The sequence below is a fragment of the Rousettus aegyptiacus genome, unplaced genomic scaffold (genome assembly GCF_014176215.1).
Source record: "Rousettus aegyptiacus isolate mRouAeg1 unplaced genomic scaffold, mRouAeg1.p scaffold_m13_p_11, whole genome shotgun sequence".
Lineage (NCBI taxonomy): Eukaryota > Metazoa > Chordata > Mammalia > Chiroptera > Pteropodidae > Rousettus > Rousettus aegyptiacus.
The window spans coordinates 43,469,498-43,613,676 of NW_023416286.1; the positions used below are offsets into that span (position 1 = coordinate 43,469,498).

Genomic DNA, 144,179 nt, shown 5'->3' on the forward strand with positions numbered 1-144,179 from the left:
TTCTGCTAACACTGGTATATCTGGATTGTCATTTTTCACTTGATAAATTATGTGCTCGAATCTTACTGAAGATTCCAATGGTTCAATTCCATAGCTGACATTTTCAAACTGAAGAAATCCCCTGAATATTTAGAAAACAATGATATCACAATTGTGCAAATGATCTCATCAAAACTATAACCTAAAATGCTGTGAGAAATAATGAATCATAGTAAGAAATATGTTTTAAATCCACTTCTTTTTACTGTTTTTTTTCAGTCTACCATTAGTAACTGAGTTATCACATCTGCCTTAGTTTTTCTCACATATTAAAGAACTAAATGTGGTGAAAAGTATTTTGTATTTTCAGTATAGTAGTCACATTCATTCAAAATATATTAATAAGGCCAAGTATTAGTCAGGAAATGTCAGCACTGAGCTGATTGAGAAGGGAAGGTCAGGTTAGATGGTGAGATGCCCAGTTTGAAGAATGCACAAAAGGCTAACATGAGAATGAAATAGCAGGCACCAACTTTGTGTGGAGCACAGTTCTATTGGGGGAAGTGCAGTTCTGTTGGGGGGTGGGGAGTGTGGTATTGTGTGCACTTCTCCTGCTCCCCTTCTTGTGCTCCCTTTCTGCTCTCCAGGGGACCGCATGGCTCCACACATAGCAGAGTATAATAGTGGCATTCAGCCACACATGCATGATACAGTAAGCCGAAGTATGTTTACATATTTAGGGTGCAGGTGTCCTACTACACTAATGTAACATTCTAAATCCAGGGTCCTATTCCTAGCTGTGAGCCTGGATCACAGCCAGACTTTGGACCAGCCAGACCTTGGACCAGCTGGGCCTGGTGCCCACAGAAAACAAGATATTTGTTGAGAATTCTAAGAATAACTTCCTGTTCTTACAGAGTTTAAAATAAGGGAAGGCAGGAATATAAAGTGGATATCTAAAGAGGTTGATTTCTGTGAAAACCACATTCAGAGAAAGACAGTTTCTTGAGTCAACATGATTAAATTTTGGAAATCAGGCAGCTAATACCAAAAGGAAGATAGAGAGTGTCTTATCTGGTCTGGACTTGTCTTCCTCTGATAAGCTTGCCACCTTCTTCTTGCCATGTTAATCATGAAAATCACTGATCTCTGCCCTTTACTTCTAAGGGAACTTTTTTTTCACCCATCCCCCCACATCCCTCTCCTTTCATAACCATCAGCTTGTTTTCTATATTTATGGATCTGTTTTTTTTTTTTTTTTAGATTCTAAGTATAAATGAAATCATATGCCATTTGTCTTTCTCTGACTTATTTTACTTAGCATAATATCCTCTAGGTCCATCCATGTTGTCACAGATAGCAAGATTTTATTTTTTTTTATTGCTTAGCAATATTCCATTGTATATATACCACATCTTTATCTCTATGAAATAAACATAGGGATACATGTATCTTTTCAAATTAGTGTTTTTGTTTTCTTTGGATAAATACCCAAAAGTGGAATTGCTGGCTTATATGGTGGCTCTATATTTAATTTTTTGAGGCATCTCCATACTGTTTTCCAGACGATACACCAGTTTACAATTCCATCAACAGTGTACGAGAATTCCCTTTTTTCTACATCTTCATTAGCAATATTTGTTAATTTTTGATGATAGCTATTCTGACAGTTGTGAAGTGATACCTTTTTAAAATCAAGTTTACATTTCTTTTTTCTATAGTTTTAAACAATTTTCTTCTCATATTTTGTTGTAATGTGCAAATGCATTTGTAGCACCTTTCACAATCATGAAACTAAACATAAGGAAGTATATTGTTAATAATGGCCCTTAGAGGAAACTGATTTACTTTCTATTAAAAACTCTATGCTATATAAGCATTACATAGTAATGCTACTTTAACCACCTTTTGTCTAAAATGATATCTTATTGTGGTTTTGATTTGCATTTCCCTAATGATTAGTGCTGTTGAGCATTTTTTCATATGCCTGTTGACCATCTATACGTTCCCTTTGGAAAAATGGCTATTCAGGTCCTCTGAGGAACTTTCTTAATTGGTTGTTCTATGTTTGATATTGAGTGAACCTTAACTGTAAATATACAATATGTGCCTATGTAATAACTAATTAAAGTAATTTTCCATAACTATTTGAGATAACTGATAGGTAATGTGAACATAATATTAGAGAAATGCTCTAAAGTTTCCTTTACTGAAACTATCCTCTTTTGCAAACTATCTTGAAAGTACCTTCAGACAGTATTCCTTGGAGTGATTTCATTTGAATAGGCACTAAGATCCAGCTACTAGTGTTAATGTAAAAAGAATAAGGCCATCAGAAAAGAAAATTTTAGATTTGGCTTCTGCATAAACCCTCCCAAATTTGTGTCTGCTAGCCATTAATTTTTAATTGTAAAGTGTGTTCTAAGTTTTCCATATATAAATATCCTTTAAATTGCTATTACCTGAGCCCAGAACATATACTGAGTGTTGCAACTGAATTTGGGAAATCTGCAACATATCCTTGGTAATGGCAATGCATCTGAAAAACAGTATAGAAAGGCAAATAAATTCTTTTTAAATGAAATATGTATTGTCAAAAATTATAGATAACTGAAGATGTTAAAAGAGTTTAAAATAGGATTATGTATCAATATTTTCAGGGCAAAAAGGGTTTTGGCAACCCTCCCTACTTCGTACCATCTAGGTGCCCATGAATACTATCTTGGCCTGGGTTTCATCTTATTTCTATATACATCAACCAACCATATAATATATCATGAATAAAATATTTATATTAAACTGTAATCATGGAATAAATATATCTCAATGGTAATGATATGCCCACTTCAATAAAGAAACATGACAATAAATGTCTAAGACATCTGAGTCTTACCTTAAAATATGAAGAATCAGACTGCAAATAACCGGATTCATTAAATGTATAAACCAAAAAATTTGGGGATAAGAATGAGCTAAGAAATAACAAAAATAAGAAAATGGTTGAATTATGAATTTAATATAAATATAAACATTAAAATAATAAAAATAAATGTGAAATCTATAAGAATCATATTATAATATGCTTTAATCAGGGTAATGTTAGCGTAGCATAACAGTTTTAGTCTATAGACCTGGTATATCAAAGAGTTCCGGCTTTCTTAACACCAAAGTAGACTCTGGGAATCCTCTGTATCAGATATCTGAGTGTGTACCTGCATATATCTTCAATCAACAAATATTTACTGAGTGCCTGGTCTTCATGATAGTCTCACAGGTATTATGATACATTGCATAATTAAAAAAATTGAAAACAAGCCCTTAGATTTGCACAGAAATGTCATTCCAGACTAAGTTATAAGAAAATGCAAAGACCCTGAGGCAGAAATATGTTTTGTGTATACAAAGAATAGCTAGGAGGAATATGCCAGGAGTGGAACGTGGATTGAAGGCAAGAAATAGTAGTAAGAGATGATGTCACAGAGATGAGAAGCCATTGGAAGATTCTGAGCAGTAAATGAAGGAATCAAGCCAATATTTCAATAGAACAGACTGAATGCTGTATTGAGAATCACCTCTAGAAACAGACACCAGTTAGGCTATTACAGTCATCCAGGCAATTTATGATGAGAGCTTGAACCAGGATAGTAGCAGTATGTGAAGGTCCCATTCAGGATATACTTCGAAGGTAGAAGACACGGGATTTAATAATTCATTAAATATGGAGGAAAACAAAAGAAAGATGTCAAGGATGACTCCAAGGTTTTCATTCGGAGGAACTGGAAGAATAGGGTTGCCATTTACTGAGATAATGTGAAAAGGATAAATTTGAGGAGTATCAGAAGCACATTTTCAATATGTTAAGTATGAGAATTCTAGTAAACTTGGATATCAAATAAGTAGTCAGATAAATGAATATGGAGTCCACTGAAGAGGAAAAAGTAGAGATGTACGTTTTGGAGTAATCAATACATAAATTGTATTTAAAGCTACAGGACTGGATGAGACAACCAGATGACTGAATATAGCTTAAAAAAATTCAAGAATAGCATCATGTAGTTCTCTGATATTGGAGAGATGTAGAAGAATCTGAAAACAAATAAAACAAAATAAACAAACAAACAAAAAACTGAGAAAGAGTAAGCACAATGGAAAGAGTTAAACAAGAAGTCTGGTATTCCGGAAGCAAAATGAAGAAATTATTTATGGAGGAGACACTGATGAACTCTACAAAATGCTGGCAACTGGTCAAGAAAATGAAGGCTCAAAAATAACTGGTAGTCAGAAACATGAAGATTGTTGATGGTCTAATCGACATGAGTTTAACGGTCATGCATTAGGTGAGAACAGTGAAAAATTAAATGAGGATTATTTTCTACGGGCTTTTTCAACTACAAAGATGCAGGTGAACAAATGCAGAATGGCAGCCCTATTCTTGCAGTTTCTCAAAACAAAATTTATTGTTATTTGACAATAAATAAATAAATATTGTGAAAGAGGCAGGCATAAAAAAAGCTGATTCCATTTACATGAAATGTTGATAAAATATGAATTATAAGACAAAAAGTAGACTGATTGTTGCCTGGAGCGGTAGTAAGGAACAAGAATTAAATATGAAATGGTATGAGGAATCTTATGTGGAGAATAAAATGTTCTAAAACTGATGATGGTTGATGGTTGCAATATTGCATAAAGTTATTAAAATTATTTAATTATATGCTTAACTGAGTTTTATGATATAGAAAATCATAAATATAAAGTTAAAAATAATATATATATAATTAATATATTCATTAGGTGTATGCCACTAGTTGAATTTTCCACCAATAACCACTTAATATATAACTATATTTGAGTTCCCATCAGACATACTTAACACATATTACAGTTCTAGGGTTCAATGGCTTTATACTCAATTAAAGATTTACAAATATGTAGCTTATTTCTTAATATGAAAATAAAAAGCTGGATAATTAAAATTCAATATTCTCATAGGTCTAACATTAAGACCTAACAAATCCTACACTAAAAATTGATTTATTAAAGTCTATGTTCAACTTTATTCTTACATTTAAATAGTAACAAAAACATTTTAAAATCTAAACTTTAAGGGAAAATTGTATCTTACCGTTTTGTGAGATGTAGAGTGTATGGTTTTTCATCAATTGTAATGATATAAATCACCTAAAACAAAACAAATAAAGATAATTAAGTAAATCATAAATATATAAAAATAGTATTTTTATTCATGTCTAAGAAGACTCAATCCATTTAAAAAATTAACTTGTTCTTCAGAATATATTATTCTTAATAAAATTAATTTATTATTATAATGAATTCAAGGTTAGAGTGATGAATTTAATGTATAGGGATGTCTTTTTGAAAATGAAGGCTACATTTTGAAAAATGTAATTTTAGAATTATTAATACTATAGAATAATCATTTCTATTTGCAAAAACATACATTTTCTAGTCAAGATGAATGAGACACAGTTGTAGGCTAAGATCCTACACCAAATATATTTAATGTAAGAAAGAAACGAGAGAATTAAATGTTAATCAAGTCACATTTCCAGACTGCAATGTGCTGATCAGCCCTGCAGCCATGCCAGGAGGACACCTGCAGAACAAAGGAAGATTTCTGCTGAATTACTAACAACTCATCCTCCACACTTGTGAAGGGGAAACAGGAAACAAGAGTCATTCCCTATGGCTAAACCATGGGGAACCTATGGATTAAAGACTATGAACTGTCAGCAGGCCTTTCATTCTACATATTCTTACCTTTTCAGCTACTTACCGTTCCCCTTCCTCACTGTATGCCCAAAAGAAATAGGTTAACAAAGTCTTTTGAACAATAACTCAGAGAGACTAAAGAATGATATATAAACTGAATTCCCTGAACACTCGGCCCTCCCTACTCCCTGTCTTTCCAAATATCTCTTGGTCCCTCTCAGTCTCTGTCTCTGTGAGGAGACCACACTCTGTGGAGTGTTACCCTTTTCTAATAATCTTTCTGTCCAAGTCAAGCTCTTTTTTGGACTTATGCACAGGTGGCTTCACTTGTTCCTTAATGCCCTTGAGCCAGTTTGAACCCGCAACAGCACTTTGCTTAATATATTAAATATGAAGAGCCCAGCGAGACAACAACTAAGTAAGGATGCAGACACACAAACGAATAAGATTGCAAGCCTGCTAGGGTTTATTCAAACCAGATCCTGATGGCTTTCAGTCCTAGCAGACCACCCGGCGATGCTGGCTGAGACAGACACACGATGAGCAAGAACGGTGCCATAACAATGCTGGGTCAGTTGCCGGTCGATCAACCATCAATCGGCGAAGAGGCCTCTTGCTTGGATGGGCAGAGTCTTAGGCCAAGAAGTAAATCAAGGGACAGAGAAACACACTCTTGTGAGACAGAGACAGTGCTCTGATTCAGGCAGAGAGTCCTGGAGATTTTATGTGTAGCGGTGACGTCTTCAGTGTCTTATCAGCCAGGTGCACGGGTGTCTGGTTATCACTCTTGGTCAAAACAATTTCACTCTTGGGTTAAACAACTTCAGTTCAGCAAAACAAGTTGGTTACATTTCTAAGGTTTAACATTAGTGGAGCCATTTCACACACATGTAATATAATTCAAATCTAGTTCACACAAGGGCAAATAAACTCACAATTCACATGTAACAAACCACTGCAACACTTTCCCTTTGACTCTAACTTTGGCGTGTGTGTTAAATTAATCCTTCATTCTCTGCCAAAAAAACCCTCTTCTTCTCTCGGTACAGGGCTTGGTCTCCCCAACTCGGGAAATTTGCCCTGTCCTGCATCACAATGAAGCAAAAACAAATTTATTAATACATATATACATACTACCAAACACACTTAGAGGCACTTCATAATCCTTACTGTAGTAAACCATAGAACAAAAAGACCTGAGAGACTGAAGCTAGTGAGGAATGCTTTATCTCCAGGAATAAGAGACCTTATACAACATAGACTGAGTTCTAACAATACGCATCATCTTAATGTGGTGGCATACAAAAACAAGACATGACTCGGGATGTTTACAGTAAATCAGTGACTCTCTCCACAAAAGGAGACAGACATCTATGCTAGCAAATCCAAATTTCTTTTCAATAGGCAGCAATTTCAAGATCTCTGATTTTAAGGGAAGAAGGTCTGTAAACTTGGGAGATGATAGATAGTGCTGTTTGTGCCTAGAAACATCCAGAAAGTACAAGAAGCCCACAGGATAAGACTGGATGCCTAATAATCCAGAACTGAAAATGTGATGCTGGGCCTAGCAAGTATTACTAATTCTCCTCAGAATTAGACCTTTTCCTTTCTTTCTTCTCTCAGATGTAGTGGGTTTATAACCACACACAAACTTACATTTCATTTCTGTAATAGAGTTTTTTTCTGATTCAAGCCTATTTTGCCCAGATAATGATATTGTGACTTGCTTGCTTTTTCCACCCTCTCTCCTCGTATGCCTGTTCCTTTAATCGGTAAGCTTTAAAACACTAGATTGATCAAGACTCAGTCATGAGAACAATAAATTTGGTTATTCTAAAAATAACAGCTTTAGAAGTGTTTCAGCCCCAAGCCTATTGGGCAGGACACCAGCTCCTTTGGCCACAGGACCAGCTCGCGCTATAGGACCAGACGGGAAGGCGCCTGGCTGATTCCAGAACTGAACACAATGATCAATTACCCAACTTCCTTAATATCCACGAAGACCAATTTTTCCTTATAGAATCTGTACTCCTGAGACACCAAGAGGCAAGGTTTTTGAGAGCATTAGATTGCCTGATTCTCAGGGACTCGCAACTCCTTGAAATAAATCCTTACTTTCTTTGCTGCAAACCCGCCTGTATTTCTTCTTTGACTCCAGCACAGGCAAACAGACTCTTTTGTTCTGGTAAAGGTTTCACCAGTGCCCTTAGCCCCCAAAGCTCTTCACCCTTTCCCTAAGAGATTAAGAATTTTATATCATAAAGAAGTGTAACCACGTTGTAACCTCACACAATCTGGGTTTCATTTCTTTAATATAATTTTTTCTTTTATCTGATTCAAATCTGGTATTGCCCAGATAATGGCATTGTGACTCACTTGCTTTCTCCACCCTTATTCTCCCACCTTTGTATGCTTGATCCTTTAATAATTAAGCCTTAAGGACATAAGTTTTACTGAGCTTCAGCTCTATAATCGTGAAGGCAATAAGTTTCAGTTACACTAAGGATTACATCTTTGCCTTAGAAGTGTTTCAACTGCAGGCCCATCAAGGTAGAACAACCATCCCACTGGCCATGGGACCAGGCCACAGGACCAGATGAGATAGTACCATGGCTGATTCCAGAACCAAACACAATGATCCATTACCCGAGCCCTGTCCAATAGTCAATCGATAGCACCCGTGTCCCCCAACTCCTTTGGATTTCATGACTGCTGATTTCCCCCTATATAATTTGTACTCCTGAGATCACTGGGAAGCCAGGTTGTTGAAAGCAATAGCTAGCCTGTGTCTCCAGGACTTGCAACTCTCTAAATCTTACTTTTTTTTTTTTTGCTGCAAAACCTGTATGTATCTTTTCTTTTACTCAGAGATGCACAGGCAGATGGACCCCTTTTGCTCTGGTAACAGAAGGTAGAACAGATAAGTTTGGGTAGAGTTTCTGAAATGGCTGATTGTTTCTCCAAATCCTCAGAGAGAAATCTATTATGATTTTCTCACAAACTTCTAGACAAAACCAATGAGTATCTGAAAGTAAATAGCAAAAGTTTGCTAAACTTATCCTGTATTACTTTAATGTAAAAATTAATAATGACATTTTACTTAGAAATGAAAAATGCAGGACGAATTTCAAATATTGTCCCACAGGACGATGTTATAAAAACAGACACAAACTACAAATTTCTTACAAGAAAAAAAGATGTGGGAAACAAATTATGCTAATAAATATCTATAGAACACTATACAAAACAACTGCATACTATATACACTGACACTCACTGGAATCAAATGTATTTTGTAAAAATGATGAAATTCAATTAAAAATCAGTAACAAAAAGACATTTAGGAAAAACCTAAATATACACACTTCTAAATTTTCCATGGGTCAAGGGAGAATAAAAAAAACATGTTATGTTAAAATATTATAAATACATATTATATAAAATTCATATAATGAAGTGACATTGTGAAAATCAGAATGAGAACCATCAAAATTCTCTCCTACATAAAAACAACAAGAGAACTGGAAAAATTGTTAGAATCAAACTCTTCAGATCTCTAGAAATTAACCAAAAACTTTCAGTATTCCAGGGAGTGTTTATTCAAGAGAAATAACTGATCCTGGTAAAAATATCAATGTTTGTGGGATTTGAATTTACCCTAGGTTCTCCTTTTGTTAGTTGAAAAGTAATAAACAGCATTTGTGGTAATTACCAGCAGATTGAAAATCTCAATAAAGCAGAATGTGCCTAGGACATTTTTAAAATCTTATCTCCAGAAAAATGTCATTATTTGACCTATTTTGTGGTTCCTAGAAGATTAATTTCAAGTTTGTCCATATTTGACCTAAACCAGATCTCACCCAGGGCCAAAAACCTTCTCTCAAAGGCATTTGTTAAAAACAATTATAAACTTTTTTTTTTTAATTTCATGGTTGTCTGAGGACATGAATAACAGTAGGGCAAACAATAGACCAACCAAAAAACTTAAAAGGAAAAGCTGTAGAACTGGATATCTACTTGGAGCTCAGGAAAACAATGACAAATTTATGGATATCTAGAAGGACACACACATGGATAGGGCTTTGTATGCTCAAGGTCATGTGCATGCTTAGAAAAGACTTGAAAAGACCCTACACTCTCAACTTTGGCTGATCTTAAAGCTCTGTGAAAGCAGGAGGTGAAATGATAAACATAGTTGTTAACTGCCTAAGTGACAAATATATGCTCCAAAATGCAAACAGAGACCCTCAGCAAAGAGCAAGAGACTTATTGGCCAAGCATTTAAAGAACTATCTGAGCTTTAACCTCCCAATAAGCTAACAAAATAGAGACATTTGTGGCTACACACAACACAGAAAATAGATTTTTAAAAAAACAGTCATAAAATTTACAAAACAATTAAAATGAACAGCAATGGTATTTAGAGGGGAGGAAGAATCTGATTTCCAAAGTTTTCACAATATATTATTTGGAATGATCAGCTTCAGTTGTCAAAAAAATTATGAGACATGAAAATGACCAAGAGAATATGGCCCATATACAGTAAAAAGGCTATCAGTAGAAACTTTTAGGGGAAGACTAGATATTGAATTTACTAAAAAAAAAAAAAAGTATTTCACATAATTTCAAAGAGCTAAATAAATAGTACTAAAAGAAAGTATTATAATGATGTCTCACTAAATGGAGAATATCAATAAAGGCATAGAGTTATAAAAAAGAAATAAATAGAAATTCTAGTGTTGAAATAATACCAAAACAACAAGTCAAAACAATCATGAGCTATCGTCTTACACCTACATTAAAAAGACAAGAAGTAACAAATACTGGCAAGAATATAGAGAAAAAGGAATGCTTGTGTACCATTTCTGGGAATGAAATTGGTATAACTATTATAGTTGTTTCTCAAAAATTATGAAAAGAATTATTATATCCTCTGGTAATTCTACTTCTTGGTATGTATCGAAAAGAAACGAAATTACCTCAAGTGATATCTGTACTTCTGTGTTCACTGCAGCATTATTCACAATAGCCAAGATATGGAAACAAACTAAGTGTCTGTCAACAGAGGACAGATAAAGAAAATATGGCATATACATACAATTGAGTATTATTCAGACTTAAAAAAGAAAGAAATGCTGCCATCTGCAGCAACACGGATGAACCTTAAAGACATTATGCTAAGTGAGAATGGACAAATACTGCTTATATGTTATACTATACATCAAATTGCTGTGTAGGATATACATTCACAGGCTACCCATACACTCTCAAAAATTAAGACGCAGAATCAAATTGAAAAAAAAAAAGTGCTAAAAAAATTATTAAAGCAGCTAGAAAAAAATATATAAGTATATTCAGAGTAATAATAAGAAGGATGTCCTGAGACTTCTCACTAGAAACTATGAAGGAATATGATAAAACATTTCCATCTCTAAAGTGAGGAATGAAAAATATCAGAAAAACAAATACTGAGAGGTTTCATCAACCACAAATTTTAAAGGTTGTTCTTCAGGAAAAAGAAATACAATATCATACAAAGTATGATCATACAAAGTACTGAAAAGCACTAGGCATATTAAATATGTGGATAATTCATAATTTTATTTATTTTAAATCTATGAATAATTTACATTTTAAAAGAAATATATTAACAATGTGTTCTTGAGTTTATAACATAGGAGGAATGCATTTATAACCATAGCACAAAAAATAGGAAAATTCAAAAATTATATTATTTTAAAATTCTACATAGGTGACATTGTATTATATTATTCAAAAGTAATCTTTGATAAGTAGCCTCCCCGGTGTTGCTGATCAGGCTTTATGGTTGTGAGTAGATGGGAGATATGTTTACCAGTGGACTGGGACACCAAAAACTGTTAGAGTAAATCAATGATTTGAGTAGTTATGTTTCTGTATACTAACAAGAAATTATATGAAAAATAAATAAAGAAAATGATCCCATTTACAAAAGGATCAAAAAATAAAAAAAAAGAAAAATATTTAGGAATAAATTTAACCAAAGAGGTGAAAGATCTGTACACTAAAAACTACAAGACATTGATAAAAGAAATCAAAGACACAAATAATGGAAAGGTATCATGTGTTCATGAATTGGAAAAATATTGTTAAAATGTCCATAATAGCCAAAGCCATCTGTAGATGCACTGCAATCCCTATCAAGATTCCGATAACACTTTTACAGAAGTAGAAAAATAAATTCTGTAATTTATAATGAACAACAAAAGACTAGATAGCCAAGCAACACTAAGAGAGAAGAACAAAGTGGGAGGCATTACACTTTATAATTTTGATTATATTATAAAGCTGTAGTAATCAAAACAGTATAGTACTGGCATAAACACATACAGAAAGGCAAATGAACATAACAGAGAGCCCAGAAATAAACCTATGTATGTATAGTCAAGTAATATTTGATAAGACAGCCAAGAATACTCAACGGAAAAAAGACAGTCTTTTCAATAAATGGTGCTGGGAAAATTGAGTCCTCACATGTAAAAGAATGAAACTAGACTCTTACATTACACATAAAAATTAACTCAAAATGTATTAAAGACTTAAATGCAAGACCAGAAACCATAAAACTCCTAGAAGAAAACATAGAATAAAAGCTTTTTGACATGGGTCTTGGCAATGATTTCTTGGATATGACACTTCAATCACACACAACAAAATATAAAATAAACAAGTGGGACTACATGAAACTAACAAGATTCTGCATCAAAAAAAAATCCACCAAATAAAAGATAGCCTATAAAGTGGGAAAAAAATATTTGCAAACCATATACCTGATAAGGGCATAATATCCAAAATATATAGAGAACCCATACAGCTCAATAGCAAAAAAAAACAAAAACAAAAAACAAATAATCCAATCAAAAAAGTGGGCAAAGTACCTAAACACACATTTTTCAATAGAAGATATATGAATGGTCAACATGTACATGAAAAGATGCTCGACATCATAATGATTAGGGAATTGAAAATCAAAACCATGAAATATCATCTCACACACCTCAAAATGTCTATCATCAAAAAGATCATGAAATAATTAATACTCATGAGGATGTGGAGAAAAAGGAAACCTTGTGCCCTGTTGGAGAGATTGTTAATTAGTATAGACACTATGTAAAACAGTATGGAAGGTGTTCAAAAAATTAAAAATAGAACTATCATACGATTAAGCAATTTCATTTCTGTGAATATGTCTGAAGGAAAAGAAAACACAATATCAAGAGATATATGAACACCTGTGTTTATAGCAACATTATGTATAATAACCAAAACATGGAAACAAATTAAGTACCCACCAATGAATAAATGTATAAAGAAGTTGTGATAAACATATACACACATATATGTGTATGTACACAGATATACATATATGTGTGTGTGTATATACATATTAAAGACTTAAATGTAAGACCGGAAACCATATACATATATCTATATATATGTGTATATATGTGTGTATGTATATATATATTTACATATATCTATTTATATATGTGTGTGTGTGTGTGTATGTGTATGTGTGTGTGTGTGTGTGTGTATAAAAGTAGAAAACCTTAACCCTTCGTGACAACATGGATGGACCTTATGCTAAATAAAATATGAGCAGAGCCAGAGGACTGGTGAGAACACCTAGAAGCTGCATAACTCTGCAATTCTTGAGCTGAGAGTTATGCAGAGCCAATAGTCTGCAGAGCAAAGCCAGTGGTCCTGTTCAGCCAGATAACTTGTAGCATTGGTTGGCTTGAGTTTAAAGAACAAAGAGATCTATTGGCTTTAGAGTTTCTTTTCCAGATATGCCTGAATAAAAAAACTAGTTGGTAGCCCTGCTCATTGTTAAATATCGACTACTGACCTTGAAACCTAACAAGAACATACAAGAAGCTACATAGCCTAACAACCCTGCTTGCAGTAGAACTAGAACATAGAGCACAATCCATCAGTTCCCCCATCTGCAGAACAAAACCAGTGGGCTCAACTGACCAAGGAATTCAGTGCACATTCTCACCTGATTATGTTCCTAAACAAATGGCTGTAAGGTCCTAGGTCCTGTCCTGCTGTTCAAAGATAAATCATTGCCCCATCTACTATTGAATTTGTACCCACTCCCAAATGTCTGGTAAGCCTGACCAGAGAATCCAGGTAAATGTGGAGTCTCTCCTATGACCTCACTTGTGTAGGAAACCAAGTCAACAACTTTATCCATTTCTTCTAAGCGAGTGAAACATCATTTCCATCCCTGACCTCAGAGCTCAAACATTAGCATCATCCCAAAATTGACTATAATAAGAGGCTCCACCTGCCTAAGGACATTACCAACAGACAAAACTATAAACCCAAACTGAACTAACTGGTGAAGGTCCATCTCTGCCAAAGCAAATCTGTAAAATCTGGAAGATGAGCCCAATTACTTGAATGCACAGATATCAATGTAAAGAATCTAGAATAACAAAAAATCAGATAAATATGACACCACCAAAGGTAACTAACAGAGCTCTAATAACTGACCCTAAAGAAATAGATATACATGCACTGTAAGACAAAGAATTCAGAATAATCCTCTTAAGGAAGTTTAGCAAACCACAAAAACACACAGACAAACAACTAAACAAAATTAGGAAAACAATGCGTAAACAAAAAATTTAACAAAGAAATAGCAACCATCACACACACACACACACACACACACACACAAACCAGAAATCCTAAAGCTAAAAAAATACAATACTAAACTAAAGAATTTAATAGAGAATTTCAAAATAGAACACCATGCAGAAGAAAGATCAGTGACAGGAAGGATAGGACATTGGAAATTATCCAGAGGATCAAAAAGAAAAAGAAATAAAAAAGAGTTGAAGAAAGCCTACAGGATTTATGAGACATAATGAAAAGAAACAATATCCACATTATGAGAATTCCAAAACAAGAAGAGAAAGAAAAAGGGACAGAAAGTATATTTAAAGCAATAATGCCTGAAAACTTTCCAAACTTAGAAAGAGAAATGTATACCCAAATCCATGAGGTCCAAAAGACCCCAAATAAGGGCACATCAGACACATTATAATTAAAATGTCAAAAATCAAAGACAAAACATTTGAAAAGCAGCAAGAGAAGAGGGAAGTTACATATAAGGAAATCCTATAAGGCTATCAGCAGATTTCTCAACAGGAAATTTTCAGGCCAGAACAGAATGGGATGAAATATTCATAATATTGAAAAAATCAAAACTGTCAACCCTACATTCTATTTCTCATATGCACCAAAAAAAAAAAAAAAAAAAAAAAAAAAAAGGTGGGGCAGTGGGGAGGCACTGTAATAAATCTAACTGAAAGTAACCTCACAGGTTGACCTGATCAAAATTCCTGATTGGGCAAGTCATGGTGGGTAGTCATGCCCCAGCTTGTTTTTAAGTAAACTCTGTCCATTGTTCTCCTGCATCTATATTAACCTACCTTTTGAAATGCCAGAGTAATTCTCTTTCCCAGACCCTTTAAAGACATAACCACCCTCAAGGAAGTACATAATCTTGTTAATTATGTAGTACCTTGCTTTTTCCCACCTTCATGGAATCCTTCTTACCTTCCATCCTTAATTCCAAACATATAAAAGAAACCGCAAAATTGTCAGTTTGGTTCAAATATTTTTCTATAAAAATTCTCTACAGGTTTGGACATTTCTTCTGTTGACCCTGGCAAAATTATCCTTCAGAAATAAAGGAGGAATAAAGACTTTCCTGAACAAACAAAAGCTGAGAGAATTCATTACCACTAGACCTGCCTTACAAGAAATGCTAAAGGAAGTTATTCAAGTGAAAGTAAAAAAAAAAAAGGTAATTAATGCCAGAAAAAAAAAAAAAAAAACAACATAGCATAAAAGTCACAAGTTACAGTAAGAAAAACAAAACAATTATTTAATTGGCTATAGCTTGAGGAGTTGCCTTAACTGGAAAAGTCTAGTTATTTGTTTATAAGTAACTTTTTATAGATGGATGTATATTAAATTATGGGCTATACATAGGTATCCCTTTTCTAGGGCCTGCCTCATTTGTTCATAGTGTAGGTAGACATTCCAGGGCCTGGTATTCTTGATGAAGGACTTCTAGGCTTTGGTTAAAAATAAGTAAATGGAAATTTTTTGGCCTTTCGAGATGTTGTGATTGCAGGGTCAACAGTTTGTGGGCCTTTAGAATTTCATTTGTTCTACGGTGTTTTCAAAATGTTCAGCTAAGGCTTCCTAACCCAGCCTGTGACTCTACTAGGCTGCTTAGTTTGGGATGCAGCTCGTCAATAAGTAAGATCGGGACTTTTTTTGTGCCTATATTTAATAAAACAAGGCCAGAAAACTTCACAAAGAGAGTTTTCAACCTTGTCTTATACTCTGAGACTATTTCATCCTTTTTTGTTTGCATGATTGAATGATAGACCAGTCAGACTTTTCAGAAAATACCTTACCAATATTTTCAGTATGTTTTGGCCCATCTTTGGAAGAACTATTAGTATGCAAGTCTTTCATATTGCTCATGAGATATTCCCATTTGACTTCAATTATCCATTTTTTGGCTATCTGCAGGACCTAACATCACATGAGTAAGTTGGTAGAGATCCAGAAGCCGTGGATTGTAAGCTCCAATTGGAGTTTAGACTTTCTAATAAATTTTTTGATAATTCTTTCTAGAGTTTGAAAAGCCTTTGACCATGGAAAACAAACAAACAAACAAACAAACAAACAAAAAAACAAAACCCAGTTACATCTGATATTCCAGGTTCACTTTAAAAAGCGTTTGTTTAACTCCCAGCTCATTTTTATAGTGGAAAGCCAACTGAACAAAGGAATTAGTAGGTTCAGAAGATTTAGAGAAGAGTAAAAGGGTGGAAAGGTCTGAGTCAGTCAATGTGCAATTATTTTTAGTCTCATCATCAACTTGTTGCTTAAGCTTTTCATTATTATTATTATTTTTTTTGGTGAGAAATCTTTTAAAGATGCAATATTTTATTCATTTTGTCTAGTACAAGGTTCTGCATGCAAATCAAAAAATATATTACATTGCTTTGAGGAAGTTCAGGACCCTTTTTATCTAGGGTACCTCATAAATGGGTGAACTTATCTAGATTAAGTTTTCTACTGGAGCCACTGTAATTCAATATTATTTTTGGTAATCCACTTATCAGAAAAGCACAAGTTCTGGGCATGTAATTTTTAGACAAACAGTGAGCCAGAGGCCCAGATGCAGGTGTCGCCAACTCTTTAGACTTGGAGGAACCCATTTCCTTTCTGTTCTCTTAAGAAATCTTAGCTGTCTGCGGCTTTACATTGGTCCCTGTCCAGTGTCAGTCAGATCCAGTCCAATTCTAAATACAGTCCAGAGAAAGTAATGCCCAAAGAAACTCAGAAAACTGGTACTACTAATGTGCACAGGCTGGATCCAAGAGGAAAACTTAAGCTTGACCTTCCAGTGCAGTGAGAAAACAGTGAGCACAATGGTGTCAGCCCGTTCCTTCACCTGAGTCCTTGTTGCTCGCACAGGCCATGGGTGTGTGTGTATAGAGTCACCTTTATATCTTATTTCTGGTACCAGAACTGTAAGAAGATAAACTGAAGCACATTAAATTTTAAAGAGTTTATTTGAGCAAATAACGATTTGAATTGGTAACATCAAAAACAGATTGGTTAGGGGCACTCTGTGGTGGGGCCTAGGGCAGAAGTTTGAATATGGAAGACATGGAAGCACAGCAATTTTTTAAATTGCCTATAGCTTAAACAATTGCTTTACTTGGGGGAATACTAGTTTTTTGGCTATTTATGATTAGTTGTTCTTGAGTTTCATTTTCTGAGATTTTAGAAAATCTAGTTGGTTGTTTATGAATTGTTCTTGAGTTTCATTTACTCAGACTCTAGAGCATTGTTTGTGGTTAGGTTCTGTTTTTTTTTTTTTTTTTTTTTTTTTATGTAGGCAACTAAACTAAAGGCACTAGAGCCAACCCAATCTAATGGCAGCATCGAAAACTATTTATTTAACTGCTTAACAGTATACAGATACAAAATGTATAACATATAGTCACCAATCAGCTGAAATCTATATTTTGTTTAGTTGGTTCTTCACAAACTCTTCCATGACAACTTAACCTTAATGTATGTATCTCACTTGTATTCTGCTGTCATCTATGATTTTAATACTTGTTTCAGTATTAATTAATTAATACTAATTAATGCCTAATATGGTCTAACAAATTAATTTATATAAAAATTGAGAAATATACATATTTAATATATCATTATTATTGTATATTAAATATTATTATATATTATATATGCATATAGAATAGATAAAGAGTGAGAAATAGAAAAGTAGTCTCTAATACTGAAGAGCTGGCTTGATAATACCAACTGGCCTTGGGGTTCTGCTGTTAAATATAAACATTTTCACAGAATATCAATATCACACACAGTCGCTGTGAGACAATTATGGATCAAGACCAAAACAAGACCACTTCATAATCATGTCTGATTACAAATAAGATATAAACATTTTCTAAGTGAAAAAAAAAAAAGAACAAATATGTCCTTTTGGACTAACATGAATGGCTATTTCTTTTTAACCAATTATAGCTGCAGGATTTTTCTAGTCTTCCCCTTTCCTAAATAAGATTTATTAAGATACACAATCATGGAATTAGCTCTCTTTTCTGACTTCATCCAAACCAGAGCAAAGGCCTACTTCTTAAAACCTCTCCAAAATCCTCTAACAGAAGCTAAAATCTGTTAAAGTCTTTCTAGCACACCTTTCTTGAGATGCCCCATGTTTCCCCATGGTTTATGTTCTCTCTCACTGTAATAAATAATAAACAGAACTTGTTTAACTACAGGTATATTCACAATGGTCTTGGGCAAGAAAATGTTAAAAGGAGGTCAGCTCTTCTCAACGGAGGAGTTTCTTCCCAGTGTTATAGCAATAACATCACCTATAGCTTCCACAAATATATTTAGATAAACCTTAGAGGGTTGAACACCTGCATAAGTCCTGTAATTGCTTTAGTGGAATATATGGTTGTCATGATAAACTGGAAGTCCATGAAGAAAGAATCCTTTGTATTGTTTAATAATAGAAAAAGACATGGCGTAATAAGTAATTAAAGGAAGAAAACAAGACAGATAAAGGGAGGTCTATCGTAAAAAATAAAAGGAGAACATTAATCATACTCTATCACAGGAAAAAATGACTTTCAGAATTTCATAAAGACAATACCAAAAATGTAAACTGGTATTAAATACATCTTGTACTTAATAGTAAAACCATTTCATATAGATGCTTGCTATATGCTTTGTGACAAGCAATTCGAAATAAATGATTTGAAGTTTAAAATGATCATGCAATGATAATGTACCAATAGAAGTAAACCAGGAAAAAAAAACTTTTTTGTAAACAATATTTCAAAACTATGCCAAATTGAAGTATTTTAATCAGGAAAATGCTCAAGATTAAATGCCTTCAATTTAATTCCTTTTTTATATGGCAGGTAAGAATTTTTTTCAACTTCTTTTTCCAGTTAGTATTTATTTATTATAATCCTTTCCGTCATATAGGGAAAATGTGACATTTTTATTTTTCCTTTTTTCTTTCTTTCTTTGGCCATACTTCTACTAAGTCTGATGCTTCTGGATCAAAATTTTTAGGTATAAATCTTGCTCAAGACCAATTTCTCTTGTCACTGGACCATTGTTATGCTTACTTCATATTTATTTTCTGTATACCACTATTTTTCTTGAAAAGTGTTAAGTATTTTTGAAAATTGTGAACAAGTGTGTCAGAAGAAATGGAGAGGTGAAGGAAGGGACACAGGTGTTAACAGAAGAGGTGTAATAAAGGGAAGGTCAAAGTACACTAAGTGACAAAATAGAAGAATAAAAACATTTTGCTTTGTAGATAAATACAAAGCAGTATGATCTGACTTAACACAAAGGTAAATTATAAGTCTTAAAATTTAAATTATAAAACAAATATTCTTAATCACTTACCTGCTTCTTCGTATCTTCACTCTCATTTGATCTTATCTTCCATGGAATTGTGACATGCAGGAATATTTCTTTGGAATCTGCAGTGAGGAAAAAAAAATTTTTTTTTTTTTACAACTATAATCATCTCAGTCAAGCATGGTTCTTAATTGAGTCCATGGAGGGGTCTAAAATTGTCGATAAACTTATTCTCTTCTTGTCCACCTTTTTGGTCCAAAGCTTTCACATTTTCAATGACACACTGAAAATGTCTAAGATACAAACAAATAAAAATTAGACACTGCAGTTTTACCTTATTCCTTTAGACTTACTTCGGGACCGTTTCCCTCGGAACTCCGAGGAATAAATTGAGGGCAGTACATACACTAGTAAATTCATGGCCACAGAGTGGGTGAGCCAGGAAGACCAGCTGTCTCAGACCCTGGACCCTTGATGCAGAGTGGACTCCTTGGCTACCAGTATCAGTCACCCATCCTGGTCTTGGGGGTGGGGAGACACGGAGGAAGGCACCGGCAGGAGATCCAGAAAAGGGGCCATAGAGGTCCCAGAGCTACAGGATATTGTTATCCAGGAAGAGCCCAGCCCTGCTCAGAGGCAAAAAGAGAAGGAAGTCCAGGTATGGTCTTACCCATGCGGGCGTGCAGCATTGCAAGCTCAGCGAGCAGTGCAAGGAGAAGGAACATAGCTAGGCCAGAGCGCAGGGAGCACGGCCAACGCTGAAAGCCGTTGGGCGGCTCTGAGGCTCGCGGGCAGGAGTACTCAGATGCACAGCGCACTGCGCCAGGGACCCCGGGTAGGAACTACAGTTGTTTTCTGTTCTAGCTAGTTCACCCTTCGGGATCCTGTTTGGCTGGGCAGCAGCCACAGGGCAGGGCAAAGGAAACACCACCAGACAGGAGCACATGCGTTTCCGCACAGCTCGTTGGTTGTGGGTAAATTTATATTGTTTAATGAGCTCTTCAGTACTTATGTAAGGGCAAATAAGCATGATTTGCTTTTCTGACGGAGTTCTTGGTAATTCATTTGTCCGTGTCAGTTTTCTGGCATGTTTATTTACTATGGTGGAGGAGAAAGAGGAAAATAGAAATGTTAACTATTTTTAAGAGACATTTTCTGCTTAAATCGTGCTATTGCTGACTTATCTCTGCAAACAAGAAAAAATCAAAATTATTGAATTCGATCCTGGATGAGGCAATCAAAAACCACTTTTCTTCAACTGTGTGCCTATTCTTACAGGATAATCAATTGAGGAAAGAAAAGGAAACTTTAAAATACAACCTAAATTTGTTTTGTTAACAGGTGCTGGAAGCACTAGCAAGGAAGCTATCGAGATGGGAAAGGTAACAAAGCAGAGAGAGGAGAAGGGACACCACTGTAGGAGAAAGACTATGCAACTGTCTTCGAATTTTCTGATGAACATCTTAAACAGCTCATAGCCAAAATCTAACTCAACTTCTGTCCCATCTCTCATCTAAAGCATTTTTTTTTTTAATCCCAGTACACCCTATTATAAGAATGAATTGTGTTAACAGCGGCAAAAATAAACCCTTGGTGAGGCCTAAAATTTGGAACTGGCAGGTGGTAGTACACCTGGAAAACTGATCTTCAGAAGTTATTATTAAAATAAGACAGGTCAGTGATCATAATGGCACAAAATATGAGGGAAAGTTAATGCAGAATCATCCCAATGTGTATTTTTTTTTTTTACCACACTAGTCACCCAATTAAAGTGTTACAGTTGAAAAAATTGTAGAATTTTTAGTATATTCACAGATATGTGCAACAATTACCACAGACACTTTGGATTTTGTCATCTCAAAAAGAACCTCTGTGACCTTTAGCTATAATCATGGCCGGCTCCAGCTAGTCACCTCTCAGCCACCATTACAGCCCTAAAGAACTACTAATCTTTTTCTCTATAAATGTCCCTGTTCTAGATACTTGATACAAACAAATATATTTTTTTGTGTGTGTGACTGTCTTTATTCGTTTAGCATAATGGTTTCAAGTTTCATTCATTTCTAGCAGTGTCAGTGCTTCATTCCATTTATGGCTGAAAAATATTCCATTGTATGGCTAGACCACATGAAGTATTCCCATTCCTGACCCAGGAGCATCTATGTTTATCGATGAGGATTAGTAGGTCCTAATTAGACTCCAGGTAGGCTGATGGTTCTGTAATCCATGTATAATGCTTTGAGGCATATAGAAGTGTACCTATTGCAGTGAGTGGGAGACAGAGAGTTGGGACACTTACCTAGGAAAGCTCAGCTTCAGGTAAAGAAAGAGCTGCAAGTCTGGGTTCCCCCAAAGGACAAAGATGTAGTCTAGATCTCAATTCACATAAGGCCAGGGAAGTATCGCTAGAGCCAGAACTTGTTATCTATGACCAGAAACTCAGTTTGAGCAATTCCGTGAATATGGATTGGATGTTATAGCGACTACCTGGGGGCTTGGGGCTGGCCTTATCTAGCAACTCTTCTTCTTAATATCCAAACCTGGAATGGATATGGAGGTCATGAGCTATTGGAGAGGTACGAACTGTCGGTGTCCTCTCCTGAGATTGGAGCTATGGGCATCTGAGTGTGAACAGCAGCAGCAGGTAATTGAATGTTTTCACCTCGGGATTTAACAGCTTCCCAGGTTCAAAAAAGGCAAAGCTGCTTATTTTGTACTAAAAGATCACAGCAGATAGTAGAATCAGTAGACACAAACCTACATACTTTCACTCACAGGATTTATTTTGGTTTGTGAAATTGAAAGATTTAAGTCATAACAAAAGGAGAGAAAAGCAGATATTTTTTTTCCATTCTTGGATCAGGCCAGTTAATAGTGAGTTTCTTAGCTTTTTGACATTATTATTTAGTTGATGTCGTAAAAGAAATATGAAAAAATAGAAATGTAAATTTTAACTTAATAAAAGCTGTCTAATTACGCTATGTACCTACAGGTATAGTAGCTAATTAGTATGATAAGACATTGGTTATACTGTCATAGTCTATGCTTGTGCTCCATGAAATCTGTAAATTCGTTTCTTTTTCCAGAATCCTTTGTGATAACCAAATTAAAAGGCAATATTATAAATTGGTATTTATATGTATTTTATTTATACAGTCTCTATACTTTATATGGGTAAAAAAATCAACAAGGAAACTAAGGAACACAACAATAAAAAATAAGTGAAGAAATGAATAATAATAATTATTAATTAGTCTATTTTTATTTACAGAGGAAGGCTAATTCCAGACGTTCTTGGTGCATACCCAACAGGTGTCCCACATATACTCATGTTCAAAACCAAAGTCATCCTTTGCTTCCCTCTACATCATTCCAATTGGTTCTTACCCTTCTATACAATGTCATAAGTAAAAGGTGTCATTATCCATTATGTCAGAAATGTTTAATTCTCCGTAGATCGTTTTTAGTCCAATCCAAATAGATCCATCAATCATTATTTAATTAGTCTACCTGTTATATCTTTTTGATCTTTTCTTCTTATCCATTTCTGCCCTCATCACACCGTTCCTGTGAATACCATAATCTCATAGCTGTTTTACTCCTCTCTAGTCCTGACTGAATTTGACTGAATTTTCCACTACTTCATCCCAGTGTTTAAAAAGCAAACCATTGCATGCTAAATCCCTCCCTTACTACTTAAAAAAATACTAGCTATGTTCCTATTCATATAAGAGAAAATTTAAACACCATGTCATGACACTCTAAACACTTCTCTTGGCTCGGATTACCTATGTAAAGGTTATCTCTCAATGTTCATAAATTTTAAAATAAATTTTAAAATGTATTAAGAGCACAAATTTTGAAACCAGTCTGATTTTACATTTTAGCCTTGCTATCTTCCTGCTTTGTGTCAATTTTAAATTATATGTCTAAAACCATCTTTACTATCACTGGTCAGAGGTACTATCTCTTCTCTCCTGGATTGTTTCAGTAGCACTGCACTAACTGGCTTCTACACTTCTACTCCTGCCATTGTTACAGACTACTTTCAACAAAACAGCCTTTAAAAGTTAAGTCACATGACCTCCTGCTAACAGTGTTCCAGATGAACAGGCATCATTGTTATTCATCAAATGTTCCTAATTTTTCTTCATTGTCTCTTTCCTGTTATTGGAAAACTCCTACCCAGATATATGCATGTCTGTGTTAAGACAACATTGATTTGCAGCTGAAATAGAAAAGTTCTATCTTTAATTCTGTGAAAGTCTGGACCTTTTGTTTCACTTTTCACCAAGATAAGGGCAGTGGGATATTTGATGAGCTGTTTAAAATTTTAAATGAGGAGTTTCTCTGCTCAACATTGCTTTCCTGCACTTTCTTTTGCTGTGTTGTGTGCTCTGTGCATTTAAATAAATGGCTTATGTGAACTGATCTTGTGCGGGTTACATTTTTTGGATATTTAAACTGAGTGAATATTTGCACCTCCTCCAATTCTTTTCTTACATATCACTTACTCAGTAGCGCCTACCGAGTCAACCATATTTCAAATTCTATCAAATTTCTCCTTCAAGATCAACTCTCCTACTGTGCTAATAATCTTTTCCATATGATCAATCACTTCCAATACACTATATAATCAACCTATAAAATGTTTATTGTTATGGACTAACTTCCTAACCCACTATTTCAAATTCTGGAGGGAAGATCTTGTTGTAACCATAAAGTACTGGTGGCAAGAGAAGGCTGTGAAAAGAGGAATGAAAATGTAAAGGAAAACAACGTATTTAATTTATGATTTGAGAATTGGAAATTTCCCTAATAGCAATGCCAGTATATTGTTTTAGAAGGAAGTGACTAAAGTTGGGTATAAAAGTTCAGATAAAGACACCCAGCATGATGATAAGCTTATGACTGTAGAACATTAGAGGAAGACAGTGAACCAAGTATAACGATCTTCACCTAAGATGTGGGTTTTAATGGAGTAATCAGAGAAGAAGTAGAGAATGGTCTAGGCAGAAAAAAGACTAATTTACATTGAAGGTAGGAGTTATGTTTCCTCTGGTGGCAGTTAAGAAAACAGTCTATTAACTCTCAATCAAAGTTAAATAAGGAGGAATGTCAGATAAGTAATTTGATGAACTCTGATCTCACTCTGGTTGAATCTTTGAATTTTTTCATTTACTTCAAGTGTTAGGTCTAATATGTCAAACATCAAATTTTTTTACACGTTTGAGTCAGAAGTTTGAACAATGTATACATATGCCTTTTTTTTTATTCCATCTTAGAGTAAATAATCGTCTTTCTGCCTTGGAAAGAAAGTGCACTTAGCATTTTCCTTGGCTTCTAATATGTCTTCAATAAATATAAATTCCATTTCACATCTCTAGTCATATATCAGGCTATATGTGTCAAAATTGTGAAATTATTAAGAGTTTAAGCCCTGGAAAATGATTGTCTTAAACTCCAACTTTAAAACTTACTAAAATTCTATACGCATGCAGAATTGTTTAAATATTTATGTTTGTTTCCTCATTTATAAAATGAGGATAACATTAACTATGGCATCTTAGTGAGAAAGAAACATAATGCCAAAAAACAATCCATCTAAATCTACCAATTAAAACTTTAAATGTGGTAGCAGGAAGCATGATAGTGCATAGTTATTTAATAACATATTTAAATCTCTTCAAGTCATTTCTTTAAAATGTCGGTAAATAAATCCTTGACTAATATCGGCTGACATTAAATATTTCTGAAGTGTATAAAACAAATTTGAATTAGACTTTATTATATGATATTGACCAATTGGAGTGATTATAACAAAACATGGAAATAATAGATCTCATACTGAGGTGCTGTTAAAATAAAAAATATATATTTTATGAATTATATTGTTTTGTCAATAGTTTGAATCCATTTCACCTTGTTGTTACTAATGCTGTCCTCTGATATAGATCTGTATAACAGAAATAGCATTAGTCTTAAGGTTAGGAAACATTGCAATTTTAAGCAAAATTAAGAAAAGTAAAAGAGCTAGATTTTTACTAATTACTCAGTATCCCACTCGATGATTATATATTTAAATATTTGGTCTTTTCTTTTTTATTAAATTTATTGGGGTCATTGGTTAAAAAAATGTTTTTAGGTTTCAGGTGTCCAATTCAATAATGCATCATTTGTATATTGCATTGTGTGTTCACCACCCAAAGTCAAATCACCTCCTGTCACCATGTATTTGACCCTCTTTACCCTTATCTACCTCTCCCCGACCCTTTTTTTTGGTAACTAGTAAACTGTTGTCTGTGTCTATGAGTTTTTGTTTGTCTTGTTCATTTTTTGCTTTCAGTTTTATATCCCACATATGAGTGAAATCATATGGTTCTTTTTCTGTCTGACATATTTGCTTGCATGATAATCTCAAGATCCATCTGTGTTGTCTAAATAGTAGTATTTTCTCTTTTCTTATGGCTGAGTAATATTCCATTGGATATGTGTACCAATCTTCTTTATTTAATCATCTATCAAAGGACACCAGTTGTTTCCACGTCTTGGCCACTGTGAATAATGCTGCAATGAACATTGGAATGCATATATCTTCATGGATGAATGTTTTCAAATTTTTGGTTAGATAACCGGAAGAGGGGCTGCTGGGTCATATAGTTATACTATTCTTAATTTTTTGAGGAATTTTTATACTGTTTTCCATAGTGACTGTATCAACTTATATTCCCACCAGCAGTGTAGGAGCATTCCCCTATTCCACAACCTCTCCAACACTTGTTATATAATGATAGTCATTCTAATAGGTGTGAAGCGGTATCTCATTGTGGTTTTGGTTTGCATTTCCCTAATAGCTAGTGAATTTTAACATCTTTCCATATGTTTGTTGGACATTTGTATGTCTTCTTGGAAAAAATGTCTGTTCAGGCCCTCTGCACATTTTTTAATTGGATTGCTTTTTTGTTGTCGTTGAGTTGTATGAGTTCTTTGTATATTTAGGCTATTAGCTCCTTCTTGGTGGCTTTGTTTTAAAATATTTTCTCCCATTTCAGTTGGTTGCCTCTTTGTCTTATTGATGGTTTCTTTTGCAGTGCTAAGCTTTTTAGTTTGATATAGTCCCATTCATTTATTTTTGCTTTTACTTCCCTTGCTTTTGAGGTCAAAGTCATAAAATCCTCTCTAAATCCAAGGTCCATGAGTTTAGTACCTATGTTTTCTTAGATGGAATTTATTGTTTTGTTTCTCATTTAGGTCTCTGATTAATTTTGAGTTAATTTTGGTGTATGGTGACAGCAATCTACTTTTATTCTCTTGCATATGACTCTTCAATTTTTCCAGGACCATTTATATTATTTATTTATTTGTTTGTTTGTTTGTTTGTTTTTGTTTTTATTTATTAGCACCTACAGCACCTGGTATTCCTAGGCATTCTCCCATCCAAGTACTAACTAGATCTGACCCTGCTCAGCTTCCAAGATCAGATGAGATCGGAGTGTTCAGGGTGGCTTGGCTGTGGATTCCAGGACCATTCTTTTCTCCACTGTATGTTTTTGGCTCATTTTTTGAAAATTATTTGCCTGTATACATAAAAGCATTTATTTTAGGGCTCACAATTCTGTTCCATTGGTCTGTCTGTTTCTCTGCTAATACCATGCTGTTTTGATTATTGTAGCTTTGTGGTATAATTTGAAGTCTGGAAGAGTGATATCTTTGGTCTTGTTCTTTTATCTCAGAATTGCTTTGGTGATTTGGAGTCTTTTGTGATTGCATACATATCTGATGATTTTTTTGTTCTATTACTTTAAAAAATGACATTGAGATTTTTATGGCAATCGCATTCAATTCATATATTGCTCTGCATAATAAAGCCATTTTAACTATGTTGATTTTTCCATCCAGGCACAAGAAATATCTTTCCATTTCTTTGTGTATTCTTCAATTTCTTTTAATAATGCCTTGTAGTTTTTAGTATATATGTCCTTTACATGCTTTTTAAAGTTTATTCCCAGGTATTTTATTCTTTTTGTTGCAATTGCAAAAGGAATTTCTTAAATTTCTTTTTCTGAAATTTCACCATTAGTGTATAGGAATGCAATAGATTTTTGTACATTGACTTTGTATCCTGCAACATAACTGTATTTGTTTATTGTTTCTTATAGTTTTTGTCTTTAGGGTTTTCTATATAGAGTATCATGTTATCTATAAAAAGTGACAATTTGACTTCCCCTTTTTCAATTAGGATGCCTTTAATTCCTTTCTCATGCTCTAGCTAGTACTATATTGAATGAATTGGTGAGAGCAGGCATCCTTGCCTTGTTTACGATCTTGAAAAAAAAGCTTACAGTTTTTCACCATTAAGTATATTAGCTGAGGGTTTGTTGTATATGGCCTTTATTATGATGAAGTACTTCCTTTCTATACCCATTTTGTCAAGTGTTTTAATCATAAATAGATGCTGTATCTTGTCAAATGCTTTTTTCTGCATCTATTAATAAGATCATATAATTTTTATTCTTTGTTTTGTTTATGTGCTATATCATATTGATCAATTTGTATATGTTGAACCGTGCTTGAGCCCCTGGGATAAAGCTCACTTGATCATGATGTATTTTGTTTAGGATATTTACAGCTGTATAATTAGAGATATTGCTCTATAGTTTGTGTGTGTGTGTGTGTGTGTGTGTGTGTGTGTGTGTGTGTGTGTGTGTGTTTGGTATCAGGGTAATTTTGGCCTCACAAAATGTGTTAGAAAGTATTATCTCTTCTTCAGTTTTTTGGAAGAGTTTAAAAACAAGTATTAAATCATTTTTGGATGTTTGGTAGCTTTTTCTTAGATCTATGCTTTGTTTTATGATATATTATTTTTTATCTCTACTAATATTTTTAATGTTAAAGTCTATCTAGTTTTCTTTTGCTTGGTTATGCACCATCAGACTATAACATAATTACATACCATTTAAATTTAAAATATAACAATGGCCTATTTTAATCATGGCATTGCATTTATTATATTATAACCTTCCTTATATCATGCTTGCTGATTTACAGTTTGTTCCTACTGACTAATAGAATTAGTATGAAATAACTTTAAAATATGTAATATAAAAACTCATATACAAGCATTTTTGCAAATAAGTTATGCATGGAAAATATAGTATAAATGTTATATAACATACAAATAATATAACATAAATTATATATGAAAACTTCTTTTTCTTGTCGGATAAAAACCAAAATATGCAGATATTGAATCCCAGGCAATCGGGCAATACATGTACTTTTTCTTTTTCTTTTCCATTTTTCCTGTCCATCGACGTTAATTGCTCTGAAAAAATAAATAAAGGGAGAAAAGTCACCTGTATGCCCAATTAAGCTGAAAATGATGATTAATTCAAAAAAATATCATGAGGGTAACTTATTATAAAGTGGAGTTCCATAATGTAATTTATTTAACCAACATTTTGAATACACAGATGCTAAAGAATTAAACATGATTAGAAGAATGTAAAAGGTAACACTAAAAGAATTATTAAGTGACAAAATAAATGTCACTTCTATTTGCTATGTCTAAGACATAATTTACAGTATTGAAAAATATTCTTCAATTTAATATCATGTGCATCTATATGACTACTACCATTTAATATATATATTATTCGTATTTATCTAATATATGAGATTGTCTCTGTCTCTCCCTCTCATCCTTATAATATTTGATACTCACTGTGATATTATGGATTCTCTGTTTTCCAGGCTACTCTTTGGTTTCACTCTCACTTTCAAGTTGCCTATATATTTAAAAATACATACAGTCCCTTAAAATTATGTTTTCTTCAAATATTGTTCTACAAAACTCTGTACCATCTGTCAGTATTTAAACAGTTTTGAATCCCTAGCTGAGATCTGGGAGCAGCCACTATTTGAGAATATCTTACCACTGAGAACATCTCTCAGCTGGTAATCTGAGTAACATGAGAAAAATACATAGTAATGTAAGTTTACCTGAAAATAAACTCAGATAATATTCATATTCATAACATTATTAGCTAAATAATTATAAACTTTACCATTTATCTTTTGCTCTATTTATTTCTGCTAATTTTACCAGCTACTTTCCCCGCTAAAAATATTTGATGTTAGTTTTTCCACAATGAAGTCAGCCAATATAAGAAAATTTTTTTAATATATTTAAGTATTAACTGAATGTTAACTATTATACATGCTGCATATTATTTCAGCAAATTTACATACACAGAATTTCAAAATATTCTATGAAATATTTTCCCTTTTAATCTATTTATCTCATCATCTTTAAATATTATAACAAAATTTAATTCACTTTAGGAAAAATAAGGACCCAGATATAAAACTAGAAGACAGAAATTATTTTATATCAATTTCCCTGAAGAAAAGAAAATCAATTTTAACATTTATTTTTATTCTTGAAACATATTTTCAGATATTTCTTCTAAGGTTTTTAATTAAAAAAGTTTTATTTTTTTAATGTAGATTAGCCATGGCTATAATCTAGATTTTTCAGTCTTAATATTATATATTAATTTTTAATTTTTTCCACCTATAGCTGCTTGTCTCTCGATCTATTAACCACATAAAAGGCTAACTACTCTCCTGGATTTTCGTGCTTCCTTTTAATAAAATAGTTTATGAAAAAATTATTTTATTTTATAAATATTAAAAATAAAGTACATATTTAATAATTAAGATGAAATAATAAAAGGAGATAGATAAACATTATCTAGAAATCATTCCCACTTAATTTTACCCCTAATAAGGTTAAAATTGCTGACCTTTTAAAAAATTCTGTTCTTTATTATATTAATCATTGATAGATTAAGTATTAAATTTCCATATAAAGATAAAATTAAATATGATTTATTATTAGTTACATCATAGTATTATTTATTAACACGTTACTATAAATGCCAACAAATTATAAAAGCAATGAATCTTAAATATGAAATCAATATACTCATCACTCGTATACTCCTCAGTTTTCCATTTTTTTCTTCGGAAATAAACTTTTACCAGGGTTGCAATCATTACACAGAGAACAAGGAAAAATGGAATAAGTAGAAAAAATGGCCATCTCGTTGGTTTGGAATGGTAAACATTCCCAATATAGAGCTTTTCTAGGAAAGAAAACACAAGTGATTTGAAAGCAATTACCAGAAATACAGACATTTCTGTATTTTAATGTAACTATTAAAATATTTAAATTATTTAATAATTTACATTTAACACTCTTTAAAGAAGTAAATAAGTTGACAATGTAAGTGCCCAAAGAGATTCTTCTAACTTTTATAATAATGGTCCCATCCCTTGCTTTTTATTGCAAACTTTATATTCCATGTAGTCTCTTCTCAGAACTGTTCGATAATATAGATGAAAGAATTAAGGTGTAATCCCTGGAAGAGTTGAGTTTTTCTCAAACTTAATTTTTAGTAAGAAATACTGTCCACATAATAAAATTTTAATAAAGTCCAAATTACCTTTTCTTTTATTGCATTGATATATATTTTCATGATTTACCTAAGAAATAATTATCCCAAGGTCATGTAAAATTTTCCCATGTTTCTTTCAATGAGATTTATAATTCTAGCTTCTACTTTTAGATTTATGATCTATCCCATATGAATTGTTGAGTAAATTGAATTTTTTTTTTTAGATATAAATCTTTTCTGGCAATATTTCTTTCTACTTTATTTTTTTTTTAATTAAGTTTATTGGGGTAACATTGGTTAATACAATTATATAATTTTCAAGTGTACATTATCATTTGACATCTGTATAATCTATTGTGTTTACCACCCAAAGTCCAGTTTCCTTTAGCTACCATAAATTTGATCCCCTTTACCCATTTCACCCTTCCTCTAAACCCTATATTTGACCTCCTTTACCCCGTCTACCTCCTCCCTCCTCTTTCACCCCACTAATAACCACTAGTATATAGTCTTCTGGTAATCATTAGTCTATAGTCCATGTCAATGAGTCTCTGTTTGTCCTCCTCATTTGTTGCTTTCAGGTTTATATCCCACATGTAAGTGATATCATGTGATTTTCAACTTTTTCTGTCTGGCTTATTTCACTTAGCATGATTATCTCGAGGTCCATTCATGTTCTCACAAATGAGAATATTTCAACTCTTCTTATGGCTGAGTAATATTCTATTGTATATATGTACCACAGTTTCTTAGGCTAATCATCTATCATAGAACACTTTGGTTGCTTCGATGTCCTGGCTACTGTGAATAATGCTACTATGAACATAAATGTGCAAATATCTTTTTAGATATGAGTTTTCAAGTCTTTGGGGTAAAGTAAGTTGAAATTTTTGAGGTTCTTCAGGGTTGTGTGGATATCCAGTTGTTACAATATAATGTTTTGAACTGACTTTCCCCACTGAACTATCTTTGTACTTTTCTTGAAAAATCGATTAATCTTATATTAATGGGTAAATTTCTAGACTTTCTATTTCATTCCATTGATCTATATGTTTATCTATAAGAATGCCATACTGTCTTGATTAATTTAACTGTATACTAAATCTGTACTATAGGAAATTCAGTATAAGGCAAACAGACTAACTTGTTCTTCTTTGTCATTCTTTTTCAGCGTTATTTGGCTATTCTAATAACTTTTTTGTATATTTTAAAATCAAATTGTTAATATCTAAAAGTTGCATGTTTTTACAATTGGGTCTTTTAATCTATAGAATTAATTTGGAAAGAAGGTTTATTATTTTAGTGAATTAATTGCTAAAATAAACATGGCATATTTCTCCATTTATTTGTATGTTTAACTTCTACCTCTTTTTTTTTAGTTTCAGTGTAAAGGTCTTGCACATATTTTGTTAAATTTATTCCTAATATTTTATATTGTGATGGTATTATAAATGGTACTGATTTTAAGTTCATTTTTATTTACTGCTGCTATTATATAATAATACTATTGACTTTTGAATATTTTCCTTTGAAATTTAAAAAAATATTACTTCCAAAGTGTTTTTGTAGATTCTTTAGGACTTTTTATGTAATTAACCATATTGTTGTTTTCTCATTTCATCCTTTTCAGTCTTTATGCTCCTGATTTCTCATTCTTTTGTTATTCCGCTGCTTAGGATCTATGGTAAAAATGTTGAATAGAAGAGACTTTATTTGCTTGCTCTCAATATTTTGAGAAAAAATATTTCATCACAAAAAGACATTAACTGTATTTTGTTAATGTTTTTTTTTTATCAGATTGATGAAGTTAATAGTTGGTTTCTTTTTTAAAAATTCATGAAAAATGGTGAATTTTGTCAATAATTTTCTGCATCATATTAAATATTATATACCTTAAAAATTTTGTTGATTTGGTTAATTGCACTGATCAGCATTCAAATGATAAAATAATCTTGCATTTCCAAGATAAATCCCATATAGTCTGGATTATTATCTTTTTAATATAGATAGCTATATAACATGAGCTAATATTTTGTTGAAAACGTTTACATATACATTCATAAAAACAATTATTCTGAAATTTTTTTCTTTGTTAATTTCTGTATCTGGATAAGGCATCAGTGTTATGTTTTCCTCATACAATGGTCTGGTAGAAGTTCCTCTCACCACTGTTTTTTGAAATGGCATTTCTTCCTTGAAAAAAATTGGTGGAATTAACCCGTATTTTTACCATTTAGATCTGTATTTATTTTTGTTTTTTGGTTATTTGTAAAAGAACATAAACCCACAGATCAAAGAAGCTTTGACTCCTGGTTTCTTTAATTTATAATGCATTTTCCATTGGGAATAGCCCTTTTTATATCTGAGTAGCTTTTTTTTCATAATAGATTGAGATTCAAAGGGCATATATATTACTGAGATTACTTTCAGTGTGAGCTCATATAATTTCTTTAAAAATGTGTAAATTTCTTGTGTATTAGATTAAAACACACCCCAGGGAGCATTTGAGATATTGCCCTCCAGCATTTGTCATCTATTTGATCCAAATAAACTCTGATTAAAAATAACTTCTATAAAAATTCAAAACAATAATTTAATAATAAATATGTATCACATTAAGTAAAAGCCGCACCCACAAGACTCTTTGAGATAAGCCTTTTTCTATATTGGGCTCTGGGGCTGCCATGGAATAACCTACTTAAGATTCCTAGTAGGCTTATTTGGGAGTTTTTATGAGGCATTCCAATATTTAGGAGGGCTTTCATTTAGATGAAGATACCTACAGGGCATCACTTCATGTTTTCTGAGGTTTTTATAGAGATCATATGTTTGACTTAATTTTATCTGAGATCAAATTTATTGCTTTATGTCTCAAATTTGGCTGTCTGACATTTTTTAATTTAAGAATATTTTTCTGGAACAGACCAGGAATGAGAATTAGTTTCTTTTCAAATAAACAAACAGACAAACAACCAAATATCCTAGCTCTTTTACATTTTACTTGAAAATTGAACTATTTATTTATTAATTATTACCGTCTTATATTTTATCATAGGTAACTTAAGTAACCTACCTGGAAATCTTTACAATCTACCTGAAAAATCTTGCCAAACAGAACCATGAATTCTACCTTCCATATCGCCACAGGCAGCAATTATGCCAAAAATTCACCACTTCATAAGTCTCGTTTTTCCAACCTCTAGTAACGTGCTTTCAGATTGCTCACCAACAGTCTTCTAAGACAATTTTATTATATATTAATAGTTTTCAACTGTTTCCTAGAAGTCTTCCTACCTTCCATGCACCATCCAATTCCAAAGGTAATGCCACATGTTTTTGATTCATATTATATAAATACACCTTCTGGTATCAAATTATATATAAGAGAAAGAGAGAGCTGTGCAAGAAACTGCCCCCAAATTTAGTAACTTAAAACAATCATATTTAGCTTTGTTCATTTTGTGGGTTGTGAATTTGGGGATGTTGTGGTTGTGTTTTTATGTCTCAGTGTAGTCAAATTTCATACAGAAAGGATAATTTTGAACAGAATAAGTGTTCCAACAGTGAGAATTCAAAGAATTAATATTCTAAAAGACCTAGTTCAGAACCTGCAGGAAAACCATGGAAGTTTCAGAATACTACTTCTGTACATTTTTCTGACTTATCATATCACTAAGGTCAATCTGGATTCCAGGAAAGGAGTAGTCTCCTCTGCTCTTTGGGGAAATGGCATGTGTGTGCATTAACAGAGGCAATTAATTGCAGTCAATTTGAACATAAGCTACTGAAAGGTAATTGTTACTACTAAAATGGAAATAGCTTTATAATGTCTTAAATATTTTATAATGTTACAACTTATTAATCTATTACCATATAACCTTAAATATAATATTTTAAACAATAAAATGAATGTGGAAATATTAAGAACTATCTCTGGCTCAAAATCTAATAAAAATTTGCTTTAATTATATATAAATTTAATTTTTTATATAAAGGAAGCCTGGCCCTAAGCATCATTTGATATGCTGGCTTGCTCTAAAGTCCATCCCTGCTTTGAACTAAAAAATTTGGGGGCACTTCATTCCCCAAGCTCCTTGATCTTCTGTCTTCTAGTTAGATTTGGCCAATGGGAGTCAATGGGTAAAATCTGAGGGTCAGAAGAGTAAAATAATCATGGTATTTATTCCTCTTTTTATCCTGCCTTCCAGTAGTGGTTGTGAATGCTCTATGCCTCTACGCCGTGCTTGACAGTGCCTCTCCTTGTGGTCTAGATCCTAATATAAAGCCTTGACTATAGTTATATGTCATGTTAGGGGAATCAGGTCTGGTTTTAGAGATACCACTTCCTTTTATTGTCCCTCCAACCATAAGAAATGACAGTGGATTCCTGCTGTTGCTAATTTCTAGTTTGCCTCGTCATTCTCTGACTAGTTTTCATCTCTGCCATTACATTTTACCTAATTCCTTATGTTATATTCCTTTTGTATGAAGGACTAAAGTGATTTCTGTTTTCCGGCCTGGGCCTTTACTGACATATCTCACCTATAATATATATTACATTACTTTCTGTAAGTAAAACATAAATTTAAATGGCCTATATAATTTATTATTTAATGTTTGAACATTAAATAATAAATTAAAATGTTATTCTAATTATGTTTTCAATTTGTTATTAATACCTACCAGGATTTCGTGCTCGTGCAGTTGGAAAATTCCCACTGTCAATGCTCCCACCAGGAAAAGAAGCATCTTCAGTATTGCAGTTTGGAGGTAAATATTTGGGATTACAGTGACAGTTATCTTTATTATTACATACCTGAAAAAGAGAGAAATATAAGTAGCTCAAATTCTTTGTGTTCAATAAATTTTAAAATAATACTTAAGTCAGATAAGGTTGATTTTCTTATGAGGTTTATAAATGTGTGTGTGTGTGTGTGTGTGTGTGTGTGTGAGCGCGCGCGTGCACATAGCTGTGTTTTCTTTCCTAGAATTACTTTTAATGATTTGCATTCTTGCTTCATAGTACTGGTACCTACCCCGTGATTGTTGCATTTTGATGAAGGACAGTCATAAATGAGCTCAGTATTATCTATGCATTCCTGATTCTTGCACACCTAAAAAAAGAAATAAGCCAAACTAAGTTAACTGAAATCATTTGTATTTGGTATCTAATTAAAAGTTATTCATTTAATAATAAATATTATGCTATTATATTTTCAGCACTAGATGAGACTCTGATTATCTACCTGAAAGTAAAAAAACAATAAAAATTTCTTTTATGCTTATTCTGGGATAGAAGATACAACCATGAAATAGACAAAAAAAAGGCAAAGATAAATATGTATTAATTAGTATAATGAAAAAAGTTTTATGAAAAAGTAAAATACAAGGAATTTATCTAACATGTGAGAACAGTGAAACCTTCTTATTGAGACCTAATGTTGAACATAACTTAAACACAGGAATTAAATACAAGATACTTATAAGAAAAGAAATATTTAAAGAGACCTTGCATAGACTATTCCGAGTGTTGGTCAAGATGGTGGAGGAGGTAAATACTGTGGTTGCTTCCTCCCATGACCACACTAAAATTACAACTAAAATATAGTTCAATCACCCTGGAGAACCATCCAAAGATTAGATGAACAGAGGTCCTATAACTAAAGATATAAAGAATAAGCCATCTTGACACTGAGAGTAGAGGCAGAGATGCAAAACAGGTTGGGTTCACATCTTCTTATGATAGTCAAGAATCAGGAGGAATGTCTCAACTGAGAGGTCCTTGCCCTACACAAGGCTCCCCAACATGGAACACCAGTGCCAGGAAGAGCAGCTTCCAAAACATTTGGCTATGAAAATCAGCCATATTCCATCCATCTGGGTGAGATAGAAGGATGCTGGAAACCCAGACATCCTTTTAAAGGGCCCACACACAGACTCTCTCACTTCCAGGCACTCACCCTGGGCTCCAGTGGAGGGACTGTGATTGGGGGATGCCAGAGACATACAGGGAGAGACTGAATAGTGTGGCTAAAGGGTGAGGGCTGGACTGAGAGCCTCCAGTTTCCCTGTGTTGAGCCCTACTCGATGGCACGATGCCATCTTTCCTGTCCCTGTCTTGAGTCCTCCCCTAAATGGCCAAATCTGACCTTGCATTGGTCTGGTGAGCCGCACACACTACACCTTGGTGACTCCCTGCGTATCTGCCCAATCCAACTTACACACCTCCAGAGGTTTTATCATGGCTGGCAGGTAGCTGTTGTTGCCCTGAACTTTACTTTTTCTTGGACAACTCTTGGAAATTTTTGATCCTTATAGACAGTTGACAGGCATTGGCAGACCTAAGGTTCCCTAGGCTTTTTACTGAACTGCTCCAAGTCCAGTACTGATGACAGCCAACTTCGATTTGCAGTGTGTCCTCTCCCAAGTACCTCCAAGTCCAGCACAGGCACTGACCAACCATGGGTCTCTTTGTAGCTCCTATCAGATAGCCCCAGGCCAGTTACAGACAGCATTGAACTTAGCCTGCATAAGAAGCCTTTCCAAGAGGCCCCAGAGGCCCCAGAACTAGCACACCTAGTGGCCAGCTTTAAACCATAATAGAAAACCACCAGATTAGCCCCACAAGCAGTACTTCCAAAGGATGGTCTCAGAAAACACTTAAACATGCAAAAGTGAATCCTACATCACAGGGTTAATCCTTGCATAGCAGCTCATATGCTATGGTTGTGAGCGGTCCTCAGAGCTGATGTGCCTACAGAAATCAAAGCTCAAATACAACAGGAGGTCACACACAACCCACACAAAAGACACTCCTGAGGAATCCAGCTCAGGTGACCATGGTGACTATACCACTGTGCCCCAAAGGACACCCTTTATATAAAGCCACCTGGCCAGGACTAGGAGATAGAGCAGATATACTTAATACATAGAAACAAACACTGAGAGGCAACCAAAATGAGGAAACAAACAAACAAAAAAATGTCCCATATAAAAGAATAGGAGAAAACTCCAGGAAAACAAAACCAAACAAAATCGAGGCAAGCAATGCATTAGATACAGAGTTCAAAACAATGGTTATAAAGATGTTTAAGGAATTTAGTGAGAATTTCAACAGATAGCAAGCATGAAAAAGGACTAAAACCAATTTTTAAAAGTCAGAAATGAAGAATATACTAGAAGGAATTCAGAGCAGATTAGATGAAGCAGAGGATCAAATCAGTGATTTAGGTAATGAGATAGCAGAAAACAACCAACTGAAACAGCATATTAAAAAGTTTATACGATATGACCGGTGGAAATTTATTCCCAGAATATAAAGATAGTTTAAAATACAAAAAAAAAAAATCGATCAGTGAAATACACTACATTAAAGTAATGAAGGCAAAAAAAACCCACACAATCATCTCAATTGATGCAGAAAAGTCATTTGATAAAATTTAACACCCTTTAATGATAAGAACATGTAACAAATTAGGAATAGAAGAAAACTACCTCAATATACTCAAGGACATCTATAAAAAACACATAGCTAACATAGTATGTGATAATTTTAAAAAAGTTTTTCCTCTAACATCAAAAATAATACAAAGATAATTACTTTCATGACTTCTAGTCATCAAAGTATTGAAAATTCTATCCATAGTAATAAAAAGAAATAAATGGCATTCGAATCATAAAGGAAGAAATAAAATTATCTCTGTTCACAGATGACATAATTTTATATGTAGAAAACCATAAATATTACACACACACACACACACACACACACACACAATTTTAGAACTAGTAAACAAATTCAGTAGAGTTGTAGAACACAAAATCAACACATAATAATCAGTTGTATTACTATACGTTAATGGTGCATATTTGGAAAAGGGAATTAAGTAAGCAGCTTCATTTACAATAGCATCAAAAATAATAAAATATTTAGGAATAAATTTAATCAAGGAAATGAAAGACTTGTACACCGAAAACTATAAAACATTGCTGAAAAATATTAAAGAAGACACATGTGGAAATATATCCCATGTTTATGCATTGAAGACTTAAGATTGTTAAGCTGTCACTATTACCTAAGGCAACTTGCAGATTCAACACAATTCTTAGAAAACCCCAACGTTTTTTGCAGAAATAGAAAAACACATCCTACAACTCATTATAGACTCTTTAGAGACTGCAAATAGGTAAAACAATCTTGAAAGAAAAGAAAAATCTAAACACCAACTTATTGATTTCAAATTTGGTAAAAAAAACTATGGCAATCAAAACAGTGTGACGCTAACATAAACAGAGACATATAGACCAGTGGAAAAGAATAAAGGGCCCAGAAATAGTCTTTCAGACATGACCAAATGATTTTCAACAAAATTGCCATAGAAAGTCACACTAAATAGCCACATGCAAAAGAATGAACTTGGACCTTTCACTTACGCCATATACAAAAAACCCCTCAAAATGGATCCTAAACCCAAATGTAAGATATAAAACTACTAAGCTTCTAGAATAAAATGTAGGAGGAAAATTTTATGATATTGGATTTGGGAATGATTTATTGAATAAAATACAAAAAAGTATAGCCAAAATAAATAAATAAATGAATTGGACTTTATCTAATTAAAAACTTATGTGCATCAAAGCAATTAAGAAAGTTAAATGTATCCCATGGAATGAGAGAAAATATTTGTGAATCTTATATCTAATTATGGATTAATAATTAGGAAATATAAAGAACTCCTAAAACTTAACAACAGAAAGCAACCCTATTAAATTTTTAAAAATGAACAAAGGATATGAATAGACATTTCTTTAAAAAAGATATGCAAATGTCCAATAAGGATGGAGATAAGCTCAACATTACTAATCATTAGAAAAATAAAAGATGATAATGAGGTGCCACTTCAGCCCATTAGAATAGCTATTAGAAAGAGTACAAAAGAACAAGTGTTGGTAAGGATGTGGAGAAATTGCAACCCTTGTGCATTGATGGTGGGAATGTAAAGTAGTAGAAAACAGTATAGGAATTCCTTAAGAATCAAATGAAATTACCATATAATACATCAATTTCACATTTAGGTACATAATCCAAACACTTGGAAACAAGGACTTGAGCAGAAATTTGTACATTAATGAAGATAGCAGCATTCTTTATAACAGCCCAAAGACTGAAATAAACCAAATTTCTATTGATGGATGCATCAATAAACAACATATGCTATAAACTTCTAATGGAACATTATTGAGTCTTTTAAAGGAATGAAATTTTGATACACACAACAACATGGATTAAATTGAAAACATTATGCCAGGTGAAATAAGCCAAACTCAAAAGGACAAATATTAAATAATTCCATAACGTATGAGATAACCAGAATATTCAAATTTATGGAGATAAAAAGTGGAATAGTAATTACCAGGGGTTATGGGTAGGAGTTACTGGAGAATTATAGTTTGATGGGTACTGAGATGAAGAAAAATTTCTGAAGATGAACAGTAATGATATTTGCACTACAATGTAAATATACTTGTGTCACTGAACTATACACTTAAAAATGGTTAAAGTAGTAAATTTTACATTATGCATATTTTACCACAAAATATTTTTTATATCCAGCACTTTATAACTAGGATAAGAGGTAAAATCACTAAAGCCATGTTGAAAACAATACAGTTGATGTTTGAAGAACTCAAAGGTTAGGGACAATGACCACTATATCATCAAAAATTAGTGTATAACTTTTGCCTCCCCCAAAACTTAACTACAGTCAACTCTGGGTATTCTCAGAGCACTAGTTCCAGGACCACTGTAGATAACAAAATTTATGGAGGCTCAAATCTCTTATATAAAATGGCAAAAAACAATGCATACTGTCAGCCCTCCACATCTTCAGTTCCCCAACCGTGAACTGAAAATACTGTTTTCACTCCACCATTGGTTGAATCCATGGATACGAAACCTGTGTATTTATTGAAAATAACCTGCATTTAAGTGTAAGTTCAAATCTGTGTTGTTTGAAGGTCAAATGTATATATCGTTATCCCATCAGTCAAGGGCATCCTAAAAAATCATGTATTGAATTCTGGTGTATATGAGGAATATACACTTTGAACAAATATAATTGATTGCTATGGTTGACATTATTGGGGGGAAGCAGAATATATATTTAATACTATAAAAGAATTAAATACGAATAAAATACAAGATGTCAAATTAGTTCATACAGAAATGTTTTGAAACATTTTAAAATGCATTCATCATTGTAAAAACAATTAAAAAGAAATAAAGGGGAGTCCTTAAGGAACACAAGTATTAATGCTGTACCCTTTTGACCATTAAAATTTATTATGATTGGTTTCTGTTTATCAAAGTTAGCACGGTGTTTCAGACCCAGCTAGATCACTTGTAACAATCTGCTTTATTTTCATTATTAGTGTGACTTAACGATTTGTGTATATCTTTAGGGTTTTGTTCTTTTTATGAGCACACAAATGGTTTATGTTTCAGCAACTTGAAACCAGTTTCTTTTTTCCATTTTAGAAGAAGAGGCAAATAAATATTACCTTTTCCACATTTTAGAATTCTTTTCATACTCTAATCTTTTATATTTTTTACTCAAGAAAAAAATATAACACCAAAGTGTTAGAGTGTTCATAATTATCATGTCTGTTTTCAGTGGTGATGTCGTGTTCCTCATGCACCTTCTAGTGTCCAACCATAGTGTGGATGCTAGATAATGAGAATGATGGCAATTATTTGTGATTTCTTGTTTCCATCAAATCACTCTATGACTCTTTCAGCTGTTCCCTCAGAATTACACTAAAATATTTTTATGAGTGTTTGTCATTTATTTATTTGACGAAACATTTTTAAATCAGGTTTCATGCTTATAATTTCTACTTGACCTTCAAGATTAAGACTTTATTTTAATTTTTAACATTTTTTTTTATTATGGTGACATTGGTTAACAAAATCCAGTAAGTTTTCAGCATATAATTCAACAGTAAGGTATTCGTGTATGTATACACACACACACACACACACACACACACACACACACATTCACACATTGTATGTTTACCACCCATAGTTAGATTTCTTTCTGTCATCACATACTTGACCCCTTTTATCCCATCTATCTCCCCCTTACCCCCTACCCACCCCCCTATCTTCTGGTAACCACTAGTCTATATTGTCCATGTCCTTGTGCTTGTTTGTTCTGTTCATTTGTTGCTTTTAGGTTTGTATCCCACATATAAGTGATAATGGCTAAGACTTTAAATAGCAGATTTTGGCAAATCCTTGTAAGTTAATCCTTCCAGGATTAACTGTGTGCAAGTAAGTGGTAATATTTACAACAATTTTTAATACTTAGTCATTAACGTCTGAGAATTGAAACAATATGTATAGGATTCAATACCTCATCTTATTTCTTTGTTGATAAAAGAAATTTTGAAATTTCTTCGGATGGTGTGTTCATTCTAATCCAAATAAACATTTACATGAGTATTTAAAAAATAATGACACTAATTTGCAGAATACAAAAAATTTTTTAGAACACTAACATGGTCATCTTTTAGAGCACTAACATGATCAGCACTAGCTTGATCACCTTTTGCTAATAGAAATATATGATATATATGAAGCCAAAGTTTCGTGCCCATCACTTGGATAACACCTTCCGAGATCTCTACCCAGCCTCATTATCCCTTTACCTTGAAACAAAAACTTCTCAAACATCATTGTGTATTGTTTTTTAATGATGAAGAGTAGCATTTTTCAAACTGCTGAAGTAGACGTCTATTTGGTAAAGCATCACCCTGGTCATAACTACTGTAGTAGAGTGGTGACTGCCAGATATTCTTTATCTTGTTCACTAACTGTAGTAAATAAAGATGGCATGTATCTTTTTCTCCCTTTGGTTCTTGGCAATAATCCTTCATGAAATGTGGAGACTCATAATAAGAGTTCCATTAACCATCTTGAAAGCAAAAGAAAGAATTACTTTCAGCTTACACCTGAAAACTAGATTGAGTCTGGATCTTTGATGACTTGATGGAACTTCATAACTTCTATGGATGAACAATCTTTACTATTTTTTTACATGGTGAAGATAAATCATACACTGTTTAAGGCATACTTGGTAAGTCTTGTTTCTTGTGCAATTTCTCACTCCTACAGCCTATGGTAGGCTGTTTACAAATAACGGAGAGTTAAAAATTAAAGAGAGTTTAAGCAATCAATTGGGAAATATTTCCCAAAATGAAATTCATAAGAAGAAAAAATACAAAGTTTTTTTTGATAATTATTTGATTTAATAAAAGTTAACTTGATTCACAGCAGATTTGATTCCTTCCCAATCTTCCTTCCTTCCTTTCTTCTTTCTTTCCTTCCTTCCTTTCTTCCTCCCTCTTTTCCTTTTTTTTTCTTTTATCTCTTTGGACTTTAATTTAGAATTCACTTTATGCATATTCTATATAATTTTGAATTTATTAGTCACGATGCATACTGTTGAGGCGTTTCTTCATCCTCAAAGTCAGTTACTGTAGCCACGAATTTGCAAAGTAGAATTAAGTGATATTTATAAAATTTTCTAAGTTAAGGTACAATTGTTGGTTGATAGCCTACATGATGGTTTTTCGAGAGGATCATGTTCAATTTTAAAGTATCAAAGGCACATCAAGAAGAATTATTCTTTATTACTGTCTTGGTATAAAAACTATAATAATGATTTAACAAGTTTTTTAAAAAGAAAAATATTTTAAAACATTTATAAAATATAAAATTTGGTAAGTTATGCATATGTTTTTCTCTCTTCTGTTTATCTAGCTATATATAGCTTATAAACTCTGTCTCTATATTTTTTAATCAATCAATCAATTAACTAATTAATTAACGGTGACATTGGTTAATGAAATCTGGTAAGTTTCAGCTGTACATTTTAACAGTAAGGCATACATATATATTTACATTATGTGTTCAGTTCCCATAGTTAGAATTCTTTCTGTCACTACACATTTGACCCCTTTTACGCCATCTACCTTCCCCCTCCTCCCTACCCTCTGGTAACCACACATATAAGTAATATGTAAATTTCAACTTTTTCTATCTGGCTTATTTCATGTAGCACAATTATCCTGAAATCTATCCATGTTGTCACAAATGACAGTATTTCATTTCTTCTTGTAGCTGAGTAATATTCCATTGTATATATGTACCACATCTTCTTTATCCAATCATCTATCATAGGATACTTTGGTTGTTTCCATGTTACAAAGTTTTTTAAATGGTTTAATTTTACATGAGAATTTGGAGATAATTTTTCTTTTGTTTAATTTTTTTACTTCTGAATTTTTAAGTGAAAATTAGGAAAGTTAAGTTGCGGTAGAACTTTATAATGTATGATAAATATTTCCATAATTATTGGGTTAAAATAATGTACTTTATTTTATTTTTTATTACAGTTATTGGGGTGACATTGGTTAATAAATCATATAATTTTCAAGTGTACAATTCAATAATACATCATATATATGTTGCGTTGTGTGTTCACGATCCAAAGTTACCATATATTCGAACCACTTTACCCCTATCTATCTCCCACCTCCCCATCTTCCCTCTGGTATTCACTAATCTGCTGTCCAGTCCCTGAGCCTCTGTTTGTCATGTTTCTTTGTTGCTTCCAGTTTTGTATTTCACTTATAAGTGAAATCATATGGTTTTCAACTGTTTCTGTCTGACTTATTTTGCTTACATGATAATCTCAAGATTCACCCATATTGTTGCAAATGTCAATACTTTATCTTTTCTTATGACTGAGTAATTGTATATATGTATAAATTTTCTTTATCCAATTATCTATTGAAGGACACTTCAGTTGTTTCCATGTCTTGATCACTATGAATAATGCCGTTATGAATATTGGGGTGCATATATCTTGTGGGTAAATATTTAAAACTTTTTTGGGTAAATATCCAGAAGAGGGATTGCTGGGTAGTATAGTTACTCTTCCTAAATTTTTGAGGAACCTCAATACAATTTTCCACAGTGGATATACCAATTTACATTCTCACTTTTTATTACTTGCCTTGATGATGATAGCCATTCTAATAGGCGTGAGGTGGTATCTCATTTTGGTTTTGATTTGCATTTCCCTAATAGCTAGTGAAATTGAGCATCTTTTTATATGTCTGTTGGCCATTTGTATGTCTTCCTTGGAGAAGCATCTATTCAGGTCCTCTGTCCATTTTTAATTGGATTTTTTAAAAATTGTTGAGTTGTATAAGTTATTAATATATTTTGGATTTAGGCCCTTATTGAAGGCATTGTTTGCAGACATCTTCTTGCATTCAGATGGTTGGCTCTTTGTCTTGCTGCTATTTTCTTTTGCTGTGCAGCATCTTTCTAGTTTTATATAGTCTCATTCACTTACTTTTTAATTTAATTCCCTTGCCTTTGAGGTCATATTAATAAAATCCTCTCTAAATCCAGGTCCATGCATTCAGTACCTATGTTTTCTTCTATAGAATTTATTGCTTTGTGTCTTATATTTAAGTCTCTGATTCATTTAGAGTTAATTTTGGTATATGGTGACAGATAGTAGTCTAGTTTTATTCTTTTGCATGCAGCTTTCCAATTTTCCGAGTATTATTTATTAAAGAACTTTCTTCATTGTATGTTCTTGACTCCTTTGATGATAATTATTTGCCCATGCATAGAGGAGTTCTTTTCTGGACTCTCGATTGTATTCCAATACCATGCTGTTTTGATTATTATATTATCACTTTGTAGTATAATTTGAAGTGTGGCAGAGTGATGCCTCCAGCCTTGTTCTTTTTTATCAGAATGTTTTCATTATTTGGCATCTTTTGTGCTTCCATACAAATCTGATGATTTTTTTTTGTCCTGTTTTTTTTTTTTTTTTTTTAAATGTTGTTGGGATTTTGATGGGGATTGCATTATATCTATATAATGCTTTTGGTATTAAGGTCATTTTAACTATGTTGATTCTTCCAATTCATGAACACAAAATATATTTCCATTTCTTTGTGTATTCTATAGACTCTTTTAGTAACGTCTTATAGTTTTCAGAGTATAAGTCCTTCACATGCTTCATTAGATTTATTTCCAGGTATTTTATTCTTTTTGTTGCACTTATAAAATAAATTTTTTCTTCTTTTCTTTTTCTGAAAATTCATTGTTAATGTATAGAAATGCTATGAATTTTTGTGCAAAAATTATTTTTGTACAGAAACTTTACTGTATTTGTGTATTGTTTCTAATAGTTTTGCATTGGAATCTTTACGGTTTTTCACATAAAGAATCATGTCATCTGCAAAAAAATGACAATTTGACTTTTTTATTTCCTATTTGGATGCCTTCTATTTTTTCTTTGGCCTGATTGCTCTACCTAGGGCTTCCAACATTATATTGAATAATAGTGAGGACAGCACAGCCTTGTCTTGTTCCTGATCTTAGAGAGGAGATTTTTAGTTTTTCACTGTTAAGTATGATGTTAGCTTAGAGTTTGTTGCCTATACACTTTATGTTGAAGTATTTTCCTTCTATACCCTTTATTTTGTTCATATGGTGTATCATATTAATCAATTTGTGTATGTTGAACCATCCCTGTATTTACGTATCTGTACATCAGCAAATATATTTCATAGAGGAAAAATCCAGAAAGACATAAAATGTTAATAAATATCCATATGTACCATGGAATGATAAAAGAACAAAATCAGATAATAGGATCAGATATTCTTTTAAAAATATATAGTTAGTATAGCTAGATAAGCATCTATATTTGTCTATATGTTTATATAAATAAAAAGTTGATATAGGGTTCATAAACATAGAAAGCATAGTTATAGTTCAGATATGTGCTTTCAATTAATTTTTTCTTTATTCTGTGCATTCTTTATTATGTTCATCACTAAAATAGACAGGTTATTTTAACAACAATTTTGAAGTAATTATATCATAATTGATGACATTAGAAGTACTCCATGTAATATAATTTATTAAGATACAGTAAATGAATAATATGATTCTTAATTCACTGAGTATACATAATTTCTATGAAAATAAACCAATAAACTATTTATGATGATATTATCTATGCATGGATGCAAATTATATTATTTTTCTTCTTAAGCTTTTTCTTATTTAAAAATTTTTCAACATTTTTATTTTTGAAATTAAATGTGCACTTAAGTTATGCATTTAAAAACAAACTATAAATATTAGAAAATCATTTGAGAATAAAAGACTCATACCTTATTTTCACCACAAACTGTTCCATCTTTTATCCAGATATTTGAACTACCCGTGTAATTAGATGGATACACCAGTGAGATGCAGATTTGTCCATTTATGTTAGAATACATAATAGTGGCATCTGGAATATCAATTAAATAGTCTTTTTCATATCTACATATTAATTTTCCACACAGCCGATCCCTATAATTTACCAATAAATTAAAATCAATCATTTTAAATTACAGATAAATATTATATCATTTCTAAAGCAAGAAGATTTAAATAAAGCATTGAATTTTTAAAAATGTATGCAATTAATGATAAAACACCAAAAAAATGAGAGCCTTGCTTGCATTGTAAATAATAACTGAACATTTTAATAATTATAAATTATTTCCTAGTTAGCTTGATCACTTTTTTTTTTGGTAATATTTCCTTCACTCTTTTTTTGATTCTTAGACATAAGCAATTTCCAGTTTATTCTATCCTAAAAAAATTAGTAAAATCAATTTAATTATCAGACTTATTTGGTTTCTTTTTCAGTTTTTCAAACATAATACTTACTGTCAGCATTATGTGTCTAAAACTAACAAGACTTTGAGATCCACACTTAAGAAGTATTATGAGCAATAAATATTAAAATAAAACCACTAAAATATATCATGATAGTGCTATAAACTACACGAAAAAAATAATGAAAGTAATTTGAAAATAGAAATGCATTAATAACCAAAAATAATAATAAAACTGAAGATTGACTTTCTAATAGAAACAATGAAAACCAGAAGATTATTGAATGACAGATTCAAAGGCAAAATGAACTGCCTACTGTCTTCCCACTCTATATGCAGAGGCAACATCTTTTAAAACAAAATATGGCATTTTCAGATGATAATTAAGAAAATTTATCACCAGCAGTCCTTGACTAAAGAAAATGTAAACTGAGTTTTTTATGTTGAAGGAATTTTATCCTAGATGTCAGATTATAAAAATACAGAATACATATAGCTTTAATTTGATTGAGGATATTTCTTTCTATTTCTCTTTAGATGAGAGTGTTTATCATGTGTTGTTGTTAGATTTTGTGACAAATTAGATACAATATAAAGAAAATTGTGTAGATAAATCTAAATAAGGGGCCTGTGTGAGACAGAAGATATAGTAAGTCATCTACCCCTCAAAACAAGTATAAAACTGGACAAATTTGTCAAGACAACCATTTGAGGGCTAGGTAAACTGATCAAAAGTTAACAACAAATTGAGAAGCATTTATGAAAAGCTGCTATAAAATCAAGTAAAAATCAAGTAGTGGTCTTGCCTGAGTCTGCTCCCATGCTCTCTCCCAGGCAGCTGATGCTGTCATTTTACCAGGGAAGGGCTGACCTTGAAAACCAATAGAGTTAATGCCAGAAGGGTTGTTCTTGATTTAATGCAGAGGACAAAAATATCTCACTCAGCAGCACTCTGAGTAAAACTAGTAAATTTGGTAGGGAATGAATGTAAAACCAGCATCACTGTTAACCCAAAGTTGAGGTCTCAGTTGGGGTTAGTGATAGACCAGCCAGAAATTAAAAGTGCAATCCTGGAAATGATAGCTTCACAAATGGTGGTGATAAACTGTCCTTATATCACATTCCTAGGTGACTGAAAGACTACATGTGTATGCTGAGAAGACTTAAGAAAGACTGATGGGAAGTAATACTAGAGGAAGCTAAATTTGCCTAAATCCAAATGTGTTCCCCAATTCACAAACAGGCATCACACACACACACACACACACACACACACACACACACACACTCTCACACAATGACAGCCAGATGGCTTCAGTGGTGAATTCTATGAAATGTATAAAGAAAAAAACAATACTAATTCTATATAAACTTTATAGAAAATGTGAAGAATACAATACTTTGCAACTCATTCTGTGAGGCAAGTATTATCCTGATATCCAAGCCAAGCAAAGACATCACAATATAATGAACATAGATGCACAAATCCTTGACAAAATATTAGCAAACCAAACATAGAATTACATAAAATAATTATATGCCACGATTAAAGAAAAAGTAACTAAAAATGCAAGATTGAGTTAATATAAAAAAGATTCTAATGTATAGAATATAAAGGGAAAGCACATAATCACAGAAAAAGCATTTCATAAAATCCAGTACTAATCCATGACAAACACTCATCTAACTAGGAAAAAGAGAAAATTCCACAATTTGATAGAGGTTTATGTGTAATATTGTGGTTAAAGTTGAAAGATTGAATGCTATCGCCCTTCAATCAACAACAAGACAAACATTTCTGCTTTCATGACTTTTATGCAATGAGGCAAAGACTTCTGAGGTATTATATCAAAGTCATGATCTTTAAAAAAAAATGAATATTTAGATTTCATCAAAATTAAAATATTTCATTTTTCAAAATATGTCATCAATGAAAGGAAACTAAAGAATAGCCAAGAGAAAATATTTACAATTCACATATATGATTAAAAATATGTTCTGAATACATAAACTACTTTTACAGTTCAATAATAACAAAAAACTCAATTTCAAAATGGGCTACAGATTTGTCAAGACATTTCAACAAAGAAGATATGTAAATACTTAATAATTACGTGAAAGAATGATCGTTTCATAAGTCAATAGGTAAATGCAAATTAAAATCAAAATGACATAGCCTTTTTGCATGGTGGAACAAAAATGTAAGCAAAAAATGTTGTGAAAATGCTAAATGTAGGTGAGAATGTAGAGAAGATGGACTTCCCATACATTGTAATGGAAATGGAAAATGGTACAATCACTCTGGAAAATATTTAGGCAGATTCTTAAAATGTTAAGCATGTACTTGCCATATGACCCAGCAATTCCACTTCTAAGCATGCATCCAGGTAAGATGAAAAGTATATATCTACACAGAGACTTGCACCTTAATCACTTGTTATATTCCAAGAGAAACAAATACATAGCTTTACAAAACAAAAAAGCAAACAGAATTCTACACAAGAATGCTCACAGCAGCATTATTTTTAATAGTTCCAAATGAGAGACATTGTAAATGCCAATCAACTGATTATGATTAAATGAATGATTAAGTAAAACGTATATTCATATCATATATTATTATTCAGGAATGAATTTTAAACTACTGATATATACTACAAAATAAATGAACATCAAACACATTATGATAAGTAAAAGAAACCAGACAAAAAATGTTATCTTGTATAATTTTTCTTACACAAAATTTCCAGAAAAAGCAAATCGTGTAGGCAAGAAGGTCACTGGTTGCTAGGTCCTGAGATCAGAAGTAAGGACTAATTCCAAATGGCACAAAGGAAAATTTAAAAGATTCTAGTGATTTTTGTAATTTTATAAATTTATGACAAAGTAAATAAACTATTCCTTTAAAATATATTACTTTTCAGCAGAATAATTGATATCTTTAAAAAGCTGTTATAAATTGCATAAGAGCTCCTACATAAAAAATTTGCAAGTCATTTGTCCTGTCATTACAAGAAAATGCTGAACAAACTGATATCAATAACTTTTTTTGGACCTATCAGGGAACAGAGGCTGCAGAGAACGAATCTGGAAAGCTAAGTACATGCAGAAACAGAAAGTACGGGACCTACAAATTGTTCACCTGCAATTTGCCACTGAACTACATAAGCCACTAGGAATATTTAAATAACAATTTGGAGAAATTGCTGGCAACCAAGAGTAGACAAACATGAGATAAGAAGCGCCTAGGGAGGATAGTCATAAGGCACCATCATATTTTTACCTGCCTTTTTTCCAGGAACCCTATCACAAACCCTATCTGTGAAAGCTCTCCATATAAATTTTGCAGGGGAAAGAGAAGAATAATTATTGTTAAACCTTCCCAGGCCCTTCTTCTTAACAAATGCTTAACCTCCCTTTGGAAGAACTTAATCAGAGAGCAATTTCGGAATATTATCTCTAGCTGGAGAAAGACAATTCTTATCTACTCTAGCCAACTCCACTCTTCTTGTCTCACCTAAGAAAAAAAATAATTAAGTCATAGGCAATAATCGAGAAAGGTTTAAGAAAATAGGTTGGGAATGTTGTAATTATTGCAGGTACTAGGGGATGGGAATATGGTATGGAAAGCTCTGTACCTGGAGGAGTAACAGAAACACTTCTGAAAGCCACATCTCCGAAAAATAGGCACATCACAAAGACTGAGGCTTATATGAAAACTAGAGAAAATCCCCTCCCCACACCCTACCACAGTACTAATACACAGGAACAATAAATGTGACTTATAACTGAAAGAGCTAAAAGACATATACTTCTTCTAAGGGGAAGAATGAAGGAAAGATCATTTCTAAGAGTGAAGGAAGAAATTACCCTATTAGAGTAATATGAAGATTCTGGTGCCTAATAGCTACAAAACACGTTAGACACAGTGCATCTCCTAAACGGGTTAACATAAATTCTCACAATAAAGGCTTATTTACCTCAGTGTCTATTATGCTATGCTATATAGGATGCCCACATTTCAAATAAAAACTACAAATAATAAAATACAAGTATGTGAAAAGGCAAGAAAAAACACAGTCTAAAGAGCATCAGAAAAAAATCAAATATAAACCTGATGCTGGGATTACTAGACATCAAATTTAAAATAACTATAATTAAGATCTTAAAGGTTCTGAAGGCAAAAATGTCAACATGGAAGACAAGAGAGGAAATATTAGCAGAGATATGGAAAGTATAAGATTCAATAATAAGAATTGAAATGAAATGATAGCAAAACAACAATAACAAAAAAGTAACAGAGGTGAAGAATAGCTTCCAAAGGCTTACCAATAAAACACAATCAAAACTGCAGAAGCTTCTACTTAATAGAAGCTTCCCAAAGTGAAACAAAATTATAGTAAGTAATTTGGGTTAAAAAAAAACCCCAAATTAAAAAACTATGGAAAAATATCATAAAGCATCACATCCTCTTAATAAGGACAGCAGCAGTAGAAGAAAGAGAATGGGGCAGAATAAATACTTAAAAAAATAATGGCCAGTATCTCTCCGAAATTATTGACATACATGAAGTCACGCATGCAAAAGATAGAGAAACCAAGCAGGATAAATACCAAAGCAAAAACTACCCACAAAAATATCTTATTCAAACTAAAGAAAGCTGAAGTCAATGGAAAAATCTTGAAGGAAACTAGGGCTTCTAGTGGCATACTTTTTAGAGGAAAAAGGATAAGAATTATAGCAGACTTTTCATCAAAAAACATGAATGAAGCTACTGTGACTTTTGGAAGCTGGAGTAATCTCACAAAGATCTCAAAGCTGAAGAGAGAAGGGTTGGAGCAAAGCTCAGAGGCTTAAGGTAGACATTCTTCAGGGACTGAAGAAATAATAGAATTCAATATATTCATTTTTTTGCTATTGAGTAGTTTTGAAACTAGCTGCTAGGCCTGTATGGTTATAGAATATTTTAGATATGGCTAGTCGGAACACACATTCTAATAAGCATGAAATAAACACCAGATTTCAAAGACCCAGTATGAAAAAAAAAATGATGTAAAATGTCTCATTTATAATTTCTATGTTGACTACATGTTAAATAATAATTTAGAAATATTAGGTTAAATAAACTTCATTATTCAAAGCTAAGAAGAACATGCAGTTAAGAAGAGAGTGAGGGGAAGTTTTTAAGTGTTAAAAGAAAAAGAAATGCTAACTCTGAATTTTGTGTCTAGTGAAATTATCTTCTAAAAGTTAGAAAAAAAATTTTCTCAGAAAAACTGATAGAATTCTTTGCCAGCAGATCTGTCTTATAAGAAATGTTAAACAATTTTCTTCAGGCAGAACAAAAATGATATGGGTTGGAAATTGAATCTACATAAAGGATGAGCATCAGAAAATGAATAAATACAAGTATGTTATTTTTATTTTTCTTATTTTTAATTGAGCTAAAATATAACTCTCTACTTAAAGCAATAATACAAAGACTATATTGAGTGGTTATAGAATATGTATAAATAAAATGAATAACAGCATTTTATGTCACAAAGGACTAGATGGAAGAATTGGGGTACTAAAAACCTTCATTACAAATAAAGCACTGTACTATTATTTGAGGGCAAACTATTACTGTGTCATATATTGTTATTTTAAGATAGAAGATATGAGTCCAACTATATCAATAATCACTTTTAATCGAAATGGTCTAGACACCAATTAAAGGCCTGACATTGTCAGAGTAAATGAAAACATGACCCAAGGTTTGTTTAACATCTGAAAATTAATTAATGTAATATACTATATTAATAGAATAATAGACAAAAACCATAACTCATAACAATAGATGAAAAACATTTGAAAAAAATACAACCACAATTTAAGATGAAAACTCTCTGAAGCAGGAATACAGAGAAACTTTTCCAATCAGATAAAGAACATCAATAAAAAATCTACAGGTAACAATAAACTTAATGGTGAAAGGCTGATTTTTTTTTCCCATAAAATTGGAAATTAGCAAGTTTCTCTTCTTTCTCCACTTATATTTTAACGTTTTAATGGATATGTAAATACTGTAATCATGTAAGAAAAACAAGTTAAAGGCATCCCAATTAGAAAAGAATAATAAGACTTTGTTTGCAGATGATAAGATCCTGGGCATGAAAATGCTAAGAAAGTGACATACCAAAACAAAAATTAAAACAAAATGACAACGACAAAAAACAGCAACAAAATAGTGTTTAGGAAAGCCACACAATATCAAAGATCAATATAAAATGTTATTTACATTTTCATTATTATTATAATAATATTGAACAATATGAAAATGAAATTTAGAAAAGCATTCTATTCATAATAGGTTCAAAAATAGAATGTTTATAAATGTATTTAATAAAATAAAAGCAACATTTGAACACTGAAGACTAATATACCTCGCTGAGAAAAATTAAAGCCTGTTGAAATAAACTGAGACATCTATATTTATCGAGCGAAGACCCAATATTGTTAAGATGGCATTTCACCACACACACACACACACACACACCACAAATACATGTAGAACTGATAAAAGCTAAGGAGTAAGGTCTATGAATTCACCAGTGCCAATTTCCTGGTTTTGATAGTGTACTACATATAAGAAATATTTGATATAAGTCATGTACGATGTTACCATTTGGGAAAACCAGCTGAAGGGTGTATGGGCCCTCTGCATACTCTTTATATTATTTTTGTAACTTTTGATATAACTCAATGGTAGGAAGACTAAACCATTCTAAATATAATAAAAGAAATAGAACAGATTCATCGGATAAGAAGATACACACACACCTTGACACGAAAACTTAAAATAATACTAAAAATAATTATTAATTAGATAAATTAAAATTAAAGCAAAAATAAGTTACAAGTAGAATGGCTAAAACAAAATAAAATACAAAAATAAAATAATAAAATAAAATAAAATAAAACAGACTAACAATACCAAGTAGTTGCATATTGTGGAGAAAGAAGGACTCTTGGATTCTGCTAGTGTGAGTATAAAATTACACAGCTGCTCTGGAAAACAATTTGTCAGTTTCTTAGAAAAGATTCATATGAATTTATTTGACTCAGCTACTATACTCTTAGGTATCTACCCAACGTAATGAAACTGTATCTCACTATAAAGACCTGACCTTGAAAGTTTATATAAGAGGTTTATTCATAAAAGCCAAAAAAAAAAAAGTACCATATTATTGACCATCAATAACTAAATGGATAAACTAATTGTGTTGTGTTATATAATTTTCAGTGATATTTAGAATTATTTAGCAATAAAAAAATAATATAAGAACAATCTATTTGAATCTCAAAAATTACCCTTGGTATATTGTGATACAAAAAAATGCATACTGCAGGAGTTCATTTATAGGAAGCTTTAGACAGACTACATTCATCTATCATCATTGACATAAGAACACAGGTTGTATGGGGTAGCGATTAAAAAGAATATGCTTGCATAATGGAAATATTATTCAAGTTATATACTTAAAGTACATTCAATTGTTAGTTTATGTACATTAAAAAAATAAATAAATCCAAGAAAAAAGATTCAAAGGAATTTTTATGTACTCTATCTTTAGTATGTTATGTTTATACTTGGACTTTAAACAAAACTTATAGGGATAAAACATTAATGCTTTCAAGTGTTTATAATAAAAATTAAATTATGTAAAAAATTGTATGAAATAGAAAGGAAAAATATTATTAATCCCATTTCACATAGAAGTAACTAGCATTCCAAAGAATAGTTCAATAGTTTTCTTTTGCAAGACATATGGATAACGAGTTGTATGTAGCAAAGGATCTAGAACTACATACATGTTAGGTAGGAACTATTTTATATAAAAGAATAAGAAAAAAAGCTCTGTTTAAATATATCACTTCAATTTATCTGAACTAAATATTTACTAAGCATAAATTTAACATCTATTTATCTTTTAATTGAGTGATTTTAAAATTAAGAGTTCAAAGGCAAAGTCACATTAATAAATGAAAGTAAAAAATTATATACTGTGAAGTTATCATTATATACATCATTTAAGGTATATGTAGTATTTTAACAAAATGAATTTTGTTATCATACAGACATTACTACATCGGAGGATTCAACAAATTATCCTGTATCAAAATGGGCAAGGGAATCTAACCCCAACCCAACTATATACCTTATTCTCTAAATAACTTCCTACTCCATAAAATCTTAGCAATAATGCAAATTTAGATATCTTGGAGCATTTTGGGGGGGAGCAATTTTCTATGAACTGACTTTTTCTTCCTTTGACCAAAAGAGGGAAATGAAAAAAATAGGAAAACATCCTCTGACTTTCCTAGAAGGTCTGCTGTAAATAGCAAGGCCTTTGAGTTGATACAAGCTTACTTGTGCTCAAAGCTAGACTATGATGCTTACCTGTTGAACATACGCAATTTCAAGAACATCAACTTTAGATAAAGTCATTCTATGACCGTGATGGATCAAGAAAAAGCAAGCCTATGCCATAAATTATGTCTGAACATAGGGAGATAAGACATAAACACTGTCCAAGGAACAAAATTAACAAACATCCCTTTCATCCAGCTAATATGAGTGACTGTTGTTTTATTATCAATTATAGCTTTGGCTTTATTCTAGTCTTTTTTCTTTATATATGATTTATTAAGATATTGAGTCAGAGAATTATCTTCACTTCCTGAAAACATCCAATTCAGAGTAATAATTCACTTCCTGAAAGCCTACTGAAATCACTTAACAAGCCTAAGTATTATAATGAGTTTCTAATACCCTGGGACTAAGATGTCCCACAGTTTCCACACAGTGTGAAGTCTCACTGATTGCAAGATGTAAGAAGCCCAACTTGTTCAACTACATGTGTTTCCTGGTTGTCTTTGGCTGGAAAGCATTAATACAGAGCTTGGTTAATGGGTAGATTGCATTGGATTCTAGTGATTCTACACACACACACACACACACACACACACGCATGCATTGAAGGCATTGAAATGTAACCAGAAGGGAAAGAATTACATGATAACTAAACCTTAAGAATGAAAACTGCATGAGATATTTTGGTTTGCAGCTTCTTAAAATAATTCATGAGAACATATTCAATCTTCTTAGCTTGAATAATCAAAAAGCAGAATTAGAAGATGAGCCTAATGTCAATTTAGCAACTGGAAATTTAAGAGGGCTGAGCGCTAAAATGTGCATATAAACTTCACCCTAAATTCTGGCTGACCACTGACCTAAGCATGTATAGTAAAGACTCCAGAGAATTCATAAAAAGCATCTGAGGAGGCATAAAGGAATGGATGCTGTTTTCAGCTGCTGCTCAGAGAGAGATATTGTTTATGAGTCTAGCTAGGTTAAATCTCTTCCATATAAAAAATAGCCTTTGAAAGCAAAGTTTCCATTACATGTGATTCATAGTATCCAATATGAAATCAAAAATTGCTAGGCATATCAAAAAATTAAAAAATGTGACATAGTCAAGGATCAAATAAATCACTAGATACTAATACCAAAATGAATGACCCAGATATTGCAATTAGCAATGAAGCATTTTATAGCAGCTAATATAAAAATTATTAATGATTTGAAGGAAAATATACTCTTGATAACTGGAAAATTCCCTTTAGTCCGTATATGCTTTAGCAATTATAAAAAACTTCTGTTTATTCTGGGTTTGAGTATATGAGAAAGCAACTTAAAAAGGTACTAAGATGTACTTTGTGGTGTGCACACTATGTGTCAGTCCCATTCTAAGTGCTTTTCAAAGAGTATCTAAATTCCACAGTGGGTCCAAACCAATAATATTAGTGGAATTCATATTTATAGTTTATGTATCAGAAAAGTGAAACATATATCCAGGTCATACAAGCAGGTAAGCAGTGTAATTAGGCTTTGAAATCATGATGTCTCGCTGTAGAGTATATGTTCTTAAACATACTGCTTTACTTCCTGGATAGCAAAAGTTCATGCATTTTTATTCCATCACTATAAGAATGGTAATCCTTTGTAAAATTAAAATGACTATGTAAAATAAAAATAATCAGTCCTTCTAACTAGTGGATAATTAATGTACCTACATGTAAATTAAACACTCTGTGGGAAGGTACAAGGGATAATTTGGATATATGAGAAGTATTATATTCTGCATTCCAGACATTTGTAATTTGATTAAATATAGTCTTACTTCATGTCCAGGCGATATTTTGATTACATATAAACTTATCTGGTGGTATTCTAAAATTTAAGGCAATAAATATAGTTTCTCAGATAGATTTTATTAAGCATACTTAGCGTTACACTCTTTGTATCCCTTAGGACTTGAGCCACAGTTTCCAGATAGATCAGTCATAGAATTGAGGTATTCAAAACACTCTCGAGAACCCTTGCTTGTACCTAAAAAAGAGTGTGATTAGTCATATTAAACATAACAATTTAAAATCATTAATAAATACATTTAAAATTCTAAAATGGTTTAAAATATATTGCACAAAATAAGATTATAATATAGAATTGAAAATAAAAAATAGGTTTAAAGAAAACACAAAACCACTTCAATGAAATATTTAGAAATTGAAAGAACTCTTGTTCACTATCCAGATATCTTAGATTTAAACATGTTATGCAGTTTGTCATCTAATTATTAATAAATCTAGAAATACGTATCTATAGATATGGAAGAAATTTTTTTAAATGAATTTTTGGTCAATAATCTGTGTTTGCATAAATGTCTTGCTTTTTCATCATAATTTTCTCAAAAAAAAAATCTTGAAGCCACAATTGACATATTTTCACAATCACTAGCCAGTCCATATACATAATACTTTTAATTCTCATACAATTCAACCTTCTTAACAAGCAGTTCTTACTTATCATAACCCTCCATCAGTTCTACTCTAGTTGAAGAATGAAGCCAAAACACTGCATTGTGATGCTGAAAAAAAGAAAATGACACACCATAAGGGGAGCCCCGGTGGACACATCGAGATTTCAGTAGAAACTCCTAGAGGCAGTGGTGAATGAAAAACAAGTGGTTGATTTTTGTCCCAGAAGTTGTTTGCAAACCTAGTATTGGTGAGAAGTCAAAATCATTTGCTTAGCTAGGGAAGCAGGCGATCGCTAGTGGACATAAAAATAAGCCAAAGTCAGATCTTTCATAGCTATAGTGACAAAATCAGATACTCAAGGGGCCTCAACATATAGTTTATTTTCTCCTCAAGTCCTGTTCCTGCTTCTAAACATGTGAAAATCAGGAGCTTAAAATGTAAAGAGACACTTCTATAAAGCGGTACAGATTTTTCTGGAGTTTCTGTGCCGCGGTTATGTACCTGCCAGGGAAAGGAGTCTCAGTAAATATACCAATTCTCTGTTAAAAACCTTGCCCTAAAAACAAGAGTGAACTACACATAGACTGAACTTTATTTAAACTCTGCCAAAATCTTAACAAATAATAGTTTCTGATTTCATTAAAGTGATTAGTCTCTCATTTCACATACCTAACAGAAGACAAAGACACTTTATAGTAATATCTGTACGATATCTATTTAGACTGAAAACAAGGGTGGTTTTTCTTTTGCCTTTTTTTTTATGCCTATAGCACTTGGTATTCTTAGGTGGTCTTCCATCCAAATGCTAACTAGGCCTGACCCTGCTTTGCTTCCAAGATCAGACAAGATTGGGCACGTTCAGGGTGGCATGGTCCAAGGAAAATAGGGTTTTTCAAAGGCAAAAATTGAAGATGGAGAAAAATTTTTAACCAGAAACAGTCTATCTAAAATACCATTCAATAAAGAATACAAAATTTAAAACAATCTTTTTAAAAAAATAATTAAGAGAACCATGGTACATATATATTAAAACATACATCTAAAGCTTACAGTAATCCTTTCCAGAGACCTCACGGCATGGGTTTTGTCTTCTTACTTTCACTGTGCCAACCTCCAGAATATTAGTATCTTCCAGTGGGGTGCTTTTACACATGTCTGGCCCCCTGGTTTTTAGGTTAGGTTCTTCAGTTTTTGTGGCTGCTACCCAAGAGATGTCTGTAGAGCAATTACCTGGCTCTGGTGGCCAGGGGGTGTTGCATTCTTGAGTTCCATAGGATGGCGACAATCAGAGAGATAGTTCTTTGCTGGCTACCACCCTCGAGGCACTGCATAGACATGCTCAGTCTCTCTGTGAATGAGACTTCTATGCTTGTCCTGGAGCTTTGGCCTGAGGTGAAGGCATCTAGCTTGGTATACATCTAGGGGCATATTGATGTTCTCTGAGGGGATGAAGGACACATAGACATCATCTTTGAGCTCTCCTCCCTCTGTCTCACTTCAGCTCTCCAGTATCTCTCAGAAAAGAGGTTTTACCCTCAGAATCACATAAGCAAATTCCTTGTAATAAATTTTGATAGGTAAATAGATGATAGGTAGATAGATGGTAGATGGTAGATTATAGATGATAGATGGTAGATGATAGATGGTAGATGATAGATGATAGGTAGATAGATAGATAGATAGATAGATAGATAGATAGATGATAGATAGACAGATATATACAAAGAGAGGGAGAAAGAAGAATTATATGTCCTATAGATTTTGTTTCTCTGGTACAATTCTGACTCAAACAGTTGATAAGACAAAAGGATTTGTGATGTTTTAATTTGAGAATATTTTTGTCTCTTCTCAGTGACATGAGAGCAAAAAGCCAGCAACCTTACAGCTAATGACCTATTTTGAGCTATGCTAAAAGAATCATACTCAGAGCATATAGTTGATTTTTGCCAAGTTTTCAATAATGAATAAAATAAATAGAAGATCGACAAGGAAGTAGAAAATTAGAACACTACAAACAAACTAGACATAACACGTATATACAAAACACTATCCAACAATAGCAGAATACCTGGTCTTCTCCAGGCATTTGAAAATTCTTTAAGAGAGATGAAGAAAATTTAAATAAACTGAGAGATTAAAATCATACAAATCACGTTCTCTGAATACAATGGAATTGATTTAAAAATCAATAATACAAGTGCATAAGAAAAATGCAAAAGTGTGGATATTAAAGAACACATTCCTAAATAACCAAAGCATCAAAGAAAAATATTTCATAGAAATTGGTAAATACCTTGAGATAAAGAGAAACAAAAATATGACATGCAAAAATTTATAAGAAACTGAAAACAGTACTTAGAAATGTATAACTGTAAATGCTTAAATTAGGAAAGAAGAAAGATTTAAAATTAACAACCTAGAATTCCATCTTAAGATACTGAAAAGAGGAGTATTCTAAACATAAAGCAAACAGAAGGAAAAAATAATAGGGGATTATAGCAGAAAACAGTAAAACAGACAATAAATAGATGATAAAGTTAATAAAAACAAAATTTATCTTTTTGAAAAGATCAACAAAATGATAAACTTAAATTATCAACCAGAAAATTTCCCACAGTAAAAATCCTTAGTACAATGTGAATTCCACAAAAATTTCAAACAATTAATACAATGCATCAGAATTCTTTCAAAAAATATGTGTAGGAATTACTTTCTGATTCATTCAATGAGAGTTGATACTTAAACAACCCAAAGATATTTCAAGAAAGAAAATTTGAGAATATCCCTCATGAATGTAGACCTAACTCTCAAAAAATCCATGAATACTCATTATAAATATTAATTTTTAAAAATCCAACAAAATACTAACAAATTGAATATTAGATCATATTAAGAGCATTGTACAGCATTACCAAGTGAGATTTATTCCTGAAATGCAAGGATGGATCAAAGTACAAAAATAATTCAATGTCGTACACCAAAATAGAATAAAAGGGAGAAAAAAACACCATGTTTCATGTCAATTGACACAGAAAAAGCACTTGACAAAATTTAACACCTTTTTAATGATAAAAACACTCAACTAATGAGTAGAAGAAAAATAATTAAATATAATAAAGACCATTTATTAAAAAAACACAATTAAAATAATAGTAGAGAATGACTGAAAATTTTTTCTTTGTGATAAAGAACATGTCAAGGATGCCAGCTTTTGTCCTTTCTATTTAACGCAGTATGGAAGTCCTAGTTAGAGCAACTGGAAAATAAAAAGAAATAATAAACATACATATTGGAGTGAAAAAAGTAAAATTATCTCTGTTCACAGTATCTATGATCTTATATATATAGAAACACTAAAGATTTTACACACACACACGGAACAGAAACACGCACACTCACACACAAGCTAGTTAGAACTAATAAATTCAGTTAAGTTTCAGGAAACAAAATTAACACATGATAATTGGTTGCATCTATATATTAGCAGTGAAAAATATAAAAGGAAATTAAATAAATAATTTTATTTACATATCAAAAAGAAAAAATATGTAAGAGTAAAATTGATTAAGGAACTGAAAAGCTTATACAACAAAACCCACAACATGTGACTGAAAGAAATTAATTAAATGGAAAGACATCCCATGATTACAGGTTGGAAGACTAAATATTACGATAACAATTATTACCCAAAGTAATCTATAGCTTCAATGAAAACCTTATCAATATACCAACAATGTGTTTTTGCAGAAATAGAAAACCCATTCTAAAATTCATATGGAATCTCAAGGGATCTCGAATAGCCCAAACCATCCTGAAACTGGAGATCAAAGTTGGAGGTCTCAAATTTTCTAATTTCATTTTTTAATTACATTTATTGGGGTAACCTTGGTTAACGAAATTATACAGATTTCAATTGTACAATTCAACAATCCATATATGTATTGCTTTATGTGTTCACCACTCAAAGATAAATTTCCTTCTGTCATTATATGTTTGACCCCCTGTACCTTTATCTACTTCTCCCTGCTTTCAAAACTTACCACAAGCTAGAATATTTAAAACAATGCAATACTGGCATAAAGACAGATTACACACACACACACACACACACACACACACACACACACCCCAATGGAATAAAATAGAGATCCCAGAACTAAATTATTGTTATATGGCCTAATAATTTTTGAGAAGGGTTGCAAAATCATTCAATGTTAAAGGACAGTCTTTTGACTACTGGTGTTGAGAAAACTGGATATCCATATGCAAAAGAATAAAGGTGAACCCTTATTTTATATAATATACAAAAATCAACTCAAAATTGATCAGATACCTAAATGTAATAGCTGAAACTATAAAACTGTTAGAATAAAATACAGATGAATGCTTGCACATGGCTGGCGGGGATGTAAAATGGTGCAGCTTTTTGCATTGGATTTGGTAATCACTTCTTGGATATGATACCAAAAGCACAGGCAAGAAAAAAAAAGAGAGAGAGAGATCAAAATTAAAAAACAAACAAACAAACTTTTGTTTATGAAAATCAGTAGAGTGAAATTAATACACAGAATGGGAGAAAACATTTTAAAATCATATATCTGAAAGGGGTTAATATCTGGAATATACAAAGAACTTATACAACTCAGCAACAAAAACCAGCCCAATTAAAAATGGGCAAAACATCTGAACAGACATTTCTCCAAAGGAGATGTACAAAATAGCCAATAAGCGCATTGAGAGATGCTCAGCATTATTAATCACTAGGGAAATGCAAATCAAAACCACAATGAGATATGCTCTTACACCCATTGGAATATTTATCATCACAAAAACAGAATATAACTAGTGTTGGTAAGGATGTATAGAAATTAAAACTCTTGAAAATGGCTGATGGGGATGTAAAATGGTGCAGCTGCTACGGGAAAACAGTAAGGCAGTACCTCAAAAAATTAAAGATTGATTTAGCATATGACCCAGCAATTCCACTTCTGGTATATACACAAAATAATTAAAAGTAGAGACTTGAATCATATTAAAGCAGCATTATTCACAATATCCAAAAGGTGGAAGTAACCAAAGTGTTCATGAACAGCTAAATGGATAAGCAAAATATGGTATACACATACAGTAAAATATTATCTAATTCTAAAAGGAAGGAAATTTTGACATATAGATGTAATTAAATTATGCTAAATGAATGGGCAGTCACAAAAGGACAGACATTGTATGCTTCCACTTGTAAGAGATAACTAGAATAAACACTTCCGCAGAGACAGAAAGACTGGTGTTTACCATGGGATGGGGAGGGGTGAGTTATTATCTGATGGGGTAGGGTTTCAGTTTGGGAAGTTGAAAACTGTTTTGGAGATGGATGATGATGATGTTTACAAAATAATATGAATGCATTTAATGAATTTAAGAAAAATACTTTTTGTAACAGTATCAAAATAATAAAATACCAAGAAATAAATTTAATATAACTGTAAAGCTTGCATGCTGATAATTAAAAAACTATAATATATTTAATTAAAATAAATTAAGTAAGATCCAAATAATTGGAAAGACATCTCGTGCTCAGGTATTAGAAGCTTTAATGTAGTCGATATAACATTACATCTCAAAACAATATGCTATTCAACACAATTGCTATAAAAATTCCAGCTGCCTATTTTTGAAGACATTAACAAGTTAATTCTAAAATTCAAGAATTTCAAAAGACCCATGATACCCAAAATAATTTTCAAAAGAAGAAAAAAGTTGGATTACTCACATTTCCTGTTTTCAAAACAGATTTCGAAACAAACACAGCAAACACAAAGCTACAGTAATCAAGACAGTGTACTACTTTCATAAATATACAGACATATAGATCAATGGAATAGAAGTGAGAGTCCAAAAATAAACCCTTACTTTTACTGTCAAATGAGTTTTCAGCAGAGGTGCCGAGTCAAATGGGGGCGGCCGGGGTGGGGGGTGCGGGGGAGGATAATCATCTTTTCAACAGTGATGCTGAAACAACTGTATATCCACATGCTAAAGATTTAAGTTGGTACTATTTCTCACACCATAAATGAAAATTAACTCAAAATTGATTACAGACTCAAATTTAAGAATAACAGCTATAAAATTCCTAGGGGAAAGAAAATGAAAAGAAATCTAACAGAGAGCCTTTCAAGTATTTATCATCTCTTCAATGAAATTTTGCCAAGGATAAATATATCCCCTTTAGAAAACCTCAAAACAGATTCCTAGCCTACTAACACAGGCACCTCAAAATATAGCAAAAGCTTTTAGAAGGTTAAGATTTTCTTGGCAAATTCCTTCACCATTTGGCCTTTGATCATCTTGTGACTTCAGGGAAATTTATAAAGCCTTTTTAATACTTGTGACCTAATTGACCAAGTTCCTGAGCAGTTTCAGAGCTCTGAAATGCCTCGTGATAAAAAATAGTTTATGGTTTTGATAGTTTGTCTTCAATTCCAACTGCTAAAACTTTTCTATTTTATCTTGGTTTTCTGGTAGATTCTCTGCCCAAGCCAAGTCTGAACTTCAACTTTTGGAATCTGAAAATGTTCCTAGGAACATAATTGACTGACAGTTGGTCCTGAGGTATGCAAAGTTTCCCTCCTGTGGAATTTAAACCACAGTCTGTCTTTGGTTTTACCATACTTTAAAGCCTTTAAAAATATCATTAATGAAATCTATCTTGTTTTTATAGTAATTTTCTCATAGCTGCAATTGTCTCTAGTTGTTACATCTTTTCCTTAAATTTAATATTTAATACAGGTCTAATATTTGATGCGATTGCTAAATATTTATATGTAAATAAACTATTATAATATTTGTTTTCCTATTCCATGTTCTCTTTTTTATTGTTACTCTTGCTTGAGGGTTAATCAATTATTTTTATTGCTTTTGCTTTTCCCCTTTATTAGCTTTTAGTTTCACATTATTTCATTATTCTTATGAATACTTGACTTATGCCAAATTTTAATTTCTCTCTGTGCTGCATTTTATTGGAATGATTGAGCTTTGTTTGTTTTTCTGGTAAAACTTTTTCTATTTTTGTTCTAAAGGTTAACATTTTTAACATATTAATAGCTTCATTTTATATAATCCTTTATCTTTTAAAGTTATTTATTATATATCTTTATCTTTTTATATTTTAAAACATATTTATATTAATCGGCAATGACTTTTACTAATTTCTGTTATTATTATTCCTTCTTGCTTAATTTTTTTCCTGGTTTAGTTTCCCTTATTTTGGACATCATTCACAAACAATTCTACAGAGATGATTTTGGAAAGCAAATTACATGAGTTCAAATGCTTTGATATACTTCTCCTTTTTGGTATCTATTATGTTTACATTGGGGTAAATTTCTCAATTCTATCTGTCAGCTTAAACAGAAGTTCCACCTTTTTAGTGATTTAACTATGTTAACTTATTTTTAAACTTCAATTAATTTACCTTTCAATTCATGATCTTCTTCCCCTCTCTCCCGATAGATAGATAGACGAGAGAGAGAGAGAGAGAGAGAGAGAGAGAGAGAGAGAGAGAGAGAGAGAGAGAGAGAGAGAGAGAGAGAGAGAGATGATAGACCGACAGACAGAAAAGACCCACCAACTGGACCCAGACAGACAGACAGACAGAACTGACCAACGGGCCAACCAACTGATGGATAGATAGATATAGAAATAGCTGTCTTTCTTCAAAATTTCCTCACTGTATTTTCAAATAACCCACTCGAGAGAGTGAGTGCTTTTTCACTCCATAAGTTTCTTTCCTGTATCTTTGTATTGCCTTTCTTCAAACCTATAGTTACTATGATTGTATGTTCACTTTGGGAGTTGATAATCACTTTCCAACTTCTTTTTACACAGAAACTAGAGTAAACATTGCTATGTTCCAGTTGAGAGATGGTCAACCCACCTGGCTATTTCTATACATATCCTAAATATTTTCTCTGTTAATTACTTTTGATTTCTCTGATATAGACATGAAATACTGTTGCCATGGCGGCTGTTTCTATCTTTTTCAGCAAATGATTTGGTATATGTTTCGTATTGTAGCTTCCCTTTTTGTTTTCAACCTCAATAAACATCATTTTTCAAAGATTTTATTGTTACTGGATTTTTCAGAGTCCTCTTTGAGATTTTCATGAGTCGTCCTTGTAGTTTCCTGCTCTAAATGTATGCATCTGTCTTTGTGTGTCTGCATGTGTAGTTTAAACTGTATTCATATGCCAGCTTATATTTATGACTCTTTTAATGTCCATAGGCATATATATTTATTCTATATTAACTGAGAAAACTGTGGATCGCAGAGACTTTGAATCTTTCTCTTTATTATTTTGTAGAAATAATTCAGAATTTTAATCCCAAACAACTTGTATGATTTTTCCTTACAGTATTCCCCTTCTCTTTCTGTCGTCCTTTAAAATATTTATACTGAAAGTACTTTATTTTAAAAAATCACATTATATATTAACATCTATTTATTTTCATTTTCCAAAAGAATGTATATATGGGAAATCAAATTATGATAAATACCTTCACCAAATATCTCTGCACATTGCCTTTCCGCATTCGCACACGAACCATTCATACAGAGCCATTGCTGTCCTCCACAAGGATAACCATTACGAATAAAAACGTTATCTTGACATGATGCAGATGATCCATTGCAAAATTCAGGGAGATCACATTCATCAGAGGAAGCTCTGCATGTGTCTCCTTTTGCTTTAAACTGATGAGGTAAGGTAAATTAAATTGGATAAAGCAGAAAGAGAATACATAAATATTATAAAGAATGATAACTTTACTGATGTAGGTAATAGAGAAATTGTAAGACGTCTTACTTGACAACGTTCACAGCAGTCTCCACTGTCACAAGTGTTACCTTGTTTCAGTACACATGCAGTACTACCACAGCATGTGTCTGGCTGAGCCTCACATTCCTTAAAAGAAAATCAAATGCTCTTAAGTATCTTCCAACTTTTATTTACATTGGGTAGATATTTTAATAAAGACAGCATATAATATGTTACACATATTATATATACTTTTGATAGATGCTTACCTTACATGTTGGCAAGCAGAAAAAAATAAACCAACAGAAATTTATTAGTTATCTACAATGTGATAGACCATGTTTTTTATATCCCTAGAGTAGGTTTGAATATACTGGTAGTGAGATTTTCTGAAGCACTGGAGTCCACCAAAGCTGATCTCTGGCTCTTGTAGACAGAGATAATTAAATATAAAACATGAAATAAAAATTACGATTTAACAATTTCATTATACTTATTAATTCTTGCTCATCCTTTATGAATCTACTACATGATAAGTCTGTAACTTTTATGAGATTCAAACTACTTTTCATTTTCTAAAAATGAAGAGCTAAAAAATGATGTTTCTTTACATGACAAATTATCACCTCTATATTACTTGCTCATATTTTATGATGACCTGTTTTAAGTTATAATTCATCTATACCAGTGATTTTTTTAAATTCTACTATTAGGCTTAATAAAAGCAACAGATAAGAAAGGAGAATACTAGAGAGATGAAGTCTCTCTCTCTCTTTCTCTCTCTCTCTCTCACACACACACACACACACACACACACACTCTAAAAATTTCCAGGGATTTGAAATAGAGTTAATTGGGGCAAAAATTTTAATAAGTTATGCTAAAATAAATCATAGGTTTCAGTAGTCTTACTATGAGTTATAACATGATACTTACTAGGGCACACTAAATTTGCAGTATTTTCCAGAACTTTTTTGCCTAATCTATGTCATTGTTATTGCTATCTATATGAGATTCCAGAGGATTGAGTTATATAACAGGAATATAGGACTAAATTATATGACATTTAATAGAGCGGAGATGCACTATAGTCAATTTTTATTAGAAATTGTTAAGGTGTTTCCATTAATACCCAAACAAGCAAAAACAGTTGGGTGTTGGAGAATAATTCCTCATAATAAAAACACATCATCCAACTAGGTATTTAAAAACATGCTTTTCATGTCAGGGAAGGTACACGTGAACGACCTTAGCTATTACAGTGGAGAACTCTGACCTCCATTCATATCTTCTTGATTCTCTCGGGTTTATACCACTCACTATGAGTCTCTCTTTTTTCCTCACTGCATTCCCTTTATTTCTACTCTTCCTACCTACCTCTGATCTAGTAGCTTTTTCTAAGATTTCTGTGGGTTCAGAAACTGACTTTTATGTATTATGTATGGTACAAATCTTTTTGACTCAAATATGGACCTGGATTAAAATATTCAAAGCCAGAATGTGCCTATGTTTTCTTACTTAGTTATTAAAGTTTTATATCTATCTTTCTGAAGGGCAGAGGATTTTAGGGTAAGAAGAAATACTAGGGAGGAATACACTCAAGAGGGAAATTTAAACCTAGGTCAATGCAGCTATAGTGTTGACAACCTTGAAAATCACTGTGTGGATAATCTACAAACCATCAAATCTGTATACCAAAGTATGAGTGCACTCATTGGTTTATTATAATCCCTATATGTCTTCGGAAGGTTTTTGTTAAAAAAATTATGTTGTTGAATTATGAAAATTGGCAGGGTAGTACTATAAAAATTAATAATTTTTATGTAATTCTGGTATGTATTCTTTTAAATTAGTACCAACCTCCTTAGTCCCACAGTCACATTGTTCTCCTTCTTCCACTTGTTTATTACCACAAACCGCAGCTTTATATGATGGATCTAAACGTGGCTGATTTTGAAGACACTGGGATTTTGGCTTTGACATAAAATGTGCAAACTCTTCCATGCTGCAGTTACTAAAAATCTTCACACCACTGGAATGACTAAAAATATGTCAAACATCAAATTTTATATAGTGTTACTTCCATAAACTGCCTAGCTTTGGAATAAAGCTATTTAATAGTATTCCACAGTATACAAAATGTTCAACTTTGTTAGGTTCAAACTTTCATATAGAGGCCAATTATATAAGAATGTATATTAAATATTTTTAGTAGAAATAAATAACTAATCAACAAAATTTTATTGGTTTTTATATTACACTTATCTGTAACACTGCTTTCTCTTGTAGCACCTACCTCACAGAGTGATTTATCTCTGTTTCATTTGTTGTTCCCTTTTCCTCTTATGGTTTCTTTTTTAAAAAAACATAAGTTTATTGAGGTGACACTGGTAAATAAAATTACATAGTTTTCAAATGTACATTTCAATAATGATCTGTATATGCATTATGTGTCCACAACCCAAAGTAAAATCTCCTGTCATCATATATTTGATCCTCACTCCCTTATCTTTTGGTAACCACAAAACTGTTGTTTATGTTTATAAGTTTTTGTTTGTTTGTCTTGTTTGTTGTTTCCAATTTTATAGACCACATATGAGTTTTGAAGTCAGATAGCTCTCAACTATGTGTCTGACTTATTTCTCTTAACATGATAATCTCAAAATATTATAATACCTTTGTATTGACAAAAGATATTGCTTTTTCTTTATATTTTTTCCTAGGTAATATTATCTATTATAGATTTTAAAATACACCAATACCTAACAACTCAGCTATTTATTTTTCTAACTCGAACTTATTACCTAAACTTCAGAGTCCAATATGCAATACTTTATTCACTATTTACACAAAGATAAATTGTCTAAGCACACATCAAACATACTACTCCTTTACTACTCTGTGTTCCCTTAGCAACATTTTTTTTTCAAAATACTTATCAACGACAAGTGGAATATTATTGATTGACTGATTATTTTGTCCTACTAGTTTTAAAACTCTAGGAGAAAAGACATTCTGATTGTTTTGTTCACTAGTACGGAGTTAAGAGCTCAATTATTATTTTTTAAAAATTAATAGGATGAAGGGTTAAAGAAATACAAATTAGAGTGACATCAGAAACATGGCAGAATGAAAGATGTTCCCAAATGTCTCCCCTTGAAACAACAATAAACTGAACATCTAAAACTCAGCACATAAAAAACACATAAACTGCACACCAACACATCTGAGTGCGGGATCTGTGCATAAGAGCTACTACAGGTCGGGACCCTCCAGTGTCAGAGGGTGGACTGGGAGAAACAAAGAAACTTCCTCTTGCAGCCACTGGAGCTTCCTGTAAGAAGGTGGCAGAGGGAAGAAGGTGCAGTGAGTTCCCTGAACAGCCCTCCTAGGCATGCTGAGAGCTCTATGCACTCAGCGACAGTGTCCAGTCATCAGGGCAGAAGGCAGAAAAACGAGGATGGTAGAAAAGTGAGGATGGCAAAGAAACAACAGTAGATTTTGTACCGAGGCTGAGCCACAGCCCCCATCCCCCAACCCACAAGGTGACTCCCCCCATACCCTTCACAGAGTCCCAGAGGAATATGAGCAAATGCTACCAAAACTGTCACTAACACTGACAGGAACTGAGACTGAGGGTAGCAAACAATATTAAATATCTATAAGGAAAAAAAAGACATTATTAAGACTTTATATAAAGCAGAGATCCAAGAGACTTAGATGCTACCTACTGGAAACCAGTAGAAAAACAACTTCTTTGCAACAGGCTAAGGACCATTATATAATAAGTCTTCTTTCTGGAAAAAAAAATCAGAATACACTTGCATTAATGCTTAGGCAGAGAAATAGTCCATTAAACACCATGAGCAACCAAGGTGACAAGAAATCTCAGCGAGAAAGAGAAAAATCTCCAGAAAATAAGCTTATAGACATAGAAATGTGTGACCTAAATGACAAAGAATTCAGGATGGTACTTCTGAAAAAACTCGGTGAGTTTTGAAATAAGTCATATCAGTAATTTCAGGAATTGAAAAAACAACTAGATGAGAAGAATAAGTTCTTTAAAAAGGAGATTGAAACCCTCAGAAAGAACTGAATAGATCTTCTGGAAGTAAAGAAAACAATGCAAGAGTTGAAAATTGGAATAATGAACTTGGGAAATAGATTTAACCAAATGGAGGAAAGAATCAGTGATATTGAAGATAGAAATCTAGAAATAAATCAGAAGGAAGAAGAGAGAAAACTGAAGAATGAACAGTAATGAAAGAGAAATACAAGAACTAGCTAATATCATCAGAAGAAGAAACATAAGAATGATGGGCATTATTGAAGAAAAAGAAAGGAGCAGGAACTAGAAAGCATTTTCAAACAAATAGTGGAAGAGAATTTCCCAAATCTAAGGAATAAACTGGAGCTTGGAATTCAAGAAGTCAACAGAACACTCAATGATCTCAAACCAAAAAGGCCTTCACCAAGACACGTTGTATTAAAATTATCAAAAATCTACAACAAAGACAGAATTCTCAGGGCAGCCAGGGAAAAAAAGACTGTAACTTATAAAGTAAAACCAATTAGATTATTGTGGGACTTCTCAGCAAAAACTTTGCAAGCCAGAAAGGAGTGGAATCAAATATTTAAATGACTAAATAAAAGGATCTACCAGCCTAGAATAATGTATCCAGCTAAGCTCTCCTTTAGATGTGAAGGAGAAATAAAGACTTTTCCAGACACAAAAATTGAGGTAATTCTCCACTACAAGTCCTGCACTATAGGAAATACTGAAAGAGTTAGTTCACCTAAAACAAAATGACAAAACAAATACATAATTATGAATAAGGTGACTAGCAGGCAAATAGAAGCAGAGGAATGCAATCCTTAGTAAGAACAAGGCATTATAAGCTTAAATGATAAGAAGAAATTTGCTATAGCAAGATGGTAATAAATGTTTGGCATACATAGGGACAAATTGAGACAACAATGACTGAAAAGGGGAGAATTCAAAGATCCAAATTCGCAAAGGAAAATAGAGATAAGGCATGCATAGAAGAAAAGGGACAACTTTATATAACTATCCTTACATATTTGTAATGGTCACCTCACACCAAAGATTCAATTTCTAAAGTATATAACATAAAGCAAGAAGGCCCAGAGGGACAAACCACAAAAGCCAATCAAAATAAAGAAAACAGAAACACAAGGACAAGGAAGCAATGGAAACACTGAGCTACCAGAAAGCAAAAGATAAAATGGTTATAGAAAAAGCTCATATTTCAATAATCACTCTAAATGTAAATGGACTGACCTCACCAATAAAAAGGCACAGAGTTGCAGATTGAATAAAAAAACAAAACACAACCATATGCTGCCTCCAAGAGACACATCTCAGCTCCAAAGACAAATAAAGACTCAAAGTGAAAGGGTGGCAAATGGTATTTCAAGCAAATAGCATTCATAGAAAAGTGGGAGTAGTGGTGCTAATATCGAATGAAATAGACTTAAAAATAAAAAATGTAAAGAAATATACTGAGGGATAATTAATAGTGATAAAGGGAATCATGCTCTAAGAAGACATAACACTTATTAATATCTATGCTCCCAATCAGTGAGCCCTGAAATGTTTAAAGCAATTACTAACAGAACTAAAGGGAGAAACAGACCTAAATACCCCACTGTCAGATATGGACAGATCATCCAAACAGAAAATCAATAAGGAAACAACATTCTTAAATGATACATTAGACCAAGTGGACATAATTGACATTTACAGAGCCTTTCATTCCAAAAGAGTTGCTTATACATTATTCTCTAGTGTACATGGGCCATTCTCAAGAATTGACCACATACTCGGACACAGAGATAGCCTCGACAAATATAAGAAGATTGAAATCATACCAACCATATTCTCTGATCATAATGCTTTGAAACTAGAGATCAACTGTAAAAAGAAAGCAGAAAGAACCACAAATACATGAATATTAAACAACATACTACTGAAGAACAACTAGATCAGAGAAGAAATAAAAAGATCAAGAAATACATAGAAACAAATGATAATGATAGTACAACATATCAAAACGTTTGGAACATGGCAAAAGTGCTCATAAGAGGAAAGTTCATATCATTACAGGCCAAAAACAAGATGAGTCCAGATAAATAACTTAACATTTTGACATTTTAAAACTAGAAAAGAAAGAAGAAATGAAGTCTAAAGTCAGCAGTAGGAAAGAAATAATCAAAATAGAGCAGAAATAAATGAAACTGAAAACAAATAAACAATAGAAAAAAATAAATGCAACAAAGAGCTGCTTCTTTGAGAAGGTTAATAAAATTGACAAATTCCTGGCTAGACTTACCCAAAAAATAAAAAATAAAAAGAGAGAAAGTATTCAAATAAACAAAATCAGGAATGAAAGAGGAGAAATTATGACTGTCATCACAAAAATACAAAGGATCATACAAGAATACCATGAAAAAGTATATAACACCAAATTTAATAACCTAAAAGAATGGACCAGTGCTTAGAAAAATAGAATCTTTCTGGACTTAATCAAGAAAAACTAGAAAATCTAAATAGACTGATCACAGTACGGAAATGAAAACAATCATCCTAAACCTACTAAAAAGTACGAGTCCAGGACCAGATGGTTTCACCAGTGAATTCTAACAAGCATTCAAAGAAGATTTAATATTTATTCTTCTCAAACTCTTCCAAAACACTGAAGAGGAGGAAATACTTCCCAATTCATTTTATGAGGCCAGTATTACCCTAATACCAAAACCTGGTAAAGATAACACACAAAAAAAGAAAACTACAGACCAATATCTCTCATAAACACTGATGCAAAAATCCTAAATAAGATACTAGCGAATCGAATACAGCAACATATTAAAAAGATTATACGCCACGATCAAGAGGGTTTCATCCAAGAAGCTCAGGGATGGTTCAACATATGCTAATAGATTAATGTGATATAAATTAATTAATTAATTAATTAAAAAGTAAGAATCATATGATCATATCAATCGATGCAGAAAAAACTTTTGATAAAATACAGCATCCATTTATGATCAAAACACTTAACAAAATCCATATAGAAGGAAAATATCTTAACATAATAAAGGTCATCTATGACAAACCGTCAGCCAACATTATACTTAATGGTGAACAACTAAAAACCTTCCCTCTAAGAGCAGGAATAAGGCAAGGCTGTCCACTATCACCACTGTTATTCAGTATAACATTGGAGGTCCTAGTGAGTGCAATCACACAAGAGAAAAATATAAAAGGCATCCAAATAGGGAACAAAGAAGTCAAACTGTCACTATTTGTGCATGACATGATTCTCTATATAGAAAACCCTAAGGAGTCCACAAGAACACTACTAGAAACAACAAGCAAATAGAGTAAAGTTTCTGGATATAAAATCAATGTTCAAAAATCCATAGCTTTCCTATCCTTGTAATTGCAATTGCAACAAAAAGAATAAAATACCTAGGAATAAATCTAACAAAACATGTGAAGGAACTATATAATTAAAACTATAAAACTCTGTTAAAAGAAATTGAGGAAGATACAAAGAAATGGACAGATATTCTGTGTTCTTGGATTGAAAAAATCAGCATAGTTAAAATGGCCATATTACCTAAAGCATTATACAGATTTAATGCAATCCCAATCAAAATCTGATCAACATTTTTTAAAGAAATGGATCAAAAAATCATCGGTTTCATATGGAAGCACAAAGACTCCCAATTGCCAAAGCCATCCTGAGAAAAAAGAACAAAGCTGGAGGCATCAATCACTCACTCTTTCTGACTTCAAATAATACTACAAAGAGACAATAATCAAAACGGCATCACATTGGCAGCAAAACAGACATGCAGACCAGTGGAACAGGATCGAGAGTCTAGAAGTAAACCCATATTTAAATGGGTAAATAATTTTCTACAAAAAAGCCAAAACCATAGAGTGGAGATAGGAAAACCTCTTTAATAAATAGTGCTGGGAAAATTGGAAGGCCATCTGCAAAAAAATGAAACTAGATTGTTGTCTATCAACACACACCAAAATTAATTCAGAATGGATTAAAGACCCGAATATAAGACCTGAAATAATAAAATGCATAAAAGAAAACATAGGAACTAAACTCAAGAGGATTTTATTAATTTAACCTCAAGGGTAAGGGAAGTAGAAGTAAAAATAAATGCATGGGACTACATCAAACTAAAAAACTTCTGCTCATCAAAAGAAATCGTCAACAAGGTAAAGAGACAACCATCTGAATGGGTAAATATATTGACAACCAACACCTTCTAAAATGGTCTAATATCCAAAATATACAAAGAACTCATATGACTCAATAACAACAACGACAACAAAATATACCAATCAAAAAATGGCCAGAAGGCCTGAACAGACACTTCTTCCTAGAGGACATACAAATGGCCAACAAATATATGAAAAGATACTCAACAACACTAGCTATTAGGAAATGCAAATCAAAACCACAATGAGATATCATCTCACTCCTGTTAGAATGGCCATAATCAACAGAACAAGTAATAACAAATATTGGAGAGAAATGTGGAGAAAAAGGAACCCTCACACACTGCTGGTGGGACTGCAAATTGGTACAGCCACTATGGAAAACAGTATGGAGGTTCCTTAAAATAACTAAGAATTGATCTACCATATGATCCAGCAATCCCTCTACTGGGTATTAACCCAAAAGACTTGAAAACCCATATTAGAAAAGAGATTTGCATTATTCACAGTGGCCAGGACATGGAAGGAACCAAAGTGTCCTACAATGGATGATTGGCTAAAGAAGCAGTGGTACATATATACAAAGTAATATTACTCATCCATAAAAAGAGGTGAAATATTGTCATTTGTGATAAACTTCGAGATAATCATGCAAAATAAACCGGACTGAAAAAGTTGAAAATCACATGATATCACTTATATGTGGGATATAAACCTAAAAGCAACAAATAAGCAGGATAAACAGAGACTTATGGACATGGACGATGAACTAGTGGTTACTGGAGGGTAAGGGGAGATAGGAATGGGTGGTAGACGGAGGTAAAAAATTAAATCATTCCTTCAATTTAAAACAAACAAATGAACAAACAAACAAATAAATAAATTTTAAAAAGATAAAAATAAAATTTAAAAAAGGAGAAGTATAAATTAATAGATGATAGATGGTCATGGGATGGGGAGTATGGCACAGGGAATGCAGTTAGCATTAATTTAATTGCTAGGTGGAGAGCCAGAGGAGAGAAGGAGCAATCAAGGGGATTGTTTTATAAACTATATAAATGTCTAGTCAATGTATTGTATACTTAAAAATAAGAATAAAATAAAATAAAACAAATTAATGCATGATCAAAACTATCTGTTGTATAGTAGATTCTTTGGTTGCTGGTTCAATATGGTTTTTTATTATTCTAAATAGTATTAATAGGTAAAAAATTATAATAATAAAGGTCTATAATTTGATGACAGATATAACTATAATAAAGTTATTGAATTTTAAAGCTATAAACTAAAATCTTAGTCACTCCTATTATTACAGAAAAATGTTATTCATATAAGGACTATGAAGAAATCAGGGAATTTTGAACAAACTACTAATTTGGTATTTTGTTTTTTTTACATCCTAGTTGAACATATCCTTCAGTTATATTAACCATAATTAATGGATTTATTATTACATTGACAAGAATTCAGACGATTTCTATCTAAATATCAGAAACCAAAAAGAGAAAAAGCAATATAACTTGAATATTACTGAGAATTAGGTAACGCAAAGTATGTTTGCTATGTGCAAAATGGTCCATAGAGGATACACTTTCTGGAAATGAAATTAATATTGTCATTAGAAGAAAAATATCAATCATAATTATATCTAATTGGAGAATTTATTTGCACAGCTTTGCTGGATATTTCCATTTCCAATTCTCTCATTTTATCTTGATAATAAAACTTCTGATTTTCGGTTCAATAAATAACTTCCTTGAATAATGCCTACCTTTTTTTTTTAATTTTTTGTAATGTTAGGAATGGGCATATATTAAGATCAGATAATTGGCTTAAAACAAGGCAATAAATTTAAGTTCTAGAAAGTAATGTTGAGAGCCATGCCTTTAAGTGTCCTTTTATTCTATTTGTAACTATAAATTTGGTTAATTGTTGTAGTTAAAGTTTCCATCACGAGCTATGAGTTGACCTTGAAAATGGAAACCACTTGTAGAAATCAATGTGAAATTATACTGTAAAATGCCAATCAATAGAATGCTAATTTTCCAAAATAAAAAATAATCTTATTTTTGGTTTAAGCCATTATTACTTTGGGTTTTCTGTAACTTGCAGCCAAACCTAAATACAAGTTCTGTCTCAATAAATGCAGATCTCAATCAGGATATTGCTGTTTTAATCACATTGGAAACGTGTATTTCCTCACCACAAATTTGCGAAGCACTGACTACAGAATGCGATGTTCTCATTATAATGAGATAGAGAATAAGAGAATGGAGAATCTTTCTCTTAATCTATAAGCAGAACATGTGTCTTATATTTTGCATTTTTTAAAAGAAACAAAACCATTAAAAATAAAATGAATAAAACCTGTGTTTAAATATAACTTTAAATAAATTATTAGAGGCATCTCAATTACTAACCTCAGGTTGAACCAGAGCAGAATAAAGGAGATTCATGCAGACAAAGCCATACTAATAAATTTTTCTTGTACAGCGATCACAAGCCTATATTTGGTTTCTCTAATAAGACCATAAATTGTAAAATCATGCAAGTAAAGATAGTGATAAATGAGAGATTAGTTTGCATATAACAAAGCAAGTATAACATTAGATTAGGAGATATTGAGATAGATATGCAGCACAGGCATGAGATTATACATTTTGACCTGGGGATCATTGGCCACAGTTTATTTTCAACCATTATTAATTATTTTAAGAGCTTAAACTTTTTTTAAATACACAAAACTTATTTTCATATAAAGTATATATGTAAAGTTTATAAAATACAGCATCTTACACTGCTTCTGGGTTCATTATGCAGACAGCTCCTGGACACTGGCATTTGTTAATATCATCATAAGCTATTCCCATACTAAGGCTCAGTAATTGAGCAATAATAACTGCAAGTGATTCCAGACTTATGGTTCTAGGATGCTGGAAAAAAAAAATACATGTACACACTCACATTTTAAGAGATAATTCATTTGCTGGGAGAAGAATGTAATTATCAAAAATAGTTACATGATAGAATAGAGGTTTCTAATCTATTAGCCACAAAAATGCCATCTATGTTGCCCTAATATCTGAAATTTTATAAAAGTGTTAAAAATGGTTCATTTGGTGGTATCAGAACAAGAAAAAAATTTTTCTAATAACTTAATTATATATAACAATAATTATAGCCATATTTGTACTCACAACAGAAAAAATTTTAAAGATACACACATACACACATACGATGCCAAATTATTATCAAGTTGTGTTCATTTATAATTTGATTGTTTAGAGATAATATTTTATATAAATATTTTACACATTTTAAAAAAATATCTAAATTTAACATATTGAATTAATTTATATTATGGTAATAATGACTGGTAATGAGAATGCTAATTTCCCATAGTATTTAACCTTTATTTTCAAAACTAAAATGCATTTATCATTTTCTTTTTATAAATGTAAGATGCTTAGTAGAGCATATTTTGATGACACTAAAACTATGAAGTTTAAGAAAAATCCACAAATCACACTATCTCTTCAAATATATTTAATAGTATTTATTTTTTGCAAAGATAGTTCAAGATAGGTTTCTAGGAATACATTTTGGTATTTTCTGTTCACTTCTCTACATCAACTTTCCATCATTTTCTACCCTGCTTTCTAGTTCAGAAGGATGACACCAAAGGATTATGTCAAAAGGTTTCTTTGCCCTCTGCTTTACTTTAATTGGGTCTAATGGGGAGGAAAGAGTGAGGAGAGAGCACGGTTTTTATTACCATCATTGCCAGGGTGCCTATGACTGTCTGAATCCTTGAGTGGAGGTCTCTACTGTCTGTCAGTGATCCTAAAAGAATAACACTGTCCTTTCCTTCAAGCCCGGGAGACAAATTAAGTATCTTTATTACTAGCCCTGAGGTACTGCAAAGTCCCCACATCTTTCATATACATTGATAAACGATCCCTTTATCAAAATTATCACAGTTGAATATACCATCCATTTTCTGAGCAAGGGAGAGAGAGGGAAAGAAGAATAAGAAGGTGAAGAAAGAGAGGGAGAAAGTGGAGGAAGAGGGAGAGGGAAGAGAGTGAGGGGAGAGAGAAGGAAAAGAGTTATGGGTGAGTGGGGGTGGAAAAAGGGGGCAGACAATCTTTGATTCTATGGAAAATAAAATGAAGGATTCGGCTAAATTTCAATAATGTAAATAATAGGATATTATAAATAATAATATAAATAATAGGATATTGTACCATTAGTGTAGTTATTTTAGATTTTCTTGTTTTCAAGATATTGTAGAAAAGATCTGGCAACCATTCAATCAGTGTAGCTTTATAATTGTTTCTCTTTATCACTCCTGTTCCCTATTATCTTTTAGCTCATTAAGATGGAAATAACAACATCCAAAAAGTTTCACTTTAGTCTTTTATATAAAAGCAGTCCCCTGCACTCCTGTGTGCAGTTGCTGTTTTATTCTTTATCTTATCACTAGTGCATATATTCTAGTCTTTCTTTCATTGTATTATAGGATCAAAGATATGGTTTTGTATTTGAGATGACATTTCTTTGCATTTTCTTTGTGGCGATCTCACACTGCACTTCTATTAGTCAGTTTGGGCTGCCATTACAGAATACACATACTAGGTTGACTTAAACAAAAATGTGTTGCTCCATAGTTTTGGAGATTAGAAGTCCAAGATCAAGGTTCAAGCTGGGTTAATTTCTGATAAGGTCTCTCTTCCTGACTTGCAGAAGGCTGTCTTTTCACAGTGTCCTCACATAGCCTTTTTCAGTGTATGCGCAAAGATAGATATTGCTGGTGTCTTTTCCTCTTTCTATAATGACACCAGTCCTATCAGATTAGAAGCCCACTCTTACAACTTATTTTAAACTTTAATTACTCTTGTAAAAGCCCAGTCTCTAAATATAGTCACATTGGGGATTAATGGAGTAATTTATGAATTTTAGGGGGAAACAATTTAGTCCATAACACATTATTATGAAAAACTCAAAAAAAGGTATGAACTGGATTATGAGTATTTGTTATGATTACTTCCCTTTTGAAAATAAAGTAATGGAGAAACTAAAATTATATTCAGCATTGGAATTTTTAAATATTTTAGATAAACTTTATAACTAAGCAGACAAGTATCTTTTAGTGAATAATGTTGCTTAGGACAATAGCTGTCAATAACAGCAACTGACATTTCTTAAGGCTTTTATGTTTCAATCCCTAGAATGAGAAATTTTTAGACAAATATTAATTGATATTTCCTTTGTTATATAACACATCATTACTTTCTATAAATATGCCTGGCATGTATGAGTTGTAAAAACTTCTAGTTTCTAATATTAGGAATCAGGATTCTACATATGCCTTTTAGATAAAGGTTGTTGATATTGTTCAAATTTTCTAAACTTTTAGTCTGATGAATTAATTATCCAAATATGATTATTTCTGCTGGTAGCTCCTTTAGTGTTTGCTTTGTGCAATTTACAGGTATTTAGTTAGGTACATATATTTATTATATAATATTAGTAAAATTTTGTTTCATTCTAAGTAATGAATCACTCAAAATTCATATATATTTTACCTGAAGAACATTTTGCTGCTTTATATTATTGATATATCAATTTTCTGTTGGTGATATATTCTGTTCTTTTTCTTACTCTTTAGGGTTAAAATTTCTGTGACATTACATATGAGTTTGAAACTTATGAAAAGAAAATGATCTAATTTTTTTAATAGTTGAAATTTTAAAAAAATGTTTCTCTTTTGATTGTTGCCTTTTGAAATTATTAATAACATTCTATTTGTGTGATGGGTTCATGCTTTTTAAATAATTTTGTTTTATATAGAGTGCACAAATCTTAAGTGCCTTGATGCAACTTTATACACATATACAGATACATATGTGACATATAGAATATTTACACATGTATACACATTCATATACATAATTTATAATATTATATATGCATACATATATACATATATTTGTGAAGTGTGTATGTGACACATATCTGGATAACTACACTGTACAAAATACAGGATATTATTATCAGTCAAGGAGTCCTCTCCAGCAAGTTTCCAGATATTACCTCCCCACAAAATGCAACTTTTATTCTGACTTTTAACAAAATAGTGTATCTTTACCTACATTTTAGCTTCATAAAAACAGGATCATGAAGTAAATATTCTTTTGTTTCTAGCTTTTTTGTTCAATATATAGTTTTTGAGATCCATTGATATTGAATGTAACAGTAGTTTATTGTTATTACTATTGCTTACATTATGTAACTGTGCCATACATATTTATCCATTTCAAGGATAGGAGGGCTCAGCATTGTTAGGCTGTCAATGTCCTTCAAATTGGCCTGAAGATTCAATTAAAAACCAATCAAAATCCAAGCTGTTTTTATTGAAATTTATAAGTCAATTTTAAGATAGAATGCAGAGAACTTAGAATACCTAAATCAGTCTCAAGAAGTAGTAGTAAGGTTTATACCACCATTTTTGATGATTTACTATAAAACTATAGTTATTAAGATATGTTGGTGATGGAAAGACAGACAAATATACCAATGATCATAAAAGAGTCAAGAGACTAGAAATATGATGTCCTGATTTATATAACGAAGGCACCACTCGAGAATTAGGGAGAGAGGGTGGTGGGTATTTAACATTAGAAGACAGACCTTGGACATCTCCTATGACTATTGGCTGCTGCTGATTTTTCAAGCGAAAGGTCAGGCAATAATTATCCCAATGAAATGTGGAGAATAAGAAAGAATACTAAGAAGCTCTTCTCTGTTCACACCTCATACTACAGAGACCACTGTCCTCTGCCCATGAGCCACACGCTTTTCAGTAAATGATGGGATCTCCTTCTTCTTGGTAGCTAGCTTGCCTTTAGAGAGAATAAGTTCTACTCTCTTTTGTCAGTCAATGAAAGTCCTGCTTCACGTGAGAGTCATGATTTTTCGGGTTGAAGGTGACAGGGTAAATTAGCTAAATTCCAGCTTTTGAAACAAGGTATTAACTTGACTGTAAATATACGCCACATTTTCCAAACTATGACATATAAAATTTAAAGTTGAAATTTATGTTTCCATTTGATTGATCCATCTTTGTGTATCTTTACTTATCTTCACTTGTTCACTGAAATAAGAGTATTATGCATTGCCTCCCCCAAACTCCAGCAGACATTATACAAACACACAAAAAATAAAAAAAAAATCAAGATCTATATATTAGAAAAACTATAGCATTATGAAACAGGGGCAAAAACATACCAATTTTAAGTACACCAATATTTTCTACTAAGATAAAAAATGCCAATTAGGGCATTTGATTCTGTTACTCTTCATCTGTGTCCATGAAGCATTTTAAGGCAATCGATAAATAGTTTTGGAAGTTTTATTTTAATCTGGTTCCTAATTACATTGGCTACATAATTAAGAAAATATTCAAAAGGTTAGCTTGAAATTAAAATCTATTAATGGTTAAATATTGAGCATATGAAAATTCATGAGCATTTTATAAGACTAAAATAGATCACTACCTTAACTTTCTGAAAATGATATTTTGAACTCGAGAAGAAAACAGCAAAAATTTTATGTATATTAAGTTTAATGAGGACTTGTTATACTTTAAACATTTCTCTCAGCAGTAGGGAGAAAACTCCCTAGATTCCTTATGTAAATTTTAATATACTTAGAAATAATAAAATAAGGAAATATTTAACTACATATTATCTAAATAGCACTCTATTTATACATCTTAGCCAAGCTAATTAAACCATACCAACCAGAGCAATACCTCCTCCATATTGGCTATCACACATCTTCCCTTGAAAGGTTGCACCAACATAATTTGATTTTTCTCTGTAACTTAAGTTAAAAAAAATCATAATCATAAAATTTCATAAAACTAAACACAACTAATGTTTAATTTACCTTATACAGTTTTTGTTTTGCATATCTATATAATAAATTCATAGGTATTTCCAACTAACATTAAGGTAACAAGGCATAGGAAGTGACTAAATGTGTATGTTTTTTCTGAAAATAATAACATTAAATAGATTTTAAAAAACAAATAATGTGAAGTTTATTCACATATGGAATTTCTAAAAATGAAGATTCTCTTTTATGTAATGTTTATTAAAAGTTAAAAGTTTCTAAAATATCAAAATAATAACAATAAATAAAATTTCTTAAAATTAGAAAAATAAGGCAATGCAGTTGATAACCAGGCAGAGCCACTACTTTATGGACTGACGTTTCCCCTTAAGGAGCTACGACTACCTCGCCATAGTCATACAAATCTATGGCATATTTGTGGGGCAGAAAATAGTTTAAAAGATTATAATTTTTAATTATATATGATTTTATATAACATAATTATATATATGTTCTAAACATTGATAAAAGAAAAAGAGCTTATTAAATATTAAAAGAGACTTATATTATTTAAAATGTAACACAATGTAAATGTGGTATATTAGAGACATTTAAATATACCATAGTGTTTTCATTTCTCTTTTTATTTTTGTTTTTATTTTATGAAAATAAAGCAGAAAAAGATGACACATTTCTTCAGATAGTATTAGCATTTTATGCATAGTTAAGGGCATTTAATGATATGTTATACATGCTAAGGTAAGAGGTCACATGATAATGAGACCGAAAGAGTGATTTTTAACTATAAACCAATAATAGAATGATATCAATAATCTTACTATAAAACCTCTGTTGTGAAAAATAGTATTCACATAATGTTGTAAGAAAAATTACAAAAGGTTTTTTTCTCTAAAGGCCTGTCAGTTGTCAGAAATTAGGTCAAATATAGATTTTTTTTAATGTATGATTTAGCAATGTCAGGATGTGCTTACACAAGTAAAAATGCCATATCATGTGGACGTAAAACAAGATAAGATCTTTTCCATTTTAGAAATCTATGTAATAATTCATTAGCATCTCCAGTTACTGGAATTTTATTTTCATCTATCCAAAGCTCCAACGAAGATAGAATTATTGTAATATTAAACGAAGTAAAAATCTAAAATAAAACACATAAAGAAAATTTATTAAAATATCTTGGTCTAAATAGATTTGGAAATTAAGTGTGAAAACTATACTGATGACAAATATTAAATAACCTAACTGTAAGTATGGATTGGACCTAATAAAGTAAATAACATATACTACTAATGAAACAAGAAATAATTAACATTTTGAAATGTTTGTACTTAAGCTAGCCCCATGTCCAGTGTTTTAATTTAATCCTTACAATAACCTAATTAGGTATATGCAATTATTATTATCTCTATTAAACAGAAAACTGAAAATTAAAATGGTTGTATAATTTACTCTATATATACACAAGATATATTTTTAGGCAATGTCATAAAAGAAACTATGGAAAATTTTTTTAAGTAACACACACAAATGCAAAAGTAAAAAGCAAACACTTACAGCATTAGTCAATCCAATTAACTGGAAAATTTTTTGAGTGACAACAGTTGTATCAGAACCCATATGATTATACTGAAAAAGATAATCACACCTTTTAGATCTAAATATATATTACTTCATATTTAATTATTCTTATTTAGTTTACATTTTAATATAGTGAGTTAAAATGTTAAATTACTAATTATTATTTTTAAAAATATTATAGAAATAATATAATATATATTTAGTATGAGAAATGAAACATATAAAAAAATAAAAAGACATTATAAACTCCCAAAAATAGAAGAGAAGGGGACACTTTCTAATTGATTTTAAAAGGCCAGCATTACCCTGATGCCAAAACCAAAGATATCACACACTAAAAAAATTAAAAGCTAACATCTTTGATGAATGTAGATGCAAAAATCTTCAACAAAATGTTGGCAAACTAAATTCAACAACACATTAAAGGGATCGTACACCATAATTAAGTGAGATTTATCCCACCGATGGGAAAATGGTTCAATATTTCTAATCAGTCAATGTGATACACTACAGTAACAAAATTAAGCACAAAAATCGCATGATCATCTCAATACATGTTAAAAACTCTCACAAAGTAGATATAGAAGGAACGTAAATGAACATAATAAAGACCATGTATAAGAGGCTCATAGCCAACATCTTAATCAATGATAAAAAGTTGGAAACTTTCCCCTATGATCAGGAATAAGGATGCCCACTCTCATCATTTTTTATTCAACATAGCATTGAAGAGTTAACCAGAGAAATTAAGCAAGAAAAAGAAATAAAATGCATCCAAACTGAAAAGGAAGAAGTATAACTGTTACTATTTGCAGATGCATGATACTATATATATAAATAAAGTCCTAAAAACTTCATCCAAAAACTGTTAAAACACGCAATGCAATCAATATACATCTAACATATCAAACTGTACACTTGAAACCAATCTGATGTAAAACTAAGCAGAAGGTCTGAGAAGACAGTTTTTCCAAAGAAAACATACAGATTGCCGAGAGGTACACAAAAAGATGTTCAGCATCACTAATCATCAGGGAAATGCAAATCAAAACCACAATTAGGTATCACTTCACACTTGTTAGAATGGCTATATTAAAAAGACAATAAATAACAAGTATTGGTGAGGATGTAGAGGAATGGAAACTCTTGTGCACTTTTGGTGGGACTATAAATTGGGGCAACCACTATTGAAAATAGTATGGAGGTTCTTAAAAATACTTAAGATAGCACTATCGTATGATCCGGCAATACCATTTCTGGGTATTTATCTAAAGGAGAAAAAATCATTAACTCAAAAAAATATATATACCTCCCATGTTCATTGAAGCATTATTTATAATAACAAAAATATGGAAACAACATAAATGTTCATAAATGGGTGAATGGATTTAAAAAAATTGCTACCTATACACAATAGAATATTATTCATTCATAAAAAGAAGAAAATCTTGCCATTTGTGACAACATGGATGGACTTTGAAGGCATTATGCTAAGTGAAATAAGTCAGACAGAAAAAAACAAGTACTATATGACCTTGCTTATATATGGGATTTAAAAACAAAACAAAACAGAAACCAAGCTTCCGCATAGATATAGAGAACAGATTGGTGGTTGACAGAGACAGGCGTAAGGAGTGGGCAAAATTCATAAAGGTGGTCAAAGGTATATTTCCGTTTATAAAATAAATAAGTCTTGGAGTGTAATGTACACAATAGTGACTATAGATAATACTATATTGTATAATTGAAACTTACTAAGACAGTAGATTTTTTAAATTCTCATCACAAGAAAAAAAATTGTAACTATGTAATGTTAATTCGACTTACTGTGTTGATCATTTTGCAATATATAGAAATTTAAAATCATTATGTTGTGACACACAGACTAGTGAAACAGAATCAAGAGTCCAGAAGTAAACCTATATTTATATGGGCAAATAATTTTCGACAAAAAATCCAAAAGCATACAGTGGAGAAAGAAAAGCCTCTTCAATAAATGGTTCTGGGGAAATTGGAAGGCCACCTGCAAAAGAATGAAACTAGGACTTTGTCTATCACCACACACCCAAATTAACTCAAAATGGATTAAGGACCTAAATATAGGATCAGAATCAATAAAATGCATAGAAGAAAACACAGGAACTAAACTCAAGGACCTTGGACTTAAAGAGGATTTTATGAATTTGACCTCAAAGGCAAGAGAAGTAAAAGCAATATAAATGAATGGGACTACATCAACCAAAAAGCTTCTGCTCAGCAAAAAACTGTTAGCAAGGTAAAGAGACAACCATCCAAATGGGAAAATATATTAGCAAGTAATGCCTCCAATAAGGTCCTAGTATTCAAAATATACAAAGATCTCACACAACTCAATAACAACAACAAAAAAAAACGAGCAATCCAATCAAAAAATAGTCAGAAGACCTGAACAGATGCTTCTCCCTAGAGAAGCATTCAAATGGTCAACAAATATATGAAAAGATGATCAACATCGCTAGCTTTTAGGGAAACGCAAAGAAAAACCACGATGAGATATCATCTCACACCTGTTAGAATAGCTGTAATCAACAGGACAAGTAATAACAAATGCTGGAGAGGATGTGGAGAAATAATAGTCCTCATACCCTGTTGGTGGGACTGCAAATTAGTACAGCCACTGTAGAAAACAGTATGGAGTTTCCTCAAAAAATTAAGAATAGAATTACCATATAATCTAGCAATCCTTCTACTGGATATTTACCCTAAAAACTTGAAAACTCATATCCAAAAAGATATTTACACACCAATGTTTATAGCAGCATTATTCATAGTGGCCAGGACATGGAAGCAACCAAAGAGTCCTACGATAGATGATTGGCTAAAGAAGCAGTGATACATATACATACAATGGAATATTACTCAGCCATAAAAAGAGATGAAATACTGCCATTTGTGACAACCTAGATGGACCTCAAGATAATCATGCTGAATTAAATAAGTCAGACTGAAAAAGTTGAAAATCACATGATATCACTTATATGTGGGATATAAACCTAAAAGCAACAAATGAACAGGACAAACAAACAGACTTATGGACATGCACAATGGACTAGGGGTTACCAGAGGGTAGGAGGTGAGAAAGGAAGGAAGAAGTAGATAGAGTAAAGGGGGTAGAATATAGGAGGATTTGGGAGGGTAAAGTGGGTAAAGGAGACCAAATATATAGTAGATGAAGGAAACTGGTTTGGGTGGTAAACACATATTAGAATACATAGATGTTAAATGATAATGTACACATGAAAATCATATAATTGTATTACCCACCTTACCCTCGATAAACTTAATAAATAAATAAATAAAATCATTATATTGTATATCTGAAATTAATATAATTGTATATGACAATTATATCTCAACTTTTAAAAAAGACACTAGAACTAAGATACAGTTTTATTATTAAATAATTAATAATTGTTTAAAGAAATTTAACAATTTCAACAGCTTCAAACTATAAGATTTAAATATGGAGAATAAAGATTATAGATCAAATATACTCCTTCAAAGCCATGTCTTATGGAAACTTCATAATCATAAAAGTAGCAATAGGAAATAAAGGATCATGAGAACAACAAATAAAAGAAACGCAAAAAAGCAAAGACAAAATTTAAAAACTGAAGAATGGATTAGTGGTAAATGCTTAAGCAGAATTTTAAAAATTGAATGGAAAACAATTATAGCAATATAATTCACCTCGAAACCCCCAAAATACTCAGATTGGCTATGTCGGTTTCTCTGAAAGTAAGAGAAATTGGCCCTAAAAACAGATCAATTAATGTAAAGTTTGTTTAGGAAGTAGTTAAGGCTGACAGAACTTCCAGACAACTGTGTGAAAAACAATTCAAAATGTTACATACTAAATGATTTCATTTATATAACATTTTTGAAATTAAAAAGGAAAACTATAGACATAGAGATCAGATTAGTGGTTGCTGGCCAGCGATCAGGGAAAAGGGGTGAGGGAAAAGTGATTGTGGTTATGAAAAGCCCACACAATGCATTCTCGTGACCGAATTATTCTGTATCTTGACAATCAGTGTCGATATCGTAGATGTAATGTTGTACTTTAGAATTTTAAGATGTTACAAATTGGAAAAAAAAATACCTAAAAGATATACAGGATTTCTATATGTTCTTTTTTGTTTTAATAAATATTTTATTCATACTTTGTCTAGTTTTTAAAAAACCCAACATTATTAATGATACATACACATAAACAGCACAAATCTACAACACATAAAAATAAAGGTGATCAATAGTTTAAGCAATCTATGCCAACATTTGAAATAGCAAAGCAGTTATATGTGCTTCTAATCCAAGTTTAGAACTCACCAATGTGCAAGTGCGAAAGAAGACCAAGTATATAATTTTTGGACAGCAGATAGGGCATAAAGGTACTCAAAGGAATTACAAGGAGATTAGTTGTTTAAAGGTATGTTGAAACTAAGAGAGAGTAAAGTTGTAGATCCTTCAGGATGAAAGAACAAGATGATTTGAGAGATTAACAGTAAAAATTTAAGAGTAAAAGTGTTTGATCTCACTTATATGTGAACTTTTAAAAGATCAAGCCCATAAATACAGAGAATATATTGGTGGAGGTAGGGTGTGGGTGTAGATAAAATGAGAGAAGGGAATCAAAAGGTATAAGTTTCCAGTAACAAAACAAGTAAGTCAAGAAATATAATGAACAGCATGTCAAACTATAGCTGGCAATGTTGTATTGCATATTTGCAAGTTGTTAAGAGAGTAATCTTAAAGGTTCTATAACTATGTATGGTGACAAATGATAACTAGACTTTTTATGGTGATCATGTTGCAATACATATAAATATTGAGTAGCTATGTTGTACACCTGAAACTAATGTTCTATGTCAATTATCCTCAATAAAGAGAGAGAGAGAGAGAGAGAGAGAGAGAGAGAGAGAGAGAGAGAGAGAGAGAGAGAGAAAAGAAAACTGAAAAGTCTTAAGCAGGAGATTGCTACAATTTGATTTATGTATTAAAAATATACAAATGCCCTGGTTTTATCAGGTTTTGTAATTAAAGATTTTTGTTTTCATAAAATAAATTGGGAGCTTTCTAACTAGTTTAGAACAGTGATTCCTGGTTTTGGTACATGTTGGACTCACTTGGAAAGTTAATAAAGAATAAAGAAAGTTAATAATAAGGCCTAGATTTGTTGAAATTGCAGGGTCTCGGCCTCTGGTTTTTCACCAAGTTTCCTAGGTGATTATTATTCATATCAAAAAAACCCACCAGATTAGAATACAATGCAATTATCTGTTGTTTTAAGGTTAGATAAAATGCAACTGTGAGCTCATAAGTGCCTGATGAGTTTTTCAATGATAGTTCTTTATCTTTCAGGTTTCTTCTGTAGTAATTGATCTGTTCGATACAAGTATAAATAAACTGTACTCATAAATAAACATTTAAAAATTCTAAATATTATTCAATAGTTTTCAACAATATGTCAAAAGAATAACATGTGATGATGAGGTAGAATTAGTTTCCAGTAAACTAAATTTCAACATCAATGAAATATTTAATATTATTCACTATATCAACAAACAGAAAGAACCTGCATGGTCATAATAATAAATGCTGTGAAAGCATTTGATAACATTCAACAGCAATTTCTAATAACAAAGATGGAAACCAAGTAAAATTATTTAAATATAATAAGGACTAAAGACAACAATGACAATATCAACAACTAAAAATTGGTAATAAACATTACTCTAAATAGAAAAAACATTTCAATTAAAATCAGGAAATATATTGCTTGCCTGCTATTCCCTCCATTATTTAACATGGTCAGGGAAGTTTTCATAAATGCAGAAACAAAAGCAAATAAAATAACTGTTAAAACATTTGGAGAGAGGAAATAAAACTATATCTTTAATATATATTTTATATTAGAAAACCCATGAGATTCTAGTAAAACTACTGCTATTATTAAGAGTATATGGTAAGTTGGCTGGATATAGAAGGTAGCTATAAAAATTAATGATGCTTTTCTCACTTGATACAAAAAAAAATTATTTAAATACTGAAAAAACTTAAGTACTTAAGAATAAAGAATAAAGGCTGGAAATCTATATAAAGGAAACTAGAGTAATCTTATCAGAAGACATAAGTCATTCTAAACCCAAAAGTATATGTTATTCTTGGATAAGAAGTCACAAACTTGTTTATTACCTTAATTAGTATTAAATTTAAATGCCATGTTAATTAGAGTCGCCATTTGGGTGAGGGGATTGAGCAAATGGCCATAAAGTTTATATGTAAGAATAAGAGCCTGAGAAAAAATATGCAAGAGAAGTATGAAAAAGAACAAAGATTTGCTTGCTAGATATTATACCATAAAGCCGTTATAACCAAGTCAGTATGGTATCAATTTATGAATAGACAAATAGATTAATGGGACACAAAAAAGGAGAATCCAATTATATATGAGACTTTAATATTTAATAAATGATGTTGATGCAATCAGATATATATCTAAAAGAAAATAAATTTAGATTCCCATCTTAAGCCATATTTTATCCTATGACATGTATAAAATTCAGTTAAGATGAATTAAAGGGTTAAATGCTACCCTCTTAATTAAAACTGCAAACCCAAAAACTATATAAAAATGTGAAAGCATGTTTGAGTAAAAGAAAATTAAATTTTTATGTATACAAAAAAGCCCACAAATAAAGTCAACTACTAAAGGTAATGTTTTGATATTTTATTGCAGATAATGAACAAAGCATGAAAACTTTTAACATTCAAAGATTTCTTACAAGTTGACAGGAAGGCAAGCAGCCATTAAGAAAATGAGCAAAGGCATAATAAGTTGCCAATTCAGAGAAAAGCAAATACCACTGGCCAGTAAACACTAAATTATAATTAAATTCATTATCATTTAAGAAAATGGAAATTGAAATCCCAATGTGATATGATTTTATACTCATTGACTGATAAAAATTAAAAAGAAATATATCATGGATAATTGCCAGGTATGAGGAAAATAGTACTTTCAGTTTTAACTTGAAGATATAAAAGGTTACAAGAGAAAGTTCACAAACTCATGTCACTTTATTAAACGCTAATCCTGGACATGTAATCACATACTCAGCTTTTCTTGATGTCAGTATGGATGAAATGGTGGTCTGGTCTAACATTAGAATTCCAGTTGTATGCATTAATATCGCCTACTCAAAGATATGATTCTAAAAATTCCAGCCCACATCATCAATTCTCAATAGTACTTGGCTATTTGCATTAGCAAATACGTATTCTCCCACAATAAAAACAAAACAAAACAATTAAAAAAAAAAAAAAAACAGGCTCCTTTCTCTTAACTAACACATCAATATTTTGCTTTCATTTACAGTCGGGCATGGAATAAGAACATTTTGGTTATGACAGACCACATATATAAGTTGTCCCATAGGATTATAATTGCCTTGTGATGTAGCCTTCCTAACGTCATGGTGCAATGCATTACGCACATGTTTGTGATGATGCTAGTGTAAACAAATTTATTGCACTGTAGAAACAACCGAGGTGTCTTTCAGTAGATGAATGGATAAACTGTGGTATATCCATACAATGGAATATTATTTAGTGCTAAAAATAAATGAGCTATTGAACCATGAAAAAGCATGGAAGAAACTTAAATTTATCTTATTAAGGTAAAAAAGCCAATCTGTAATGGCTGCATACTGTATATTTCAATTACATAACATTCAGAAAAAGGCAAAACTATGGAGACAGTAAAAATATCAGTATTTGCCAGACTTTAGGAGGACGGAGAGATAGACAAAAATTGCTAAAAAACTATTATAAAGGCAGCAATTCTTTTAATTTACAATATTTATGTAAAAGAATAAATTTATAGAGATTTGAGTTCCAATTTACTACAGATGTAAAGCAGAGATAAAGCAAATGTTATCATTTATTGTCTTGTGTTAAAAATTTATTCCAATTTTTATAACCCTTTATGTTAGTAAAAATTGACATAAGAAAAATAAATTACAATACACTTACCAAATTTTTTTCAACTATAACATGCATTTCTATATACTGAGAGAAATCTGTAAGTGGCTGGAAAAAAATTCACATAAAAAATTAAGAATTAAATATTTCAGTGTTTATAACTACATCATGAATTTAATGCTGAAAAATCCTATTTTATATGTAAAAATAGAACCAGATTATAAGCAAAACTAGGAATCACAGAATCATTTTCAGAATATTACCTTTATAATTTCTTTTGTACCTGATGAACTATTTAATTTATTCAGAAAATAACTTTGCCTTCCATTCTCCATATTCTCATCGGTACTAGGCTATTCATATTTTTCTCTTTTCTGAATAAACTCTCCCAATGACTCCCCATTACAAAAGTTGTGAATTTCTATTAGCTTAATGATGCTATTATACACTACTATGTGATATGGCTTTATCCATGACACTGAAAGAGTAAAGACCTATTTCTATGTTTTTTTTCCTTTTTTTCTGGAGGGGGAGCGATATTTAATCTGGAGGATAAAGTTAATCCTTGTATAATTCACCTCAAAAAAATGTAAGCAACAGAAAAGCAAAATGACTAACTTTCTTAAAGTGGACCATAGATATCTCGAAATGCAGTCTGACATTGCGTATAACATCATTCACTTAGATAATAGTAGTTAAATTGTGCACAAATGGAGGGTTTGCACTTCAGGTCATCATTTATGTGGCTTAGATTTTGCCAAAAATTGGGATAAAGTAATTTTTGTGTCTACTATCATAAAACATTATTTATTTTCATGACTATTTTTACATGAAGGTAATCTAAGAGGAATGCACTAGGGAAAACTTGTAAAATGGGCTTTGCAAACACTTAAAGACTATAGTGTAGATAACTCAAAATACCTTGTTATTAACATAGCATACCATCTACAAACACTGGACAAATATCTAGAAACAGAAAAGGATGATAAAATTTTAGAAACTGAGGAAATTTTTGTTATGTTTATTTTAATGTTTCCATTTTTCTTTTTTACATTTGAGTTTAAAACTATCCAATTTTAGTTAAACCATTTCCTTTAATATTTTAAAAGGAGCATTAAAGAGAGAACAAAAAATCTGGGATTTAGTAGAGATCAGAAAAGTGATAGTTATAGTAATTTAAAGGAAAAAGAAAAGTTGAGAAAAGTCAGTAAGACAAATTTAGGGTTGATTAATCACTCATTTTTCCCAACTTAAAAATTCTCAGAGATTTCAGAGTTTTGCAGATAAAATAACCTTATGATTTAACCGGTTTCCTATCTTTTCCATTTAAAATTAAGCACCAAATGTTTCATGGCAGTTTGCTTATAAGATTCCATCCTTTTATTAAAGTCCTTAAATAAGGAAATAACACTACTGGAGGATAAATATAAACTCTTAAATTAATTGAGAGAAACAATATATTAATGAATTGAGGGATTCAAAATGATTTCTTTTGTTTTAACCTAATTATTAGTTATGTAATTCTTATTCATTTTTATCTTTGAGATTTGAATTGGTAATATTCAGTTAACAAAAATGTATTTATTTAATGAACAATAAAATTTCATAAAGAAAAGATGATAGTCTATTTTAGCCAAATAAAAAATTTAAGACAAAAGTGCATAAAAGAATGCAAGAAAATTGTGTTGAAATGTGAGCAGGTGATAAATTTCAAAAGACCTCAAAAGTTATTTTATGTAGTGAGTGAATAGGGCCATATAAGGAGACAAATTGCTTAGAGATACATTGTGTAAAGATGACTTTAATTGCAGTAAAGTTTGTTTTGGTCAAGTAAATACTAAAGAATTGGATCTAGGCAAGATTAGAAAACACTACTGAATGACGCAATTGCAATATAGATAGAATTAAATTTAAAAGGTGTCAAAGGTCATCAGTAAGAATATTTAGAGAGTGAGAAGGGTTAGGATGATAAAGATAGATAAGTAGGTAGATAGATAACGTGTTTGTGTATTTCATTTAATTTTAGCAACCTTTACGTCCAATAGAATATCGGTAATTCATGAAAAAGTTTAGAATGAGAGTAAGAGATCTATAAATCACAATAGATAAAGACATGGAAAAATATAGAAGGAAAACAAAAAACTGAGGCATAACATAAGCAATATCGGTATCTAGAATGTAAGTTTATAAGGAAAGCTCAGATAAAGGGAAATAGAATGAGAAACAGGACAGTTTTATTAAAGAATAAAATAAATCAAAAATTCCAGGGAGTTCTAATTTTATTTCACCTAACTGTGATGGACTGACTCCTTTCCTCTTAAAACTGAGGCAAGACAAGGATATCTGTTCTTACTTATTTGACATTATACTAGGGATGGTAACCAGGGCAATTTGAGAATAAAAAAGGAAATTATCTTAATTGAAAAGAAAGATCATACAATATCTTTATTCAAGATAGCATGACCTTGTATGTGGAAAATCAGATCTAGTAAAAAACTAATAAACAATTTCAATGAGTTTGCAGAATACAAAAATCAATCATTTCTAAACACTAATATTGAGAAATGCAAATCTGAAATAAAAATTAAATGTCCAGTAGCATTTAAATAATAAAATATAAGAAATAAATTTAATTAAAAAAGTTTTCTTGATGACTTAAAGCAATGCAGCAAAATATTTTTGAAAACCTAAAAACCAAAATCTATTTAATGATCATGGATTGGAAGAGTTAACATTGTTAAATGACAATATGTCCCAGATGAATCTACAGAATCAACACAATCTCACTTGACTTTTTAAGAAAATTGAAATAAATAAATTTTAAAATTCATTTAGAAATTTATAGTAATAGGAATAGCTAGAACGATATATATATATATATAGTTAGTAAGCGCACTTACTAATTTCAAAACTTACATCAAAGGTATAGCAGTAAAAATAGTGTGGTTCTGGCATAAGAATAAGCATAAAGACCAATTGAGTGTAATTGCAATTACAAAAAAGTCTCTAGCTTTTATGGTCAACTGATCTTTAAAAACAAAGGGCCATGAAAATTCAGTGAAACAAAAAATATTCTTTTTACCAAATGGTGTTGGGAAAACTAGATATTAATATGAAAAATGAAATTTAGAATCTTGCATCATACCATACAAAAATTAACTTAAATTGAATTATCTATTAAAATGTAAGAAATTAAACAATAAAATTTATAAAACCATAGAAATAAATTTTGTAGCCCTGGTGTGATGGTTAATTTTAACTGTCAACTTGACTAAGCCACATGCCCAGATATACATTACTGTGCACACACATATGTATACATCTATCCTGTTGGTTCTGTTTCTCTGAAGTAATATCTACCCTGAAAAAAAACCCTTTATTTACTACTGTAGCTGCAGATCCAAGATGGTAGAAACCAAACCCAGAATCTCATTCTGTAAGTGGATAAATTAAAACACAAATCGAACTTCCAACATCACAAGGTTTCTACTGTTAAAGCAAAGGCATTAATTGAGAAGAAATGAGATCCAGAAAATTGAAATGGAAACAATAGGGAAAGTCTCTGATGAATCTGGGATCATTAAACTCTTAAGCAGCTTCTCCTTCCCTGTATGAAGAGATCAACCCTGCATCTTGAGGAAACTATAATGGCTGCTCCTGAAGCATTTGCCTTAAAAGACACTAGTGATTCACTTCAGAACCCTAGATACATATCTTCAATTTTTATGTGAATGGCATTTGTATTTAGTATATCAAAATTTTGATATAATGGATATAGAGAAAGGAGTACACCTATAGACAATAAGGGTCTAGGTCACAGAAAAAAAAAAAATGCCACTAATAGTAGAAAATGCCATCTTGGAGTTCTGGAGATTTGAATGGCTAGTTTTAAGGCTTTTAGTATAAGCCATATAGTTTCTGACACATCTATCCACCATCTATTCATCTATTATCTATCTATCTATCTATCTATCTATCTATCTATCTATCATCTATCATCTATCATTTACCATATATATTAATGTAAATAATTTATCAGAAAAAATAATTGTTTATATTCTTAAATAATAAAATAACCATATAGTTTTCTCAATTAATTACTTACCTCTATAGTTTGTATTTTATAAGGCATTTCCATTGGCTCAATATCCTCCTCAGCAAATAAAGAAGAACCTGTATTCTTAAGTTTTACTTGATAAATCACATGTTCAAAACCAATGGAAGGCTCCAAGGGCTCAATTCCATAACTTACATTTTCAAACTGTAGTATGCCCCTACACATTTCAAAAAAAAAAAGTAAATAAATAAAATAATACATTTTCAAAGTTGATAATATGCCATTTATTCAGTTTTTTAATAGTATGCAGATAATTTTCAGTCTTAGTCTTAGATGGTAAATTAGAAAAAAGCTCCTAAGTATCCACAATCTTACTGAGTACCACAGAATAGTAATGCTATTGGTATTTGCCTAGCTGCTGATGATTCATGGTCTTCAAACATATAAAAATAAAATCTAAATTCAGAATACAGTAGAAGACATTACAAGAATTTCAATACTATATTACCAAAGACAGTTTCCCATAAAAATATTCTAAAAAATTAATCCATTTTGTAGTTTTAAAATCACAACCTGAGTCCAGTACATGTGCTAAGGATAGCCATAGAATTTGGATAACCTTCAATATACCCCTGGTAGTAGCAAGAATTCTGAAAAATAATAAAAAAAAATACATATATCTCTATTAGAATAACTCATGTTAAAGGTACTATTTTCAAATATTTAAAACAGATATGTTTATTAGTACATATATATCAAATTCACATTGTTTCCTAAATAGATTTACAGGATTATTAGATGGAACATTTGGCTCAATTTTCAAAAAATTTTCCCACACATTCAAAAATAATTTGAATACTTCCATATTTTTCCTATTATAAACATGACATTCTTGGTCATTACGATCAAGGTAAAATCATCAAAAATTTATGTTTTCAAACCCTTTTGACTTAAGTTTGCAAGGTAGACATAAAAAAGCAAAAACAAACAAAAAAATAAATCCAAAACAGAATTATTTAAAAAAATTATTGAAGTGTAATAACAGAGTAGTTTGTATTGGATTAGTCTTCTTATAAATTACAAATATGAACTCTGGAAAAATAATTTCAAAACTCCAACCACAAAGGTAAGCAGGGCAAAGCAGGAGAAAAGAATCAACACTAGAAGAAAAGCATGATATTTACTAAGATTTGTATTTATATTGGTTTTCAATGGAGGGCACTACCCAAAGTAAGGCAGCACAAGATAGAGATAGCTAAAGTTCCAATTAAAAAAAAAATCTTACTGATCATGGTTTCAAATCCCTAGAAACTGAGCTGCGATATCCAGAAAAGGAAGAAGTCACAGAGTGAGGAACCCAAATGTGTGCTGCTAACTCAGGTGTAAGTTCTTCATTTATATCTGAACTGAGACTATGTGGAAGAGATCTCAAATAGCTTAGCAGAAACTAAGACCAAAAAAGCTGGAAGAACTAAGAAGATATTTTGGCTATTTCCAAACACAGGAGGGTAGAATTTGGAAACTGGTTCCAGCAAAATTAATTACCTACTGGAATAAGAATGGAAACTCTTTAGAGAAAAGAGTCACAAGCTCTAGAGTGATCACTGTATAGAGCTAGTATGATTTTAAAATATTAGATATGTGATAAAAGGAAAATGTGGCCCATAGTCAAGAGAAAAAATCAGAAAGAGAACTGATCCCGAAAATAACAAAAGATTTGGAACTAGTAAAAAACAGATATTAAAAATGTGATCAAGAACAAAAGGAAAATGTAGACATAATAGGGAAGCAGTTAGGAAATTCACCAGAGAAATAAAGGTTACAAAAATGCGACCTCTAAATTCTACAACAAAAATAAATTTAAAATATAATACACTAGATTGGATATACTGCATTTTAGATATTGCAAAAAAGGGGGGGGTAAAAAAAATTAGAATATAAACGTATAGAAATCACGAAATCTGAAAGCTGAGAGAAAAGAACCTTTAAAAAGGAAACATAGCTGTAGCAACCTATGGGACAATGTTATCTAACACATGTTTAATGGGAGTCCCAGAGAAATAGAAAGAAAACACAGATCTAAAAATATGTGAAAAAAATAATGACCAAAATTTCCCTAAATGTATTGAGACACTAAGTATGCACATAGACAATGGCTAGATTATTTATAAAAATAGAACTCTGACCCACAACCTGCAGCAACCTGCCCAGGAAATCGACCCTTTTATCGACAATTACTAGCCCAGAAAACCAGCCTTCTACAAGTTAGACACTGTAGAAAGTCACATTGCTATCTCCAGTCACAGTCCAAGAAGCAAAACAATAACTTCTGTAATAATCAGCTCAAATGACCAAGACTTGTTTTAAACAATTTAGTTTACCTAAATTTTGTCTCAGCTTCCAACTTAAGATCAACCAGAGAAAGCCAAATACTCACTTCTAGTTAGCCCACCTACAGTTTTTCAATGCTACCGACTTCCAACCAGGCCATACCTGAAGTTTTCCCTTTTTCCTATTATGTAGAGCTTTCTTACTCCTCTTCTTGTCTTAGTGTATATGCCGAAACACAAGTGATGGTAGCTGACTCCCTTACTATGGCAAGCTCTGAATTAATAGCCTTTGCTTATTTTCATTTGTTTGGTTTTTGTTCATTTCCACAAGATATAAGGACCTCAGCACATCATAATAAACTAGTAGAAACCAAAAATGAAGAGAAAATTTTGAAATAAACTGACGTAGCACATAACATTCAGAGGAATAATAATACAAAAAAGGATACTTCTCATTATAGATATATACCTGAATATAGATAATATAGATGTATAGATATAGATATAGACACAGATATAGAAAGAGATAGAGAGAGATAGAGATAGAGATATAGAGAGCCAGGATTCAATGGAACAAGATAAAATGTTTGGAGAGAAAAATTATGTATTATATATTAAGAAAACTTATTTTTTAAAACTGAAGATGTAGAGAATTAACCTCTGGTATAACAGCATGAGGAGCTCCAAAAATCTGCTCCCTAGCAAAATAAATAAAAATTGTATATAAACAACCATTTAAATCCTCTGGAAAAAGAGGAACAAATGGTTCTAAGAGAAGATGAATGAACAGCTATTCAAGAAAACGTATGAAAATTCAGTAAGAAAAATGAGAACCTGTGGTATTTGAGTCAAGACTACACCCTATTTTCCAAAATCCAAGCTCAGCAAGATGTTCAAGGCTGTTGCTGGAGTAACACAATGTATAGTTTATAGTAAACTTTTTTTAATAAGTAAAAAGAGTACACTCTAAAATAATGATAACAGTATAGCATAGTTAGTACATAAACAAATGACATAGTGGTTCATTATTATTATCAGGAATTATGCACTGTACTAATCGTATATGCTATACTTTTATACAACTGGCAGTGCAGGTTTGCTTACAACAGCATCATCACAAATACATGAGTAATGCATTGCACTACAACAATATGATGGCGATAGTATCACTAGGCATTAAGAATTTTTCAGCTCCATTATAACCTTATGGGACCACCACTGTATATGCAGTCTGTCATTAATAAGAATGTCATTATGTGGCACATGACTGTATTCATTACATTTGAGGCTAATGTTCAACAACTTACTACATACAAGTTACTAGTAAAACATTCTTTGTCTTTTTAATTATACGTTTATCTTTCATAAGGTTACATCCTGGGAGATAGGAAGCAGAGTTAAGTATTAGATGTAGCAGAATTATATAAAATTCAGGTGTGGGATATTATGGCCTTATGTATCTCTTTGACTCTCTAATTCTAACTATCTCTCTTGCTCTCTCTCTCTGTCACACAGACAGACACAAATATACACATTCACACACATAAGTGTCATATGCATATACATATATATATATTTGTGTGAGTACATACATACATACATACATATGTATATGTCATAACATGGTTTGACTATGTATTATCTCTCTGTACAGACTGCTCTATAGATGGTTCACATATATTTATCCAGTCTTTCAGCAAAATTTAAAGCAATTATTCACCATATCTATTATTTCTACTGTTGAAAGCTAAGTCTCTATAAAAATATTTAATTTCAAAGTACCAGTAGATTCACTACATAGAAATCAGTAATGCAAATGGGAACTAACCAGCAGGAATTGGTAAAGCTGAGGCAAAGGTAAAAAAACAAAAACAAAACAAAACAAAACAAAAAACCAGCATTTTAGGCACAGATAATCCAAGAAATTCTATGTACATTTTATTATTTCTCCAACAAATTACAGACATTATAAAATGAAGCTCCAAGTATTCCAAATATACGAACATTTAATATATTCTTACATGTGCATTAAATTCCATTTATATTTACTTGGTCCCTGAAAATACTTCAGACAAATCTTTGGAGTCTCCCTCTCAGATTTAGTTTTTTTAGTTCAAGTCATGTTTTTTCCGTTTGAGTACCTCACTATCTATTCTACCTTTTTGCCACAGGCACATGAGCACACACGTGTACATCATTATAAAATAATAGCTTAAAACATTATTAGCATTTTTTGGTTTGGATAATCATCTGTGCCTAAAAGCTTACCCAAGACACACCATGAAAAAGAAATAGTTAAATTTATGCCAAAACAAAACTAAAATTCTTTGTACTCCAACAACATGTGGATCCTAATTAAGGTGATCACAGAAACTCACATAACAAAGGCAAAACAGACAATAAAAATCATACCTGAAACTGATGTTCAAAAGGTTTCATACTTCCTGGGCCTTTATAACCATAAACTCTAAAATTATGAGGTAAAAAAGCTCTGTAAAATAAAGATAAAACTATTTATTGAAAAATTTCACTTTTATTTTGGAAAGATTTATTTTATTACATTTATTATAATTAGGTAGGTAGGTAGAGGGAGAGAGGGAAAAACAAAGAGATTTTCTGATTTTGTTCTAATTTTACTAAAAAACCTAGTCTCTAGTCCTCCCTTCACTCACTTTACTGTTACACTGTCCTCTTAGCTATTTTTTAAATACAACAGGCAAACTTTTGTCTCAGGGTAACCCAAGTGTTCATCAACAGATGAATGGATAAGCAAAATACGGTATATATATACAATAAAATATTATCCAACCCTAAATAGGCAGTCACAAAAAGGCAGATACTGTATGCTTCTTCTTATATGAAATAACTAGAATAAGTTCTGTCACAGACACAGAAAGACTGGTGTTTACCAGGGGATTGGGAGGGGTGAGTTATTTTCTAACGGGGTAGGGTTTCAGTTTGGGAAACTGAAAACTGTTTCGGAGATGGATGATGGTGATATTCGCAAAATAATATGAATGCATTAAATGAACTTAAAAAATACTTTTTATAATAGCATCAAAATAATAAAATATCAAGAAATAAATTTAACATAACTGTAAAGCTTGTACACTGATAATTGCAGAAGTTATTGCCCCTTCCTGGGATGTTCTTCAACATGTCTCGTTGTCTTATGTACTTCAAGTCTTTTTTGCTTATATATCAACTTCCCGGTGAGGCTAAATCCTGACATGTTTATAAAAAAATTACCAAGCATAGGATTTCCAAAAGATAATTTTTACTTTGCTCCATGTTTTTGCTTAAGCATTTATCACTTTCTAAGATTCTTCCTAATCTACTATTATATCACTATTAGATTCATCTGATAACAATATACACTAAGAGATTCATCTGATAACAATATAAACTAATACATTTCAAGCACTTAGAAGAATATCTGGAAAATAAATGGTCCATAAATCCTGAACTAATATGACATGAATTCAACAGACTAGATGAAGATCTCATATTAAAATATATTATTTGTAAATATGAGAAGAATATACTAAAAAGTCTATACAAAGAGAAAGGTAGGTATAGGTATCACATTTTCATTTTCCCAATCAAGTATTATATAAAGATTATGACTGCTATGACAGTCTAGATTTGTTATAGCACCTGGTCCAAGAGCCAAGACACTGACAAACAGAACAAAAAATTTTGTCTTCTTGTCATAACAAAAAAGAAAATAACCCACAGTGGGGTGAGGATCCAGGAAATACACCAATTTTTATCTGAAGGCCTATAAAGAAATTTAGCTGATGATATGCAGGCACTGTTTTTTTCTGGCAGAGAACGAATCCAAATCTTAATGTTTGTCCCAGGGAGGAAGCCATTATTGAGGAAGCTAGAAACAAGCCGAACTTTGGTGGTTAGCAGGCCTGGAATGAAAATGCTGAATGTTTTGAAGTGCATCAAATACATAACTTGCTTCCCTGTAAAATAATTTGCCAAATTTTGAATTCATTCATAATGGCCAAGGAGATAAACTTAAAATCTATGAAAATAAGAGCTATTTTTAAAACGATGATACAGAATCAATATGCTCTATGTAATTTAACCATGATAAAAGAAAAAAAAATCATATCTAAATATTTTTTAAAAGAGTGGTGAAAGCTAAAATAAAACCTTCGAAGTATCAAGAGGAAAAAGGAAACAAGTTATCTTCAAAAAAAAAAAAAAACCCAGCAATAATACCAACAACTACTTTGTAAAAAGAAACGAAGAAAGAAAAAAGGCAACAAAATGATGATTTAAAAGGGCTAAAGTCATTTTTAAAAAGTCATCCTAGATTTCATTTCAGCAAAAAGTTTTTAAGAATAGGGTTAAGTAAAAATTTAACAATGAACATGAACAAATATAATTAAAAACAAGTAGACCTGTAACAGAAATATAGAGAAATCCTGAGACATGAAAATTAACTACAGATAGAAATAGAAATGTAAGAAGAAATAAAGAGCAGCAGAATGGGAAAATTTTTGCTTAAATATAAAGGAATATTGATTTCACTAAAAATAATTGTAATATCTCACTGGGGTTCAAAAGTATTCAGGATTATGATATATAAAAAAATAATGAAAAGGTAGGCAAAGGTAAGTGGAATTAAAAATATTAAGCAACAATATATTCAGCAAAAATGATAATGTATATTAGATTTAATAACTCAGAAATTAATATGTTGATCTAGAGAAAGTACTAAAGAAGAGTAAAATGTTGTATAACGAAGAATTAAATTAGGGAAAATGATATAATATAAAATAATAGATTTATTAAAATGAACACTAAGGAAAAAAGGAATATAAAAAGATAAAAGAAAAAAATAATAAAATTATTTCAAAAAATATACAGGAAATCAAAGATTGAAGAAAAGCAAGGACATTTTAGAACTGTAGAATAAGACCAGGTATCAAGACCTATATAGAATCATTATAATTAATACTGTGTGGAGTTTGTGTAGGTAAAGAGGGCTCAAGAATAAACATATAAACTAACAAAAGAGAAAAAAAGAATACAGAAAGATCCCCTCAACAGTCATTTGATTTATGACAAAGATTATGTTACAGTGCAGTGAGAAAAAGGTTTGTTGGTCTGTTTTCTCAATAGCATGTGTTGGATCCATTGAATGATTAATAGAAAAAATTATTAAATCTTGACTCTTATGCTCACAAAATACACAAACATCAATTCTGGATGAGTTCTAGAGCTAAATATAAAAGTGAAAACAATAAAAACTATTAGAAAGAAATAGTAGCTTGAATTCATGACTGTATGTAGACAATCATTTATTTTAAAATTTGAAAAGAATAACTACAAAGTAAAAATTATGATTTAGGCTGTATTAAAAAGAAAAATTTCAAATTCAATTAAAAAAATCTAGACTAAATAAAAAATCGAAATAAAAATATAGTTTACAAATAATAAAAGAAAATTAATGTAACTTTATGTACATCAGATAAATTAAAATTTAAGACAAACTAATTACTAGAAAATTATTTCATGATGTTAAAATTTTATTCCTCAGGAAGTTAGACCTTAAAATTTTTATAATCTTGAAAGATATAATTCAAAATTTACAGAACAAAAAGATACGAGTTAATCTGAAAATTATTGAGATTTTTAACACATATGTATTGTAAAATAACAGAATAAATAGAAAAATCTATTTGAATATGGAAGAAGTTTATGATATGATTAAAAGCAATGTCGAAAATAGTTGCAGAATACATGCCATTTTCTAGTACATATAGAACGTTTACAAAAATTGAATATACATTACATCACAAAGTCTCAACAAATTTTAAAGAATTGAAATCAGAAAATATTCTGGGTTCGAATCATTAGAAGTAATAACTAGAAAAGTGTCACATATATTGACATTAAAGATATAATGAAGTAATTTATTAGCCAGAGAAGAAATGCAATATAAACTAGAAAATGTTTGCTAATGGAAAACTGAGAAAGTTCTACATATCCAAAGAGGTGGAAGGCAGGTAAACAGTATTTAGGGGAAAAAAATTAAACTGAAAAATAAAAAGAGTTGATGAGTAAGCAAGATAGAATTCATTTGAGGAAGTTATAAACAAAATCAAAATAAACCCAAAGAAACTTAAAGCAAAGCAATAATACAAAAATCATGTAAGATAGATGACCAACAACAGAAAAAAGTTTGTTCATGGAAAGGTTATTAATCTCACAAAGATATGGTGAGATTTGTCAAAGAAAAAAGAAAAGAGGATGAAATAATATTAGAATGCAAGAAGGTAAATGACCTTAGAAATAGTAGTCTTTGAAAAAAAATGACAATACTATGAACTAACTATATATCATAAATTAAAGTGTTAAATTGAAATGGAGATATACCTAGAACAATACACTGTTTGAAAACAGACTCAAGAGGAAAATCTACATAATTATAAAAACTTTAGAGAAATTAAATCAATAGTAAGAAAGTTTCTAAGCAAAGGAACTCCAGGTTAAGTTAGTTTCACAGGTGAGTGTTACCAAACATACAACATTTTAGAGACCAAAAAAAGATGGAGTGCTCTTCAAATATAAAATATTTACTATGTGGCCCTTTGCCAAAGAATTTACTGACTCTTGCTTTAAAGATGATGATCCAAAAAAGTAGGAACAAAGACCTGTGCCACTGCTGAACGTGAGCAGGTGGCACCGTGCAAACCAAGACAGAAGCTGAACTAGAATTGTGCTTTCAAATGGTGTCTCTGATGCCTTAATGCCCTCTTTTCCCTATGATGAGAACATTGTCCCTAGTAAGAGAACATATTATTTTTAGCCTTCCAATTAAGAACATAGAGCTAGAAGCATCCTCTGCAGTTCATGAACAGGAAGGATAAAAATCAATACCTGCTATCCACAGACCATGAACAGAAGGAAGCTCCCTAGTCCTGACAGTGGTAGAAACATCACATGCAAAAATGAAAACCCTAAACTATATCTCATGCAAATGTGAAATAGAATACAAGTAGTCCCGGCATTGCTGAAACCCTCAGATGATAAGCAATGCAAACGAATAGATTCAGCTAAGGAACCCAGAAGAGATTATGGCTGAGTGAGATGAAGTACTGCTGGAATTCCAGGCATTTTTCTTAAAGGGCCCTTATACAGACTTGCTGACAGACTCACTGGCTCTAAGCTCCAGCACTGGGGCAGCAGCTTGAAAGTCACCAGGGACCTATGTGGAAGAACTCAACTGTCTGGCTTAGAGGCAGGAGCTAGAGAGGCAGCTTCCTCTTAAACAAAAGTGTTGGCAGAAGCCATTGTTTGTTTGTTGAGCCCTTCCATGATCCAGCATGCAGAATGATTCCCTGAGACAGAGCCCCACCCAACTTGCAGGCCCACCTAAGCCACTTCCAATGGCTTTTCCATAAAAACAGCCCACAGTGGCTCATGCCACAGACTTTCTTAAAATCTCTCAAAGGTTCACAAATCCCAATCAAGGAGCAACTGGCCTCAGTGTGCTTCAGACCTCTTGCTAAGCAGCCCCGAGCCGAGCATTGGTGGCAGCCAGTCTCAGTTCACCTCTTAGCCTCTCCCAGGCACCTCTAAGCCCAGTACAAATGACAAATATATGCAGATTACTTTGTAACTTATATCAAGTAGCCCTGGGTATGGCACAGGTAGTGGCTGAACTTCATCTGCACTAGAGCCCCTCCCAAGAGGCCCCAGAAACAAGATGCCCCGTTGCCCAACTCATACCACAACAGATCACCACCCAATCACCTCCACAGATGACACACCCAAAGGGCAGACTAGGATAGCACTAAGCCCTGCTAAAGCGAATCCTGGTCTGTAGAGTCAGCCCCTGCACAACAGCTCTTCCACTGTAGCCACGACCAGTCCTCACAATCAATCAGCCCAAGGGTCAGTCCCTCCCACTAACATGCAAACAGCAACCAAATCTCAACTACAATAGGAGGGCACACACACCCATACAAAAGACATATCTGGAGCATCCAGCTCAAGTAACCACAGAGACTGCCAACGGGACTCACAGGACATCTACTACATAAGGCCACTCTACAAAAACTGGGAGACAAAGCAGGCCTACCTAATAAGTAGTAACAAAAAGAGGAAAGCAGCCAAATGGGAAGACGAAGAAACATGTCCCAAATGAAAGAATAAAACAAAACTCCAGAAAAATAACTAAGCAAAATCGAGACACACAATCTACTAGATGCAGAGTTCAAAACATTGGTTATCAGGATGCTCAATGATCTTTGTGAGAACATCATAAAATATATAGAAAACATAAAAACAAAGATAGAAAACAAAAAAAGAACCAGTTGGAAATGAAGAATACTATAACTGACATGAAGAATACATTAGAAGAAATCAACAGTGGATTAGATGAAGTAAAGAATCAAATTAGTAATTTGGAAGACAAGGTAGCAGAAAACACTCAAACAGAACACCAAAAAGAAAAATGTATTCAGGCCTTCGAGCCAAGCTTCTCTTGCTCAGGCCCGCTTCCACATATGGAAATATACTTTCCCTTCCAATAAAGCTTTTATTTTCTGCTGAAAGAAAAAAAAAGTATCCAAGAAAATGAGGATAGTTTAAAGGGCCCCTGGGACAACATCAAACACACGAATATTTGCATCAGAGTGGTACCAGAAGGAAAAGAGAGAGAACAAGGAATTAAAAACCCATTTAAAGAAATAATGATGAAAACCTTCCCTAACCTGGTAAAGGAAATAGACATACAAACCCAGAAAGCACAGAGAGTCTCAAACAAGGTGAACCCAAAGAGGCCCACACCAAGACACATCATAATTAAAATGCCAAAGGTTAAAGACAAAAAGAGAATCTTAAAAGCAGCAAGAGAAAAGCAGTTAGTTAACTATAAGGAAGCTCCCACAAGACTGTCATCTGGTTTATCAACAGAAACTTTGCAGGCCAGAAAGGATTGGTACAAAATATTCAAAGTAATGAAAAGCAAGGATGTACAGCCAACATTACTCTACCCAGTATAGCTATCATTTAGAATCGAAGAACAAATAAAGAGCTTCCCAGAAATGGAAAAGTTAAAGGAGTTATCACCACCAAACCAGTATAATGAGAAATGTTAAAATGACTACTTTAAGAAAAAGAAGTGAAAAAGATTGAAAATATAAATAATAAAATGGCAGTAACTACATATCTATCAACAATTACTTTGCATGTAAATAGATTAAATGTGTCAATTAAAAGACATAGGGTAGCTAAATGGGTAAGAAAACAAGACCCTTACATATGCTGCCAACAAGAAACTCACCTCAGATTGAAAGACACACACACACACAGAGACTAAAAGTAAAGAGATGGAAGAAGATACTTTATGAAAATGGAAACGGGTAAAAAAAAAAAAAAGCTAGGGTAGCAATATTTATGTCAGACAAAATAGACTTTAAAATAAAGGCTATAACAAGAGACAAAGGAGGACCCAGTAATCCCACTTCTGGGTATTTATCTGCAGGAATCCGACATTACTTCAAAGGTTCATGTGCATATACATGTTCACTGCTGTGTTATTTAAAATTGTCAAGATATGGAGGCAAGCTGGGTGTCTGTCAATGGACAAATGGATAAAAAAGAAGTGGTATGTATATACAATGAAACATTTCTCAGCCATAAAAAGGAATGAAATCTTGACATCTGCAACAACATAGATAGACCTGGAGGCTATTGCGTTGAGTGGAGTGTCAAACAAAGACAAATACCATATGATTTCATTTATATGTGGAATCTAAAGAACAAAATAAACAAACAAAAACAATCTCATAGAGAACATTTTGTTTGTTGCCAGATGGGAGGGGTGAAAAAGGGGAAGGAATTAAGTAGTACAGATTGGTAGTTATGAAATAGTCATAGGGATGTAAAATACAGTGTAAGGAATATAGTCAATAATATTGTAATAACTATGTATGGTGTCAGATAGGTACTAGATTTATCAAGGGATCACTGCAGAAATTATATAAATAAGGAATCACTATTTTCTACACCTGAAGTTAATATAATATTTTATGTCAACTGTAATTGAAAATGAAAAAAAAACTATTTAGAAAAAGAATGATGAGAAATGTGAAAGAATTTATTAGAAATAAATATGACAGAATAACTGAGTCAGGAATTGCTTACTTGGAAGAACTAAAGGATCATTCACCCAAGCTTATATCAAATAAGAGGCCCCAATATATATCCAACAACATTCAGAAAAAGTTAATAGAGTAAATGAGGAAAAAGAAATAAATTTTAAAATTGACAAGAAGTTTCAAAATCGAATTAAGAATATTAATCCTCAAATTGAAAAATTATAGAATCCTTAGATATAAACAAACAAAAAAATGCATGACTCGTATATCACAGACAAACTATAAAGTATCTGAAAACATGTCACGATACTCATTCTAATTAATCTTACTCTCAATATATTAATCTAGATCGATTCTTGTGTTTGGCAAAAACACATTTGAGCAATGTGATAAAATTGATCCCTATTGTTATAATTTCATATGTTTGAAGGTTCTAGAGGACAGCCAAATTTCTGTGACACGGCACAGACTGGACCTCGTTCTGCACACAGCCCAAGCCTCATAGTCTGTTGAGAGTATGAGTGGTATCACTCTATTTATATGTAAACTGTTGGCTAAACCTGAAACTAGCTACCAAGATACCCTGGGAAAGGACTGCCAAGGCTTTAGGAAAACCAATAACAGTGGTCACTGAAGGTTTCATGACTCCACAAACAAGGGCCACCTTTACACCCCAGTATTACTTTATACTCATCTCACATATAAAATGTAAAAACAGGGAAAACTTTTCATTTTACTATGATGACAGATTTGGTAATAAATAAAAAATTTGATTTATAATATTCTATTTGTGGTTACTTTATTGATATTTGGTAACAATATTTTGAATTTTTTGGAGCCAAGAATTATTTGGTGACCATGATTTAATTTCCAAAAAGCTGATGTTTCTTTCATTAAACATTGTCATTGTGTTCTAGATTTCATTGTGCTAGTCATTGAGAATGTGGTTACTCTTCAAAAGATTTTGTGTTCTAGCATGTGACAGTTTTTTGTCAAACCGTGCTTTGACTGTGTGTAAGAAAAGAAAAGCATGATTTATAAATTACTGTATCATCATTAGTTGTATATTTTATTTCTTTTATCCTAATATAAAAAAAGCTTAAGAAATCAACTGCTATTGTTGCATTTTAATTCAGGTCTTCTTATATTTCTAAGCAATTATGCTTTATGTATTTCAAAATATATTAAACATTTGAATAAATATTATAGTTGTGTAGCTGTAGACAGTTTCACAGAACACTTTAGGCCTGACCAGTGGCTCACTCTCATGCCCATCACTTGGCATTCGAAGTAGCGCTGATTGTGAGAGTCTATCTGGGTTTTCCCTACATGTTCCTAGCAAAAAATGTAGCATTTTTTTTCTCCATGTAGAAGAAATTTTGAGTAAGTTTTCAATGTCTTCCTTAAAGCTAATATCATTCAGTTTCTAAATAGAAAACATTTTCCAAGCTTTATGACATACAAAAGGATTACAGCTATGAAATGTAGAAATGATGCAGGTGTATTTCTTATTTTTGTATTGATTTAGTAATTTCACTTGCAGACTTCTGCCTGTTATTATTTTTAGAAGTCTATGTTTATCATTTTTAAAAGGATCATTACAATTTTGGATTTTCTTTATTTCTTAGTATGGTGTGCTTGTTTTCCCCAAACTCACCAGCTGGCATGGAATTAAGTTTGACTAATTACAATTATATTCTAAATTCTTATTACATTCGGACACAGTATATAAACTTATTTTTTTAATTATCACTATTCTTTTTACCTAAAATCTATGTTTTTTCAAATGGAGTTGAATGTAAGGAAACTCAAAATAAGTCATAGTTATGTTTTAATAAAGATAGAATATTATCAAAATTCATCCTCCATGAAAACACATGGATAACCAAAAAGAAATTAGGTGCTACTGGGAAGGAGGAAGATGGGGGCATACACTACGGATTCAAGTTCTAGATATTGATTACATAGACTTTAAAGGTTTTTTTAAAGGAAAAAAATAAGAGACAAATGAACAGCCAGTAACTAGAAACATTTACAAATGAAAAATAGATACATTCTGAATAATGATAAATGATAATTATAAATAAAACAAAGACAGGTGATAAAATAATGTAGATCACCTACTTTTGCATTAGGTTTACAGTGTATGTTTTCCCTTCAATTGCAACGTTGTAGGACACCTAGCAAGAGAGCATTTTAAAAAGACAAAGAAAAATATTAGAAAGAAGAACTATCATTTTATATTAATGACAATTACATTCTAAAACACACAAATACAATAAAAAAGAAACTTTATTATTTAATGTGGATGTATTTCAATAGAATTTGATATTAAAATATTGACTTTCATAATAAAAATGGGTAGAATAATATGATTTGTGTAATTTCTTATTTGTTAACTTTTAAAGTTATCCACTAAAATAGAACCTGAAAGATTATTTTCATCCAATAATTGTATCTCAATAAAGATTGATGCCATTACAAAACTACCTAAAATGGAAGAATGTAACTAAATTACTCAATAAGAAATTTATATGTTAGATTTATTTATGTGTTAATTTTTATGTAGTGTAAACTGAAACTTTTAAAAAATTTCATTTATATTTTTGTTTTACAGACTAAAAATACAATTAATTTTTTTATTTTATTCTTGTTTCTGGAGAACTTATTGAATTATTTTATTATTTCTAATTTTATCTAGATTATTTTAGATTTAATTTTGCAAGCAATCATTTTATCTGTAAATAATAATAGTGTCATTTCTACTTTTTCAATTATTAAGCTTATTTCAAATTTTTTTTCTCTCCTTATTGAGCTGGTTACTACTTCCAGGACAAAGATAAATAAAAAATATAATAAGGTGCATCACTGTCTCTTTCTTGATCTCAGGAGGAAAGCTTTCAATCTTTCAACTTCATGCATGATTTTTTTTCAAAGACATTTGAACTTTTCTATAAGCCACCAATGATTATTATTTTTAATTATTGCATGTTTCAGGGAGAGAAACATTAAAGAAAACTATATAAAATGACTTGTCACCAATTTTTACTTTAAAAATAAAAATATTACAAGTATTTGAAAACAATTTTAAGTATTCTCGGTACCTCTCCCTGAGTTACTTCTGTTTATCACACTCTAGCTAACATCCTGAATTTTATATTTATTATTTCCTATATATTTTTATATTTATGCTAATTGTAGGTGTTTAAGTAATGGTTTTGTTTTGCATAAATTTTATCTTTAACTGACATAGTCCTTCTACAAGTCAAATATTTCACTGCTGAATCGGATCTGGTGCTTAAAACACTCCCTCAGACATTGTAAGCATACAAACATTTGCTATTATCATCACAAATACATGTAGCTTTATCATGAACTTCTTTGTGGCATAATATTCTATTTTCTAAATATAGTACAGTTTGTTTATCTATACTGTTATGGATGTTTAGTTTTATTTATTTATTTATTTATTACTATTTTAAGCAAAACTCCAACAATAATCTTGGACATGTCTTCTTATCAATATTTGCTTTGTTTATGTTAAACTAAATTGTTGAGTGGACTTATTTTATTAAAAGATAAGTATTTACACAACTTGAAATTTGTAGTTAATCTTCAAATTCATTGTACTATTGTAGGCATTCACGAACAGTCAATATTATCCTTTTATTCATATCCTATCATATTTTGTTTTGTTAAATTTTTGTCATTAATAATATAAAATAGTTTACAGGGAATTGTTTATTTGACAATTCCCTGTAAATGTCTCAATTTGTATATTTGATTTTTTTGTTACTCAAGTTTAATAATGAACTTTGTACATGTTTCCATTTTGTTGTTTGTTTTTTATAGTATTGATATTTATGAATACTTGATATATTCTGAATATTTTTTGTATGTTATATTATATAGATTGTACATGTGAGTCTGGAACCTTTTTCACTTTGTTTATTGGTGGCTATTTATTTATGTAGTTAAATCTAGATGTCCCTTAGTCTTTAACTTAAGAATTTGTGGTTTTTTCTTTGGGGGGGAGGGGGTCGATTCTTTCTTATTATAAGGTGCTAAAAATATATTTTCTTGCCTTCTAAATGTTTACTATTTTACTCTTGATGTATGCTTTTAAATTATCTTAAATAATTTTGGTGTATAATGTGGCAGTAATGTAGGTTATTATTATTCTATATTATTAACTGTTTTTCCACCATTTATTAACTAGCCCATTCTTTATTCAATGATTTCAATGCTACCATTGGATTGAAAAGTTTTTATATGTATGTGGTTATTTTGCAGGTGCTCTATTTAGTTCTATTAATTTATTAGTTGTTCTTTAGACAATATCATATATTATTTACTAAAATTTTAAAAATATACTTTGATGTGAATCACCTTTTTATTCTTCAAAATAAACAATTTTTGACCTTTTATCATTCCATATGGATGTTAGACTCAACCTGCCATTCTCCATGAAATTCCTTATTGAAACTGTAGTCAATCTATAGATTTATTGAAAAGCAACCTCAGAAAATACTTAGTATTCTTCACTGACAATATGATCTATCTCTCCAATTTTATCAGTGGTTCAATAAAACTATATCCTAAAGAAGTCTTATATTTATTGGTAATTAACTCATATTTTTAGCAAAAGTGTGTATTTTATATATATGTATATGTATATATACACACATGCATACATGTATATGTATATACACAATACACACACTTTATCAAAAATATGAGTTATTTACCAATAAATATTATTAAATATGCATGTAAATATATATCTATATATATTTGTGTATGTTTTCTCTTATTTTTGTTCTATATTTCTCCTTATTTTTAATATTTGAGTATTTTGTACTCTTTCCTCATCCTACTCCTTGGTTATAATATCAATTGTAATATTGATAAGAAAAGGTCATAATAGCCATCCTTCTTTCATTCATAAGTCAAAGAAATTCTACTTATGAATTATTATCAGTTTTACTATTAAGAAGATACTTTTGTACACAAATTCAAATTTTTTTAAGTCTTGGTCATTTTCCCATTTCTTATGAGTTTGTTATTCTATAAAATTGCTTATTTCCTCAAAATTTTCAAGTTTGTTGAAACATTTATGCATTTTTTTACTTTTAAAATTTCTATTCTATATATTCCTGCATCAACTTTTCCATTTCTATTAATAATCTTTATACTTTTATTTTGTGTTTCCTTAAAACTATTTTTGCCTGATAAAAATATAGTTAACAAGTTCATTGTTGGTTACAATTTGGTATAATTTTACTTATTTTTGTGTTAGAGTTCTATTTTCATATAATTTAGATGTTTCTCACATATTTTTAAATGAATTCGAAATATGTAATTTCTAATAAATTTAACTAATTTTTATTTAACAGTTTTATTTAAATTTTATTTTGATTATTAGATTGAGACACATATTTTTCTATTATTTTACTTGTTATAATTACAATTGTACATTCAATTTAAGTTATACATATTCACTACTTTTTCACTAGTTCCTCTTTTCGTTATTCTTTGGTTTAGTTTCAATTTCTACCTTCTGAAGTACATTATTTTAATGATTTTTTTCTCTTATAACTGAAAAATTATTCATATACCCTAATTTCTGAATGAAATCTCATTTGAATAATACTATAATGGAAAATCATTTAAATTAAGAAAATTGAAGCTTTTATTTCACTATTGTCTCATCCGTGTTGTTGATTTTGAAAGTTTATTAGTGTATTTATTATTTCAATGTGGAAGATCTTTTAAACTTGACTTTGGTATTCTGATTTCAGTCGCTCACATTGTTACCTGATTTTTATATACTCAATGCTGTGATGCCTGGTGTGAGGATTCTTTTAAAACTCATTTCTCAGTTAATATATGTTTAATATAACCTTTTTAGGTTTTTTATTTCTCTTTTTCAGGAATTCCAAATATTCTATACTTGAGCCTCTAATTCTATCCTCCATTTTCCCTTAGCCATTTATATGTTGCAGCTATTTAGTCTCTTCAACTGTCCCTGGTCTACTGTTAATTCTTGATTTTTTTTTACTTTCATGCTATATTTTTCACATTTAGAAGTTTCATTTAGTTATTGTTTTAAAAGTTCCTAGTTTTTTAAAGTTGAATATTCTCTTCTATGATCTTTATTCTTTATTTATTAATTATAATAATTATAAACATATACTGTTTCATATTGCCCGTAGCATTTGTTGAATCAGGAAATACGATATGCTTATTGATTCAAAAAATACTATTAATCCCTTAATATATATTCAGCACTGCTCTAAGCACTGGAGATAGAGACATTAACAAAATAGTCAAATTTTTTTCCTCACGAATTCGACAGTTGAGGACAGGTGATTTTTATTCAACAGTCTTATGGGAATTACTATCAGAATCTAGTGGTGCCTGTTTGAAGATATTGCCCTCTAAATAGATTCTGTGTAAATTTTCTAATATGACCTAGCAATTACTCATATTTTTGCATAAAATATAAAACCCTTTTATAATACTGTTAAATACTTCATCTCTTATTTTTCTATTTAAATAATTAAACTCGAAATTCTCATAAATACTCATCTTTGAAATGATGCATTGCAAATTTTAAGCTTGTAATATCCGCGTAAGGGTGACAAGCAGGTGGTTGCTAAGGAAGTGTTTGCATTCAAATTACCAGAACATTTACTACCCCTCCAAAAGAAAATTAAGGAGGCGAGGTGCATCAAAAAACCCATTTCATTTCTTTAGAAATTAGTAAAAATTTAAAGACAAAAAGAGAAAAATTAATAGCCTGAACCAAGATGAACTAAGATGGCATGAAAAGAACAGTCTTAATGACAGACATATTTGCAATCAAAATGTAAAAATCATTCACATAACATTTCATTAAATCAAATGACCGTCGCCCCACATAAGGAATCCATAAGCTTACTTAGCAACAACAACAACAACAATTCTTTCCAAATATAGTTTGGTGAGTGAGTGAGAACCTAGCTGGATCAGTCAATGATTATTCAAACACTCAAAGGGGAAACAAATTTAACAGATGTGATTTAGGCCTTTGATAACAAGCATCACTGCAACATATGTCTATAAAACATTGTTAATCTTGGTTCATTTTCGAAAAGGTTTTTTTTACTTAAGAAAAAATTGAATGTAAATATAAAATTCAGCAAGTGTGTATGGATGAAAAATGCCAGGTTTACTTCTTAATAACAAAATAGTCACACTGTATTTAGATTGTGAAAAATGTTAGTGCTTAATTACATGTGATTCGACTCCTTCATTTAATAGTGACCGTATTTTCTCTGGAATTGTAATTTGCACACGTAGTCGTTGAGAATCTGCAAGGTGCAAAATGTTTCATTAGAACAACACCCACTGCCTCATAGCTTCCTTTGTTATTTCCTCATCTAAAATTCATAGTATTCTATATGCCACTGCTTATTTTTCTTATCTTTTCAAGTACCCTAGATTCACAGTCTTTCTCTGATTATAAGACTTTGTAAAGAGGACAGGTATATTGCTTTAGAAAAATTAATCTGTGGGTAAGTTGTGGTAATCCTGACACAATAGGACCAAGCACTCTCAGTACTAATAAACTCAGGTCCTTCCAACCTTCCAACAACAAGATCCAGAGGTCAAAAATGCAGAGCAATATATGAAACACTAATCCGGAAGCATCTAATCAAGCCATGCATGGCAGTTCCCATCTTTTCTATGGTCCCAAAGTGAGCGGGAAAGCCCCTTCACATCTAATGTGTATATTGGTTGGGGAAGGTGGCAACGTGGGAATGGACTAGGGCTTACAGAGTTGCCTCCCCAGCAAGAAAGCACTTTCCTGAGGCTATCCAGCCTCTCAGAGGAATCCCAGGGGAGAGTTGACAATCATAACAGGTTAGAGGAGGGGTTTTTGTACTTACCAGTGTCTGTCTGGATCTCGATGAGTCCAATGAGCAGAAAGAGAAGGCACAGCATGGCTTGACGTCCTGGATGCCAGCCGTAATAATGGCAGTTAGTTTAGCTAGAAAGCAGTTGGAAGCGCAGTTGACGGTGGAAGCAAAGGGGGATGGGGAGGAACGGTTCGCTGTTGAATGAGGGAGGTCTTGGCCCCTAAATTTATGCAGTAGGAGGCTTCGACTCAGTTTGAAGCCGCCTTGAAGCTAAAAAAAAAGACCAAAATCACTCTCAAAGGATATGATTGATGAACTATGAACTAATGATGAGCTAATGAACAGGAAGATTTCTATATAATTGAAGTTACATAAACATATTTTCTAAAAACCATAGACACACAGCTCAACTAATATTCAAGTGAACAAACCAGTATAATTAGCACCTATATTCAGATCAAGAAATAAAATATGGAACCACCATGGTGGCCCTTGGACAGGAGTTACTTTTAATACCATAGATTAATTTTGTCTGGTTTTGAACTTTATATGAATGGAATCAATCACCATATACTTTTTAATGTTCTTTTAATATGATGATTATAAGATCCAAACATGTTGTAAGTAGCAATAGTTTTGTTTTTTCCTTGTTTTCATATATTAAACATTGAATGAATATAACACTATGTTTTTCTATTTTACTGTTAAAATTTGCTTCATTTATAGTTGCAGCTATTAAAAATCATATTTAGCTATTTTATTTCTTGTACATGTCATTTGGTGAACATATTAGTGAATTTTATTGGATATTTTACTAGAGTGAAGCTGCCTGATCAGAGTATGTTTTAGTATATAAAGTTTCCCAAGACTGTTGTACGAATTTGTAATCCCACTTGACATATATTAGAATTATACTTTACATCTATGAATACACTTGTTTTTTGTCTTTTATTTCATTTTATTCATTCTAGTGGACCGTAGATGTCCTGAATTTTGGTTTTAATTTGTGTTTCATCATTGTTAATCATTAAGTTAATTTTTAATTATTAATTATTAGTCAGAAGTTAATTTAGCACAGTTTTATGTGTTTATTGGCCACTTATATAGCTTCTTTTGTAAATGTATATTTGAGACTTTCATCTATTTTCAGATGGAGTAGCCTTGTTTAATTCTTGTAATACATAAAAACTATTAATGTATTCTAGATATGATTCCTTTGTTGAATACAATTGCAAATATCTTCTGTACTAGGGCTTACATTCAAGAAATTTTTGTAGATATATATTTATGTTCAGAAATTTACTTTTTTCTCATTTTTTTTTGGAATTTTATGATATGTATCTTCTGGATGTTGCATTTTATAAATTGAGGTGATCACATAGTTTTCTCCATTTTCTGTTAATGTTGTAACTCAAAATTATTGATTTCCAGTGTTAAAACAAACTTGTATTCCTGAGATATTCTCTATTTGGTCATGATGTATTATTATCTTTCTATATTTTGCTGCATTGATTTGCCAGCATTTTGTTTAGGATTTCTGCATCAATATTTTTATAAGAAATATTATTTGTTTGTAATTTTTGTATTGTAAATTACTGTCAAGTTTTGTATCAGAGACATGCTGATCTCTTTTTAAAAAATTGGAAAATGTTATCCCTTCCTTTATTCTTTGAAAGAGTTAGTGTGATTTTGTGAATATTTCTTCCTTTAATGTTTTTTAGAATCTAGAAATGAAGTGATTTGAGCTTAGAATTTTCTGAGTTCTTTTTTTTTTAACTTATAAATCTAACTTCTAATGTTCAGATATTCTCTTTTTTGGTATGTGTTAAGGAAAGTTCAGTTTCCAACAGAATTTGTACATTTCTTCTGAGATGTTAGATGTATAGCCAAAGTTTTTCAAAATAACTTTCCCTCCTTTACCATCTTTTTGAGCTCTGTGGAATCTGTAGAGATAGTCCTTTTTTTATTCTCAGTGTTGGTATTCTGTGATTTTCCTCTTTATTCATGATAAATTATTCTTGGAGTTTATTGTTTTTGTTAACTTTATAAAAAAATTAGTTTTGAATTTCTTTATTTTTTTTCTATTATATGTTTATTTTCTATTTCATTGATTTTTGCTTTTGTGTTCATTTCTTTTTTTCTAATTTGGGTGTAATTTGTTTTCTAGCTCCTAAGAATTGAAGTTCATCTTATTAATTTTAAACCTTTCTTCTTTCTAATATATGGATTTAAAACTATAAATTTCATCTAATTTACCACCAAATTTATATGTACTGTATTTATGATATTATATTTTGACATATATAATTTTCATTAATATTCGGTTTAAAATATTTTCTTATTTTCATAATGCTTTCTTTTATGCCCATGTGTTATTTAAATTCCATACATTTAAGAGCGTTCCAATTACATTCTTCTTATTAATATTTAATTTAATTCCACTGTAGTCACAATCATACTCTGAATGAGTTTGTCATTTCAATTCACTGAAACAGATTTATTCTCCAGTAGACAGTTTATTAGAGATAGATGGCTCCATGTTAATTTTAAAAGAATGTAGATTAGTTAATTGTGAGTTATTCAACAAATGTCAATTAAGCCAATCGGATAATAGAGATTCAAATATTTTATATCATTGCTGCTTTTGTGTCTGCTTATTCTTTTGAGCTAGTCAACTTAAATAGCAGATTTTTCTATTACTCTTTTGCATTCTATCAATTTATTATTGTATTTGATTCTTGTGTTTAATCAGCCATTTTGTAACTTTCCAAGTAGCAGAACAAACAGGCCATTTGCAACAGCCAAGTCAGAAAATTTATAGAAGGGTTACTAAAGGGAGTACTAATCAAAGTAAGGAGAATAGTCTTAAGTGTGCGTATGTGGGTGTGTGTATGAAACATATAATATATAATAATAATTTAATATATAATAATTTATATTATTATATATTAATATATCATATTAAATTAAATTACATATTTAATATATAATAACAATATATATGCACATATAAAATATATTAAATATATATAAATATGACTTCAGATGTAAGAGCAAGAGTAACACTATATTGTCTGAATCTGGGTTCTACTTTCCCATAAGAGCAACATAAGATATATGTAATTTTCAAGTTTCTTTGTGATCTTACAACACTAGTCACCACTCTTAACTACAAGACTTTGTGACTAATGGTTTGGTGATGGGAAACACTTCAAAAGGTGAGCAGACTGTCTGGAGGTACTTCTTGAAGTTTTGGACTCCTTGACTTCCAGATAAGACCGCCTAATACACTACTTTCGAAGAGATATTATTTACTTCTTATTGGATTCTTATTGAAACCCAATATAGAGACCTTGTAATCCTTGGCCTGATATCCCCATACTGGGACTCAATAACTAACCAGTTATGCTTGTAAAGTTAAATGGCATATTCAGAAACTCAGCTGGCTGCCCCTAGTACATGTTAGTAAGGCTTAGCTGAATCCTGATGATGTCTACCATGCTGTTTCACTGTTCAATCTCAGCAACTAGTGCCAAAAATAGACAAGTTCATTCAGTGGACATTTGGGTATCTGAAATAATAGAGTCATGAATTCACAAATTGCACTGCACAATTCAATTATTTTCAGGAAGTTGTACAACCCCAGGGACACAGGGATGGTTCAACATAAGCAAATGGATTAATGTGATATATTACATAAACAAATTAAAAAAATAGCATCATGTGACCATATCAATAGATGCAAAAAAAGTCTTTGAAAGATACAACATCCATTTAGGATCGAAACACTAAACAAAGTCAATATAAAAGGAAAGTACCTTAACATAATAAAGGCCATCTATGACATACCCTCAGCCAACATTATACTTAATGGTGAAAAACAGAACAACTTCCCTCTAAGATCAAGAACAAGGCAAGGCTGTCCACTATCACCACTGTTATTCAGTATAACATTGGAGATCCTAGTGACTGCAATCAGACAAGAGAAAGTTATAAAAGGCATCCAAATAGGAAACAAAGAGGTCAAACTGTCAAGATGACATGATTCTCTATATAAAAAACCCTAAAGAGTCCACAAGAACACTACTAGAATCAGTAAGCAAATGCAGTAAAGTTTCTGGATACAAAAATCAATGTTCAAAAATCCATAGAGTTCCTACACTCTAATAATGAAGTGTCAGAAAAAGAAGTGGAAAAAAAATTCATTTTGCAATTGTACCACAAAGAATAAAGTACCTAGGAATAAATTTAACAAAACATATGAAGAACCTATATAATGAAAACAATAAAACCCTAATAAAAGAAATTGAAGAAGATACAAAGAAATAGAAAGATATTTGTATTTTTTGGATTGGAAGAATCAACATAGTTAAAACAACCTTATTACCTAAAGCATTATATAGATTTAATGCAATCTCAATCAAAATCCCATTGGCATTTTTTAAAGAAATAGAACAAAAACCCATCAGATTTGTATGGAAGCACAGAAGACTCCGAATTGCCAAAGCCATCCTGAGAAAAAAAGGATGAGGCTGGAGGCATCAATCACTCTGCCTAACTTCAAATTATACTACAAAGAGACAATAATCAAAACTGCATGATATTGGCAGCAAAACAGACACATGGACCAGTGGAACAGAATTGAAAGCCCAGAAATAAACTCATGTTTATATGGGCAAATAATTTTTGACAAAAAAGCCAAAAATATACAATGGAGGAAGAAAAGCCTCTTCAATAAATAGTGCTGTGAAAACTGGAATGCCACCTGCAAAAGAAAGAAACTAGACTGTGGTCTATCATCACACACACAAATTAATTATAAATGGATCAAGAACCTGAATATAAAACCTGAAACAATAATGCATGGAGGAAAACATAGGAACTAAACTGAAGGACCTTGGACTTAAAGAGGATTTTATACATTTGACATCAAAGTCAAGGAAGGAATGAATGGAGCTACATAAAACAAAAAGCTTCTTCTCAGCAAAAAACTGTTAGCAAGGTAAAGAGACAACCATCCGAATGGGAAAATATTTTGTCAAGCAATGCCTCTGATAAGGGCCTAGTATCCAAAATATACAAAGATCTCACACAACTCAAACAACAAAAAAATGAGCCATCCAATCAAAAAATAGTCAGAAGACCTGAACAGATGCTTCTCCCTAGAGGCCATTCAAATGGTCAACAAATATATGAAAAGATGTTCAACATCACTAGCTATTATGGGAATGTAAATCAAAACTGCAATGAGATATCATCTCACACCTGTTAGAATAGCTATAATCAAGATGTGGAGAAAAAGAAACCCTCACACACTGCTGGTGGGACTGCAAATTGGTACAGCCACTATGGAAAGCAGTATAGAGGTTCCTCAACAAACTAAGAAACTATCTACCATATGATCCAGCAATCCCTCTTCTGGGTACTTACCCCAAAGACTTGAAAACCCATATCCAAAATAATATTTGCACACTGATGTTCATAGCAGTACTATTCACAGTGGCCAGGACATGGAAGCAGCCCGAGTGTCCTATGATAGATAATTGGCTAAAGAAGCTGTGGTACATATACAGTGGAATATTACTCAACCATAAGAAGAGATGAAATATTGCCATTTGCTACAACATGGATAGACCTTGAGATAATCATGCGAAGCAAAATAAGTCAGACTGAAAAAGTTGAAAATCACATGATATCACTTATATGTGGGATATAAACCTGAAAACAACAAACCAATAGGACAGACTTATGAACATGGACAATAGACTAGTGGTTACCAAAGGGCAGATGGGAGGAAAGGGGTCAAATATGTGGTGACAGAAAGAAATTTAACTGTGAGAGGTGAACACACAATGCAATATATATCTATATATCTATATATCTATATCTATCTATCTATCTATCTATAGACATTGCATTGGATTTTATTAATTAATGTCACCATAAAAAATGTTAAATAAATAAATAAATAAATATAAAAAATAAACTGATTGAGATGTCCAATATCTAAACAAAGTGTTCCACAAAGGGAAGAGATAACATAAAGTTGAAAAACATTATTAAAAATAATCCAAGAAAATTTTTTAGAACTTTAGGACATGATTTTCCAAACTGAAAAATCTATTACATGTCCAGAATTATTCAAATTGAAAAGACTAATAAGAAATTGCCTCCCATAATTTTATATATACTAATCCATATGCATAATTTTTCTGTAAAGCCAGACTAGAAAACTTTAACTATTCTACCTTTTATAATATGAATTCAAGGAGAGATACTTTTATTTTACTCTTCAGATAATATCTATTGATAGACCTTTCTGGCAAAATACCTTTAACAAGTATGTTTTTTAAAAAGTTTAAATAAACTGGTTTCAGGTACTTTTGGTTTCCAAGCTTACATGTAAGGAACTTAGAAATCTACCACTTCATCCTATCAACAGGTAGAAAGCTGAACATCTGAAAAATAAATAATTCTTATTTCTGTAAGAGACAAGAGGTCACAGGCCAAACTGCTGGCCCCCACATTGGGGGCACAGTGAATACAGAGAGTGACAATTTAGGAACCAGTGCCTGGGTGGGAAAACCTGAACTGTGATTGACAAATTACTGGAGGTTTAGTTTAAAAAAGACTGAGAGATAAAAACTCCAGGGAGACTCAGTCATTGAGTGAGTTTTATTTCCTGAAGCTCCACCAGTTCTCAAAGTGAATCACAGAGAAAAATTCCCTTGTGCTTCCAGTTGGTAGAGGGAAAGGAAACAACTTGAAATATGCTAGGACATTTTATTCTTATTAACAAAATCTGCCCTCAGGAGAAATTAAATAAACATAATTTAACCTACTGGGGTTTTACCAGAAGGAAACTGACCTGTGGAAAGGGAAATACCAAACTCCAGTTTACTCTAGCTTTCCACATGGGAAATTCCAACTCCAGATTCCTCTAGCTACCTGTCCCTCCTAGCAAGGGGAAAGGGGAAAACTGAGAAGGCTTTGAGAAATTCACAATACACAGGCATAGGCTCGCTATACCTCACTGACACCTAATCTCAAAACTATAGAATGCTTCCCCTCCCTGATAACTCACTACTACATTACTAAAGTTCTATTTATAGCAGTTCCTTTCACTCAGTACATCATGTCTGGCTATCAACAAAAATTACAAGACATATTAAAAGGCAAAAAAACAAAGTTTGCAGAAATAGAACATGCATCAGAACCAGACTGATATGGTAGAGATATTGACTTTATCAGATGAAGAATTTAAAACAACTATGATTGATTACATGATTAAGGTCTCAAAAGGATAAAAAAGACAACATGCAAAACAGCAATGTAAACAGAAAGATAGAAATTGTAAGTAATATCCAAGAACTATGAGACAACTATAAAAGGTATAACATACATGTAATGAGAATACTGGATGAAGAATGAGAAAAGAACAAAAGAAATATTTGAAACAATAATAACTCCAATTTAATATCAGACACCAAACCATAGATCCAGGAAGCTCAGAGAATACCAAACAGGATAAATTTCTAAACAACTACACCTATACATATCATAATTCAACACTTTACATAAAGAGAAACAAAAATAAAAATGACATTCAATCTTTTCTCAGAAACCATGCAAACATGTAAAGTGAATAATATTTAAACTATTGAGAGAGAGTAAAGTGAATAATATTTTAACTGTTGAGAGAGAAAAAACTACCAATCTAGATCTCTGTACTCTGAGAAATTATCTAATAGAGGTGAAGAAGAAATAAAGATTTTCTCAAACAAAATTTGAGAGAATTTATTGCCAGTTGACCTGCCTAGCAAGAAATGTTTAAATAGTTCTTTAGAAAGAAGGAAATTGATATAGGTCAGGAACTCAGATCTACATAAAGGAAGCACATTAGAGAAGGAATAACAGAACTTTTATTTTTCTTATTCTTAAATGATCTAACAGATAACAGTGTTCAAAATAATAATAGCAACAATGTATTTGATTATATGTATATATATTTATGTATAAGTGAAATAAAGCTGTTATTAGCATCTGTGTGTAGATTTTTGTGTGGACACAGTTTTCAACTCCTCTGGGTACTAAGGAACATGTTTGCTGCACCATATGCTAAGAATATATTACTGTTGTAAGAGACTGAGTAAACTGTCTTCCAAAATAGGTTAACCGTTTTGCATTCCCACCAGTGATAAGTGAGAATTCCTACTATTCCATATCCTCATTAACATTTAGTGTTGTCAGTGTTCAGGATTTTGGTCATTCCAATAGGTGCATAGTGGCATTTTGTTTCAATTTGCATTTCTCTGATGACATATGATGTGGAGCATCTCTTCACATACTTAGTTACTGTCTGTATATCTTCTATGGTGTTGTTTTTGTTAATATCATTGGTCCATTTTTAATTGGGCCTTTTGTTTTATTGTTTTCAAGTTTAAGATTTCTTTGTACATTTTTGATAATAGTCCTTTATCAGATGTGTCTGTGTCTAGATTCATTTTTTGCATGTGGATATCCAGTTATTCTAGCTCTATTTGTTGTATTGGGTCTGTTGTGTTGCCTTTACATATTTGCATCTTTGTCAAAGATTGTTTGAATATATTTATGTGGGTCTGTTTCTGGGGTCTCTATTCTGTTTCATGTATCAATTTGTTTATTCTTTCACTAGTAACACACTGTCTTTATTAACGTAGATTTTTAGTAAGTCTTGAAGTTGGATAACTTTAGTTCTCCGACTTTGTTATTCCATATTATGTTGACTATTATGAATCTTTTGACTCTCCATATAAATTTTGTAATCAATTTGTTGACATTCATAAAATATTTTGCTGGAATTTTTGTTGTGATTACAATAAATCTATAGATCAAGTTGGGAAGAAATGACATTTTGATAACATTGTCTTTCTATCCATGAACATGGACTTTCTCTTCACTTATTTAATTCTTTGATTTTTGTCATCAGATTTTTAGTTTTCCTCATGTATATTTTGTACATGTTTTGCTAAAATTTTATGTAAATATTGCATTTATTTGGATACTAATGTAAATGACATTGTTTTAAATTTCAAATTCTACTTGTTCGCTGCTGGTTTATAAAAGATCATTGACTTTGTATATTAATCTTGTATCCTGCAATCTTAGTATAATTACATATTAGTTCCAGACATGTTTTGTTATTTCATATTTTCTACATTAAATGACTGTCATCTGTGAACAAAAGTAGTTTTATATGTTATTTCCTTATATTGAGAAGGTATACATTCAATTTACTTTTTCTATCTTATTGCAGTAGCTAGGACTTCCAGTACAATGTTTAAAAGGATTGATGAGAGGGGATATTAATGCCTTTATCCTGCTTGTGTGTTTGTCATATATGGCTTTTATTATATTCAGGTATGTTCTCTCTATACCTAACTGTTGAGGGTTTTCATTTGTTGGTTATTTTTTCATTCTAGTAACGTGATGTATTACATTTATTGATTTATGTATCAAAGATGTTGAACCATCTTTGCATCCTAGGGATAAATCTCACTTGGTCATGTGTATAATTTTTTTAGTGTGACCTTGAATTAAAGTTGCCAATATTTTGTCAAAAAAATTTGCATTTATTCAGCAAGAATATTGGTTTATAGTTTTCTTTTCTTGTAGTGTCCTTATGTGGCTTTGGTATCAGAGTGATCCTGACCTTATAGCTTGAGTGCGAAAGTGTCCTTTCCTCTTCAATTTTTTATAAGAGTTCGAGAAGGATTGACATTGATTTTTCTTTAACTGTTTGGTAGAATTCAACAGTGAAACCATCTGGTCCTGGGTTTTCTGTGTTAGGAGGTTTTGATTGCTGATTCAATTTCTTTATTTGATATTGGTCTTTCCAGATTTTTAATTTTTTTCCTGATTCAGTCTTAGTAGGTTGTGTGTTTCTAGAAATGTATTCATTTCTTCTGGATTATCTAAGTTTGAGGTATGTAATTGTTCATAGTTCTCTCTTATTTCCAGTGTATTTCTGTACTAACAGTTATAATGTCTCTTCTTATTTATAACTTTATTTGAGTCTTCTTTTTTTCTTAGTTCTTAAAGCAAAAGTTTTGTCAATTTTGTTTATCTTTTTGAATAATCAACTCTTTGTTTTGTTGATTTTTTTTCTATTCTATTTCTTATCTCTATTTCATTTATTTCCACTCTGATCTTTATTATTTCCTTCCTTCCGTTAGTTTTTAACTTAATTTGTTCTTCTTTCTCTATTTTCTCTAGGTGCAAAGTCAGGTTGTTTGTTTGAGACATTTTCAATTTATTAATATAAGCATTTATGCTATAATTTTTTTCTCAGAACTGCTTTTGCTCATCTCATAAGTTTTGATATATTGTATATTGTATATTTGTTTGTTTTGAGATTTTCAAAAATTTTTCCCTTTTGACTCTTTTTTGGCCCATTGGTTGTCCAGAATTGTGTTGTTTAATTTCTACATATTTATAAATTTTTCAGCTTTTTTCTTGTTAATTTTTAGTTTCATAACATTATGGTCAGAAAAGAGTTTATATGTTTTCAATCTTCTTAAATTTGCTAAAATTTGTTTGTGTTCTATCATATGATATATTTTGGAAAATTTTTCACATACATTTGAAAACAATATATATTCTGTTGCCATTGGGTGGAATGCATTAATATCTCTGTCAAGTCCATTTGGTATAAATATTATTCAATTTCGACATTTTTTGCTTGAATTGCTTTGGATAATAATTTTATCTATTGCTGACAGTGGAGTATTGAAGTCCTCTACTATTATTGTATTGTTGTCTATTTTTCTTTTAGATATATTAGTCTTTGCTTAATATATTTAGGTTCTTCCATGTTGGGTGCATTTGTATCTGTAATTGTTTTATCTTCTTGATGTAGTGACCCCTTTTTCATTATATAATGACATTTTTTGTTTCTCATTACCATTTTGAAGTCTACTTTATCTGATAAAAGTATGGCTACTCCAACTTTCTTTTGGATTCCACTTGCATGGAATATCTTCTTCCATCCCTTCACTTTGGTCCTATGTGTATCTTTAGAGATATATGAGACTCTGCCAGCAGAATATAGCTGGTCTTGTTTTTGTTTATTTGTTTGTCTGTTTTTCTTTTACTTTTTCTTTTTATCCAGCCAGCCACTCTATCCCTTTATTGGTGAATTTTATTCATTTATAATTATAGTGGTTATTGATATGTAACGATTTACTACGGCATTCTTATTTTTTGCCTTCTGGTTATTTTGTATCTCCATTGTTTTTTCTTTACTTTATTTCTGATTACATTTAGAAATTGGTGGTTTTCATGGTGGTATGCTCAGTCTCCTCATTTCTTATGTTTCTCTATTCTATTCTAATTTTTTGCTTTCTGGTTACTATGAAGTTTACATAAAATATCCTATGGATAAGACAATCTATTTTCTGTTGTTAACAGCTTATATTTGATTACCTAAAAGACTCCATCCTTTTATATTTTTAATATCATAGTTTACTTCCTTTAATGTTCTGAATTTGCTAACAAATTATAATAGCTATAATTATTTTAACACTCTCTTAACCCTTATATGCTTAACCCTATAGTTAAGTGGTTAACATAGCATCCTAATATAGAGTTAGTTTTCTAATTCTGTTTATTTTTTTATCTTTACCAAGGTGTTGTGTACTTTGTGGATGAAAAAGGGGTGCTATAATAAGTATGAGCAAAAGTAATCTCACAGTGTGATCTGATCATAATTTTCGACCTGAGCAGGTCATGGTAGGTAGTCAAGCCCCAGGCCTATAACCTTTTAAAATTAAAATTATAGGGTTGACATTGGTTAATAAAATTATATGGGTTTCAGGTGTACAGTTCAATAATGCATCATGTGTATATTGCATTGTGTGTTCACCACCCAAAGTTAAATTTCCTTCCTTCACCATCTAGTTGACCCCCTTTATCCCTATCTACTTTTTCCTCCTGCCACTCCCTTCTGGTATTACTAATCCACTGCCCATGTCCATGATTCTCTGCTTGTTTGTCATGATTGTTAGTTGCTTTCAATTTTATATCTCTCATACAAGTGAAATCATATGGTCCTCGATTTTTTCTGACTTATTTCACTTAGAATGATAATTTCAAGATCCATTCACGTTGTTGCCAATGGCAGTATTTGGCTGAATAGTAGTCCGTTGTATGTACATACCACATCTTCTTTATCCAATCATCTATCGAAGGGCGCTTTAGTTATTTCTACCTCTTGGCCACCGTGAATAATGCCAATGTGAACATTGGATGCATATATCTTTGCAGATAAATATTTTCAAGTTTTTTGGGTAGATACCCAGAAGAGGGATTGCTAGATCATCAGCCCTATAACTTCTTTAGTGAAAAATTTTTAAACAAGCCCTGTCCATTATTCTTTTGCACCTAGGTTAATATACCTTTAAAATGCCGGAAGTAATTCTCTTACCAGACCCCTCTAAGGCAGCCACCCTCAAGAGAACACATAATCTTGTTAATTGCCCTTTAATCCAACCCTCACTTGTTTTCTCCCACCTTCATATAATCTTCCTTACATTCTCTCCTTAATTTCAAATGTGTAAAAGAAACTGCAAACTTTCGTTTTCAAGAACATTTGAAATTGTGTTTATTGGCAATGCCATCAGTTGGCTGAAATTAATTTTTATAAAAATTCTCTACAGGTTTAAATGTCCTTACATTGACAACTTGCATGTGTCTTTATGTTACTAGCATCTTTTCGTTTCAGCTTGAAGAACTCTTTCAGCGTTTCTTGTATGACAGGTCTACTGATAATGAACTCTCTCAGTTCTTGTATGTCTAGGAAAGCTTTTATTTATATACACATATAAAATAACTTTGCCAGATAAAGTATTCTTTGCTCGTGATTTTTATCTTTCAACATTTTGTATATATCATTCCACTTTCTCCTGGTCTATAGAGTTTCTGCTGAGAAATCCACTGAGCCTAATGTACATATCTTTGTAGTTTACTTTTATTTCTTTCCTTGTCTGCTTTTAAGATTTTTTTTTCTTTATCACTGATTTTTTAGCAGCTTATTATGATTTGTCTTGAAAGTTCTTTGCATTGAGACAGTAGAGTATTATATTAGCTTCATGGACTTGTGTATCCAATTCCTATCTTAGGTTTGGGAAGTTCTCAGCTATCATTTCTTTACAAAACCCTCTGTCTTTTTCTCCCTTTTATTCTCTGTGGTATGCCGATTATTCTTATGTTTGCCTTTCCAATTGAATCCAACAGCTCTCATAAGTTTCCTCACTTTTAAAAATTTAAGTTATCTATCTTCTTATGCCTAAATTATTTCCATATTCCATCTGGTCTGCCTTGTTATCTATGCTCATTATTATGTTCTTCATCACATTTATTGAACTCTTCAGTTCCTGAATTTGTTTGGTCTTTTTTTTTTTAAATTTCCATCTCTTTGGTAAAAAACAAAACAAAACTCTGTTTATTAATTTCTTAGTTTATTGACTTGCCTTTCTTAATGTTCCTGTAACTCATTGAATTTCTTCGTACCTGCTATTTTGAATTCTTTATCAGTTAGTTTGCAATATTGCATGCCTTTGATTCTGTTGCTAGAGATTTATCATTGTGTGTATATGACAACATAGCTGCTTGATTTTTCATACTGCTTAATGATATACACTTCTACTTTTGCTTTTGAAGTAATAGACAACTTTCTTAGTTAAGAATTATGCTTACTTTGGTTCTTACGATTTAACAGATCGGCAATTAGAAACAATATTTGTATTCCAGGAGGTGGCACTATAACTCGTTTGTGGTTTCTTTTACCAGCACTGTCTCTCAAGGGGTGCAATCGTAAGTGTGCATCAGAAGCTGGCATCAGAGTGGGAGGAGATTTTGGCTTAGCACTGGGGACTTAGGGAATGCACATGGGCCTGGTCTGTGGGCACACTCAGAAGTCTGTGGGCAGATCTCTTGCTGAAATCCCAAAGTAGACAGCAGGAAGCCTGTTCTTTCAATGCCTGCTGATATTTCTGTCTGCCTCCTACTCTTTCTTGTACCTCTCACTGTCACAGAGGTCCCTCCTCAGAAATATGAGTACTGCTGGAGAGAAATAGGTCCCTTCAGCTGCAACTTGTACAACCAGGCAGCCTTCCACACCCTCTGCCAGGAGAGGTTGTCCTGTGTCTTACAGTATTGCCCTGGGGAGGAGGGCCAATTTGGAAAGTTTATCTACCTCCTCTGCCTCTAAATTCTTCTCTATGTCACTCTGATTGCATGCCAGATTCCTCTGTCAGGCAGGCTAAACTTCTACACATTCTCTATCAGCTGTGAGTATTTGCCCATTCCAAATCTAGGGAAAGATATGGGTTCATGAAGCTCATAGAACTCCAAACAGATTCAATGCAGAGGATTTTATCAAGACATATTAAAATAGAACCTTCAAAAATTAAAGACTAAGAGATAATTTGAAAGTACCTATAGAAAAAAAATCTCATCTTATCAAAGGAAACCCTCATTGACTATCAGTGTTTTCTTAGTAGAAACTTTGCAGGATAAGAGAGAATGAGATGATGTATTCAAAATGCTGGAAGAAGAAAACTTCCTACCAAGAACACCTGGCAAAACTGTCCTTCAGAAATGAAGAAGCAATAGAACTATTCACAGAAAAAAAATTGCGGAGGGAGTTCATTTTTTTGTTGTTCACTTATATATTTATGAATGGAAAAATTTATAATGCAAATTCATTCATTAAAAAACTTAGATACAAATTACAACATTATAGATAACCCTTTTTTTGTTTGTTTTGTTTCACACGGAAACCTCAGAGACTTGATTCATTTCAAGAGACCTAAATATGAGTACTCCAAGTAAATATTACACAAATTGGAAGCATCTTGAATTTTTTAAAATATATGTCAGTACATAAATTTGTATACATACTTTAAACAAAGTTATAGTACATGTAATAACATATTTTTAGTAACATGAAAACATGAAAATATAAAACTCACTGGTAAAAATAAGTACATAGTCAAAATTCAGAATGTTTAACTACTGTAATGGTGGTATGTAATCACTTAACTCTAAGATTAAAAGGCAACTTGTTAATGGATGAACAATATAAAATATGTAAATGGTGACATCAAAAACATAAAATGGGTGATACATTTTTTGTATATAATTGAAGTTATCAGGTTAAAATAGACTGTTATTACAACAAGATGTTTTGTGTAAACCTCATGGTAACCACAAAGCAAAACTGTTTAGTATATATAAAAGATAAAGCAAAAGGAATCAAAGCATACACTACAAAAAAAAAAAAAACATCATGTGATAAAGGAAGATCACAAGAAGAAGAAAGGAACGAAGCAAGAAAACAGTTGCAAATATTCACCAGTGACACCGTCTGGTCCTAGAATTTTGTTTGTCGAGAAGTTTTTGATTACTGATTTTAATCTCCTTACGAGTAAAAGTCTGTTCAGATTTTATATTTATTCACAATTCGATCTTGGTAGGTGGTATATTTCTAGGAATTTATCCATTTTCTCTAGGTTTTCATAGTCATTGATGTCTGATAGTTCATAGTAATCTCTTATAATCCTTTGTGTTTCTGTGGTATCAGTTGTAATGTCTTCTCTTTCATTTTTTATTTTATTCGTTTGAGTCCTCACTCATTTTATGTGTGTGAATCTAGCTAAAATTTTTTTGATTTAGGTAATATGGTCATTTTAACAATGTTGATTTTTTTAATGCAACAACACGGAATATCTTTCCATTTCTTTGTATCTTCTTCGATTTCTTTTAATAGGGTCTTGTAGTTTTCATTATATATGTCTTTCACATGTTTCTTAAAATAATATTTTTATTCTCAATGGAACGAGGTCTGCAAAAGGAATCACAGATACAGGTGTTACTTTAATAGTCAATAATTCCTTTCTTTTTTTGTTTTCTTGGTTAAACCATCATCTCCAAGTGCATTAAGCTAATCTGAACCCACCTGAGTTATAGCTCCCATGATTTTTACAGAACTGTGGAGTGGGCCACATAGTCACACTGAAGTCCTACCACTCACTACCCCTGATGGACCACATATCTCTGTCCTTTGCCTGGTTAGATACATATTTCAAATATAAACTACTGATGATAAATATGGCCTTAATTATTACATGGTACCATCTGATTATAAACTAAATATAGTTAGATTAAGAAGTTGGACAGATAAAGAATAAAAGGTCAACTTTACAATTAATAGAGCAGTTGGAAAACATGGCTTGGGTATGGGGCAACAATGACCCTGCTGAATGTACTTACCCATCAAGATTGCCCCATGGGGGTAGGAGCCTTTGATTATGTGGCCAAACACAGAGCATAATTCTATGAATAAAAGGATTTTAAAAGTATATTGAGGAGAAAAGGGGACTAAACTGTAGTTTCACTTTCAAACTAAACAATTAGATGAGCCTCTGTACATCCTCTGAGGAAGGGTGAATAAAAGAGCTCAGATAAGCCAAGAGTGTCACTCCAATTGATATATTCTGCATGGAAATATAAAGCAAAGGTAAAGGAAATTTCTTCTATCAACACAAGTAAGCCTTCAAGTCCAAGCACCAATGCCATTTTATGGGGAGTTTTCTAAAAAATCATCCAGTAGGGTTTCGATCAGCACCGTGCTCCAAGAGCACCAATCTTTTTACACTTCTAGTACGTCTTAATGACAAATGACTTTCAGCTTCTTTGAGACAATTGATTTTGTCTTTTTACTGCTGCTAAATAATGAATACCTTGCACAGAGGAGTTGTCTAACCAATATTCATAGAATGGATAGATAAATAAATAATGACAAATAACTCACAGCCCATTAGACAATCAAGGATACAGCTTTTGTTCCCCTTCTACCCCCGCCCTCACCCAGTGATTAGATTATGTCCACATCAATACAAATTCAAAATCTAATCATTTAACAATGACTAGACTAAGCTATGAAATGATGAATAGAAAAGAACATTTGCTTGTTTTCAAAGTGCCATTCTATACAACAGCTAATGTTTTGGTACCTAGGAAGCAGAAGAAAGGGTAAGACACTTCAGAGTTTATAATAAACCTTATGTTTTACTTAGGTCCTGCCAAGCAATATTGCTACCCCTTATTGCAAACTCTCTGAGAAGCTGGGACTGCCTCCCATTCTGGTTTATGCAGACTGCGTCTTGGCAAACTGGAGGAAAAAGGATCCCCATGGGTATGTAAACAGTGATTATAACCAAAATAAAAGGAGCGCATGTTATATTTAAATCAAAAGGGAGTTAATCATTAGTTTAATTTTAGGCAGCTTTCTTCTGTTTTGGGGGTGTTTTGAGGGTTTCTTTAGTGTATGTATAACTACAAATGTACATACATGAGAGAGAGGTGTATAATTAACACACAATGAAATGCACAATTCTTAAGTGTTCAATTTTGATGAGTCTGACTATTAAATGCACAAGTAAAACCCTAAGCAAGACACAAAATTTTTCTATAACTCAGAAATTTTTTTTGTGGCTATCTCCATTCAATTCTCACCTCTATCCCTAGACAAATATATTCTGATTTATCATATTAAAAATCAGTTCTTTCTGTTTTTGAATTTCATGTTGATGAAATCATAGAGCATGTACTCTTTGTATTTGGCTTCCTTTGATTAACATATTTCTGAGATTCTACTTTTAATATCCCACTGAGTTTAAAAGTCAACACATCTTCAGCAGTAGAGATGCAATGTATGGTCTTTCGGAGCAGTCTGCTCAGAATGTAGGCCCTTCCTGACCATTTAGTGATGGGATCTGTTACAATAAAGGGATAAGAAAATTGTGGTGCTTCATGGGTCTGGGTGTGTATCTGCAGAATATTCAGACATAAGAATAGCCCAAAATGAAAAGATTTCATCTAGAAAAAATTTTTGTTAGTTACAACCAGTTTTTGACTATTCATGTATGGTCCTTGCATATTTAATGTTTTATTTCACTTATAAAGTTTTAAGTTAAGTGTTTACAATGACTGCTTGAGAAATAAAAAAAAAAATTACTTTTTTATCCAACTGTGTCTTATCTTTAGTAGTAATATTAAATCTAATAACAATAGTTTATAAGTAGTATTAAATTTAATAATAATAGTGGCATTAAATCTAATAACAATAACAAAACCATGTTTAAATTGGTTTTCTTTGTCTCTTTCAATTGGTCCATTGCTTCATTGCTGCTTTCATAAGGCCCATGACTTATGAGTAAGTATTTGATTCTTATTTTAATCTAAGAATTATTTGTTATTCAAAGTGAATATAAGTTTATATTTTTTAAATACATTTATTAAAAGGCCAATTGAACACAGGTAAAAAATAATTCAGGGAACTAAAGAACAAATAATCCTAGCCCTTAAGTATATCTATGACTGTGTTATGACTGTCTGTTTGATATTCTAGTTGTAGATGTGTATGAAAATAATATTTGCATATATATATAAATAAAATTAATATACATAATTACAAAAGGCACATACATTTGTGTATCTATCACTTAATGACCTCAGTGGCCAGAACATAAATCTGTTCTTTTTGACCCAGTCCTTACTATTTTTGATCTATGTAGTAAGCTAAGGCTAAGTAAATATCATAGTTACAAGCCTGCCCTGGTGAAGCTGGACTCATGAGTAGGAAAAAGATGTATATAAAAATTATGCAAATTGCTATTTCACTGAGAGAAGGGGTAAGAAAATACTGGAAGCTCCAATCAAATAAAAGGGATGACAGAGGAATCCCTGTAACAAGTTATTTAGGCAGAGTCCTCTAGAGAGTGTAGGAATGACCTAGAAGAAAGAAAAAATATGACAATATTCATAGTGGAGGATAAAGCAAGAATGAGGGCCTTGAAGTGATGAAAATCTTGGTGTATCACCAGAACCGAAGGAAGGCTAGTATTGCCGATAAATAATGAATGATGAAAGTAGTAGTATGGAAAAGGGATAAAGAAATAAACTTTTAAAAAAGATTATGTAGGACTTGGCTATGGTAAAGGGCTTAAACAGTATTTTAAAATAAATAGAAAGCTATGGATGGTTTTTAAATGAGAGGATGATATCATCAGTCCCATTTTATAGCCGGGAACACTGAGGCAGAAAAAGATGAAGTATCTCGCTCAAGCTAACACAGCAAGTAAGCTGAAGAAATGGTCTGGCTTCAGAAACCATGAATTTAACAACCATTAAACTGATAGATATACAGATACTGAGACCAGTTTGTACCAATGCAAAACTTCAAGAAAAAAGAAAATGGGGTTTAATCAGTTATTGAATTTTCCATTTAATTCCTTTGTGAGGCAGAAAAAACACTGAAATTGAATCAGATTCACAGATAAAAATACACTTATTTAAGGAAAAAAACTACTTTTTAAAATTATACCTCACAGATAGCTTTACAAACATCGAATGCATATACGTATGTTTGTATACCTGCATATGCATGTATACATGTATGCATGTACATGCATGTAAAAAATTAATGCAATCACAGAAATGGTCTTGGAATTTCTAGTTCCAAGTCCAGAATGGAATTTTAAGTCTCAGCTTAATCTTCTATTAATTATATAAAATTTGACCGTGGACTTAACATTATTATTCCTGACTTTGTAACGAAGACAGTAAAACCTGTCATACTTATATCATGAGACCATTTTGAAAATAAAATAGGACAAGTAGAAGTGCTTAAAAACTATAAAGTACTCAATCGAAATACCAATATTTTTGCTGAATTCTTGACTTCCTTAACTTATTTTCTTAGGAACATGGACATTTTGTTTTCGTTTCCTGGTAAGGACTGCAGTAAAGGATTCTTCCTCGTTTCTCTATTGGTGGAAATAGCAGCTGGTTCTGCAATAAAAGTATGTCCATCCACACTGTAAAATGTGCATCTTGATTCACATAAGTAGAGCAATCACTTAGTAAGTGAACTATATTATGTGTAAAATAACTTTATCTGACTAAATATAGCATTTGATTATTTAATTGAAGGTAAAGGTATCATCTGGTATAAACAGATATTTTTGTGAATTGCCTAAAATATAAAGAATAAAAGCCATAAATTTAGAATCAAGTTTGAAATCCCTTCAAGAGAGAAATATTTTCAATCCAATTTGGAACTATGTCACATACTGACATAAATATAATGGTTTTGACTATTAGAAGTAGAAATAAAAATACATAAAACTCTATAAACTTATCTTTAAATGATAAATGAATAAAGACAAATTGAAGCTTAATTAAATATAAAAAAATTTGTCAAGCAATCAGGGTGTACCCAACACTAGAAAAAAGTAGAAATCCAAAATTTAAATTAAGGATTAATATTTAAGAAAATTTTATTCTCTGCTACTGTTTAGTGCTAGGAAATCTTAAGTATTTGTCCTTTTATTTTAAAGGTCATCCCCACAACATACAATGAAGTACAACATCAGGACCAAGCTACTTTGCAAAAAGCACTGCATGATATTGCTTCCTGTCTACACGAAGCCCGTAAAGTGTTTCACCAAATTCATGGCAAGTATTGTATGCCATACAACATTCTAAGCCTCAGTCAAATGTTTCTGATTATCTGAGATATAGAGTTGTTGACAAAATGGAAGCAAAAACAACTCTCGGGTATGTTTTTATTTTATCTCACTAAATCGTTATACTTTCCAAGTAGGTAGGTTTCATCATGTCCATTTTACAGACAAGGGAATCTAAATTTAGAAAGATGAGATAAACGTTCTAAGTTATATAGATAGTAAATAGTAAAGCCAGAATTCCAAGTGAGATCTGTTTAATGCTAAGAACCATCCCTGCTTCCCACTAAAAAACCTTGGAGAAACTTGCCTAATGAGCAAGCTGTTTTAAGCTCTGAAAGACTTAGCTTCTGCTTGATAGAAGCTCTCTGTGAATTCTTCTTTTTCACAAGTTAACTATAAAAAACATAGAAAACCACTGAGCTCAAAAGTAATTGCTAACTTACTATCTACAAAACAATAATAATACTTTAAAAAAGTTATTAACATAAACGGAATTTACAAAGGGAAATTTGCCCTATTAGATGGCCTTAATACATATGTGGCTGTGCCATTGGGATTTGAGTTACTGCTGAATAATTCTTGGCAAGAAGATTGGCTGGCCTTCTAATCAAAGACATTAACAAGCTTTGGTGGAGGAAGAAGAGAGGAACTTAGCGATGTGAGCTATATGGCCTCTGGGATTTTGTTTCTGTTTTTCTTTTTGTTTAGATTTTTTTCTTTCTTTATGGAATAATTTATCTGTTATGTCAGTAAGTATGTGAAGTAGCCTTAAATAAATGTGACAGTTTAATTAGTCTGAGGATGGGTGATAGGTGGGCCCAGGCTCTTGGACACAAGCTGTGTATTAGCCTTATGGTAGACCTCATTCAGGAGACACAAGCGATGAATTGAGCTCACCTGACAGAGAGCAGGTGAGTGAGAGCTTATCTTCAGGGGCTTTTTCTACACTAACTGACCTAATCTCTTTCCTGCAGCCTTTGCTGGAATCTGTTATCAATTGTTTAGAGTATCTTGATTTCCTCTGATATCTCTGATGCTACTTAACTAAACACATCTCATCTTTTTACAGATTATGTGGATCCAAATCTATTTTTCAATGTTCTTCGCATATACTTGTCTGGGTATGTAGTTATATGCTTGAATTTTTCTCTTAAATAATTAACATAAAGAATACATCAAGTTCCCACTGGTGGTCTCCACTATAAATCAGATTTTAAAACCATTTATATCCTAAAGTACATGTTGTAGAAAAAGAATATTCTCTCTGTTATTACTTTGTCAGGCATCTACTGGATTATGCAAAGAAAAGCTAGTCATTTTAAAGAGAGAGGAATGATCTTTACTAATGCAAAGATAAGTTTACTTCATAGAATGCTTAGGCCAAATTTGCTCAGAATCATGTTATTATTATGTGGAGGGGAAAAGAGAATGTGGAAGAAGAATAAAATCTATCTCCTGTTACCTTCCATTTATCCTCTAGCACAAGACTTTATATCTTAAATTTGGCAATTAATTCAAATAATGAGTATTTTTTCCTTCTTGGCCCAGCTGGAAAGGCAACCCCCTGCTGCCAGAGGGTCTACTGTATGAAGGCATCTGGGACACCCCAAAGAAGTTTGCTGGGGGTAGTGCAGCCCAAAGCAGCATCTTTCAGTGCTTTGATGTTCTGCTGGGCATCCAGCAGAGTGCTGGTGAAGGAGAGTAGGAAAAGATAAATAATAATCATCTCTCATGTTAATACAATAGTAATATAGTGTCTAAAACATATTTCTAATCACCATCTTACGTGAGCTTTTCTAATACTTTTCTGAGAATCAGTAAAGTAGAGACTTGATTGACATTGTTCCATTTCACAGAAGCAGCAGCAGAAACTAAAAGAGGATGAATGACTGGTTCCCTGTTAACCAGCTAGAATGCAATGAAGCCAGAACTCAAACTCAGGTTCATCACCCTCTTGATCTTGACATTTAGACCTGAATATAAGGCCTAATTGACTGTCAAGCCAATATCACATGTTCTTAAAATGTACAATCAAATTTAGAAAGTCACCTGCAAATGAGAGGACTGTGTAGATGAAATAGTAGCAGTTGGAGAGGTGGATACTTCAGACAAGAAGACAATTGACCCTGATCTTGTTCAGCCATCCTGCTGCCCTGGCAACCTAGGGGCAATGGCCTGTATCAAAGATTAAGGATGAGCCATACTCGTTATGTTCCTCCTGAGGGTTTAGAGAAATAACTTCTTTCTACTTCTCCCTTTTTCCCTAAACTTTTATTTTTTAGTGCAAGGGAAAATCATTGGGCTGGGTGAAAATACGCTTTTTTTATTCACTTATTTAAAAATAATCCCTTAAACATATTGGACTTGGTGTCATGATCTTTCAAGTACAGGTTATAAATATCCTGTCTATATCATCGGCTTCTTAGAAGGATCAAATGCAGTAGAAAAGTGAGAAAGAAAGCACAAATCTTTATTACAAAGGAATGAGTTTAGCTCATCTGTTATTCAGAATTGAGTATATTTACAATAATTATCATTACTAGGAACAAGACCAGTAGCTTCTAATAAGATGGTTATAACTCATTGCTTCATGCTGCAGTGTTGGCCTGTGATATTCTACCCACTCTGATCTCACTCTGCCCTTCTCCCCTAGATTGGGGAATACTTCAGTCTTCCTACTAACTCATCTTTCTTTTTTTGGTCAGCATCAGCTGCTGAATTCCTCCAAGAAATGAGAACATACATGCCACCAGCTCACCAGAACTTTCTTCGTTCATTAGAGTCAGGCCCCGCAGTTCGTGAGTTTGTCTGTTCGAAAGGTGATGCTAGCCTACAGGCAACTTATAATGAATGTGTGAAAGCCATGGTCTGCCTGAGAAGCTACCATTTGCAAATAGTAACTAAGTACATCATAATTCCTGCACGCCAGCAGTCTAAACAGCAGTCTAAGAAAAACCAAATGTCTAAAGAGTCAACCAAACTGGAAAATAAAGGAACTGGAGGCGCTGGAATCATGACTTCTACAGGCTGTAAGAGGCACAACTGTGAAGGTCTTGGTGGAAGATTAATGTAACCCAAGTAAGGGTACATTTTGTCAGGACAGAGATGTCTCTATATATTAATACCACTCATTATGTGAGGTCCACAAATTAATATGTAACAAGTTTTTAATAGTATATTATTAAAAATTTTTAAATAATTTTTCTAATATCTATGCATTTCTTATATGAAAACAATAAAAACAAATTACATTAGAAGTATTATAATCTAATACTATAATTAGAACATAATATTGAAATTTAATAAAAATTGATATGATATAATGTCTAAAGTTGTTTTATTTATAACTACAATTAAATATTGCTCCAGATGGAACTTACTCCACACTGCTACCCTTCAAGCAGAACTAATAGATTCTTGTACTTTCCCTATAGTAGTATCACACTTTTTCATAATTACCTATTTATTTGTCTATATTCTCATTATATGATAAACTTCATGATACCAGGGACACTATTGTTTACCAGACCCCTGGATCCCCAGTTCTTAACAGATACTTAACAAATATTTGTTGCATGAATATTTAAAAGTTAAGTAAATTTATGAATAAATTAATCTGGGTTAACAAGAACTCACATTTGAGATATAATTTCTCCTAGGAGGTCAAAATTATCAGGCACTCACACTCTGGTATGAATTTATTTAATAATGGAATCTAAAAAAGTCAGGGCTGGAAAGAAACTTAAAAATCACATGAACTAAACTCATTTTAAAGATGACAGAGTTGAGGCTCAGAAGAATGAAGGAACTTAGGTCACACAATTAGTTAAAATAAGAGAACTTAAGTCTTTTGACAACTCTAATTTTTTCACTTGACTTAGAGTACATGGTTAGCCAGAAATTGCTATTATAGATGAGAGGAGAGAAAAGGCACAATGCTTACATAGGTTTAACAGGTGTTTTCAATTTATGAAAAGTCCCTCTGAGGAGATGGGTTTAGTACACCCAAGTAAATTTGAGGAAGAAAATGTAGTCACATACTTCTAAAGTCAAACATCTAAAAATTATTTTAACTTTGTTTCTCAAACACACCCCAAAACCAAGGAAATCAAGTGGAATCTTCCCGCTCACAGCAAAAATGTCACTTGATTCCCTAGAAAATACACCAAATGTCAATGGTAGTAGTTTTTCGGTGATGGGATACATTTTCTTCTTTATTCTCCAATCAGTGTTTCTGCAATGACCATATGTAAGTTTATAATTTAAAAAATATGGATGCATATATACATACGTACCAAATACATGCATGTGCGTGCACATGAGTGTAAGTTTTAAGGGATGACTAGGAAAAAACACCAGGTGCTAGAGTCTGATGCAGTTCAGAAAGCACTAAACTGAAGGTCAGGAGACCAAGATGTGGGCTCCAGTTCGTATATCTATCAGCTTTGTGACTTAGGCAAACACTTTGTGTTTCTGTCAAACAAGCATAATCCTTGTTCTGCCTCATTCACAAGGTAACTGTGAGGACTGCAATATAGTGCTAAAGTGTTAGGAAACTATAAAGTACTACTACTATATAAGTAAGAAATTGCTAAGGATCATTTATTGGCTCCAAGTCAAGATTTTTTCTGTCCTCTCTGCTACACTGGTCACTCTGGCTCCACAGCTACACATCACAGGGCTACATACACATCAGGAGTTTCTTCACCAGAGCTGAGTTTACCTAATTAGTATTGAATCACCTTGAGATGCAGAGCATCTTTGCTCCCCTCAGCAGTGTCCTGAACCATATCTTCTTATTTAGAACATCACATCTATCTGATATGGGGGATAGGTAGGTAGAAAAAGAGAGGAACAAGGGCAACGTCATGACATAGTAGATGATAGAGAGACTGAAACCTAGCTTCGAGTTCTCCAGAAAGAGTTTGGACACTTGTTCCTCACAGCCTATCTTCGTCTATCTGTCCAAATAATAGAAACCAAGATTTCTAATTTTCCTCTAACTCATCTCCAGACTGGGAGAGGTACAAGAAAATACTAGATATGTTTCTAAAGAAGTACTGCTATTTCTTCATCCTCTGCCAGGTGGTCTCTGCTTGTCATAGTGAGTGCTCCTCTCGGGGGAGAAGAGTTGCCAGATAATGAAGGTAATCTCTTACCATAAGAGAATGTTTTAGTTAGATACAATGAATTCTTAATATTATGGATCCTATTGAATAGAATTAATAATAATTAATTCCATCTGTGCCCTAGTAAAATCAGAAGTTTGTAGTAGTATATTCCTCCACATGTTGTTTTCCAAAATGAGGAAAATTTAGTTTCTTTCTTCTATAATTAAATTTTGTACAATAAATGATTGAAATTCCTTATGTGTAATTTATATCCTAATATAATAAATAAACTATTATGCGGTACAGAGAAAATATCATTTAATTTATATAGCTCTGAACTCCTCATACCCTCATCTAAGAGCTAGTGAAGAGAGCGATGCAGTTATTGCTGGTCACCCATGAGCTAAAGATATTGACTCATTTCCATAGTATTGTTTCACTTGACAATAAATAATTAAAATGTTAGAAGTTATGACAGGCTGAAAATTTGGCAAGTAAACATGCACATGATGGTTTCTAAGCTTCTTGCCAACTCAAACACAATGGCCAATACAATGTAAGGCTCCCTCTTCATCACTTCTAGCAATAGAGCAAACTCTTATTAAGAGCTTACTCTATTGATTACTGCTCCAGTTGGTCTTTATACATTAACTTATTTAATCTTCAA

General features: G+C 31.8%; 2 protein-coding genes across 2 annotated transcripts; one reads left to right on the forward strand and one right to left on the reverse strand.

Moving 5' to 3' along the window:
* Positions 1 to 29,467: 29,467 nt before the first annotated feature.
* ADAM2 (ADAM metallopeptidase domain 2) lies at positions 29,468 to 117,916 on the reverse strand. Its single transcript, XM_016127367.2, has 20 exons — positions 117,862 to 117,916; positions 117,206 to 117,282; positions 112,052 to 112,107; positions 102,210 to 102,288; positions 98,041 to 98,117; positions 97,516 to 97,684; positions 93,462 to 93,518; positions 85,365 to 85,436; positions 84,782 to 84,948; positions 83,696 to 83,777; positions 78,687 to 78,823; positions 69,485 to 69,665; positions 67,666 to 67,771; positions 67,365 to 67,553; positions 58,275 to 58,380; positions 47,451 to 47,634; positions 36,212 to 36,289; positions 35,859 to 35,991; positions 30,704 to 30,863; positions 29,468 to 29,501 (listed from the first exon to the last, which is right to left on the reverse strand). The coding sequence occupies exons 1-20, from the start codon at positions 117,914 to 117,916 to the stop codon at positions 29,468 to 29,470; spliced, it is 2,199 nt and encodes a 732-aa protein (XP_015982853.2).
* Positions 117,917 to 134,119: 16,203 nt separating this feature from the next.
* Positions 134,120 to 141,469, forward strand: IDO1 (indoleamine 2,3-dioxygenase 1). The gene is given in 9 exon segments (XM_036228316.1): positions 134,120 to 134,164; positions 134,949 to 135,067; positions 136,073 to 136,087; positions 137,636 to 137,735; positions 138,273 to 138,390; positions 139,471 to 139,522; positions 139,950 to 140,092; positions 141,107 to 141,416; positions 141,418 to 141,469. Coding segments are annotated over 9 exon segments (954 nt in total).
* Positions 141,470 to 144,179: the final 2,710 nt, after the last annotated feature.

Excerpts from the sequence above, each read along its gene's own strand:
- ADAM2 (XM_016127367.2), bottom strand. The coding sequence starts at position 117,916 with ATGCTGTGCCTTCTCTTTCTGCTCATTGGACTCATCGAGATCCAGACA. Across the intron at positions 97,685-98,040 it reads AGCACATGTACTGGACTCAG|GGGCATACTACAGTTTGAAA; the intron begins GTTGTGATTTTA and ends TGAAATGTGTAG. Across the intron at positions 83,778-84,781 it reads GATATGGCATTTTTACTTGT|TTACAGAGAAAAATCAAATT; the intron begins GTAAGCACATCC and ends TTTTAACTTAAG.